The 117,790-nt window shown below is 37.1% G+C and overlaps 4 protein-coding genes across 11 annotated transcripts; 1 reads left to right on the forward strand and 3 right to left on the reverse strand.

Moving 5' to 3' along the window:
* Positions 1-1,387: 1,387 nt before the first annotated feature.
* Ccdc17 (coiled-coil domain containing 17) lies at positions 1,388-7,387 on the reverse strand. The gene is made up of 12 exons (XM_027937584.2): positions 5,026-7,387; positions 4,879-4,953; positions 4,584-4,755; positions 4,341-4,497; positions 4,163-4,246; positions 3,950-4,068; positions 3,558-3,671; positions 3,172-3,347; positions 2,979-3,076; positions 2,610-2,813; positions 2,050-2,437; positions 1,388-1,748 (listed from the first exon to the last, which is right to left on the reverse strand). Exons 1-12 carry the CDS (start codon positions 5,197-5,199, stop codon positions 1,602-1,604), a joined length of 1,908 nt encoding a protein of 635 aa, XP_027793385.1. The 5' UTR covers positions 5,200-7,387; the 3' UTR covers positions 1,388-1,601.
* Positions 7,388-7,592: 205 nt separating this feature from the next.
* Positions 7,593-49,544, reverse strand: Gpbp1l1 (GC-rich promoter binding protein 1 like 1). Of its 2 annotated transcripts, none has more exons than XM_027937330.2 (12): positions 49,394-49,544; positions 31,703-32,750; positions 30,997-31,111; positions 28,085-28,214; positions 27,283-27,569; positions 20,925-20,997; positions 19,250-19,443; positions 13,103-13,243; positions 12,496-12,654; positions 10,551-10,675; positions 9,628-9,730; positions 7,593-8,496 (listed from the first exon to the last, which is right to left on the reverse strand). In XM_027937330.2, the coding sequence occupies exons 3-12, from the start codon at positions 31,054-31,056 to the stop codon at positions 8,344-8,346; spliced, it is 1,425 nt and encodes a 474-aa protein (XP_027793131.1). In that variant the 5' UTR covers positions 31,057-31,111; positions 31,703-32,750; positions 49,394-49,544; the 3' UTR covers positions 7,593-8,343. The 2 variants fall into 2 exon arrangements, with proteins under 2 accessions (XP_027793131.1, XP_027793130.1); XM_027937329.2 differs by lacking the exon at positions 49,394-49,544 and adding an exon at positions 48,743-48,887.
* A 929-nt stretch (positions 49,545-50,473) lies between these two features.
* Tmem69 (transmembrane protein 69) lies at positions 50,474-55,900 on the forward strand. 2 transcript variants are annotated; one of them, XM_071617797.1, is made up of 4 exons: positions 50,474-50,608; positions 51,970-52,053; positions 53,343-53,480; positions 54,832-55,900. In XM_071617797.1, the coding sequence occupies exons 3-4, from the start codon at positions 53,439-53,441 to the stop codon at positions 55,522-55,524; spliced, it is 735 nt and encodes a 244-aa protein (XP_071473898.1). In that variant the 5' UTR covers positions 50,474-50,608; positions 51,970-52,053; positions 53,343-53,438; the 3' UTR covers positions 55,525-55,900. The 2 variants fall into 2 exon arrangements, with proteins under 2 accessions (XP_071473898.1, XP_027793469.2); XM_027937668.2 differs by having other exon boundaries at positions 53,346-53,480.
* A 2,367-nt stretch (positions 55,901-58,267) lies between these two features.
* Positions 58,268-96,145, reverse strand: Ipp (intracisternal A particle-promoted polypeptide). 6 transcript variants are annotated; one of them, XM_071617793.1, is made up of 10 exons: positions 96,054-96,145; positions 93,560-93,648; positions 92,585-92,926; positions 86,363-86,794; positions 80,210-80,365; positions 78,718-78,885; positions 75,170-75,307; positions 74,072-74,194; positions 71,689-71,909; positions 58,268-60,526 (listed from the first exon to the last, which is right to left on the reverse strand). In XM_071617793.1, the coding sequence occupies exons 3-10, from the start codon at positions 92,874-92,876 to the stop codon at positions 60,302-60,304; spliced, it is 1,755 nt and encodes a 584-aa protein (XP_071473894.1). In that variant the 5' UTR covers positions 92,877-92,926; positions 93,560-93,648; positions 96,054-96,145; the 3' UTR covers positions 58,268-60,301. The 6 variants fall into 6 exon arrangements, with proteins under 6 accessions (XP_071473894.1, XP_071473895.1, XP_027793462.1 ...); XM_071617794.1 differs by lacking the exon at positions 96,054-96,145 and adding an exon at positions 95,502-95,585; XM_027937661.2 differs by lacking the exon at positions 93,560-93,648 and having other exon boundaries at positions 96,054-96,139.
* Between the last annotated feature and the right edge of the window lie 21,645 nt (positions 96,146-117,790).

The raw sequence follows: 117,790 nt of genomic DNA on the forward strand, positions 1-117,790 counted from the left end.
GATCCCTGTGGAACTATATAGAGAAAAGGGGCTGTGACTGACATAATGGACAACATGTGGTTGGAAAAATGTGTGTTGGGGGGGAAGGCTGGCTGGTTTTGATATTTACTGTATAGAAAGATTGAAAAACATCTAAACTTGGAATTGTTACACTGTCTGTAGTTTTGACTTCTCAAAATAAAGATGTGAATAAAAAGCTCCTGGTCTTGCATTGTGCTTAAAGATCTTTCAATGGGATCCTGAGCTGCCTGGAGTTTTTGAGCTTTTCAGTATGAGATATGGGGCTAAGAGCAAAAAAAATGGCTCAGCAATTTTTGGATCCCAATTTTGGATTCCAGGGATGATGATGGTCAAGACACAACAAAATGTAAGCCTGTTGTCCAGGGCACAGGGTTTGTGTGAGAAACAGCCAACAGCCCTTAGTTTAATAAGTTAGAATCTCCTGTTTTAACAACCCAGTATCAAAGGCTGAGGGAGCTATATAGGACTCCCAAGTCAACCCCATTTTTTAAAGGTGGTTATTTTTTAAGTGTTGGGGATTGAATGCAAGGGTACTTAACCAGTCATATCCTAGGTGCTCCCCCCCCCCACCCCTTAAAAATATTTTTGGTTGTAGATGGACACAAAACCTTTGTTATACCTTTGTTTTAAGTGGTGCTGGGGATTGAACCCAGGGCCTCACACATGCTAGGCAAGGGCTCTACCACTGAGCTACAACCCCAGCCCTCCTCAGCCCTTTTTTATTTTGTGACAGGGTCTTGCTAAATTGCTTAGGGCCCAGCTAAATTGCTGAGGTCAGCTTTGCACTTGCAATCCTCCTTCAGCCTCCTTCCTGAGCCACTGATTACAAGGGATTTTCTTAATACAAGAGAAAATGTCTCTCTGGGCTGGTCATTGACTCACATTTGCAGAATCTGGCTTATCTTGACTGAACTTCCTTCTTAGAGATGCTTTTGTGTTGTGTGTTCAGGTCTTGATGCTGGTCATTAACTCACGTTTTCAGAATCTGGCTTATCTTGACTGAATTTCCTTCTTAGAGATGTTTTTATGTTTGTATGTTCAGGTCTTGAAGTCCCAATATGGAATTTTCTCAACTATAACATTATTGCCTTAGGGCCTTAATTTGGAATCTCTCTTTAAAGCCTCAGGAATTCTCTCTTTATTGAAAGGCTTCTAGGCAAAAGTCATTAGAAAGACATGCCTGGCTATGATCCCTACTATTTGGAAGGGAAGAGGATTGCAAGTTTGAGGCCGGCCCAGGCTATTTAGTGAAAAATCAAAGGGCTGGGGGTGTAGCTCAGTGGTAGAGTAACCTGGGTTCAAACCTCAGTACTAAAAAAAAAAAAAAAAAATCCTGATGAATCTGACATGAAATTTAGCACTAAAGTTGGCTTTTACAAAAAGAAAGTGCCAGGTAATATTGTAAATACCTGACAGATTCATTTAATCCTCAGTAAATGGTTACAAAAGAAAACAGTTGGAGAAAGATCAACTACTTGCCAAAGGTGATACAGATGTGGTTAGAATTCACAAGCTCATTTGCTTCTAAACTTTATGGAGTAGTAAAAGCTACAGGTCTGGGAATAAGCCTCATGTTCCCTCTAGCTCCCCTGTTGGGGTCGGTCATAGCTCAAACTTTCATCTTTAGTCTTGACTCTGCCAAAGGACTCTTCTGTAGGAGGTGGGGGATCAGCAAAGCCAGCCTTGGGGCTGAGGGAACTTGTTTCCAGTGAAGATGATATGGATACCTGTGGAAAATAAGCAGGTTCTTCAACAATCTAAAAATAGGTAAGGAACATAGTTCTAGAGTTGAACTACCTTAGAATCAACTTACTGTGAATAAAAGGTAGTGTTAACTTGGTAAATTCTTGCTTTGATTTTGTTTACATTGCATTATCTAACAGATGATTGTGAGGATTAAGCACAGAAAGCAATTGGTAGTAACTGGCACATAGTATCAATAACAGTTAGTAACTGGCACATAGTATCAATAACAGTTGGCTATTAACCACCCACTTGTATTGCCTCTAGCTATAACTGGGCCCTCACCGGTGGGTACTGGTACTCATGAGCACTTGTTGGATTAATCTCTGCCAATGTCTGGACATCTGCATCTCTTGCATTCACCAGCCGCAGAAAGAGCTCAGTCTGACCTGCCTGGAGAGAGATGAAATGGTACTCTATCTGTACCTTGGAGTAGACCTTATCCCCACCCTCCACACTGACCTGGGGAATCCCATTCAGCTGCCCAAAGCTGAGGCGGGGGTCCACAGGAAGAGCCCGAAGTGGAAGGCGCCAACGGCCACTTAGCACACGCTGATCCCGGTCAAATAGCACCAGTGAGGCCCAAGCCTTTGGCTGTGGTGCCCTAGCCCATGCCAACCCCTGCCAGGCTTGTAGCTCACACACCAAAGATACTGACGGTGATGGCAGCAGCCTGAAGAACAATCAAAATGTCAGAGGCCAGAGTTGAAGTCCCCTCCTAAACACTTCCTAGGACTTAACCCTCAGAGCCAATGAATGGCCTTTATATAGATGAGAAAACTCAGGATGAGGGGCATACTCAATTGTGGCAAGAATACCAAAGTCACAAACCCCATTTAACTGACCTGGGCACAGGCTGCCTGCTGGCAAGGATGGCACAGTTTCCCATGGGCCCAGGAGCTGGAGGTGGGGGCAAGCAAAAGGCTGGGGGCAATGCTGTGGTCCCTCCTGTATCCTGTCCATCTCGGGCCAAGCCAGTCAGTAGTTGCACCCAAATCCAAGAAGCATCAAGGCCTCGCAGGAAGTCATAGAAAATGAACAAGCCAGCCCTAGGAGACACAAGTCAGAGTACATAAACATCAAACTCCTCTCACTCCCTCTCTCCTCCTCCTCTCACCCTCCCTCTACCCAGTCTACTGGACAGCCCCAGGAGTTCTCCTTAACTTATTAGTGGACAAGTGAAAGGGGTTGTCCAAGGAGGGAGCAGGCCTCACCCAGGGTCGTATGGTGCAGGGCCCAGCACATCAGATGTGGGTAAAAGGAAGTGTGGGTCCAGACTCAGGTTCTTTGTCATGGTTCCAGGAAGTGGTGGCTGTGAGGAAGTGAGCTGACTTCTCCAGAAAGTCTGCAAGCTGCCCATGCTCCCCTGACCACATAGAGCCGAACCATCCCCCAACTCCCCCTCACCCCATCCTGGCATCCCTGGGTCCTCACAGCCTTTTCTGCACCACCCGAGAACTGGACGTTTGTGGAGCCTGGAAGTGGTGGCAGTGGGGGTGCCACCGGTGGAGGGAGGTGTGGGGGATTTCCCTTTCCCCATGGACTTGTGCAGGGACCAGCCAGGAGTTGTGCCTCCCTGGGCCCTAGGAACAGAGGAAGACTTAGGGTTCCCCTGCATCAGAGGAAGCAGGTAACTGTACTGAGAAGCCACAGAGACACACACACGGACACATGGAGATTGCATGGACACGAACTGAGGGGGGCACAAACTTGGGTTTCATTCCCCGGGAATCATCCTTCCACCCCTTCTCCTGAGTTAGGTTTGCTGGAATGAAGTTGGGGTGCTCACTGACCCCAAAACGTCTGGGCCCGGCATCTCTGCATCTGCAAGGCCAGGATATTCTCCTCTAGGCGCCGGTTTTCTGCTTCCAATACTAGAAGCTCCCCCGAGGCTGCACTTGCTTTATCTGCGAAGAACAAGTCTCACCTGTTACCTTTGATCTCTGGTGACCACGACGGTCCGGATCTGAGCAGGTCTCCAGTGTTTAGAGCTCTCCGGACAAGTCTTTTGACTTTCAGCTCACATTCTAGCCACTGTCACAAAGACCACCCAGGATTTCTACACCTCGGGGTTTTTGCTCAGGTGGCTCCTACGCCAATGACGTCTTCCGTCACGCCCTCTTCTCCTCCCAGGTCTAAGACCACCGCTGCGGAGAGGCCCTCCTGTTTGATCCCTCTTGTTCACCCCTGCGATTCTGCGACCGCCGCAGTTCCAGTGCTGACGCCTCCACTTGTAACTGCCATATCTTGCCCAGAACACCGGGGTCCCGGCCCCCGCCTCGCATGTAGGCCTCATGCAGGGCCCTAGGGAGCGGGGTGGGTACAGAAAGAAAGTAAGACAGTCTTCCCAGGATGATCAGCACTCCGTCCCTGGCCCGTCCCGCGCACCGGACCTCACCGGATCTCCGCAGCTAAGGTTCCTGGGTTGACCTGCAGCACGGGACAATTGAGCTCAGCATCCCGCCAGGCATTCAGCCGAGTCCTGGCGCGGAGAGACGACGTCACGCATCCAATAGGGCTTCCCGCCGCCCTGGCCCCGCCTCACGCTTCCAGACCGGCATGGGAGGGGGTCTCACCCGGTCTGGGGCTGAAGTTCTTGAAGGCGCGTTTCCAACATCTCTAGAGCTCCCCGTGTCTGCCCGGCCTCTGCCTGGAGTTCTCGAAGTTGCCGTTCTAGACCGAATAAGCGGGATATCCCTCCCCGCGGCCCACCTTGGAGGCGCCAGCTTAGTTCTGAGGGAGTAAGGGACAGAGTCGGAACGCGTCCGAACCCCGCGGGCAAGGGGCGGAGCAAGTCCCTACCCCCGTCTCTCCCTCACCGTTGCCGCGTCGCTCCAGTGCCCGGCTCTGCGCTTCTGTCTCTGCCACGCGCCGGGCGCGGGTCCTGTACAGCGCCTGCAGTCTCTCGTTAGGGCTCCCTGCAACCTCGGAGGTGGGGCTTTCTGTCATCCAGGGTCCCATTTTCTGTAAGGACAGCCGCAGCCACTGCACCTGGAGTTAACAGATCACCACGATCTTTGTTGGGATAATCTGCTCCATGTATGATCTGAAGCTACGAAAGAAGGGGTGGCCGCTTCAAGTTTATAGCCCTGGGGAAAGCTGGGTGGGTGTTACCTCCTCTGTTAACCTTTTTAGAGCAGATGTGCTGGCCTCCTGGTCCAAGCGGCCCTGGAGTTCTCCCGACACAACCTGGGAACAGAATGTAAAATGAGGAATCTTGATCTTCCAGCTCTCTGGAATATCCACCAGCCCCCTCCTTACCGCGGTACCCGGTGATTCCGTAGCTACTGAGGGCTGTGCTCTATTTGTCCCTTCCCGGGTCAGGCGGCCAATGCAAAAGCGCTGAGTGTGAATGGCCAACAGGGCCCCGGAGCGGAAAACCATGTCACAGGACCCACAGGGCAAGAGCTCTGGCTCCCCAGAGTTGGAGCCCATGTTAAAGGAAACTGCCTCCTGACACCAGCCTAGTCCTGCAGAAGGGGCAGAAGGAAAAGCTCAGGTCTAGATCTTTCACAGGTTTGTTTGGGGAGGAGCTTTAGTTCCCTGGGCAGCAATTACAGGCCTGGGCAGGTTAGGAGAATGGGTGGGGTAACCTAACCACCTTTGAGAAGCTCTAGGCTTGAAAAAGTGTCAGTCTGTTACAACTAGATACCTTCTAGACTAACCATGACTTGGTCATCCTTGGTCATTTCATAGCCTCAGACATGCAAGTGTTAGTTTTTTTTTTTTTTGGTACCGGGGATTGAACTCGGGGGCACTCGACCACTGAACCACATCCCCAGCCCTATCTTGTATTTTATTTATTTTTATTTAGAGACAGGGTTCTCACTGAGTTGCTTAGCGCCTCGCTTTTGCTGAGGCTGGCTTTGAATTGAGGACCCCCGCGACCCAGCGTCTCAGCCTCCCGAGCTGCTAGGATTACACCGCGCCAGGCACAAGTGTATCTTTTTAACGACTGCACTCCAATGTGGATATAATAGAAGTTAATTGCTATTCGTCAGTTCAGGGAACACCTGGGAGAGGTGGTGTTCTGTCAGGAAACCATCTTTTCCCTGAACTGAAAAGCTCTTCCTAGTCAAATGCCTTTCTGGAAGTAACTACAACTTTTGCACAACCAAATCACACCAGAGGCAGCACTCTGCCCCGCCCCCAACTCCCATCCTCAGATTCCCCTTCCATCCCCAGTTGTAGAGGGGAATATCAGCACAGTCCATGCATTGAAAACTGCCAGAGAATGTAATAAATCAGATGAGAGAATCAAGTCCGGAAAGGAATTCCTTCACTCAAATGCTAAACAGGTTCTTTTCTGCTGGTCATATTATCCTCCACAACCCGATCCTCCCCACCCCCACATTTCAAAGAAGCCCTTCTTTCTAAACAAGACAGGGACTTAAGTATTTCCTCCCGCAGATTATGTTTCAAATATGTGATCTCAATTCAATTTTGGAGGGAGAATGGGAAATGGGGGGAAATTTAGATCTCTTTCAAGAAGTCTTCTAAGATCTCTCACAGTAGGGCTTTTCGAGCTTTAATGTACAAATAATTATCCAAGGTTTTTTCTTTTTCTTTTTTTTTTGGTACTAGGGTACCAAAGCCAAAATCTCAACCTTCTCTTCTCCAAGCATAGAATCTTTGCTACAATATATTTTTTTTAGTTCATTTTATATTACTTCATTGACTTTTTTTTTTTTTTTTTAGAGAGAGAGGGAGAGAGAGAGAATTTTAATATTTATTTTTTAGTTTTTGGCGGACACAACATCTTTGTTTGTATGTGGTGCTGAGAATCGAACCCGGGCCGCACGCATGCCAGGCGAGCGCGCTACCGCTTGAGCCACATCCCCAGCCCACTTCATTGACTTTTTAATTAAAATTTTTTTTCTAGTTGTAGATGGACAAAATATATTTATGTGGTGCTTAGAATCAAACCCAGTGCCTCACACATGCTAGCAAGTGCTCTGCTCTCTCACTGAGCTACAGCCCCAGCCCTATTTCATTGATTTTAAGATGCACTTTTTTTTTTTCATATTACAACAGTGATGTCAGGATTCACAATTATAGATGCTAGGACTGGCAGTGTGGTCCTAGCACATGCAAAGCCCTGGGTTTGATCCACAGTAACATACACACACGCACTATCTTACATTCAATGGAACATGATAGCTAATAATTCTTATTGCTCTATTTCAACTGCCTTCACCATATTTTGCATATGGATAATTCTACTAGCAGTAGGCAGTGTATACTGATAGATTATACATCCTGCTGATCTCTCTGCATCTACCCTCTTGTCCTCTCTGGCCCAGAGTTCACTTTACAAGTTAATTATCTTTCTAATAGGCAATCAGGTGTGCTCTTGGTCCTCTGTATCTACTAGGGACAAAGTACTGTAGGTACAGCAAAGAGTGCCAGATGCTTATCCTTTTAACTTCTTTTTGTCTATCAAATATTGGCCTAAAATTTCATCTTTTCTAAAATAGCTGTTTATTCTCTTCCCTACAGGCCTAGGCACTCCTTGCAACCCTTGTCTTTCATAATGTCTGGGACATAAAACAGGGCTTGGAAAGTATCTGTTGAATGAAAAAACCAGCCAGCACTGGCTCGAGTCATTTCTGCCCCCCAAGTTCTTTAGCAGGAAAATCGAAGCAAGACCTTTCTTTAAAAAAGCCCAGTGGTAAATACATGGCACTGAAAATGAAACGGTTTCAGGGAGGAAAATCTGGTTTCTGACTTCATTAAACATGTGCATCAAAAAATATCTGCTAGGATATGTCACTTAGTGGTAGAGTGCTTGCTAATTTTAAAGAAAACATACTTCTTACACAAGACAATTTAAACTGATGCAAAATATTTATTCCAAGTTAGTTATTTTATGCAGTAGTTTTTCCCCTCAACAGACTTGTGATAACCACATCTTTTAAATCTGTAAATAATGTTATCAAAATAATCTTAATCTTTGAAATCTCACAAAAATTTATATTTTACAATCCACCCTGAATATCAAGGCTGCAAGAATAACACATTTCCTATATCCAAATATTTTACAGCTGTACCCAAAAAGGAAAAAAGAAAACAAAAACAAACAAACAAAAAAAACCCACATATGCTTTGTTAAGGGCTAAAGTTACCCGAGCAGCCAAAAATAAAATAAAATATCCAAATTATTAGCATTAATTTAATACAATTATAACTTCAATAGTCACTTTGTCATTGACAATGATTGCTTGAGCACAGGGGTGAGTGCCCCAAGGGCTGGTAGTAGAAGCTGTTGCTGCAGACCAGTGTCTCCTCCTCTCTGCATCTCTGCACTGCCAGCTCCCACCTGTGCATCGCCCCATATGTACTGTGTGTGTGTATTTAAAAAATCTTTCCCACCACACAAACTTCTATTAAGCAGATAATAGGGAAGAACAACAACAAAAGCTAAACAAGCCAACTGCTCTTTCTTTGGGATATGATTATTTCCCTTGTGCATGAAATATTCAACAACATAAGAAAAGGAAAAGAACAATTTCTTTTGTATATTCCCTAAACACACAAGCTGAGTTTACTGAGTCAGATTAACTGTGAGCATTTATATGCCTACTTCCAGGCATCGTCATCTGATGTTTCACTGCTACTCGTTTCTGTGTCTGAGTCCTCAAACTCTGCTTTACAAGTGCTTCTCCAAGGGGAGAATAGGCTGGAACCGCGGCTCTGTAAGAAGCCATTCTTTCCGAAGCCATTTCTTCTCAGCTGTGGTTAGCGTGGGAGAGAAAGGAAAAAAATAATCCATCAATGACCACATTGGCTTGTGGGACATAGGAAAAGGCCAGGCCTCAATTTGATATGAGGGAGAATGGGAGATGGGGGAAAACTTAGATCTTCTAAGATCTCTCACAGTAGGGCTGTTTAAACTTTAATGTACAAATAATTATCCAAGGTTGGCTTTTTTTTTGGGTACTGGAGTACTAGTGATTGAACCCAGGGGTGCTTTTACAACTGAGCTTCATCTTCATTTTTTGAGACATGGTCTAAGCTGATTAGGGTTTAGCTAAGTTGCTGAGGCTGGCCTTGAAATCATAATCCTGCTGCCTCAGTCTCCCGAGTAGCCAGGATTACAGGCGTGTGCCACCACGCCAAGGACCTGTGATTCATTTTGTCCGAGGTAGGATTTGAGATTTCCTATTTCTGAGTTCTGAGTGGTAAGGTCTTATGTCAGCCTGTATGTTTTCCTTCTGTGGGACTTATTCAGCTGTCATTTATATGCCACCAGAATGTAAACTCAAGGAGGTTTATAGAAACTTCATTTATCTTGTTCATTGTTGTAAACCTTAGGATCTGGCAGGGTTTTCTTTGTTCTTGTTTTTTGCAATGCTGGGGATCAAATGCAGGGTGTCACCTATATAAGGCAAGAGATCTACCAGTGAGCCAAATCCTTACCCTTTGGCAGAGTTTTATTCAGAGAAAGTGGTCAAGCATTTGTTGAATGAATTCATGTAAGCCTTTTGGTTTCTTAGTTCTCGCCAGAGCAGCAGAAGGAACTCAGGGCTGAATATAGAGAAAGTTCTGGCTTCTTCCTAAACACAGAGCTCAGACCTTTGGAACATAATCTTGGGGTTCTGATAAGGGGTTAGAGCTATGAGGATGAAAGAATGTTACCTTCTGGAATCTGCTAGTCACTAGCCTGTTGGTATACCTACCACTGGAGATCCTTTTTGTTCAGGCAGAGTTTGATGCTCCTTTATATTTCTACTACGGTAATTACTTTATACTTTCTTTTTCAAGGTCTCTCTCTCTCACTTAGGGCTTCCTAAGGGAAAGTACTGTCCTGACTCCTTTCTTTCCTAGTGTTTAACTGGTCTCCAGGGAAGATTTATGACATACCTGCTCTGTCTTCATGTGGAACTCTTTTAGCTCATCCTCTGTAAGAGGGAGGCAGTTCTCATCATTTTCAGGATATTCTTGCCATCCCATTGATTTCAATAACCTGGTGGAGGCAAAAAGACAAAGAAAATAGGACAACAGTAAGCCTAAGTGGGCAATCTATAGCTTTTCACAAGAAAATCAGGACATTTCCACATGTACCTAAGTTCTTTCAATTTCATGACACTGTGGCCTCTCTCAGAACCCAATCCTATAATTCCCCTGGAATAGGAGATTTCTTTTAAGAAAGTACTCCCATACTTGGCAGGCTCCACAAGCTATCCAGTCTTGCCCAAGAAAGCTGGCTGCTTTATGTTCAAGGCCCTCATTTAAGCACCAGGGGTTTCAAGCATTCCAAGGCTCCTTTAAGGGGATTTTTATGGTAACAGTTCATTTGGGACGGCACCACAGTCCCAGGAAACAGATTCTCATTTCTTTCCTTTTCGGACTGGAGCCATAAACTGAGTCTGAAATTCAATGACAAGAAAACTTTGGAGAGGAGATTGTGAAAAACTTGGCCAAGTCTGTGAGAGAATGCTAAGTAGCCAACAGGCCAACCTATGTTAACACTGAACAAGTTACAATGTTCATGGTCTCTTCTTTCTGTATGCCCAATTCAGTTCTATCCAAGATGTCTTAAGAATGTTTAAGATCCTCACCAACAGGTCACACATAGCATTCTTTTTTTTTTTTTTTTTTTTAAAGAGAGAGAGAGAATTTTTTTAAAAAATATATATATTTTTTTAGTTTTCGGCGGACACAACATCTTTATTTGTATGTGGTGCTGAGGATCAAACCCAGTGCTGCGCGCATGCCAGGCAAGCACACTACCGCTTGAGCCACATCCCCAGCCCAACATTCTTTATGATCTTGTCCTCTCTTACCTATGCTCTGCTTCCAGAGAGTGTGAAAGAACTCCCCCTTCTTCTACTACAGGGAGAGAAAGACCATTCTGAAGACAGCCTTCCTCCCCATTTTCCTTTGGTTCAGGTGTGCTGTTGTCCTCCAACTGCAATAAATAAAAGGAAGGACACACTTGATTTAATGATCCTTTTTTCCCTTTTGGTACCACGGATTGAAGCCAGAGGTGCTTAATCACTGAGCGAAATAAATCCCCAGCCCCACCCCCTTTTTAAAATTTTGAGACAAAGTCTCATTAAATTGCTGAGGTTGGTCTCAAAATTTGTAATCCTCCTGCCTCAGCCTTCAGAGTCACTGGGATTACATTCATGCACCACCCACTCGGCTTATGATTCTTGTCGTAAGACAAGTAACCTACAAAATCAAGGAGTCAGAACCCAGGAAAGTGCTTTCTGAAGAAAACCTCGGCCCACAGGTTTTCCCACTTAAAAATGGGACCTGCTATATAAAAAACTGAATTTCAAAGTTTACATGGAATGGCAAAAGATCTGGAATAGCTAATATGATATTAAAAGAAAAGAACAAAGTTGGAAGACTGATGCCACCAGACATTAAGGCTTACTATAATAGCTAGAATAATCAACACAGTGTGGTTTTTGCAAAAGAATAGACAAACAGATCAATGGAACAGAATAGAGTCCAGAAATACATAGTCAACTGATCTTTGAAAAGGGAACAAAGGTGATAAAATGGAGAAGAGACAGTTTTTTCAATAAAGGTATGGGAACAACTGGGCAACCATATACTTTTAAAAAAAATGAATCTAGTTGAAGACTTTATACCCCTTCACAAAATTAACTCAAAATTACAGATCTAAATTTAATACAAAACCATAAGACATCTAAAAATAATATAGGAGGAAATACAGATGACCTTAAATGTCAACGACTATTCTAGATACAACATCAAAGGCATGATCCATAAAAACAACTGACAGCCACACTGAGCGAGGAAATGTTTGCAAAATGGGTATCTGACAGGACTGTTATCCAAGACATACAAAGAACTTTAAAATTCAACAAGAAAACAACCTGATTTAAAAATAGGCAGAAGACCTAAACATAAGATATAAATAGCAAATAGGCATATGAAAGGATGAGCCACATCTCATGTCACTAGGGAAATGTAAATTAAAACAACTAAGATACCACTATATATCTACCTAAAAGGGTCAAAATCCATAACATGGACAATATCACATTCTGTTATGTAGAGCAATATGGATTCTCCTTCATTATTGGTAGTAATGTAAATGGTGTAACTCCTTTGGAAGACAGTTTGGTGGTTTCTTTCAAAACTAAATATGCAACCAGGTACAGTGGAGCATGCCTATAAATAATCACAACTACTTGTGAGGCTGAGGCAAGAGGACTGTCAAGTTCAAGGCCAGCCTTGACAATTTAGCAAAAGACCCCATAACTCAGAAAATAAAAAGGGCTGAAGATGTGGCTCAGTACTAAACTGCCCCTGGGATCAACTCACAGTACTAAAAACAAAAACAAACCACCTTCCTCTACCAAACCCAAACCAAAAAAACCTCAACATGCTGTTACCTTATGATCTAGCCATCACAATGGCTAAAGGACCTGACAACTAATGGTCACAAAAACTTGCACACAGTTGTTTACAACAGCTTTATTTATAATTACTAGAACTTGGAAGCAATTAAGATACCCTTCAGTAAGTGAACCTAATGGTCAATAAAATAAATCCTAGTTTGAATCTCTGATGAACAATGAATTAAGTTCACTTTACCAAAGGCTCTGACTCTTACAGATACTATGTACATTTTAAAATCTTGCCATTTCTTTCACCCTTAAGGAAAAAACAAATGAACAAACAAAAAAACCCCCTACATATTACAAAGGAAAATATCTATATTGTCCCAGAGAACTCATATGCTCTTACATCCTCCAGCTTGTCACAGTCTCTGTTCTCTGCAAAGTCTCCATTTCGGTCATCCTTCAGAGTCTTCAGGAATTCACTCTTCCTGTCAGTGGTTCGGCGGGTCAACTTGGTCAGACGAGAGGAGCTGATCTCAATTGGAGGGGTAATGCTGGAGGGACTCTAGGCAAATACCACAAATAGGTTTGCTCCTGATAGCAAAGGGCAAGCACTGAGATTCTCTGGATTACTTCTAAATGGCACAAATTTCCAGAATCTGGCAGCCTATTTAATACTCTCATCTTTTAACAAAAAAAGTAATCCTTTTTTTTAATGACTTATTTTTGCAGGCTTTCTATAGTTAAGACTTGCTGGCCTATATAGCACCTTCCTGATCCTTCTACAGACACCAGCAGTATGGTGTAGGTTTATCACAGAACATTCACCCCACTCGGCTACTGTCCACTTTTATATGCTCATAATGGGAGACAAAAGCAAAAAAAAATTCTCAGTTAAGCATAGTTAACAAAAGAAATGGCATTACAGCTACAGATTCACGGTGGATATCTTAGTGTAAGTAAATAGGAAATGGCAACTTTGGAAAAGGCTGTCCTGCATTATCCTCACTCACCTCTTTGGGAGAGCTGAGAACTGCGCCACCAGCCAGTACCACTGGTTTTGTAACAGAAATTGGATTGGTAAATGACGACTCCCGGCTAGAGGAAAGGGATCCTGATTTGTGTTCCATTCTGCTAGATTTCCATGCATTGGGCTATATGGGAATAAATATATAAGTCAAAACAAGCATACAAATAGGAGCTCAGCTTGTAAAATCTTAAAGCAAAGAGTGAAATGTTATGTGGGAATGCAAGTCCCCAGAGCTTACCTGTCTCAACATGTTTGGGAGGTGTACAAACCCTTTCTGAGATTAGACATTGAAGGATAAAGGAAGATGGAAAGCAGAGGAGCCGTATGGGATGTTAACAGGTATTTATCAAAAGAGCTCTACTTCCATCAGCCTGAGAGGTGCTGGGGTGATCAAAGTTCAATGGTTCTCATTACTGTGCTATTTCTCAAAGTGTTTAAGTGCACAGATAAATTTGACAAGATGTCCCATTTAACCCAATTTTTCAAAAATTTTCTTTTTTAGTTACAGATGGACATAACACTTTTATTATTTTATTATTTTTTTAATGCGGTGCTGAGGATCGAACCCAGGGTCTCACATGTGCTAGGCAAGCATTCTACCACTGACTCACAACCCCAGACCCTCAATTTTTCTTTTATGACATTACTAACTTCCACATAACACATCAGAAAAATGCTGTTTTCTAGAAACTTTGAAGGCAAGAAGCTACTTCAAGGCTATCTAGCGCCTCCTCCCCCTTTTGGTACCAGCAATTGAACCCAGGGACACTTAACTATATCCCCAGCCATTAATTTTTTTAAATTTTAAGACAGGGTCTCGTTAAGTTGCTGAGGCTGGTTTTAAACTTGCAATCCTCCTGCCTCAGTCTACTGAGATGCTGGGATTACAGATGTGCATGCATCATTGTACCCAGCAGAGGCCCCTTTTTTTCTTAGTTTTGTGGAATCTGGCCATGACCCCAACTCTGATGGCAGCATAGTATATCTGGAATGCTCTATTTTTTTGAGTCAGTGACACTATCTGAGGAGACCAAGAAAGATGAGGCAAGTCAATGGGGCTGAAGCAAATGGAAAATTTTTACTTATTTTTGCAGACTGAAATATTATAATCAAGAGACTTAAAGTAGAAAGGGTTTGTGTGAAAATTATTCCTTTCTTGGGTGCCCTCTTGGTTGAGGGTACAATAGATGACACAGTAACTTTACAAAAGGAATTAATTTTACTGCATATCTACCATGTACCAGGTGCTTGTCATATAGTTTTATTTTGTTCTTAAACACATCAGGTATAGTCAGTATTATTTTTGTGGGACTGGAGACTGAACTCCAGAGTGCTTTACCACTGAACTACATCTCAAGTGTTTTTTGAGATAGAGTCTCAAGGAGGCTGGCCTCAAACTTGTAACCCTCCTGTTTCAGCCTCCAGAGTCGTTGGGATTACAGGTATATGCCACTGCCCAAAGTTTAGGTATAATTATTGTTATGTTAACTTTATTTTATAGAGAACGACACTTAAGACAATAACGTTATGCAATTTGTTCAATATCACTCAGCTAGTACATGATTTTGCTTTTCCACTATCCAATAACACCTTTAAAAAGAATATACAATTAGATAAGAGAGACAATGGCCTAACCGAATGAAGATAAAACTCTTTTTTTTTTTAAGCTCTGGCACTGATGAAAATCAAAAGATGACTGCTTGTGTTAACATTAAAGATGATTTGTGGCTTCCTCAGTTATAGAATGTTACTAGAAGCCTTGTCTTTCTTTTAACGTTGTCACCTCATGGCACAAAAAACACTTTTGTGTTTCCGCCACAGTAGTACAAAAGGTTTACCAGATAGCTTTACATGTAATAGGATGCCTACATCGATGCTTAATTTTATTCCAACTTAATCTTTAGTAACTTAAAACACTATAGCATACTTTCTTCCCTGCAATACTTACTTCTATCCCCATTTTGTAAAACACCTCTTTTATAAATAACTAAAAAATCTCAACCTCACATTGCAAAGGACAGCTTTCAAAAATATGTCTTCTTTGAGGAATGACATATTTATTGCTCATTGCCAAATTTTTCTAAACATATCTCTTTCCCTTTCCCTGATGCTTCATTCTCTAGGTTCTGCTCTTACTTCCTGAATCCCTTTCAGTCTTTTCTATTGATGTAGGCATTCTATAGTTTTCTATGCTCAGAACTCTTCTTCTGCTGTTATTTTTTCTGAGGTGAACTTCATTAGAAAAACTAGTTCTGTGGAACCAATCAGTTTAAAATAAAATTATGTAGATAATATGTAAAACTGTATCTCTATCCCCAGCTTTTCCCCTAAGCTTTTATACAGGTCTACCTGAAGTCTTATTTGTTCATCACTTCACTCATACTAGCCACACAGAATCACTTGCCTCCTCCCAAATATGGCATGTTCTGCCTCCATTTTTGGGTAATGGTTCCTTTTGCCTAAAATATCCCACCCACTTTATTTGCTCTTTAACAAACTCATACTTTTAAACTTTCATTTACTGAGTAATTAGGATGAGCTAGGAAATGTATTTCAAAATCTTTTTAAAACTTTAACTTCATTAAAGTTCATTTAACTTTATTCTTTCACTATAATTACGTGACAGATATAATTAACCCTTTAATTTTTTTGTTAAGGAGAATAAGCAAAATTAAATAACTTGCTCAAGATACTAGCCCTGGAGAGTGACACAAAGATTCTTAGTTAACTCTAAATTCTCAACTTCTTCTCTCCTCTTCATCCTTCAAGATGGGAGGTATCCTGGAACAGCACAAACAGCACTGTTGTGAAATTAGATATGGTTTAAAAGTGTTGAATCTCCCCCCCCCCCTTTTTTTTATCTGGTATGGAGATTGAACCCAGAGGTGCTTAACCATGTAGCCACATGCCCAGCCCTTTTTGGTATTTTCTATAGAGACAGAGTCCCAATGAGTTGCTTAGGACCCCACTAAATATCTGAGGCTGGCTTTGAACTCAGATCTTCCTGCCTCAGCCTCCCGAGGTGCTGGGATTATAGGTGTGCACCCCTATGCCCAGCTAAGAGACCTGACTCTTATTACTAACTAGCTTTCAAACCTCATATTACATAATTGAGGAGTAAATATGCTAATATGTGTAAAAGGCCTAGCAAAGATCTTGGAACACAATAAGATGTCAACAAATGACAGGTCTCTTCCCTTTACCATGTATTTGAACACAGTTAGCTATAAAGACTTTTGAGGACCCTCCCCAGGCAGAGTATAATTTTAAAAAATCTCTTTCATTTTGTACATCTAGTGACACAATGCTTAATACTGGGGACTGAATACAGGGGTGCTCTACCATTGAGCCACATTTCCAGCCTTCTTTTATTTTTTTTTTTTAAACATATTTTTTAGTTATAGATGGACACACGGTGCCTTTGTTTTTATGTGGTGCTAAGGATCAAACCCAGTGCCTCACACATGTTAGGAAAGTGCTCTCTCTACCCACTGAGCTACAACTCCAGCCCCCCACCCCTTTTAATTTTTGAGACAGGGTTTCGCTAAATTGTCAAGGTTAACTTTGAACTTGCTCCCGCCTTAGTCTCCTGAGTTGCTGGGATTATAGGTGTCTGTCACCAGGCCCTGATGAGTGTTCAATGTATAAACACTCAATTTTAGTAATGATTGCTAATACTTAACAATTAACTATTAGTCATCTCATTTCTTTCTCTAACATTTCACACTCAGGGTACCCCAAAACCACATTCCTCAAGTTTCCTAAAAACTGATTTTTCATAGTTATCCCAGTTTTCCAGGTAAGAATGCTCAATGTACTCTGCTTTCTTTCTCTAATCATTATTCTCTCAGTGTATTCTGCTTTCCCATTACAAGTCACCTCTCTTATCTGTCAACTGTCATCATCCTGTTCAAGCTTTATCTTTGAAAAGGATAGTAATGACAAGCTTCACATAGTTTTCTCTTCATTTGCCCTTGATTCACAACAGGACTAAAGTCATGTTATATTGTGGGTCATGATTTTTATCCTCACCAATTGTTCACTCTTAAAATCATTGAAGACAAAATGACATTGTCTTTCTCATTTTTGTAGTTTCTATAGTCCTAACAGAATGCTTGCAGACATCTCAAATGAAATAACTTATGAAAACTGTTTACAGTTAAGGATGGGACAAATGTGTAAGGTACACTGACATGTTGGTAATAATAACAATTTATTGGCATTTTATTATGTGTCATTTTAAGTACTCTATTAACAAAGTCTCATTTACTCCTCACCAAAAAAACTTAAAAGGTGGATATTATTTTTATAATATCTATTTTATAAATGGAGAAACCGAAACCAAGAAGTTAAAAAACTTCCTTAAGGTCATACCACAAGAGCAAGATGGAACTTATTTACTTCAAAACTCTATTAACTTCCATTATAGAGTGTTTCTTTATAATATCTGTTCTCCTCACTTGAATTAACATTCCTTCTTTTTTCAACATCAGAGGAATAAGTATCCTAAACCTTTTAGAAGATAATTCATACAGTTTAGATTTAAAAAGTCCACTAAAGGTCATGTGTTGAATGATTGCTCCCCAGACCACGATGTTATTGAGAAGTAGTGAAATTTTTAGGCTTGGTGAAAGGAAGTTTAGCTCATTAGGGGTTTCCCCTTAAATGGAATATTGGGACCCAGGCCCTTTCCTGTCTCTCTCTCTGGCCACCAAGAGGTGACTAGTCCTCCTGTGCCACACATTTCCATAAGTCAAGATTGATGCTAGATTTCTTTGTATTTGTTTCTAAGCATCAAACACAGTGCTTTTGCACAATGGAAAGTGAATTAATGCTCAGTGTTTCTTTTTTTAAGAAACACTAACTTTTAATTGCTTCCTTAGGCTAAAATTTATTCAAGCAATTATGTGCTAATAAAGGAAACAGGGATATAAATATGAAGAGGATCTGAAGCCTGTCCTTAAGGAGGTTATACATAAGCAAAAAACAGATAAAATTTTATAGCTACTGTGGTAAGAGACAAGAGCGCTATGTTCCCATAGAGATATAATGATTATTTAGATCTTTAGTTGTAATAGAAAAGGTTCATAAAGAGGTTGGCATGACCTTGAAGAGAAAGAGAAAAAAAGGGGGCAGTAAATGAAGAAGATAGATAGCACTTAGGTTATGAAGAATTAATTGCACATGCGACTGCTAAGTAGTTTGAACACTGAATTATCAGATGAGAAATTGGTAACTACTGTCCATGGGCCTAATCTAGCTTGAAGTGTTTTTGTATGGCTCTTGAGCTAATTATTTTTACATGTTTAAAGGGATACAAAATAAGATGTAATACATAACAAAGACCATATGTAACCAGAACAGACTAAAATATTTATTATCTGGCTCTTCATTAAAAAAAAAAAAAGTACCAATCCCTGCTATAAATGGTTTAGAACCACTGAAAGGATTTAGGAAGGGATATGATATATTCAGTTTTTCTTTTCTTTCCTTTCATTTTTTTCTGGGGGGATGGGGGGGGTTGGGGGGTTGAGAGGGCGGTGGGGAGGATGGAGTCTATGTTGCCCAGGCTGGCCTCCAACTCCTGGGCTCAAGTGATCCTGCTGCCTCAGTCTCCTGAGTAGCTGGGACTATAGGTGCGTGCCACCGCGCCTGGCTGTATTCAACTGTTTTAGGATGATCATTCTGGCAGTTCTGTGGAAGATGAATATAGGAGAGATAAGAAAATAAAAGAGTACACTGCAACACTAAATGTGGGATGACAAGGTCCTAAACAAGAACAGCACAGAGGGAATAACTTAGAGGGGCTTTATAATTACTTGGCTGAAGGGAATGAGTGAGAAGGTTAAGGAGAAGAGGAAAGAAGCAGCCACGGTAGTCAGCAGAATGATCAAATGAATGTTAATGCTATTAGTGGAAAGGCAAACTAGGAGAAACAGGTTTATGAGATGAAGCTAATCCAGCAGGCAGCTGCAGAGAGTCTGGAGACATAGTACAAGCTACACATATAAGGTACTGAATGAATGTCTGATGAATGATGTTTGATAGGAAAAAACAAATATACTAAATGTTTTCTGATTTATTCCCAAACTTATGTTGTACAGGTTCTTACACTGATTCCAAATTATACCTTGGAAGGAGGTGGTGCAGGCTTAGGAACCAAGTTCTTGTAGACACTTGGAACCATAGTTGATGATTTGTTCCCATTTGCATGGTGAGATCCTGGTGAGGTGAATGCAGCAGAGAAGGCAGCAGCAGGATCCTCTTTGGAAACTTTTTTGATAACTAGCATCTTGGAGGGTTGCTTGGCACTAGGTGGGTTTTCTGTGAAATACAATAATGAAGACATAAAAGAATGTCAGGCTTGTTGGATAACACAAAACACGATATTTTGTATCAAAGTCTCACCTTCAACAAATAAGGTGAGAGTAGAGACCAAGGAAGCAAACATTTCCTGTTGTGCACTTAACAAATATTCTTAAAAGCAACACTACTTGGGAACTACAGGACAAATGGTAGCATATGAAGCACTTGGTATTAAATTCAAACATCAGCCAGAAAGCACAAAGATGTTAGCAGTACTTTAGAGATACAATTTGTCTAATGTACAATGCTATCAGTCAGGCAAGGACCATACAAGAATATATCCAAAGGTAGCAGGCTCCTGATAGCAAGGAAATGGAGAAATGAGTTAACTGGGGAAAGAAATCTGCCATGGGATTCTGTGATGAGCAAAAACACGAGCAGTCATACACCATTAGCAAAAAGAGATACAGCAATCACCCTTAATCCTATAATAATGGATTCAAATCCAGGTTTAGGTATGCCAAAGCCTTCCTAAATAATATACCCGGCTATGTACAGAACACATCTCATAAAGGGTCCAGGAGAGTTCAATTTGTAAATGTCAAAGATTATAATCATGTTTTGGGACACACTGATTTTTATTTCAATTTTTTATGTCTTCTTATTCCCAACAAATACAAATAAATATGTGCATTTATGTTTTCCCCTTGCCCTACACAATAGGCATCATTTATAACCCTACCACCACCACCAAAAATCAACAACTGGAATTCAGAGGAACAAAATTGTATATACCCAGGATGTAGTGTTATACAACCTTTTGAAGAATACTTCTTTTTAAGCTGTTAAGGATCAAACCCAAGGCCTCACTCTTGCCATTGAACTATATCCCTAGCTATCAAAGAATACTTCTGAAGTGTCTATTTAGTAATATGGCAGAATGTTGAAGATTATACTGTTATGTATACTCGTTTATGAGACATTCATAACATAAATACAATAAAAAATATTAACTATTTTAAATGGATTAGCAATGCTAACTTCAAAATTACTTTTTTTTTTAAGAGAGAGAGAGAGACTATTTTTTAATATTTATTTTTTTTTAGTTTTCGGCGGACACAACATCTTTGTTTTTATGTGGTGCTGAGGATCGAACCCAGACCGCACACATGCCAGGCGAGCGCGCTACCGCTTGAGCCACATCCCCAGCCCCTCAAAATTACTTTTTAATGATTTTATATTAGTATCCCTTTACTTAAAATCTCCTTCCAAAATCAGGGATCTAAAAGCTTTCAATTATCTGTATTCTGAGGGAGGCAGAGTCATCTGCCATCCTTTTAGACACTTAAATTAGTGAAGAAATAATAGGTGTTAGTTACCAAGGGTAAATGGATAAGATGAGAAGCAAGAGATAAAGAAACAAGAAAAAGAATTTTGCTCCTCTCCCTGGTAAAAAAAAAAAATTCAAGTTGTGCCTTTAAAATGCAAAATCTACCTACCCCACACTCCAGAAGGGGTCCCAATAGGTCTGCATGGCTGATTCTGTTTGCCAGCTTCTGGATTCAAAGAAGGCTAGGAAAAAAGGAATATGAACAGTTGATATAAAAAGCTTATCATCTGGGGACTTTTGCAAACTAGCCATCACCATGGACCTACCAAATAATTACAAGCTATTAGCACTTATTAATTTAATGTTGTATTTAAAATTATAACAAAGAGAAAATGTTGAAATGCAAAACCAATAAGTGTTATGTTGCATTTAGGCTTTCTTGAGTTCTACTTCCTCTGATGTAAGTGGGATTTCACATATTAACAGACTTAATGTCTTAAGTTCTCACCTTCCTATATGATATATACACCAAATAAGGAGGCAACAGAAAGCTGAACAAACAAGGATGTGGATCATTTTTTGTAGATTTAAGGAAGATAATCTGGTCAGTGAAATGAACAGTATTCAATGCACTTCTAAGATTCCTTTAGAGTAAGCCCAACCATGTGCCAGGGACTGTTTTAGAAATAAAAGGCAAAGAAGGACCTTTGTCAAACCTCACAGAGTTACTATATCACTACAAAGATACACTTGTAAACACGTAAGTACCATAAAAGGTTCCATAGACTGATAAAATTTTCCATTAGGGAAAGACTACTCAGAGAGGAAAGGATAATTCCATTTGAAAGAGAAATGTTGTCAGAAAAGGTTTTGTTATAAGTAATAACTAAGAAGAGTCAGTGAATTCCAAAACTGAAAAATGTGTGATTTAAGAACAGAAAGTTCAATGAATACACTAAAATAGGAAAGCATGAAAAAGAACAGAATATTGAGAGATCAACAAATAGCTCAGCATGATTAGTGCTAGGGAAAAAAAGGAGGTCTTCTACAGGAAAAGAGATACCTTGCAAAATTGGCAACAGCTGGCTTGTGGAGGATCTTTTACGGAGATTTAACTTTATTCTGTAGTAATGGGGATCCATCCTCCAGCCATGGAATTAACATGATTAAATCATCAATTTACAAAAATCACTGTGGTAACAGCTTGAAAGATGGCCGTAAGCATTTAGTTTAAGTATTAAGACCATTAGGAGACCAATTCCATAGTTCAGAAAAGTAATCAAAGCAACAAGAATGGAGGAAGCCATGGGGGGAAGACAGAAAGAATTAAGAGCAATAGACTGGATTGTATGTGGGTATGAGGATGACACCAGTGTTCAAGCCCAAACTTTACAATCTGATAACAGGGTAAGAAAACAGCTTTCCAACACAAATGCCTTTAGGACATTAAACAAACAATAAAAAGACATGCAGAATCTAGTAGAAAGCATCTAAGTCAGACTCTCTAAAGGTGGGGGCTCAGCTAGTACATATTTCTCACTAAGTCAAGATAAGAACCATTAGAATAGAAGAATAAGCAAATACATGTATCCATTTAACATGCCTGACCTAGGGAACATCACAGCTTAGCCTAGCCTACCTAAAAACACTGCTTACAACACTTAAATTAGCCTACTCCTACAAAATCGGGCAAAATCAACACAAAGTGTATTTTATAATAAAGTGTTAAATATCTCATATAACGTACTGAATACTATATCAAAAGTGAAAAACAGAATGGTTGTATGGATATGCTTTTGTATTACTGTGAAGTTCAAAAGTTGTTAAGTTGAACCATTATAGTTGGGGACCATTTGAATTCAAAGATAAACACCTCAAAATTTCTCTTTTAACCCTCATTTAGTCTTGATTCGACAATTAATCACTTTTTTCCTGTGCTGAGTGACGCTTGAACACAGGGCCCCACATAGACCACCACTGAGTTACACCTGCAGGTACTGACCATATATTAATATTTACCACCTTTTTTTTTTTTGGCACTGGGGATTGAACTCAGGGGCACTCAACCACTGAGCCACATCCCCAGCCCTATTTTGTATTTTATTTAGAGACAAGGTCTCGCTGAGTTGCTTAGTGCCTTGACATTGCTGAGACTGGCTTTGAACTCACCATCCTCCTATCTCAGCCTCTTGAGCCTCTGGGATCACAGGCGTGCGCCACCACACCTGGTCCACCATTGTTTTGGTTGGTATCTTTCTGGTTAATTTGTCTGAAGCTTTTTCTTTTTCTCAGGAAAAGCAGAAGAATATCCTGAGTTTTTACACAATTACGTTTGTGATCTTTTTTTAAAAAAATATTTTTTAGTTGTAGATGTACACAATACCTTTATTTTATAATTTATTTTTATGTGGAGCTGAGGATGGAACCCAGTGCCTCACACAGGTTAGGTGAGTACTCTACCACTGAGCTACAACCCCAGCCCCTATGTCTGTGATCTTTGTAACTGAGAAAGTTTGACAAATACAATCCTTTTTTCATATATTCTTTGTCCATTTACTTACTTTTTAAAAACTTTATATATATATATTTTTAGTTGTTGATGGACCTTTATTTTACACATTTATTTGTAAGCAGTGCTGAGAATCGAACCCAATGCCTCACACATGCTAGGCAAGTGCTCTATCACTTTAGCCACAACCCCAGCCCACTCCATTTATTTTTGTTATAAAGCTTTGCTGTCGAAGTATATTTGATTTTCTTTCTCTTAAGTCACTCAATCTTTATGTCAGGATGTCCAAAGGATATTTATTTTCTTTTTTGTTCACATCTAATTAAAGACTACGTTTCAGTATTGGCTGCTATGGCTAGCCTTTTAATTTAAAGCTTTTTCATACAAATTTTCTTGTATTTCAATATATTTTTTGTTGAACTTTTTTTCAGTATTTAAGCTATTCCTTTTGTTTTGGTTTTCTTTAGGGACAGAGATGCTATTATGTTTATGTATATTGGACATTTTTGTCTTACTTCTGTATTCACTTTTTTCCTCAGTTTTAATTTATCCATTTTTTCTTCATTTAAGACTTTTTTTTGTCTTCTAATTCTTGAAAAATGTGTTTTATTCTTTTGTATTCCTTCTTGTTTGGCCTTTTTTTCCTTAAATCTTTCATTACTTTTTTCCAGAGTTCTAGTACCATGAGCATTTCTGGATTATGTTTACCATTTTCTTAATATCATTTAGTTAATGTTTTAAGATAATAAATTATAGTTCATATCTGTTTTGTGGCGGTAGAAAGGAATTTGACCTTGATCCTTTAATGTTGCTCACTTATATATGATTACATTAGCTTCTGTTGATGGGTCTAGGTAGCTTTTCATGCTCTTGTTTTCAGTGTTCAAAAATATAGTGACTTGGGCTGGGGATGTGGCTCAAGCAGTAGCGCGCTCGCCTGGCATGCGTGCGGCCTGGGTTCGATCCTCAGCACCACATACAAAGATGTTGTGTCCGCCGAAAAACTAAAAAATAAATATTTAATAAAAAAAATTAAAAAAAAAATATATAGTGACTTATTTTTTTTAATGCTGGATGTTCTGTCCCCCCCCCCACCCTTTTATGTGAATTTTCCCTTTCCTTTGTCTATTATGCGTCTTTGTACAGCTCAGTCTGGACTGTATTTCCAATAGTTGGAGACTTTGTTATAAAAGAGAATATCAGCTAGTTGGTATAAACAATGAGAAGACCTGTGCTGGTTCTTACAATTTACTGCTTCCAATTCCAAAGTCATCTCTTCTATCTATTCTGTGTAAATGTATCTGGCACTTTAAAATATCTGCAGCTGGAGTGTTAACTTTTGTTAATGCAAAAAGCTAAAAGAGTTTTGTTTCCTGTTCCAGTGTGCTTACTCTGTGCAAGTGAGACTTGAGTCCTGTAGCTTCCCTCAATACTCTAGGAGTAGTTATGAAGCAGAGTAACATCTCCCATGTATGGTTTTACCAGGTACTCCAGAGGGCAAACTTCTAGCACTTTCCCCCCAGAGAAGCATGTCAGCAACTGCTCTGCCATTCAGTGAGCCACAACTGAGTACTTACGAAAAGGATCTGAACATTTAATAATAGCAGTAGTTACCATTAAAAAACAAAAAACAAAACAAAACAAAAAAACAACTATGTGTCATCAGTTATAGTGGCACATGCCTGTAATCCAACCAATTTAGTAGGCTGAGGCAGGAGAATCTCAAGTTTTAGGCAAGCCTGGGCAATTTAGCAGGATTCTGCCTCAATAAAATAAAAAGGACTAGGGATATAGCTGAGTGGCAAAGCATCTGTGGCTAATCCCTAGTACAAAATAAAAACAAAAAAATCCAACTATGTGTCACATACATTATTCAACATACACCATAGTACAATGTAATAAGGTATGCATACATTACTATTTCTATCTAATAATTCCAGGACAATTACAACTATTTAACTTGCCCAAGGTAACTATATAAGACTATTTTAAAAATAAAAATAACTAAAAAAAATCTTTATTTATTCATTTATTTTTATGTGGTGCTGAGGATCGAACTCAGTGCTTCACATGTGAGGCAAGCACTCTACCACTGAGCCACAGCACCCCCCCCCCAATAACTTTTAATTTAAAATAATAAAGAAAGTCAGCTCCAAACAATTTAGTCCCCAAACACCTTAAAACCTGTCAATGGTGCCCCTTCACCACAGGGATTGGAATTGATCACGGGGGCATTCTACCACTGAATTATATCCCAACCCTTTTCATTTTTTGATTTTCAGGCAGGATCTTGCTAAATTGCCCAGAGTGACCTCAAACTTGCAATTCTCTTCCTTCAGTCTCCTGAGTAGCTAGGAATACAGACAGGTACCCATAGCAAAAGGCTAATCTGTAATTCGTATATTACTTCTCTTTCTTGATATACCCTTTTCTTCTTTGGCTAATCACTCTCAGTCACCCTTATGGCTATTCCACAGGTTCTGCTCTGTGCCTCCTGCCCCTCTTACAAATATATTACTTTCTGTACTACTGGATATTTGGGTCATTCTGGATAAATACTCAAGAGTGTGTGAGGGAACCATAGATTTCCAAAGAATAAAGTTTTGAAGGACAGGAATTAATATATAACATTAACATCAAGGACCCTAGGACTTTTCTAGACTTGGGGAAGAGAGATTAATATCCAAATTTGATAGGGCTGGGTTTGTAGCACAGTGGCAGAGTGTGTGCCTAGCATGTGTGAGGCACTGGGTTCGATCTTCAGCACCACATATAAATACATAAAAAATAAATTAAGTAAAGGTCTATTGACAACAACAAAAATCCAAACCCGACTCCTCTTTAGTTGATTTTTAAAATTCATCTCAGTGTTGAAGGTTGAACACAAGGCCTCGTGCTTGACAAACAGTATTCTCCTGTCATTGAGCTATAGTTCCAACTCCTTTAGTTGACTTTATTAATATGCTGTGTAAGTGGCTATAACAGAAGTTTCTGGTTACAACTATAATCCCAGCTACTCAAGACACTAAGGCAGGAGGATTTCAAGTCTGAGGCAAGCCTCAGAGACTCAGTAAAACCCAGCTGCGCCCGGCGCACATGCCTGTAAACCCAGTGGCTCAAGAGGCTGAGACATAAGGATCACAAGTTCAAATCCAGCCTCAGCAATGGTGAGGCACTAAGCAACTCAGTAAGACCCTGTCTCTAGATAAAATGTAAAAACAGGGCTGGGGATGTGGCTATGTGGTTGCGTGCCCCCTCCCGCCCAAACAACAAAAACCTTGTCACAACATAAAAAATAAAAAGGGTTGGAGAAGTAGTTCAGTGGTAGAATGCCCCAAAATAACTAGAGTTGCACTATTTAAATAACTATAGAGTTGCTACATGTAGTCATTAAGTACAAAAATGTACATACAGTCTATGCTGAGATGTGCTATAAGTACAGGAAACACAGTGAAGACGGAATATAAAAATAATGTACTTATCTCACTAATAATTCAAGCATAGAGTATATATTAAAGTAATAATATTCAGGATATATTTGGTCAAATAAAATATTTTGTTAATTTTAAAAATGAACTCTAAAAATTCCACTTTTCATTAGATGCCAAAAGGCATACAATTCAATAAAACAGCATAAAATCTTGCTGAACATACATGCAACAGCTTAAACACTCAAAATTGCATACTTATTACAACAATTTTATATGAGAGTAATATTAAAAGGGAAAAAAACCTCTTATGATAATTTATGTAATTATATTTAGATACTAAACCTTAGAAAACTTAAGGAAAAATTACAATTTTTCTTTTACACTCCAAAGGTTTAACGAGGAAAAATGTACTAAGATTTGCTGTAAGTTACATAGGAACTTTGATCATCATTTTCAAACTAACCAAATGAACTCCTTTCCTTTAAAAATAAACCTAAACTTAAGGTCTCCCTTTTCTGTAATAGTATTAATAGGGTCTGTATTTAAGACCTAATTTGTTAACTACACATCTAGAACTTCGTACTTACAAAGTCTTCCTCTTCAAACTGCAACTTTTCCACCTTGTCTTCTTTCTTTTCTTCCCTAATCTCTGTAGGTGGCTTTTCTTGAAAGACACAGCCTTTCCGGGAATGAAAACTGCCATTCCAGTGTCGATGGTTCCCTGTGCCACCTCCACTACGCTGGTTTATACCATCATGACCTCGGGAAGAACTATGCCAACCAGATGGGTTCCCCGTGATTCCAGCATATGCTCCCTTAGAGACACCAGAGTCCACAGAATCATGGCGGAAGAGGGAGGGCTGGTGCCAGGAATCTAGAATAGTAAGGAAAAGTGTTAACAGGTCAGATTGTCCACTTCCTGGAAATTCAGAAATGACTGGGGCTAGATGCTTCCTGATCTGGTTTATGGTACTGTCAAAAGGCCTTCAGAAGACTTGTTCAGTAAGAAGTTCACACAAAGAACCACTAAATAAATCTTTTTTTTTTTTCAGTTGCTGATGGACATTTATTTATTTATATGCATTGCTGAGAATCGAACTCAGTGCCTCACACATGCCAGGCAAGTGTTCTACCACTGAGCCACAACCTCAGCCCTAAATAAATCTTTTGTCAGACAAGTTTTAAATGAATTTTTGAATTAAAAAAAATAATTCATGAGAACATAAAAATGTTAGACCTAGAAAGCCAATGTAGTTGAATAACGACTACTAGAGGACCTAATCAAGAACTATGTTTATAAAGAATCCTATTTTTTAGATATGGACATGCACTAAAGCCTGGGCTTACTTGTCGTTAAGTATGTAGTCATGTAAGCTGGACATGGCTCACCTCCTGTAGTTCGTAGGGGCCCATTGTTAAAAAAGCCATCAGAGGAATTGTGTCGACGACGGCTCACTCCAAATCTACCTTCTCCTCGGGGCAGGTGCTCTCCGTGTTTTTCAAAGGTGGATGTAGGTGACTAAGATGATAAAGTACAGAGAGGCAAATAGGTAAGTAGAATCAGTCTCTTTCAATATTTTAAGTTTTTTTTTTTTCAAACAGGTGTTTAAAAGACAAGTAAACGGTGGCAGAAACCTGCATTATGAGCATATAAATCGTAAGAAGACCACAGGACTCAAAGTTAATGTAGAGAAGAGCTAGGTTACACAATTATTAATTCACTCCCTTCATCCCAAAAGGGAAAAAAAGGTGATGACCTCACTTATTTGCCTAAGGTGGGGGGAGTCATCAATATCCCTAAATAGCCCCCAAATTTTATACTTAAAAATATTAATCTTGCAACAGAGGTTGAGAAAAAGATGCTTGCCTTAAAAATCATTCTGCACAGTTTTATTATTTCTATAAAATTATTCTAGAATTAGAGAAAAAGCAATGGTTCAAATGTCACCTTGGTAACGATGCATAACTACAAAGTTTTATCTGCAAAGATTACTTGAACAATAACAATTATGCATTAAAACCCATTTTACATGTGAGAAAAGTCAGGGAGATTGTCTTTGAATTTATATAATTCAAAGAAAGCAGTTTCTGACAAACATTATGAATTAACGTTTTCATTCATTTTTCAATAAATTTCATTCTGTGGGGTTTTTTTTAAGTTGTAAAGGATAGAGTCTGTGATGATCAATCATTTTTTTTAACCTTTATTTATTTTTATGTGGTGCTGAGGATCAAACCCAGTGCCTCACACTTGCCAGGCAAGTGCTCTACTACTAAGCCACAACCCCAGCCATGTGATGGCCAATCTTAGTTATCAACTTGTGAAGAGATGCCTAGATCCGTAAATCATACTTCTAGTTGTGTCTGTAAGGATATTTCCAGAAAAGATTGGTGTTTTGGTCAGGGAACTAAGTAGGAAAGACCCACCCTGAATATGGGTCGCACTATTCAATGGGCTGGGGACTTAGATAGAATACAGAAGTAGAATAGGGAAGCTCACTCACACTTCTTGCAGGTGTGGTTTTCTGCTAATACTGCTGTTGCTTCTAATTTTGTGGCCTTCTGCTTCTTGGAGCAGCTACCAGTTTTCTTGGCTCTTTAGGAGGCAGATGGCCATTGTGGAACTACTGAGCTTCTCAGTGTGAGCCAATTAACTTCTTCTAACCATACTTTCTGTTGCTTTTATTTTTCTGAGGAACTCTTGACTAATACACAGACCAGAGGCTATTTAGCCACGAAAAGTATGGGTATGTTTGACAAGGACTTACAGAAAAATTATAGGCAGAAGCACATTCATCTATTTTCTTACTATCAATATCCTTAACAATACTTGATATGTCAGTCTTGTTTACCCATTCCAGTGGATTACAAAGATCTTTTCCTATGCTCTTTTCCTAAAAGTTTTACTGCGCTAGCATCTTAAACTTAGGTTATGATCCATTTCAAGTTAATTTTTGTGTAGATAGAGGTTGAAGTGCTCTACCTCAACCAATTATTCCAGGACCATTTGTTAAAACAAACAAAAAATCAAGCAAAAACAAAACTTATCACTTCCATGCTGGATTTTTACCTTGATAATTAAGTCGAAAGTCAACTGACATTTTATATATACAGGCCTATTTTTGAACTCTCTATTCCATTTCATTACTTTTTATGTCTATCCTATGCCCAAACTATATAACTTTACTACTATACCTTTACTGGAAAGGTTGAAATAATATATTTTAATTCTCTTATTTAGTTCATTGTTCTAAAACAATTATTTGCTTTTTTTAAGCGTTTTCCTGGATCCAACATCCATCCCCCTCAAGGACTTCAGACTAGACCAATTATGAGATTTTGAGGAATTTTAAGAAGACACAATTCAAAATGAAGTTCAGAGCATAAGGTTTTATGTCTAGACCAGACCAGAAACACCTTCCCAAAAATTTACATTCTTAAAAAATATGGAAAGTGGGCCATTTTAATTTTTATTTGTTCTAATTACTTATACATGATAGCAGAATGCATTTTGATTCATTGTACAAAATGGAGCACAACTTATCATTTCTCTGATTGTACGTGATGTAGAAGTGCACTACATTTAGTCATACGTGGGAAAGCAGGCCATTTTAAAAATACTATTATTTTTCTTCTCCTTTATTAATTGACAAAAATGGGAAGCACTTTTAATTTTACTAGCTTTAGGATGGTCTCCTTTATGAACACCCCAGGATTTCTTCTGTGTTCTGTGAGTTGGTCTGCTTTAATCATATGAACTGGTTGTTCCACTTGTCTTTACCCCCAAACAACACACATTTCCTCCCAAATCATTAAGTAATGCCTCTAAAAAATTTTTCTAGGATTTAATATAAGAACCACTTAGTAGCTGAACAATCAATATCTATGTCCTTTCTTCCTCTTTATCTACTATCATAGTTGAAAGTGCATTCATGCCAAAGTTCTATTTTCCCAAGGATCATTTCCCTTTCAGTGAAATGCCTCTTTGTCAGTCAATAGGTTAGGAGGTATATAATCTATAAAGTGTGCTGCAGATAATACAGAAAGGCTGAAGGGTGCCATGTAAAAGAAAGGTAATGAGTCTATGAAAACATTTTTTAAATCTTTAGGCAAGACAGAATACGTATTAAAAAACAAGCAAAAACAATCTATGTTTTACAAATTATATCCTAATAAAATGTTAGGGGGGAAAAAATCTAAAACCCAAAACAACCAAGTCTGTAAAACAGAGGCCACAGGCCAGGAAGGGAAGAAAAAGTAACTGGTATTTGGGTATTTACTAGAGGGATGGAGATGAGTACCTTAGCTGACTGTGGTGTTGAGAAATTTAGCCAAGCAGGAACAAAGTCATGCTGCGCCATTTAGGTCCAGTGTCTCTTTTCAGCAAGGTGAGGCATCCAACCTCATGGCCAGGATCTGAAAGTGAGACAACTCAAATAACTTATGCTTTTAAGAATCGAATACCAGATTATAAAGTAATCTGTGATTAACCTATGATCCCTCTTCACAGAGTATCTGTCCTGAGACTCTCTATACATATTTCTAAGGGACCAAATCTCACAGAAGTTATAAACAAAAGCAATGGTCTGTAAATATGTGATTATGAAAAAAACATAAACAGAAAAATATGACACAAGTCTAGAAGGTCATGTCAAAGAATCTAATGCATTCTTGAGTTACAAGAGAAGAAGCTGAAGAATAAACACAAAATAGATACTTATGGAAAAAGAACAGTTTGACTCAGTCAGGTACTTGGGTAACTTCTGGCCAAAGGAGTAGAAAAGCTTTTCCTACAGAAGGAATATATAACCTCTCAAGAACTTTTCCACTCAGTTCATATTAATTTCCTCAAACACTAACTAGTACCAGTTTTCCTGAGGTTTGTTGGTATTTTCAAATCTTCCTATCAATATTCTCCAAAATTAAAATACTGCAGAAAGCAGCAGATAATTTTCATAGCACATATACAGCTTTCCTCCAAAATTAAGATGTATAAAGAATATTTACCCCAGAGTGTAACCTCTGTGGTCCTGTTTTCCAACCTCTGTGGTCCTGTTTTTCGAACTCCTTGAGGCTATCAGCTGGCTCTCTCACGAGGTCTTCTTGTTAAAAATGTGCTTAAGCAGCCTGGCCAGCAGCACGCCTTGTGATGAAGCACAAAGAAGCCTGGCTCTGGGTGGCTCACTTTCTGAGTCCCTTTAATTGATCATCTTAAACTATCTAGTTCCTGACTCACTTCCAAAGGGGGAAGGGGAAAGGGGAAGGGGGAAGGGGAACATAAAAAGTATTTGTTACATTTAAAAAAGGGGGTAAGGGGAAAGAGCTACTTCTATGTTCACCTCATTCAACTTCCTTGAGTAATGGCACTATGATGTTGCTTAAATAGGTAATACATGGACATTTGCACAGTGAGTGCGAACTGTTCATAACAAGGTCATAGCTACACAGACAGGTGGCCTCATGTGTGGGCAAGTAATGTCATCAAGGTGATAAACAAAAAATATAATATTAAAGCACTATAAAAGATCTTCTGAGTAGTCAACTCCAGTGGCAAACAACCACATGACAAAGCCCTTAAAACATAAATGTCATTATTCTTACACAACTGCTAAAAATAGTGTGCAGATATGTATTTATATTTTCTTAAACTTTAAACTCTAAACATATATGAAATCTTGTTAAAAAAAAAAAATCAGACAGGAACTTGATACACTTTTCCCTCCACAGAATAGCAGCTTTCAAGGCAAATTTCTTGGTATAAAGCTCCTATATGTATATTCTATTTCTTTGGTCTTCAATATTTATAAATTCAGAACAAAATTAAAACAAGTAGAAAGAGGGGGTTAGGAATAGTCAAGGAGAAAGTTCCAAAATGAGGTTTTCTTCTTTTCAGTTTTCTGTATTTCACTTGTTTTGCATCTTCTTCAAAAATGAATTCAGCTAATAGAAGGTGATATGAAGAATCTTCTACTGCTTTGGTAGAGAAGTCACTTTTTATTTTGGATCCATTTCCATCATTGCTCAATCATTAACAAGGCCACATGAATCTACCAATCTGTAAATGAAAAAACAAAATGACACATAACAATCTCAAGAGACAAAATCACTGTCATATACAGTTGCTGAAGTGAGATACGAATGGATAAGGGGGGGGGAGAGGGACAAGGCCAAGCAGACTGAGGGGCTTACATGCAGCAAGATGCTGTGTACAGACTTTGCAACCTAGGTATGGGAAAAAGAGAATCCACGCAAGAGAGGTGGTGGTAACTGGAGACTGATTACATACTGGGAACTGATGAAAAACAGTATTAAGGAAAAATGGGAGCCATATTCCTTACTGTAGGAGAAAGGAGGCAACGATCATGAAAATTTGAACACGGAATCACAAAGAACAAAATAAGTAAATCCAAAAAATAACAAAGCAGTACTTAATTGACCTAAAGCATTCTTATCAATAAAATGGGGGGAAAAAAGCAATAAAGCAAATCTAAAGAGAGGAAAGGGGGGGGGGGAAAAAGGTAGCAAAAATGGAGACAATAATAAAGATAATTATTTCAAAATCAATAAAGATTATTTTAAAAAAGATAAACATGGCTGGGAATAGTGGCGTACACTATTAATCCCAGCGGCTTGGAGGCTGAGGCAGAAGGATCACAACAAGTTCAAAGCCAGCCTCAGCAAGTGCAAGGTGCTAAGCAACTCAGTGTCTCTACATAAAAATACAAAATAGGGCTGGGGGTGTAGCTCAGTGGTTGAATGCCTTGGAGTTCAATCCCTAGTACTCCCGCCAAAACAAGATAAATAGAAGGTAAGCTGGTAAAATGCTTAAGGAAAAAAAAAAAAAAAAAAAAAGACAGCATGAAGAGGAGGAAATAAAACAACAGATTAAAAATAGTGTAAGTGGCGGGCGCAGCCTATAATCCTAGTGGCTTGGAAGGCTGAGGCTGGAGGATTGGGAGTTCAAAGCCAGACTCAGCAATGGCAAGGTACTAAGCAACTTGGTGAGACCCTGTCTCTAAATAAAAATACAAAAAAATAGGGCTGGGAATGTGGCTTAGTGGTCGAGTAACACTGAGTTCAATCCCAGGTACCCCATCACACCAAAAAAGAAAAAAAAAAAAAATCATAAGCAAAGATTATGAACAATCAAAAATTAAACAAATTTGAAAATCTTAAATCTCTATGGAATATCAAAAACTGGCCCAACAATAAAAAACCTAATATCAAACCTGAATAAACCTTATATGTTAAGGACACTTAAGAAAAACCCTCCTCCCCAAAGGGTTCCAAGGTGAAAAAGAGAAGCTGAATGTCTACCCTATGGTTTGCCAAGTGAGTGACTGAGTTGAGACAGGGAAGGTTTATACAGTAACCCACAACTGGAGTTCTGGATTACCCTACAGAAATAACAGCTATTAATTCTTTAATATAGGTTCTGTGGTCCAGCCTACAGATTTTTATCAGAATTTATTGTTAAAATGGCCTCTGCATAAGATCAAATTTTAATATAAACAGATTTTTAAAGTCAATTCATAAAATATTCAGCAAAAAGTAAAACCAACAGGACTTGCCAACAGATGAGATATTGCTAACAGATTCTAGTTTTCAGCTTGTTCAACTAGGTTACAGTGCTCAGTGATAGGGAATAAACACAGACTAGTTACTGTTTTTTCAGTATATTCAGAGATGTTCTTATGAAGGTCTACACCTATTATTACCAATAAGAAACGATAATACTGTCACCATAATTAATTATTTTGGAAAAATATCAATAAAATCAAGATTTCTAATGGAAAAAACATAATTAACTGTTACACACTTTTTGTCATTAAGAACTCTGGTTGAGACAGGCGCGGTGGCACATGCCTGTATTTCCAGCGGCTCAGGAGGCTGAGACAGGAGGATCTCAAGTTCAAAAGCAGCCTCAACAATTTAGTCTCCCGAGTAGCTGAGATTAGAGGGATGTGCAACCACACCTGACAATTAAAGTTCTTTTGGGGATGTGGTTATTTTTATACAGTGACTAAGTGAAGAGTTTGTTTATTTTTTTTTTAAAAAAACATGGTGTCATTTTTTAAATACCTTTGTTTATTTATTTATTTATTTATTTATTTATTTTTATGTGGTGCTGGGGAACAAATCCAGAGCCTTCCGCTTGCTAGGCAAGCGCTCTACCACTGAGCCACAACTCCAGCCCAAGTTTATGCTTATTACTGAAAATTTTTTGAGTAAAAAAATTTAAAACTAAACTAAAACTATCTTAGAACCTTTAAAAAAAAAAAAAACACGAAAGACTAGACAGGAAGGGTGATCAAGATTCCTTTTTTTTTTTTTTTTAACATTTAAAAAATGATGTCAAGCATGTGCTCTGGAGCTCAAAGGTATAGTTTGGGGAATTTCCAGTATTTGGAAGACAATAAGGCAGGAGAAGAGATGAGATCTGGGAAGACTGTTAAAAGAAAAAATTCTCAAGCCTGTTTCATTAATTTTCCATGTCTATTTATCACTTTCCTATTTCCAATGACACTCCAAAAAATTGACACTCTTAAAAAAAATCTAGTTCTTTAGGCACTAATAGTCTCTTCCACCATCTACCTCAGCATATCCCCATCAGCTGACATTCTCTGTTTCTAAATTCAGGATCAAATTATATCCTTACACTGCTCAGTAATGTCTGGTTTTCCACCAGCAATAAAATAAAATTTAAATTCCTCAACATGAGACAAGAAATAAACTTTTACCCACCTCTCAAGAATAAACCAAAAGTCATGTCTAAAATTCCAGTGACTCAGGAGGTAGAGGCAGGATGGCAAGTTTGAGGTCAGTCTCAACAACTGAAACCTTGGCTCAAAATAAAAAATAAAAAGGGCCAGGGAGAGGCTGGGGATATAACTGTTAGTAGAGTGCTTGCCTCACATGCAAAAGGTCCTGGGGTTCAATCCCCAGCACCCGCCCTCCAACACACACACACACACACACACACACACACACACACAAGGAGCCAGGGATGCAGCTCAGTGCTAAAGTGTCCCTGGGGTTCAATCTCCAGCACCAAAAACAAAAACAAAAAACAAGAAGAATAAGCCTAGTCTCCTTAATTCTCTATGTAGAAGATATCTCCCTCTCTGAAATCCTAAAAGTACTATAATTATGCCTTCTAGGGCATAAACTCTTGCTCCTTCCAGGGCATTATAAATGTTTATTTAAGCTACAAGTAAGCCAAAAACTTCTAAGAATTCTTCCCTGACCTTCTTTGAAATGCACACAGCCTGTTAACTACTGTGGTACTTTATATATGTCTACCAACAGATGAATAGATCTCTCTCTCACACACACCCCCATATAAACATACAATAGACTAACTATAAAAATAAAGTACTGATTCATGCTACAACATGAAACCTGAAAACATTATTCAGAGTGAAAGAAGCCATACACAAAATGCTATATACGATTTCATTTGTATAAAATATTTAATCAATAAACTAGAGACAGAAAACAGATCAGTGGTTACCAGGAGCTGGGGGGCAGGGGAGAGGGTACAGGGGCTTAATACTTAAGAGGTTTCACTTTGGGGTAATAAAAAAGTTCTGGAACTAGACAGTCGGTGATGTCATACAACACTGAATGTACTTCATGCTCTACACTTTTCAAAATGGTTATAATGGTTAGCCTTATATGTATTTTTTTCATAATTAAAAAAAATGTTATTACTAGAGATTAAACTCAGAATGCTCTTCACTGAGTCACATTCCCAGTCCACTAAATGTTTTTAATAAGATAGTTATCATTAAATAGAATTGATATTTTTCAATATTTTCTTTTTGTTGTAGCTGTACACAATACCTTTATTTATTTATTTTTATGTGGTGCTGAGGATCAAACCCAGGGCCTCCCACATGCTAGGCAAACTCTACTACTGAGCCACAGCCCCAGCCCAGAATCAATATTTTAAAATATAAACAATGTAATACATCATCCATTCTTTTTAGGTTTCATATAAGTGCTTTTGATCCCTCCCTATGATGTGCATATAGAATCACTTGTACCTAAATATTTGTCAGCAAACAAAAGATTTACACTTAAGTTGCTTTTTTTTTTTGTGGTACCAGAGATTAAATCCAGGGGAGCTTAACCACTGAGTTACATTCCCATCCCTTTTTAAATATTTTATTTAGAAACAGAGTCTCAATAAGTTGTTTAGGGCCTCAGTAAATTGATGAGGCTGGCTTTGAACTCCCAATCCTCCAGCCTCAGCCTCTCAAGCCGCTGGGATTATAGGTGTGTGTCACCGTACCTCGGCCACTAAAATGCATCTTTTTTTTTCTCTTTTAATATTTATTTTTTTAGTTGTAGTTGGACATAATACCTTTACCATTCATTTATAAAATGCACTCTTAAAAAAAAAAAACACAGAATTACAAATGTTTCTGAAAGGCAAACCAGGATGCAATGTGCTGTCCTTGAAACAAACAAATGGAAAAACAAAACAAAACAAAAAACCTTTAATTTTTCCATGTAGATAAGCCATTGTCAAAAGCATAATTTTAAGTAGATCTTAAATCATAAAATAAAATTTCTATTCTATATATGCTATATAAAATAATTGAGAAATGTTGTCTCTGTAACGCTAGTGCACTATGGCTGGAATATAGGGATTTTCCTTTTAATATTCTATAGGAAAATAAAAAATATGCAATGTCTGACTTTTAATCGGGCTTGTTTAACTTTGGCTCCACAAAAAGTGCTTTTAAGTACAAGACTAATAGATACAATTTGGTCATTTGATAAGATTTCTTTGATACAGGCTTTTGGGTATGCCCCACCAAATCGACAAAGTTAATAATAAATCATTTCATCAATCACATAGTGTACAATCTGTATATCCCACAGAATTGAAAAAGGATATTATCTAGTTCTCAACTAAGAGATTATCAAATAATTTTCACAATGGTTCATGATGTATTTGTCAATAAAAGGATTCAAAGAATTGCATGGCACATGAAAAGAGTAAAAAAAACAGTAAAATAAAAAGATAGCCCATGAAGAAGGGGGAAGATATGTCTAATAGATCATCAAAGATAAAAAAAATTAATAATATTAAAACACATTAATAAAAGTTTCTTTCTTTCTTTCTCTCTTTCTTTTTTTTTTTTTTAGAGAGAGAGAGAAATTTTTTAATATTTATTTTTTAGTTTTTCAGTGGACACAACATCTTTATATTTTCGTATGAGGTGCTGAGTGGTGCGCATGCCAGGCCAGCCAGGCCAGCCAAGCCAGCAAGCTACCGCTTGAGCCACATCCCCAACCCCTTGTATTTCTTTTTATTTGCAAAATATCTATTGTTACCTTTTACCATTCTTCTGTTGTTGATCTTTCTTTCTTATCTGACATAATACAATACATATTGATCCTTTGATTATCTGTTAGAAGCATCTTTACCCTTCTTCATGGGCTATCTTTTATTTTTTACTGTATCTTTTGATGAACAAAAGTTCTTAGTCAAAGCTGTACATACCCCTTATGATTTACATTTCTGTGCTTTAAAGTCAAAGCATTTACCTATATAGCCTCATTGTCCTCTTGATTTTATAGTTTTGCTTTTCACATTTAAGAGTTAAAACACTTAGAACTGATTCGTATATAGTTTGAAATCTGTGTGAAATTTCATTTCTTTTTCAGTGTCAGAGATTGAACCCAGGGGCACTTAACCCTGATCCACAAATCCCCAGGGCTTTTTACTTTGAGACAGGGTCTCACTAAGTTGCTTACGACCATGCTAAGTTGTGGAGGTTGGCTTTGAAAGTTTCAATCCTCCTGCCTAAGCCTCCTGAGCTGTTAGGATGACACGTGTACACCACCATGCCCTCATGGCATTCTTTCTCTATTTACAAAGCCAGCTCCATCATAAATTATTTCTACATATGTATGGGTCTAATTTTCAGGTTTCTGCTTCACTGGTCTTTTAATAGTTCCTCCACTACTACCATGTGTCTTATCTACCTTGGCTTTATAATTAATACCTTGTTATAGAGATATTTCCCATTAATATACTTTTATTAAAGGCCTCAGCTATTGGATTTCTCATAAATTTTAAAATATTAATATCAAGTTTAAGAGGGGAAAATCTGTTAAGACATTTCTTAGAACAGTAATGAATCTAGATCAATATGAGAGAATAAATAATAATAAATAACAACAAATCCTCCAAAGTATATGCATAGTTAGGTAAGTCTTTTATATAATCTCTTTACCATCTTATATAAAATTTCCCCATAAAGATCTTGCATACCTTTAAAAATGATTTATTCTTACCTTCTTGTTTTAAAAAAGGCCTATGTATTATTATTATTTTTTTAACCTGTTTTAACTCAAAATTTTTTTTTCCCTGAGGTACTAGGGATTGAACCTAGGATTTGCACTCTCCATTCAACTACTACTCCCCTGATGCAAAAATGACTCTTTACGGGCTGGGCTATAGTTCAGTTGGTAGAGTGCTTGCCTTGCTTGCACAAGGCCCTGGATTCAATCCCCAGCATCACCAAAAAAAAAAAAAGATTCTTTATTTGATTGTTGATGAAGATATGGTACAAACAAGGAATTCTCACACATTGTCAAAAACATAACTTTAAGTATATCTTCAATCATAAAATTTCCATTCTACATATGCTATATAAAACAATTGAGAAGTGTTGTCTGTAATGCTAGTGCACTATGGCTGGAATATAGGGATTTTCCTTTTAATATTCTATAGGAAAATACAAAATATGCAATGTTTGACTTTTAATCATGCTTGTTTAATTTTGGCTCCTAGTGGAAGTTTTAAATGGTACATGACCACTCTGGAAAACAGTTTGGCAAAAAAAAAAAAAAAAAAAAAAAAGCTGAAGTTGTGAAACTTCTGTGACCAACTGTTTTAGTCTATTTTGTTCTACAATACAACAAAATACCTGAATCTGGGTAAGTTATAAAGAACAGAGACTATTTCTCACAGTTCTGGAGAAATCTTAGAAGTTTGAAAGACTGACATCTGGAGAGAACTTGCTGCAGTGTCCCATGGTAAAAAGAAAAGAACATGGAAGAGAGGGAGAGGAAAAAGAGGCTTGAACTTATCAAAACAACTAATGTACTCCAAACATAAGAGCACTAATCCATTCATAAGGACAAAAGCCCTCATGACCTAGCCTCTTAAAGGTCCCACCTCTCAACACTGCTGCCTTGGGAATTAATTTTCAACAATTTCAAACTTTGGGGGACACATTTAAACAATAGCACTCACCAATCCTAATCATAAGATTACAAGAAGTATTGATGCATACTACAACATAGATGAACCTTGAAAATATTAGGTTACATGAAAGAAGCCAGATGCAAAGACCACAAAGTATATGCTTCTGGACAGATGAAATACAATACAGTACAAAGAGACAAAAGAAAGTAGATTCGCAGTTGCCTAGGGCTGGAGAAAAATGGGAGGTAACTGCTAATAGCTATGAGATTTCTTTCTGGGACAATAAAAGTGTTAAATTAGTGGTAATCATTGCACAATTTTGTAAATATCCTAGAAACCATGAAATTGTACACTTTAGATGGGTGTGTTTAAAAAAATTTGTAGTTGTAGATAGACAGTATGCCTTTCTTTTATTTGTTTCATTTTTATGTGATGCTAAGAATTGAACCTAGTGCCTCACACATACATGCTAAGCAATTGTCACTGAGCTACAGCCAGCCTTGGGGGTGTTCTGTTACATAAACCACAACTCTATATAATTTATAAATATTTATATAAATTATATTGTCACATAGACTGAATCTGTCAATCCTCTTGTGTTAGCCTCCGAAGTGGCTGGGTCTACAGGCATGTGCCACCATACCCTGATAACCTGTAAACTATACAGGAATGTACAAGGAACAACCACAAAACCATTCTTGGAACAACTGGCCCAGAGAAAGTCAGTGTTAGTGAAAAATAAGGATTATGATAAATTAAAGAGACATAAGGAAATTAAAACATTTATTTACATGGAAAGTGGGCATAACTTTCTATAATAACAAGCTGATCTCATTAGTAAAATAGAAATAGAAACCTACACTGTGCTTAGAAAATGATCTGGAAAAAATGCAAAGTGTAGTAATTTCTGGTAATGGGAATATTAGTGTTCACCTTTGCATATTTATACATTCTAACATCACATACTACATATATGCTGATTGCAATACAAAATAATAAAGTAGGAGCTTTATTAATATTGATGCTCAAGCCTACTTCAAATTTTAAAAGGTTGACAACTATTGCTTTAAGAATTGGGATCAGGGATGGGGTTGTAGCTCAGTGGTAGAGCACTGCCTAGCACATGTGAGACACTGGGTGATCCTCAGCACTACACAAAATAAATAAAATAAAGTTACTGCATCTGTCTACAACTAAAAAAAGAATTGGGATGAGACAGGCACAGTGGCACTTTCCTATTAATTCCAGCCACTTGAGAGGCTGAAGCAGGAACATCCCGAGTTTAAGCTCAGTCTTGACAATTCAATGAGACCCTGTTACCATAAGATAAATAAAATGGGTTCAGTTTTAGTTCATGGTAGAGAGCCCCTGGATTCAATCCTTAGTAACACACACATACACACGTGCAAATTGGGGATGGACAAAAGAAAATTTATTATCTTTTCAGGAACAGCAAAATCAGAGAGAAACAAATGAAAGGAGGCTTAAAAGATTGCCAGCTAATTGCAGTATGTGGGACCTGGATCCTAACTCAAAAAGTCAACAACCAGATTCCTTGGTTGAAAATAAACCATATTTAGGTAGCCTAACAAGAAAAGGAATTTATCAAAACACCCACTGAGATTCAAAGAATGAATGAGAGGTTCCTTGACTTGGCAAATATGCAAAAATCCAAGGGAAGTGAAGCACTCAAAACTAATGCCGAAGCCACAACACAGGAAGAGCCTGCTCAGGAAACTGGCCCAGCTAGCACTGCCACCATCAACTGGAATGAATCCCAAACTGTCATTCCTTTGCATCTTACTCCAGAAGCACATCCCCAGTGAAGTGCATTCAACTGGCACAGCTTGGGTCACACAATCCAACTTTAGCTATCAAGGGTTCTATATATTATGTACATGTGTGTACACAGTTTTTCCAGCTCCTCTCCCACAAACACTCACAAAAAGGAAATAAAGGAAGGGGGTTAAAATGATAAAACAAAAGACGCAATAGAGATAATTTTAAAGCCCTATTAGTACACAGGAATTCTGCCCATCTTGCCATTAATAATAAACTTTAATCATTATGCCTTCTTATGCTTTACTGTACCAAGCAAGAATCATTTCCTGAAAAGTAATTCCAGAAGGTAGTAAATAGTAATATTTATGTCTTCTCCAGGTAATCTAATTTCTGATATTCTGTAATTCAAAGGTCACAAGCACACACGCTGCCACCAAACCTAAAAACTCATTATCTCACCACATTAAAAAAAAAAGTGGGGGGAGGCTAGGCATGCTAAAATAAGACCAAGACAAGGTTAATTCTATCACAGCCCAGGCTATTAAACACAAAACAGAAGCATATTTATCACCTGATGCAATCTGACACATTAAATTCTGGATATAAGATTCAGAAAACTAAACAAATTACATTTATACAAAATTCTGAAAACGTAGGCTTTGTTTGCTTTACAGTACTGAAGACTGAACCCAGTGGAACTCTCACATTCCCACCCCTTTTTATTCTGAGATAGGTCTAAGCTGCTGAGAGGTCTTGAACTTCTGATCCTCTTGCTCAGCCTCCTACATGGCTGGGATTATAGCACATGTCACTGTACCTGGCTAATTATGAAGTTTTTAAAACTAGCAAAAACATTTTGATGGCATTTGCTCTGAAGTCACTACATCAAGCACACTACAAACAAGTGTTTCAGTAAAGATAATTTTTATCAAATAGTTTCAACTGCACTGATCCTGAAAGGGGTGTTTTGTATGAATACAACTAAATAGTGACTAAATAGTGATAACTAAATGGTGACATTTACAAAACCACACAGTTTTCATAACTGATTTAACAGGAGTGACTACTATGGACTTGGGAGGCTGGGGCAGGAGGATCACAAGTTCAAGGTCAGCCTCAGCAACTTAGCAGGGTCCTGAGTAACTCAGCAAAATCCAGTCCCAAAATAAAAAAAGGGATGGAAAGGTAGCTCAGTGGTAAAGTGCCCCAGGGTTCTTTTGGGAGGGGGGGCTGGGTTTAATTCCCTGTGTGTATGTGTGTGTTGGGGGGGGAGTATTTCCTCCCCTAAGGTTTTATCCTCTAGCTATTAGCAGTTTACCATCTGGGAGTACTATACCACTGAGCTATATCTCCAGTCCTTTGTATTTCTTATTTTGAGACAGTATCTAGCTAAATTGCCCAGGATGGCCTGGAACTTTGGGATTCTCCTTCCTCAACTTCCTGAGTTGCAGGGATTACAGACATGCAGCACTACACCAGGCTCAAAAAATCCAATTTAAGAGAAATTTTTAGACCAAATTGGTTGAGAAAACTGATTGGTAGCCAAAACCAGTAAATAAAGCCACGGTGAACCCACTATATTTTGGCTCAATTTTATAATATACAACTAGGAAAAGAAAAAGAAAAAAAAAAGGCAGGAAACAAACTAGCTGGAAAAGTTAATACTGAATTGGGCAGCAAAACAAAAGCAAACCAAACACTCCACTTTACACAGCATGTCCGAGGGCAAATGACCAATACAATTACTCTATGCTGTTCAATAGTACAACTGCAGGGAAATTATATAGATGAGAACCACTGAATAAACTAGGGAAAAAAAAATTCACAGAATCATCTACACTCCTCCCCAACCCCACATCAAATTGCAATCTAAGTCTCTGTATCAACTACCAATTTACAGAGAATCAGGAAAAATCTAGAATATGAGAAACTTTGCAAAACAAACGACCTGGTTTCTTTTTAACAAAATGCAAGGGAAAAAATGAAGGGGAAACTAATGAAAAGAGGCTCAAAGGATGTTAGCCAATTGCAGTTATGTGGGAACCTGGATCCTGAATCAAATTAGAAAAGTCAACTGAAAAGTAACATCTAATAAGGGAAACTACTCTGTGTGCCAAGATATCACTAAATTTCATTAGAATGGTATGTAAGAGATTCATTAATGTCAATATCATCAAACAAATCACAAAGTGATTATTATGAGACAACCTTTTAAGAACTCTACAAATATTATTTATTTATCACAACAACCCTAGAATAAGGTACTATTATCCCTACTTAACAGAAGAAATATGCATAGAATTTCATCTGAGTAACTCTCCTAAGGTCACAAGGTGTACATGGTGAAGCTGACATTTAAATCCAGGTTGTTTCTCTACAAAGCTGGTGCCTTTTACTACCATATTATCCCATCTCTCTATATAATGTGGTGAAAACTGTCCTTTTGAATCACAGAGAAAACTGCCTGAATCCTCATTTCCTACCATGTTACCAGATTAATTACCTTCTGGAAAACTGTATACAAATCTGGAGAAGCATTAATATAATCTATTTTAAACAAGTGTTGAAAGGAAACGAGATTATATACTGGAATTATTTTACAGCATCTAACATGATACCCACAATAAATGATTCCCACTGCTCTTCCTACCATACCAAAGTAATTAATAAAGTGCATGAAAAGTGGAATAGCTGTAATATTTGTGTGCATGTATGGTGCTGGGATTGAACCCAAGAGGTCCTGAACGCTAAAGCAGTGCTCTACCCCCAAGCCAGCAGTTTTAATTAATCAACTGAAAAGCCCCAAACCAACTTTTCTGTATACTTATAAACTTCAAGGACAGCAGTTACTCAGAAGTTTTTATATACTAAAATTTAAACCTACAAGAAGCCAAAAAAGGGTTTGCAAGCTAAATTTAAAATAGACACTTTTTTGGTACTGAGGACTGAAAAAAAACAGGGATACTTTACCACTGAGCTACATCCCCAGTGGTTTTTTTTTTTTTTGTTTTGTTTTGTTTTTGAGAGAGAGGGTCTTGCTAAGTTCCTGAGAGCCTTGCTAAATTTCTGCTCCAAGCCTTGAACTTATGTTCCTTATATTTCAGCCTTCCCAGCCATTGGGTTACAGGTGTGCAACACCATGCCTGGCAAGATACAATCTTAAATGAGTTTTCTGGAGAAAAAAATTTTTACTCCACTAATAAAACTACTGTCCAATTTTTTTTTTTTTTTTTTGAGGGGGTAGGTACTGGGGTTTGAACCCATGGGCACTATACCATTGAGGTACATTGAGGTACATCCCTAATCCTTTTTATTTTGAGATAGGGTCTCACTAAGTTGCTGAGGTGGGTCTCAAACGTCCAATCCTCCTGTCTCAGCCTCCTGAGTAGTTGGAATTGTAGGGCTGTGTCACTGTGGCCAACTGTCCAACTTTCTTCATAGTGGTAATTCTCTAGAGAATTATAGATTAACATGAGGCAATGCGCACTTAATGAGAATATTAAAATTATTTCTGTAAGAAAAGACGGGGGCTGGGGTTGTTGCTCAGTGGCAGAGTGCTTGCCTTGCACATGTGAGGCACTGGGTTCAATCCTCAGCATCACATAAAAATGAATAAGTGAAATAAAGATATTGCATCCATCTATAACTAAAAAATATATTAAAAAAAAAACAAAAACGAAAGAAAAGACAGGTAGGTAGACTGAGCATGTGCCTAAAATGTGCAAGGCCCTAGGCTTGATTCCCAGAAACACAAAAAAGAAAGACCAAAAGCTATGTTGTTATCCTGCAAGTATTTTTATGCTTAATACGTAATGCTGTAAAATTCTTTGGTGTCAGAAATGTTTTATGAAATCATCCAAATATTCCCAGCTCCTAGTACACCAAAACTATCATGATAGTACAGCTTCCAGTGTTTCTTAAAAGAATAATTGATCTCTTTTGCTGAAAAGTGAAATATGCCCAATAGAGCAATTAAAGGCTGATTATTTACTTTAGTAAAGGAAACAACTAACAGACATCTTTAAATACTTCCCTAGTATATTTGAAATTGCCTATAAAGATTTAATTTACATTATATTAGGTATATATTGCTTATTAGTTAAGGGATACCTATGGACAAAAGAAGTTCAATTCCTCTTAATTTATTTTTTTAAGTTTAAATACTGGCAATTTTGTTTGGAGCAGACTTTAGTGGGAAATAAAAATTACTGATTCAGAAATAACTCGAGGCATAAGGTCTCCAACAGCATAACCACATACTAAATTACAGACACAACCAACTATAGCAACTTCTGAGACAGCAAGCATGTTATCTGTACATTACCTAGATTCCAACAGACCCTCATCTGTCTGAAATGACACAAACCAAAATTTGCCTTTTTTATGAACTACTTTTTAATTTGGGATTCCTTAAAAGGTTTTGTTTTGCTTCTCATTTTTCCAAGTCTTACTTTCATGTATAAAGGCAGCAGTCATAGGGTCAAGCACAATAACTTAGAGGTTTCTGGACTGGCAACTGTAGCTCAGAGGTAGATGGCACTGTCCTGGGTTTGATACCCAGCACCAAAAAAGGAGAAACAGAAGGAAAAAACAAAAAAACAAACAACAACAACAAAACCCCCCACATTTCTTAGACTCAAATACTGTCTTCTACCTACTAGCTGAATTAATCTCTGTCTCATTCTTCTCAACTCTAAAATGGGAGAATAAAACAGTATTGCCAGGTGTGGTAGCTACCCTGCCTGTAATCTCAGTGGCTCAGGATCCTCAAAACTTCAAAGCCAGCCTCATCAAAATTGAGGTGCTAAGCAACTCTGTGAGACCCTGTCTCTAAATAAAATACAAAATAGGGCTGGGGATATGGCTCAGTGGTCAAGTGCCCCTGAGTTCAATCCTCAGTTCCAAACAACAACAACAACAACTACACACACAAAAACAGTATCTAAGAATTCTGAGCAACAGGCAGTCCCTGGTACATTAGACTAAAACCATAAAACCAAGATATACAATCTACTGAAATATGATTCAGAGGGCTGGGGCTGTAGCTCAGTGGCAGAACACTTGTCCAGCATGTGTGAGGCACTGGGTTCGATCCTCAGCACCACATAAAAATAAATAAATAAAATAAAGTCATGCGTCCATCAACAACTATTAAAAAAAAAGTACTCCCACATTTCTCATTATTCCATATATATTAAAATGGTTAAATGTGCTTTCCTCAGCTAAGGTTTTAAAACAGCCACTGGTAAGAAAACTGTTGAATTCATTCAAAATAATGGCTTCCCATCTCCCCAAGTTAAAAGCTCTGAAAACAAACTATCCAGAATGAACTGAAAGAATGTTTTTTTATCAACATGTACAGTTTTGGGTACCCTGTAAAGTTTCACCCAAGTACAGTAAACAACAATGTCAAAACACAAAGCAAATAGTCATTTTTATAAAGAACTTGAAATGATTTTGTTGTAAAACCACCAAGGTAAGTACAGAAAAATTCCTAGGGGAATTGACAAAATAAGTTTATGTGTTTGAAAGAATGTAGAAAGACATATGCTAAGGAAGAGAACTATTTGTTTTACTACTAACTTCGACGATTTTTTTCACAATAGCATTTTAACTATTTTATCTTTTAAAGGGAAACCTGAAACTCAAGTTCCTTTCCAAATACTGAAATTTACTGTTTCTGGTTTCCAATCTATGAAGTTTTGTTTGCAGTTAAAACTTCTGAATCTATTTTTTGTTGGTTTTTAAGAAGTAAACAAAATGACAGTCTTTGTTTAAAAAGGCACAACAATCAGGTGCCACATAACTAAACTGCTTTCATTTGCTGAATTCTCACACCATTGTAAATGTCCCTAGTTTAACAGCACCCGATTTCCTTTCAAGTACAGATATAAAAAATCTTAGAAAAGATAATCCAAAATATCACTCATTACATTTTTGGATGTTAACTTATAGAGTAAAGAAAAGTACGTTCTGTTATTAAACTAAAACACAAACCACCATTAACTCTGTGTCTTCCTGGTAAGCAATATATTAATATCAAAGTTAAAAGCAACAATTTCAATAAATAACAAGCCAACCTCAGAGCACAACGATGGCAGATAAAACTGACACCACAGCACAATTTGAGCTATAAGCAACTACCAAAATCAAAAAACAAAAACCGCACCCATTCTTAAGTAAACTTTTGGAGTAAGCAAACTTTCAGAACCCTACCTTTGTTTCCACCTAACAAAAGAAGTCTTCAATACACCAATAACAAAAAATAAAAACAACTAAATGAACAAAAGATCCAGTTAATGTTTTATAGCGAAAAACTATTAAAAATGTTACGACATGTTAACGAATTTAAGTTATCCAAGAACAAGGTACTTCCCCTAGCTACAGCCATTTTAGATTCAGCCTTTCTTTTGGATACCACGAATTGGGGAATAGAGTTACAACGGGGGGAAATACTGGCTGGAAGACTTCAAGATCACCAGCTTTCTCTCCCCTGGAGAGGAGGCATGGTTGACATTGGTAAAGACAATCTAAATGAAAACACCCTGCTCCCAACGGAAAACCGGGACAGCGGACGTGAAAGTTCCTCTTTTTCCCCTCAGCTATCCCACATCTGATTTACACGACTTTTTCCTCCTAGGTTTTCCTAATAAAAGCCTTTGGTTCTCATTCTAAGGGAAGAAAAAGAAACATGTAAACCGAGCCACTTCACCACCTTGCAGCCGTAACGCCTCGAGAGGAAGAAGCCAGAGAGCCGCAGGTGAGCGTTCCGACCCAAGACTAAAGTGAAGTAGGCGCGCTCTGGCGGCGACGCTCGTGTGCAAAGCTCCACGCGCGCGGGGGAGGGGGTGCCCCGTCCGAACTACACGACCCGTGGGTTCCGCTCACCCATCCCACCGCGGACCTGTGCTCAACCACCTGTGTAAAACCTTCCTCCAACTAGTTTTACGGCTGGTGAGGCACCGGGCGGAGCCCCGCGCTGAGCCAAGGCGCCAGGGTCCCCTACCGCTCCGTAGTCCGGAACTCCCACTCACCAAGCAGCGGCGGGGCTACAGCCAAGGACAAGACGCGGCGTCTAAGGACGCGTCCCCAGTTTCTTGGCCCGGCAAAGGTGACTAGCCCACAACCATAACAAAGCTCTTCCAAAATGGCTGCCCGGCCCACAAGGCCCAGGAGGGGCAGAGTGGGTGGAGGAGGAGCGAAGAACCAGCCGGCCTTCTCCCACCCCCGACCCCGCCTCATACACGCCCACCCGCAAGAGCGCATGCGCACAGGCTCTGCTCCGGTGACACTGCTGGGGACAGCCGCGTTTCAGACTGTCAACGTTCGGCCGAGGGAATGGCGGTTATTCCCTGCCCCGCCCCCAGCTCCCTTTGGCGTGGCTCAAGGTGGTGCACGGTCGCTCTTGCCCTAATGCAGAGTAGAATCCCTTGCCTTTCCTTGTGCTGAATGGCAGAGACCAGCTGAGTTTAGTAGTTTTCCTTCATATCCTCCAGGCCAAACTCTCGAGCCTGGGCGCGTGTGAATGAGTGGGTGGAAATGTATTTGGGTACCCGGTCTTCCCCGCCCATTCTTTCTTCAGCCTCCCACACCCCGCCTCTGGGCTACCTCGCATCGCCGAACTACTTCAACCAAAACTAGCAAATCGGTATCGGAAGGATCAGTGTTTCCCGACCCCTGCCCACCTTCCGCTCCTTCACACTTGCGCGTCCTTGAGACTCCAGCCCCCAGCGGGCCTCAGGGCTCTGCTCCACAGGCCTGCGAGGGTCGGCGCGGCGCGTTACCCGCCGGGAGCCGTAGTTCCTGGGCACCGCAGGCGTCGCGCCCCCGCCCCAACGTAGGGCGGGTTTCTCACCGGGCCTGCGCCTTTCGTAAGGCGAGAAGCTGTTTCTCTTACCCGACGTCTCATTGGGTATCGCAGGACGGGAAGGGGCGGCGCTACTATGCCAGAGAAGGAAATAAAGTGAAAGCCCAAAGACTTTAAAGAGTTATTATTATGTAGAGTTTACTGAGGTCCTATTCTGCAGCCGTATCGGAATGATGGTAACCAGAAAAGTAGACAAGCTGAATCCGGAGGAATGGGGGGAAGTGCCCGGCGTGGGCACCTAGACAAATGAGCTCTTCAAATTGTCTTCGGCTTTATCCTTAAAGACGGAAAGACGCTCAGATTACCTGGTATAATTTCTTTTGACAGACTGATAAGAGACCCAAAGAAGAGAAGGGACTTGCCCAAGGTCACAGAAACAAGAAATAAATTCAAGCCGTGGGTGGCAGAAGGAATCATCCCCCAAACCCAAGGTTCTTAACGCTAACCTTGCTTCATAGAAGTGAAGATCCTGCTTCTTTGTGCTCTTTATTCATTAAAAAAAGTTTGTAGGTCCTAGGAAAGAGAATGAAGTAAAAACATTCCCTTCCCAACAGTAGTAAAGAACAATAACACGGAGTAAGATGTGTCCGGTCAACCCAACTCCGTTGTTTTGCAAAGTAAAATGAGTTCTGGAGAAGGCAATTTGGCCAAGTCACACTTGACCTAGACTCCAAGTCGCCTACTTTCCTCCTTTACCATCACTGAGATTGTTTCAGTTGTTGCACTCTACCTTCCCGAAGCTGCAGGCAGATTCTGTTAGCTTGGAATCCTGGAAGAGAGACCGTTCAGGTACCCTGTTTAACAGTCGACTTCAACTAGAATTGAGATTTTTTTTTTTTTTTTAGAAGAATGACGTCAAGACGGAAAACCAGGCGTGGGAACGTTTGCGCCAAGTCAGGTTCCCACCCGGACTCATTTTTTCGGGTTCCAGGATGTGAGGAGTATATAACTCCATTTTCCGGAACTGTGCCTTTCCGCGAATCCCTGTCCTTGAAGTTTAGCTTGCCTTTTTTTACTGGCGCGACGCTGGCAAGTAAGTTAAGTATCTGGGCCACAAGGGTGCACGTTTGGAACGCGGTCATCAAGAGATTGGTAGTAATAGAAGAAGCGAGTACTTTTTGCCAAGATTTTCCGAAGATCCTTGCGTCAAAACCCTTCCCCTTTCCTAAAATGTCGGCTTGAGCCTTGCAATTTGCACTCGTTCCATTGAGGAAATGGGAACATTTGAAAGTTTTTATAGGAATTGGAACCCGACGTGGTAGCGCACGCTAGCGACTCGGGAGGCTGAGGCAAGAGGATTACAAGATTGAGGCCAACCTCAGCAATTTAGTGAGGCCCTAAGCAACTTAGCAAGCCCCTGTCTCAAATAATAAAAAGGGCTACAGACGTTCAATCCTGGGACCCCCCCCCCCCAAAAAAAAAAAAAAGAGTCTCACCTGAAATGGGTAGATTAGCCCTGGGGTCTTTGTCCTTTATCTCCGTGGTGTCACCGGTTCGTCGTCTTTAGGCTGTCAGTCTTTGCTTTAATACTCATGTGTCACAGTGGTTAGGGAGTCCCTGATGAAGGTAGGGGGAGGGTTGAGATTTTAAATGGTATGATTTGGAAAGCCCTAAGAAATGGATTTTGATCAAAAGTGGAGGTGTGGGATGTCAGGATTTAGGTGTTATCCAAAGTACTTGGAAGCCCACAGATAACTGGCACTTGCTATCCTCCAGCCTCAGCCTCCCCAGTTACCGGGAGTACAGGCCTGTGACTCCAAACCTGGCTAAGTTTTGTTTTTTGAAACATCGAGTTTCTCAAGAATGGGAATATCAGGGGCTGGTATCGAAGCTCGGAGGTAGAGCATTTACCTAGCATGCGTGAGGGATTAGTTTTGATACTTAGCACCACATAAAAAATAAAATAAATGTGTTACGACAAAAACCACATTGTATCATTAAAAAAGAGAGAGAACGGGACTGACAGATTTAGATTCACAATTTCACTCATTTCCATTAACTTGGTTGCTTAAGTTAATCAGGTTCTTTACCAGTCCCTCCAGAGTAAGACAAGAATAACTGTTTTATTTTGTTTTTGTATTGGGGATTGAACCTAGAGGTGTTTAAACACTGAGCCACATTCCCAGGCCTTTTTTATGTTTTTAAGAGACAAGGTCTTGCTGAGTTGCTTAGGGCATTGCTAAATTGCTGAGGCTGGGTTTGGACTTGAGATCCTCCTGCCTCAGCCTCCTGAGCCACTGGGATAACAGGCGTAGGCCACCACACCTAGTTTAAGAATAACTGTTAATATTGAGTGCTTGCTTTGTGTTAGGGACAGTTCTCAGCTATTACATTTAACTAAACTTTTACAACCACCTGTGAAGTAGCTGTTACTACTCTTACTTGTTTTTGTAGTGCCAAGGATTGAACCCAGGGATCCCTGTGCTCTAGACAGTCACTCTGCTTTGGATCTATACTCCCAGGCCCTTTATTTAAAAGGTGAGTGAATTGCACCATAACAATGTTAAGTAACTTATCCACAGCTAGTAAGGGGTGAAGCCAGGGTTCCAACCCAGATTGTTTGACACCAAAGTGTTCACTCTAATAGGTCAGTCTGTCTCAGTATCCAGTTACTAAGGTTATTGTGAGCAGTAAAGTTAATGCATATAAAACATGTAGTTTTGGTGCCTGGCTCATAACTAAATTGTATTTGTTGCTGCTGTGATTATTTTGAGCTGTAAACTCTTAAGCTCCAAAGTAGATAATTAAGGTGGATAGATAATTAAAAGAAACAGAGAGGCTATGGCCTTCAGTTTTAAAGCTGGGACTCAAGGAAAAACTGTGTCCAATATCACACAGCTAGGGAAGTGGTAGAGGCATTTGTAAAATTCAGATCTTCTATGTCTCTGTGCATTACTATTTCTGTTAAACCAAACAGCCAAAGCTAAAAGGACAGTACAGGTGAGAAAAATATATATTTCCTTCATGTGTTACTGATTCTTTGAAAATGTTTGTGATTCTTTTCAAAGGAAATTCTGTTATATGGAAAAAATTCTCATGAGTTACTACTTTTAAAAATTAATGTGTTAAATGGAGTAGGATGGTACATACCTATAATTCCTGTACTGTGGAGGCTGAGGCTGGAGGGTACAAGTTCAAGGCCAGCCTCAGCAACTTAGCAAGATCCTATCTCAAAAATTAAAGGACTGGAAAATTGTGGTGTATATGTGTATTAAGAATTGTAATGCAAAAAAAAAAAAAAAAAAGTAATGCAAAAAAAGAAAATTAAAGGACTGGGAGGGCTGGGGCTATAGCTCAGGGGCTGAGCACTTGCTTCGCATGTGTGAGACACTAGGTTCGGTCCTTAACACCACATAAAAATAAAATAAAGGCATTCTGTCCATCTACAACTACAAAAAATTTTTTTAAAAATTAAAGGACTGGGGGCTGGGATTGTGGCTCAGCAGTAGAGCACTCGCCTAGCATGGGCGGGATCCGGGTTCAATCCTCAGCACCACATAAAAATAAAAACATTGTGTTGTGTTCATCTATACCTAAAAAATAAATGTTTAAAAAAAAAAATTAAAGGACTAGGAGTATAGCTCAGTGATAGAGTGCTTACCTACTGTGCAAGGCCCTGGGTCAATCCCCAGCACCACATACACATAAAATAAAAATTAAAAAGGGTTGGGGGATATTAGCATCCACAAGTCCCTGGATTCTACCCCAAGTACTGGGAAAAATGTATAAAATGAGGAAAATTAAATGATACCTTGTTTTATATACAGCAGCATGCTTCTGATGTAAACCCTCCACTTAGATGTAAAAATACAGTAATCAGAACTGCTCGACATCTTCCTGAACAAGACTTAATAGGGGCCAGTATGCTTCACTTCATCCAGAGGTTTTCTCAAGCATCTTCAAAGGTTGGTTTATTCAGCAAATATTAAGCACTGTTTGCCAAAAACTGCTGTGGCTGGGGCAGTAAAGTAAAAATGACACAAATTTTTATTTTTATGTATTCAAGTGGGGGAAGGAGAATTGGATAAAATACAAAGTAGAATAGTAATTCAAGTAGTAAGTATTGTGGAGAACTATATAGTGAGAAAAGGGAATAAGGAATATCAAGAATAGTGTTTCATATAGCAGGGTCAGAAATGAGGGACTGGACCATACAGATAGCTGGAAGAAGAGCATTCCAAATCTCCATTTGGGGGAATCTCCAAAAGGGGGAAAAGTTTTGGGATCATTCCTAGCATGTTTGAAGAATCATCAAGATTTTTATATAACTGTTAAAACTTTTAGTTTCATCCAATACTTTTTTAGATTATTGTTCTGCTCAGTTGAAGTCTAGCATCTGCTTACTAAAGCATTGTATAAGAAGAAAAGGTAATTACTCTGGCTATGTACCTTTAAAGGCAGTGAAAATATATGGTCCTAGCTCTTGAGTCTACTAAAACAATGACAGTTAACACATAGTTTTAATTCACTGTGAGAAGAATTATGGAAGTTTGCATAGGATATTCACACAGGAGCCTAAAGTCAGATTGGAGAGAGATTCAGGAAAGCTTAAAGACAAATTTTAAGAAAAAATGTAAATAGTAGGAGCTAGAACTCTAGGCAGAGACATGTCCAAAGGCATAGAGCTATGGAAAGTATGCAGTGTTCATAAAGCTAAATTGGAATGTAGATTTTCTTTCATAAAATAGCCTTTCTACAGTAATCACTTCTTCTTTTGTACTTTATAAATAGAAGAGATAAACAATTAATAGACAGATAGAAGAGACAGTTTAGAAGGGCTAGTGCTAAAGACCTTGTGTTTACCTGCTCTTCATAAAGATATTTCTTCATGGCATAAAATTAGTGGTAGGTCAAAATAGATCACTAGTTCTATTTGCTAGTTTCTTTTGCATGTTGTATAGCAATTTCTGTGTTTCAGTAAGTTTAATAATTCATATATTTTTTATTTTTAATTGACAGGAATTACACATGTTTATGGGATATAGTGTATACTTGTTTAATATACTTGTTTAATACAAACAGGAGGCTGAGGCAGGAGGATTGCAAAAAATAATAACAACAATAACATTACTCTGGCAATGTCATGAGGGAAATCTCTTGTCAGTTCAACCCATCTGTAAAGTTTGATGTGCTAATAGAAAGGGTGATGGTGGTGTTGTGTTTACTTTTTTGTTGTTTCAGATTGGAATTAACTAAAAATCTAGTGGGTTTCATTTTGTTTGTTTTAATTTTGTTTTCTGGTTGTTTTCTTTATAGATGCTTAAGTACCCATTCACAATGAGCGTGGGAACCAGAAGGAGAATAGATATACTTTCAAAATCATCTCTTCATCAGAACTTATTCCTTTTGTTTCCTACATCTTGTGTTTTCCCATCATTTCCAGTATGTATGAGCAAGACACGATGGTATCATACATCCCCATGCAGCTTTAAGAAGAAGCAGAAGCAAGTAGTACTTCCAGCCAGGCCACCGAGCACCATCACTTACCTGCCTGACAGCCCAAAGCCAGCATTATATATAACTTTGGCAGGACTAATCCCTTTCATTGCTCCACCATTGATCATGGTCATGACCAAGACTTATATCCCTGAATTAGCTTTTACTCAGATGGCTTATGGAGCCAGTTTCCTATCTTTTTTGGGAGGAGTAAGATGGGGTTTTGCTCTGCCAGAAGGTAGTCCAGCTAAACCAGACTACCTTAATTTAGCTAATAGTGCAACTCCTATTGTGTTTTCATGGTTTGCCATCCTTTTTTCTGAAGGACTCAGTGAAGCCATAGTCTTAGTAATAATAGGTTTGGGGATAGCATTACATGTTGAACTTTTTCTCTTGCCACATTATCCCAACTGGTTCAAGGCTCTAAGAATAGTTGTCACTTTAGTGGCTTTTTTTTCATTTGTAGTCACATTACTACTTGAAGATATTTATCCAGAGAAAGGACCCAAGTAGAATAAATATAAAACTATTTGATCAAGTAGAATAAATATAAAACTATTTTGTAAAGTTGCATTTTGGCATGACCTTTTATCTCTGTTTGGCTTTTTCCCCTTCACTAGCAGTGGTAGTTCTTTATATGTAGTTTTTCATTTCTAAAAATTATTTCATAGTAATTGCTTGAGAAAGAACAGGAAAATTCCTAACAGGTCTTTGTCATGCCATATTAGGTTGATTTACATTCAGTCTTTCTATGAATGATATGTCATCCACTTAAACATTTCAATGTTTGATCTTTAAAAATATAAAATAAAAAAGCAAGACCCTGGGTTTGATCCTCAGTACCACATAGAAAAATAAGTAAATAAAATAAAGGTTTTTTTTAATCCTGTTAGAGCCTTATAATCATTAAAACAAACACATATGCAACTGTAATGCACTAATAAAAATATTTAAAAGAAATTCAATGGCTCCCCATGATATAGAATAATCAAAACCAGGAAATGGGGCACTGGGGATTTTATACATAGGCGTAAACATAAAGTTGAAAAAGGAAAGGAGTGATCTAAAATGTGCTATAATGGTTTCCTATTGAAGGTTGGGGAAGACCCCTGTAAGATACAGGACATGAATTGCCTGTCATTAATGATGAACTGCTTCTGGGCAGGACAGTAGATGTGTGGGTGTCATTTTATTGACTTTGAACTATATGTTTACATTTTCATACATTTCTGGGCAGCCAAATTTCCCAGTTTAAAAAGAAATTGGGGGCTGGTGCTGGGGCTCAGTGGTAGAGCATACACCTAGCATGTGTGAGGCAGTGGGTTCGATCCTCAGCACCATATAAAGTAAAATAAAGATGGTGTGTCCACCTCTAACTAAAGAAATTTAGAAAAAAAGAAAAGAAATTCGGAAAAAAGAAACAACACACACATTCTCCCACTTTACAAAGAAAATATGCATCTGTGAATGCCTGAAAATAGCCGGTTATATGGAGTTTCACTGCAGTTCCTCGTGGGTATTTTATTTTACCTGGTATAACTTAGTTTTATGGGCTTAAAGGATTTGTGGCTCTAGAATCAACAGGGAACAATATCATGAGAGAAAGCTATATGAGAGAAGAAACGGAGACATATAGTATTTATGAGGCTATTTGGCATGATATAAATAGATACAGCTTTACCTCCAACACCAAACAAAAAATAAAATCACTATTACATATAAATGATAAAACTCAAATAGAACCATCTTAATATTCTAATGAACCAGCCTATCTAGTTCTACGTCTATTAATTCATAGAGAAGCTTAAAAAAAAAAAAAAAAGCAAAAGCAATCACTTGGATTTTAACTTGAAAACCTAGTCTCTAGAATTTCTAGTTTCACAAAAAATTTAGGTGGTATTAAGTACAAATCAATAAATCATATCACTTGGAGTGTGCTGTCTTTGTACAATATAAGAAATTGTCAGTTAACAAATTTTACAAATTATAAGATTAATGTTGCAGTAATTCCTACTGTGAAGGGCAATAATTTTGTTTACTTTCTTATGGGTTGAATTGTGTGTTAAAGTCTTCCTAATCCCTTTAGCATGTGACTTTACTCAGAGATAGGGCTTTTACATAGGGAATAAGGTTAATCTGTAACTCAAATTCTATTCAGATTAAGGAACTTCTTTGCTTCTAAATTGCATATACACTATACTAAACTTTTCCTTAGTCTCAGTTAACTCTGTTACTTCCAACATAGGAACAAGTCATATTTTTAAGATACTTGCCTAATTTCACTTAAAAATTGCTATTTTGTAGGTGAATTAGTGTATTCTTAAAACTGATTTTTAAGAACATTCAATTAAGTACATTGGACAGTTGGGGATTTTTGTTGTTGTTTTGTTTTTTCTTTTGCAGTACTCAGTATGGAACCTAGGGCCTAGAACATGCTAGGCAAGTGCTCAACCAGTGAGCTATGTTCCTATTCCTTTATATTTTATTTTGAGACAGGGTCTTGCTAAATTGTCCAGGCTGGCCTTGAACTCATTGCTTTTTGCTTCAGCCTCCTGAATAGCTGGGATTACAGGTTATGTGCCATTATGTCTGACTTTTTTTCTCTCTCTCTTTAGTAAATTTATTGTGCTTTTTATTTATTTGTTTGCTTTTTTATTTTTACCCTCAAGATACAGTGTCACGGGGGCCGGAGTTGTGGCTCAGTGGTAGAGTGCTTTCCTAGAATGCGTGGGGCACTCGATTTGATCCCCAGCACCATATAAAAACAAATAAAATAGAGGTACTGTGTCCATCTACAACTAAATATAAATATATATGATACACATATAAATATATGTATGAAACAATGTCACAAAAGTTGCCCAGATGACTTTAAATTGTTGGCCTAAAATTATCCTTTGCATGAGCCTCTGAGAGTGGCATGTGCTACTGTGCCTGTACTAAACAGGATATTTAGAAGCATACTGAATTCAAACATTTTGAAGACTACTTTATTTTTTTTAATATATTTTTAGTTGTAGATGGACACAATGCCTTTATTTTATTTATTTACTTTTATATGGTGCTGAGGATCGAACCCAGTGCCTCACACGTTAGGCAAGCACTCTACCACAGAGCTAAAATACAACCCTAGCCCTGAAGAAAGACTACTTTAATTGTTGCTCATAAAATGGAATTAAAACTAAATATGTAGTTCTACTCCAGTTTAGAAATCCAAAAATGTGACTACTAAACTAATAAGTTAATACAAAGAAAATTTAAAAACCTACATACTTTATTATACATTCTCTTTTTAAAAAAAATCTTGTCATCATCTAGGAAACAATAAGCATGTTTTACACTTAACTATTTTCAGTGATCTTCTGGACCTGTTAAACCCCAAAACTGATTGTTTTGACATTACATTTCTGCCATGACAGTGTAAAACATCTCTCTTCATAGTGCCATTTTAGGTTGGTACTAGGCAATACTGAGAATGAAATTGTAGGAGTATTTTGTAAATCTGCTTTGAACCAGAAGGCAGATTCTCTATAACCAGAAATATTAAAGGCACATGAGTTAGAGCTTTTGTAGACTACAGATCATCTTGATACTTATTCTTTGCTATCTTACAGATTCTAAATGGGCATCTGTGAGACCGTTTAGACTCTCAGGATACCTCACAGAACAGGACACAGGCTTCTCTGTACATAAGCTTTTGCTAATACAAGAATTTTAGTTAAGTTATGAAAGAAAATATCCTCGTGGGCCAAACCAACATATTTGGAAATGAATGCTACCCAAGTCTTTAATGCTGATCAAAGTTTTTTATTTAATTAAGCTGTTGATGCTTCTAACAATAAACTAAAAGACCTTAGTAAAGAAATAGGAAATCAAATCCTTGAATTAGTTAACTTTAATGTATGCAGAACCTTTAATACATATGGCCAGTAGAAATAACTTAAAAGTGATTATCCATACACATGATAAATTTTCAGAATTGAAAATAAAACACTTCTTTAGAATGCTTCTCAAGGGAAAAGGAGAAATTTTGAGAACAAATTTTGGATGAGAAGGGCATTTTAGCTTATACTTATGAGTCATTATCTATAAAAAGTTTCACAGGTACAGGTTGAGCATTCCTTATCTGAAATGCCTGGGACCAAAAGTGTTTCAGATTTTGGAATATTTACATAGATTTTACTGGGTGAACATCCCTATCCTGAAAATCCAAAGTAAAAAATACTCCAAAATCCAAAACGTTTTGAGCATTATATTAGCATTCCAGAAGTTTCAGACTAAAGATTTCAGATTAGGGATGCTCAAGGTATACCTATAATTCAGCCTTCTCCAGGCAATAGCTTTGTAGTAAACTGAGGCTTGTCCAAGTACAAATAAAGTTCACAAAGCTTGATAATCTAATAAAAATCTCTCTTCCTAAAGCCAAGCAGATAATTTTGGTGACTATCTAGAAATTAAGGAAGACATGTCTAGATGTGAAATACGATTTGCCGTGCTCCATCACCCATTACAACATCTATTTCAATCAAAGACTGTCACTAAGGACCTCCTCTTAATTCCCTACTTGCATTCTCGGAGACTCAAGACAAAAAAAATGAACAAGTAAAAGTTTTTCTTAGGCTATCAACAAGCAAAACCTTACCTATTTATTAGCTACACACCCTCCTACTATACCTGCTGCCAATAAAATGTTTGGAGCTAGTAAAAATTGCCATCAAATAAAAGTAGGAACTTGTTTCACTGGCTTTTCTCTGCAGGTTAAACTATGGCCATAGAAAACCATGCTCTGCATTGATTCAAATCTTTAAACTGTCTCATGGATATTATTCCTACATAATATACAGGTTATGTTACAATTTGAATTGCATTGGAAAAATAGCCAACAAGGTTATTTCTCAGAAGCTTCTAGCAAACAATCCTACATAATATACAGGTTATGTTACAATTTGAATTGTGCTGGAAAAATAGCCAACAAGGTTATTCCTCAGAAGCTTCTAGCAAACAATTCTTACAATTAGAACAATTTTTAATTGGACAATTTGAGAGCATAAACACCAATTCTATTGTTGGTAAGTTTGGCAAGTTTGTGTGAGTTCTTTATTAATTTAGGATATATTCCATATCCTTTCTCATTCACATTTTTAGAAAAATTACTTATTAGTCACTTATCTACCCAATACATATAAAACTCAATAAAATGAAAGGGTCCTATAACCAAATAAATATTTGATTTGCAAAAGATCAGATCATACATTTTCAAAATGTTGCTTGTGTGCTTATGCCTTATGTTTCATAGTACAGCAACACCCCCTTCACAACGACTAGTGATCATGTTACCAATTTCTGTCCAGGTATCTGAATGAGGGTTGTAAACTTCAACTGAGTCCAAGGTACCTGGGGCTAAGAAATCATGGCTGGAAGAGCGGCCCCCAGAAACATACAGAAGACCATTGACTGCTACAACACACATGCCTGCTCTAGGCACTTTCATTGAGGCAACTTCAACCCACTTTTCCTGGTTAAAAGAGAAAAATATAAATGTTAGTAGTGTCAGAAAATGGTAATAGAGAACATCTCTAAAAAGTCAGATATTCTGGGCTGGGGTTGTAGCTCGGTGGTAGAGAGCTTGCCTAGCATGTGTGAAGCACTGGGTTCAATTCTCAGCACTACATAAAAATAAATAAATAAAACAATATTGATAACTAAAACAATATTAAAAAGAAGTCAGATATTCTGGTTCTTTTTAAATCTCGAACACATTTAAATCTCAAACTAACAATCCAGGTAGATTTATTTAGAACATTTTTAAATTAATGAGTTGGCATGGACAAAATAATGAATTTAGAGGAAAATAATAGGAAACATGTCTGATTGAAAATTATGATCAGGAGGGCTGGGGTTACGGCTCAGTGGTAGAACATTTGCCTAGCATGTGTGAGGCACTGGGTTCGATTCTCAGCACCACATAAAAATAAAATAAAGAGATTGTGTCCACCTAGAACTAAAAAATAAATATTTAAAAAAATTATGATCAGGAGATTATATATAAATCATATATAGGATGAAGTTCTGAGAAACTTAAGTCTATGGAATACAACGTTACTAATGTCCTACTTCAGGGAAACTATCTATTCCAAGAAAACAGAAAAGCTAATAATAAGTAGAGAAAACAGCAAGTAGCCAGGTAATCGAAGAATAGATTATCGGTAAATAAAGCATACAATGAACTAAATTTTTTAAATCATAAAAGTGAACATTGGGGGTTGTTGGGGTTGTAGCTCAGTGATAGAGCACTTGCCTAGCATGTCTGAGGCACTGGGTTGAATCCTCAGCACCACATAAAAATAAATAAATAAAGGAATTGTGTTCATCTACAACTAAAAAAAAATTCTTTTAAGTAAACACTGATGCTAAAAATGAACTTTTTGGCAGAAATTCAATGAGGTTCTGACCTTAGTACCCAGTTTAGACAAATCAGAACTTCAATGAAATTCTGAAATACCAAAACCAGAGATAATTCTTTGAAATTGAAGGATCAGATTAAATTTGAAGGCTATGATCACCTATAACTATGGAACACATCACAAAGCTAATATAGCTTTAAAAAAATACATCTTAACAGATAGACAAATGCACAAAATACCCATAATTGATTTATATAAATTAGGATGCTTTGGGGTTATGTTTATAATTAGAACTAACCTTTACTCTCTCACAAAGTGCCCTATGACTAGAACAAGGGATCATGAAGTTCATTCTATGTTGCTGTTGTTTTTTCCATTTCTATTTGTGTAGTAGAACAATATCTGCTCTTTATTCCAAGTGACCTCAAAATAGTTTGTAAGACTAGAAGTGTGCTTTATATAGTTTTAGGATTTGGATCTATGATGTAAGACTTTAGTAGATAGTAGCAATACAATTTCAGATTAATGCATTAAAAAACCAAGATAACTCACTATTGAAAAGCACTAATTTTGGAACTAAAACCTATTTATTTCACAATCATACAGAAAAATCAGTAACATAAAATATCCTCAAAAGATTCACTTTCTACATTACATAGATCCAAATGAGATCAATGTAAAAGGTGAAAATTATTTGAAGTATCACCCAAGTTTGAAATTTATCAGAAATGAGAATCAAAATCCTTATGCTTTACAAGATATGGATGCCCCTTTTTGACACTTCTATTCAACACTGTTACAGAACTTCTAGCAGGGAAATAAGGAAAGAAAATGAAATAAAATGCATCTAGATTTAATACAGACTTATAAAGTCAAACAATCTCTATTAGTAGATGTAGTCTTGTATATAGAAAAATCCTGAGGAATACACCCGTAAACATGCGCGCGTGCACACACACGCATATAAGTCTGGTACAGCACTTGCCTAGCATGTGCAAGGCCCTTGGTTTGATCTCTATACAACAAAGCAACAAGAATAAACTGGTGACCTATGAATGCAGCAAGGTTGACATCAACAAGATCAATATCCAAAAATTAACTGCATTCTACACACTTAAAATGAACATTTGAATATGAAAATAAGAAAACAATTCACTTTATAATAGCATCAAAAAGAATAAAACAATTTGGAATAAATCAAAACAACAAACTACAAGGACTGAAACCTATAAAGCATTGTTGAAACAAAATGAAGATGACATAAATAAAAGGAAAGATCCCACGTTTATGAATTAAAACTTAATATTGGTAAGATGACAATACTGTTCCAATTGATCTCAGATTCAATGCAAGCCCTACCAAAAGAATAAAAATAAATAAAACCCAAAACAAACAACCCAACAAACTCAGCTGGCTTCTTTGCAGAAACTGACAAGCTGATTCTAAAATTCATATGAAATTCAAAGGATAATCCAATTTTTAAAAGAGATCAGGCAGATTCACACTTTCTGATTTTAAAAGTTATTGCATTGCTGCAGTAGTTAAGACAGTGTAGTATAGGCATAAGGGTAGACATGTAGATAAATGAAGAGAATTAAAATCCCCCAATTTAACCCTCAGATATATGATCAATCAATTTTCTTTTTTTAAAATAATTATTTTAGTTGTAGTTGGACACAGTACCTTTATTTTATTTGTTTTTATTTTTATGTGGTGCCAGGGATCGAACCCAGTGCCTCATGCATGCTAGGCAAGTTCTCTACCACTGAGCCACAACCTGGGCCAACAATTTTTAACATAGACACCATGACAATTCAATGGAGATAGAATAATCTTTTCAATAAATGGTATTGGGGGCTGGAGCTTTGGCTCAAGCGGTAGTGCCCTCGCCTGGCATGCTTGCGGCCCGGGTTCGATCCTCAGCACCACATACAAAGATGTTGTGTCCGCCAAGAACTAAAAAATAAATATTAAAAACTCACTCTCGCTCTCTCTCTCTCTCTTAAAAAATTGGGACAATTGCCCAAAGGTAAAGGAATAAAGGTGAACCCCTACTTCACACTATATATGAAAATTAAATCAAAGACTTAAATACAAGAGTTTAAACTATGAAACTCTTAGAAAAAACATAGATGTAAATTTTCATGACCTTAAATTAAGCAATGTTTTTTTTTTCAGTTACAACACCAAATGAACAAGTAACAAAAGAAAAAAAAAAAACACATTGGATATCAAAGTGTGAACTTGTGGTTCTTTTTTTTTAATATTTTATTTTTTAGTTGTAGTTGGACAATACCTTTATTTTATTTATTTATTTTTATGTGGTGCTGAGGATCGAACTCAGGGTCTTGCATGAGCTAGGCGAGCACTCAGCTCCAGCCCTGAACTTGTAGTTCTAAAAATACAATTAAGAAAGTAAAGACTGGGTTGGGGTTATGGCTCAGTAATAACATACTCGTCTGGCATGTGTGAGGCACTGGGTTCAATACTCAGCACCACATAAAAATAAATTAATTAATTAATTAAAGTTATAAAAAATAAAAGAAAACCCTTAGAATGACAGAATTTAAAAAAATAGTTGTAGATAGACGGAATACCTTTATTTTATTTACTTATTTATATGTGGTGCTGAGGCTCCACATATACACATGCTAGGCAAATAATCTACCAACTGTAGCCCCAAGATAATTTTTTTTTCAAATCATATATCTGGCAAAGGACTTGCATCTAGACTATATAAGGAACTCTTACAACTCCATAATAAAAAGATAAATAATCCAATTTTAAAATGGACAAATTAAGTAGATATTTCTTCAAAGAAGATATAATAATTACCAATAAACACATGAAAAGCTGTTTCAATTTTAAAATGAAATACAAATTCACCCCTAATTGGAGAGCTATTAAAAAAAAAAAAAAAGCCTTGGATATGGAGTTACTGGAATCATTATATACTGTTTGTGATTTTATAAAATAGTGAAGTCACTTCAGAAAACACTCTGGCAGTACCTAAGAAGGTTAAAGACATTTACCACATGAACCAGCAATTCTACTCCTAAGTATATACACAAAAGCAGTGAAAATATGTCCACATAAACATGTTTGAACCTGAACTTTCACAATCAAAAAGTAGACACAATCAAAATGCTGAATTACTTCCCAATAAAGCTGTTAAATGCCAGGCATAGTGGCACACACCTATAATCCCAGCAGCTCGGGAGGATGGGGCAGGAAGACCAAGAGTTCAAAGCCAGCCTCAGCAATTTAGCAAGGCCCTAAGCAATTCAGTGAGACCCTGTCTCTAAATAAAATATGAAAAAGGGCTAGGTATGTGGCTCAGTGATTAAATTGTTGTGGGTTCAATCCCCAGTACCAAAAACATAAAAAATTTAAAGAATGAAGTAAAAATTAGTTTTCCATGGAAATTAATTTGGACATGTTTGATAAAATTTATCATGTCTGAAAGTGGAAATCCTTCCTGTGTCCTTTTGATATATTCCCATTATTCAAGTCTAAGGCATAACACATCTTGTACTTCAGTATCTTAGCAGTTAAAGTTTTATAATGTAATTGTCTATTTATTTCTCCATATTCCCCACTACAATGTATCTTCCTTGAGAACAGGGTCATATATGTTTAGTTTGTTCTTCTTTCTGGGCATAGTGCCTGATTCCTATTTACATACTATGAAATCTGTAAGTATTTCTGATGGATAAATGAACCAATGAACAAATACTTGATAGAATAGTGAACCAAAGCTGACACACCCAACCTTTTCCTGTCTTTTTCTTCTTTTCCCTTCTAGCACAATTGAGTCAACTCAGTAACTGAGAGCATGAGGGAACATGGAAGAGCTCACATGGACAGTGATGGGATAGGTAATGCATGGAGGTGACAAGTAGAGAAGACAGTGAGTATGCTAGGGAGATTGGTTTCATCTAGCAAGTAAGTAAATTGAATGAACAAATAAGTAAATATATTGATAGTAATAGGAGTCAAGTTTTTAGTCGACAAGGAAGATAGTATGTAAATATGGAAAGGAGAAAGGGCTGAAAAAAACTTGAAGTGTTGTACTGGAATTGACGCTGTCACATGAACTTACGGTTTTATTTTTTTTTAATTTTTTAAAAATATTTTTATTTTTTAGTTATAGTTAGACAAAATACCTTTATTTTATTTATTTATTTTTATGTGGTGCTGAGGATTGAACCCAGGGCCTCGCACGTACTAGGCAAGTGCTCTACCTCTGAGCCACAACTCTAGCCCCTGAACTTATGGTTTTAAAATACAAATGTTGGGCTGGGATTGTGGCTTAGTGGTGGAGCGTTCCCCTAGCACGGGTGGGACCCGGGTTCGATCCTCAGCACCATATAAAAAAATAAAAAGGCATTTGTTGTGTCCATCTACACCTAAAAAATGAATATTTTTTAAAAATAATAGGGCTGGGGATGTGGCTCAAGCGGTAGCGCGCTCGCCTGGCATGCGGTGCGGCCTGGGTTCAATCCTCAACACCACATACAAACAAAGGTGTTGTGTCTGCCGAAAACTAAAAAATAAAATATTAAAAAAATTTTTTAAAAACATTCTCTCTCTCTCTCTCACTCTCTGTTTAAAATAAAAATAAAAATAATAAAATAAAATACAAATGCACAAATATATTCAGAGTTATGGAATAATATATGTGTGAATACATACACACATATACATACATATAATTCTTAGCTATGTTTACTCAGTGCCTAGGAGGAACTCCTCAGGAGCAGTTAGGAACTGAAATCTGAATTCTAAATACTGTTCTTCACTAAGAGGAGCTACGGCTTCTGATTCTAGGGCTAGAACAGAAAAAGCATAGACGGACTTAAAAGGTTTTATTTTGACAGAAAGTAAAGAAATGCTCAATGAATAATGGGAATATATCAAAAGGACACAGGAAGGATTTCCAATTTCAGACATGATAAATTTTATCAAACATGTCCTCCTGCCATTAAGACCTAGAAAATTGGACAAAACAAATGAAACAGTGCTTTGACATTAGATAACAGGTAATAAATAATAATAAACCTGTGATCCCTGAGAAAAAAGAACAAACAAGGCAGTTTTCATGTCTAGGGATGCTTTCTTAATAGTAGTACAAGTAGGGGATCCCAAGTGAAGCCTGAAAGTCACCTAGTTTAGGAGACAGAGATCAGTTTTGGGAGGCTGAAGTACCAGATATTTGCAAGTAACAGTGCCAGAGGATAGAAGTCCCCTAAAGTCTTGGGCTAAATACCACTCATTGGTAAATGGCTAAGGTAAGACTTCATGAGAATAAGCAAAAACAACTAATGGCAGGAGTTGTGGCTGAACAATCCTCAGACCTCACACAAGGCTGCGTGATATTGCAGTTCTGAATAGCCAAAGTGAAGAGAGCACTTGGGGCATTCAATAGAGGCCCAAGAAGGGTTATGCTTTAGTAGTAAGGATAGACTAACCTGAAGGATAGGCTATGCTAGACCTTCCCTATGAAGTTTAAGAACAAGTCTCAAAAGGACTGACACGTTTTGCAAATAATTAAACTGTGTACTGAAACTAAACTCAAAACTAACAGAAGAAAACAAAATCCAAACACTCAGCAACATAACATTCACAATGTCCAGCATCCAATCAAAAGTTACCAGATGCGTAGTAGCATCTGTAACTCAAACCAGGAAGAAAAACAATCAATGGATACTCCAAAATTATAGAGATAATGAAGTTAGCAGATAAGGATTTTGAAACAGGTATTAAAGGGCTAGGGTTTTAGCTCAGTGGTAGAGCAGCTTGCCTACCATGTGTAGACACTGAGTTCAATTCTCAGCATTGCACATAAATAAATGAAAAAAAATAAAGGTCCATCAACATCTAAAAAAGAAAAATAAAAGAAAAATAAACCCAGGTATTAATATGTTCTAGGATCTATAGGAAAACACCAATATGATGAAGAGAAAGTAAAAAATCTTCTAGAGCTGAAAAATATAATATCTGAAATAAAATAATCTGTAGATATGATTTGACATTGCAGAAGATTAATAAACTTGAAGATAGAAGAGAAGAGGGCTGGGGATGTGGCTCAAGCGGTAGCGCACTCGCCTGGCATGCATGCGGCCCAGGTTGGATCCTCAGCACGACATACAAACAAAGATGTTGTGTCCGCCAAGAACTAAAAAATAAATATTAAAAAATTTAATTTAAAAAAAAAGATAGAAGAAATGATCCAGGCTAAAGCAGAGAGAAAAATGACTGGGAAAAAATTAACAGAAGTTCAGTGACTAGAGGACAATATCAAGTATCAAGTAGTTTTATAAAGATATAAATGGAATCATAGAAAGAGGGTTGGAGAATATTTGAAGAAATAAGACAGAAAGCATTCTGATTTAATGAAAGCTATAATCCCATAATTTGAGAAATTTAATGACTTCCAAGCAAGTCAAACATCAAACTCTAAAAGTCACATCATGGGATGGGGCTGGGGCTCAGTGGCAGAGCACTTGCCTTGCATTCGTGAGGCACTGGGTTTGATCCTCAACACCACATGAAAATAAACAAATAAAAATAAAGGTATTCTGTCCATCTACAACTACAAAAAAATAAAATCTAAAAGTCTAAAAGTCATAATTAAGTTACTGAAAACCCATAACAAAAAGAGAATCTTAAAAGCTGCCAACAAAAAAAGACACATTACATGTTGGGGAGCAAAGACAAAAATCAATACTGACATCCTATTAGAAACAATGCAAGAAGAAATTAAACATCATTTTCAAGGTGCTAAAAGAAAAAAAAAATCTACTACATCCTGGGAACAAATTTTTACTCCTCACACTTCAGATAGAGCCCTAATATCCAGAGTATACAAAGAACTCAAAAAAATTAAACAATAAGAAAACAAATAACCCAATCAACAAATGGGCAAGGACCTGAACAGACACTTCTCAGAGGAGGACATACAATCAACAAGTACATGAAAAAATGTTCACCAGAGAAATGCAAATCAAAACCACCCTAAGATACCTTCTCACTCCAGTAAGATTGGCAGCCATTATGAAGTCAAACAACAACAAGTGCTGGCGAGGATGTGGGGAAAAGGGTACACTTGTACATTGCTGGTGGGACTGCAAATTGGTGCGGCCAATTTGGAAAGCAGTATGGAGATTCCTGGGAAAGCTAGGAATGGAACCACCATTTGACCCAGCTATTCCCCTTCTTGGACTATTCCCTGAAGACCTTAAAAGAGCGTACTATAGGGATACTGCTACATCGATGTTCATAGCAACACAATTCACAATAGCTAGACTGTGGAACCAACCTAGATGCCCTTCAATAGATGAATGGATAAAAAAAATGTGGCATTTATACACAATGGAGTATTACTCAGCACTAAAAAATGACAAAATCATGGCATTTGCAGGGAAATGGATGGCATTAGAGCAGATTATGCTAAGTGAAGCTAGCTAATCCCTAAAAAACAAATGCCAAATGTCTTCTTTGATATAAGGAGAGCAACTAAGAACAGAGCAGGGAGGAAGAGCATGAGAAAAAGATTAACATTAAACAGGGACGAGAGGTGGGAGGGAAAGGGAGAGAGAAGGGAAATTGCATGGAAATGGAAGGAGACCCTCATTGTTATACAAAATTACATATAAGAGGAAGTGAGGGGAAAGGGAAAAAAAAACAAGGGAGAGAAATGAATTACAGTAGATGGGGTAGAGAGAGAAGATGGGAGGGGAGGGGAGGGGGGATAGTAGAGGATAGGAAAGGCAGCAGAATACAACAGTCACTAGTATGGCACTATATAAAAACGTGGATGTGTAACCGATGTGATTCTGCAATTTGTATATGGGGTAAAAATGGGAGTTCATAACCCACTTGAATCAAATGTATGAAATATGATATGTCAAGAGCTTTGTAATGTTTTGAACAACCAATAATAAAAAAAAATCTACTCAACAAAGTATTTTTCTAAAATAAAGGCAAAAAAAAAGAAAGAAAGAAAACAGGGAGAGGGAAAAAAAGGTCAGAAAACAAAAGCTAAGAGAATTTGCTGTCAGAGACTGCACTAAAGAAGTTATTCAAAGAAGTTCTTGGGCCGGGGATAAAACTCAGTAGTGGTAGAGTACTTGCCTAGCATTCTTGAGGCCCTGGGTTCAATCCCCAATCCTGCAAAATTTTCCCTAAAACTAAGGGAAAATGAAACAAGTAGAAATCAATTCTTTAAAAGAATGAACAGAACTTGAATTTATAATTATATGGATAATTATAAAAAAACTCATTAAAATTTTGAATTGTTTAAAATGTATCATGGGATTTACAATACATAGACATCAAATGTATAAGAATAGCACAAAGGATGGGAGGTGGAAATGAAAGTATATTTTAGTAAGATTTTTATATTATAAGTGGAATGTTATCATTTGAAGGTAGATTTGATACATTAAAAATATATATGTAGGAAAAAAAAATATATATATATATATATGTGGGGCTGGGAACATATAGCTCAGGGGTGGAACACTTGCCTAGCATGAGCAAGGCCCTGGATTCAATTCCTAGTACCTAATAATAATAATAATAATAATAATAACAACAACAACAACAATAATAATATAAACACTAAAGTATTCATTAAAGAAAAAAAGTGAAGGGGTGGGGTTGTGGCTAAGTTGCAGAGCACTTGCCTAGCATGTGTGAAGCACTGGGTTTGATCCTCAGCACCACATAAAAAAAAATAAATAAACAAAATAAAGTAAAAAAAAAAAAAGTGAAAAGATGTAAATAACTAAACAATAAAAGAGGTAAAAATGAAATACTAAAATAATCAACATAAAGACAAAAAGAGGACAAAAAGAATCCAAAGACAAATTATATAAACAAAAATGGAAGTCTAAAACCTAACTATACTATACCTGTAATTACATTATAAAAGCATAAACTCTAAAAACCATATAAAAGTCAGAGATGATTAGTGGACTTTGGTGGTATGTGTTTGCAGGCCCAGCTACTCCGCAGGCTGAGGCGGAAAGATCACTTGAGCCCATGTGTTCAAGACCCATGTGGGAAATACAATGAGACCCTATCTTTAAAAAAACAATAATTAAAATCCAAATAAAAGTCAGAGATTGCCCATCTCTATTTAAAAAGAGGCCACAACTATATGTTGTCTGCAGTTTATAAAAACACAGACTAAAAATAGGAGGGGAAGTTTGTGCTTAGCATGCGTGAGACGCATGCATGCATAAATGAATGATGAGTGAATGAAGAGGTAAAGGAAAAGATAAACCATGCAAACATTCATCAAAAGAAAGCTTAGCTGCATTAATGGCTATATTAATATTGGGCGGAGTAGACTTTGGCATAAATATAGAAACATTTTATAACCAGAAATATATCAATTCACCAAGAAGATATAATAATCTCAATGTGTACATATCTACCAACAGAGTTTCAAAATATGTAAGGAAACATCTGACAGAAATGAAAAGAAAAACAGACAAATCCACAAATACTGATGGAGATTTCAATGTCCCTTTCTTGCTAACTGACAGAATGGTTGGACAAATCAGCCAGACTGGGGAAGACATTAAAAACTTAACTTTACCTAATCAACATTGGAACTCTACACCCAACAATGGCAGAATACAAAATATGTTCTCTGATCAAAATGAAATTAAGTGAGAAATAAATAACAAAAATGTAACTGAAAGATCCCTACATATTTGTAAATTTGATAACACATTTCTCTTTTCCTTTTTTTTTTTTTTGGTGCTGGGATTGAATTCAGAGTCTCACACACTTTATCCCTGAACTATACCCTCAACCCAATAACATACTTCCCATTGGTCAAAAGAAGAAATTACCAGGAAAATTATGAAATATTTCAAGATGAATACTAAATAAACACAATATATCAAAATATGTGGAATGAAGTTAAAGCAGTACTTGAAAAAACATAATTTTAAAGGCTCATATTATAGAAAAAGAAAGATCAATCATCTCTGCTTCTACTTTAAGAATCTAGAAAAAGAAGGGAAAAATCCAAATAAATCAGAGGAAGGAAAAAAAATAAGAACAGAAATCAAGGAAACAAAAAATGAAAATCAATAGAAAACAAATTAATGATACCAAAAGTTGATCTTTGAAAAGAAAAAAGATATAAATAATCAAACTCATGAATGGAATAGAGCACATCATTACAGATCTTATGGACATTTAAAAAATAAAATAAAACCAGATTCTAAACATTTGAAATCATCCAACCTACCTCTTCAAAGGAATATTTTTCTACAGTATGAAGAGCATCTTGTGTCTCATTCCACCCTCCAATAGAATAGATGCAGTCATTGAGGGCAGCTACCCCAAGATAGGCTCTCCTGGTTCCCATTGGAGGAAGTGGAGACCAACGCTTAGAAAGTGGATCATAAACTTCAAAAGAACGAAGCTCTATTCCTTCATTGCTGATTCCCCCAATTACATAAATTAAACCTGGAAATGAAATGTTTTTGCTCAGATGCTATAGAAAATAAGATAAAATGATGAAAAGTCATAGTTGTGATCTATTTGCTATGCCAATACTATATTTCATTCCAGAGTTTACAATATTATTTAAAAGAAAAAAATCAAGGGGCTGTGTCTGTGGCTGAGGTAGTGCACCTGCCTGGCATGTATGAGACCCTGGGTTCGATTGTCAGCACCACATATAAATAGATGTCTATCAACAACTAAAAAAAGTTAAAAAAGAAAAAATCAACTTCAGTCTAGATTATCACTTCTCACATTTAAGCATGTTACAAAAAATTAGGGATATAATTTAAAGTGACATTGAATCTTGAAGAACCCAATGATATTATAACAAAATAATTTGTCAGACAAGGATTTTCTATCTCATTGTCTGCTTGGTGATCTCAGGTTCCAGATCCAGTGCTACTACCCATAAATAAAAAAGGAAAGGGACATGGAACATCCCCCTGCAAATGGCATGCTGGGAATGACATTGTCTTCTTCAGCAAAAACCTACCTGTTGCTCAGATGGACATAAAATAGAGACTTTAATTTGGAATAGTTACATATCTAGGTAGCAGGATTAATTACTAAAGTACAATAGAATAAATTTATAGAGCTGCTCATTAAATTGACTTAAAACTAATGGTTCTGACAATCCAAAATTATTTTTGAGTTATTAATCTTATTTCTCATGATCTAAACTGAGAAGCTATAAATTATAAAAGAGTGAAATCTTAAGAAACACAGAGTGAACGTTAGTAAACTTTTAGCTCCAGTTTTGCCAGTAATGACTGATGAGAAAAGACAACTCACAACTTTGCTCATCTTCATCTTCCTTATCTATAAATTAAAAGAGTTTATGTAGACATAATTTCTAAGATCCCTCTCTAGCTCTATAATTTTAGATGGGAAGATAAAAAATATTAAATAAAAAATAATTAGAGAATACTATGATGTTAAACAATAAAATATAGTCCGATCATATAATTTGAACATTTAAATGCTGGTGGAAATCAGAAAAGGTACAATATCCACAAAGCATAAAGAACTTGAATTGGAAACTATAGGCTGAGCTATTATACAACAATAGGAAAATTGCTTCCTGCTCCACAGATACATATAATTTGCTCTCTAACCCTAAACAGAATTGGGTTCTATTTGTCAGTGCTTGCTACCTACTTCTTAGAGTAGACAAAATAATGTCCATGCACCAAAGAAGTCTGTAGGTAGAACATGAGAACTGTTCTTTGTTTGTTTTTGTTTTTTTTGTTGTTGTTGTTCATTTATTTTTTGGTACCAGGGATTTAATTCAGGGGCACTTTACCACTAATCCATATCCCCAACCTTTTTTTTTTTTTTTTTAATTTTGAAACAGGTCTCCATAAGTTACTAAGGCTGACCTCCAACTTGCAACCCTCCTGCTTTAGCCTCTGGCTAAAGGCGTCCACCACTGTGTGGGCTACAGTGAAAACTGCTTTTGATGCTATCTCCCTAACTTTAAAAAACTAACTCAGGTGTTCATGGGAGAAAATGACAATAATGGATTACATTTGAAATGCATAATCAGGTATGTCTGCCTACCTGGAATTTTTTTTAATATTTATTTTTTAGGTGTAGATGGACACAACACAATGCCTTTATTTTCATGTGGTGCTGAGGATCGAACCCGGGTCCCCCCGTGCTAGGCGAGTGCTCTACTGCTGAGCCACAATCCCAGTCCCTACCTGGATATTTTTATCTAGCTTTGTTTATTACAGAAAAAAATCAATTGTTTTGGCAATACAGAAATAAAGATTAATAATATGAGGTAAAAGATTTATACTTCTAGTGTCAATCATTTAATACTAACAGACCCAAAATATATCATTGTGAAGATAAAGCCCCGAACTCACATAATTTAAATACATGTGTATGTATATACACAGATACACACACACACACAAACACACATACTTCCACATATATCTTGTGGAAAAATGGTTTATAAAGTTATTACCTTGGGGCTGGGGTTGTGGCTCAGTGTTAGAGCACTCGCCTAGCACATGCAGGGGCACTGGGTTTGATCCTCACCACCACATAAAAATAAAATAAAGGTATTGTGTCCAACTACAACTAAAAAACAAACAAACAAAGAAAGTTATTACCTTGCATTTCACAGCACCCAAAGTAGTATCGTGATACAGCCATGTTGCCAACTACTTCCCATTTATTTTCATCAGGATCAAATCGTTCAATGGTGTTACCTATCTCAGCTCCAACCCATCCACCTGCAATCAAATAGAAAAATGTTTACTTTTGGGATAAAGGAAACTTATCTATGACAAAGACTTTAGAAAACATCTAACTACTTCATGTTATGGATGAGTATTACATGAACCAGAGAGGTAATTTGTCCAAGATGACATGAAGTTAGAAAATGATCAAAAGCAAAACTTGGGTCTTTCACTAGGCAGAAAACAAAGCAAAAAGTTCAACATATTGCAAAGGAAACAAGGTATTTTTCAAAGTGACCTTTTGAAATGATTTCTACAAATTCAGAATGGTTATACTAATCAAGATCAGTTCTAAACCTAATCAGAGTATACTACCTATTTAGTGTGATTTTAGGAACTTCAAAGAGGCCCTCACCCCAATAGCATTTTCTTATCATTCTCCAACTCTTGAAATTGAAAATGTTTTTTTTTCCTGTTATTTGAAGTATAATTGCAAAATGAAAGTACTTATGGGAGTGATAAAATATAATGCACTAAATTCACATTCAGATAACTGATATCTTTTCCAGAATAGGTTTTAATGGTGAGGTATGGGAAGAATATGAGTTCCACACAGTGAGTTAAAGAAAAAATGACAAAAAAAAAAAAAAAAAAGCGGGGGGAGACTACCATTCAGAGTGCTAGAAATGTTATATACTTAATCAAAATCATGAGATTTAGCCAGTCAGCTAGAGTGTTTCTTTGGATAGCTCATCTATATTTTAGCACTATCTCCTTTTAAAACTTCATACTTAAAGAGAATAAAAAAGAAAAGTCAAAAGAAGTGATAATAGAGAAGCCCTGTAAAAACATAACAAAACAAAACCCCATACTTGACAATATTCTTCAAGTAATACAAATTTGAGAATAGGAATTAATAGTTTTGAAAAGATACACATTTTTTATTGGAGAGAAGGAACATCTATAAAGTAATCAGAACCTAAGAATTCAAATAATATTAGTTATTCTTAAACTGAACAGCATAATTACCTAAAGCATAGATAGCCCCGTAACACACACACACTCCCAAGCCACAGCGGGGGTGATTCATTGAAGCTACAGTTGTCCACTGTTTAGTAACTGGATCATAGCATTCAGTACAGTCAAAAATCATTGAATCCTTTTCACCTGGTTTAAATAAGAGACACACAACAAAAGATTTAGTAATGCTAAACCACAGAACCATAATACAATATTCAATAACATTCTGTTTTAGACAATTCAACTGTTATGTGATTTTAAAATATCATTAAATTCATTTGCTCAGCAAGCATTATTTTGAATCTACAGAACTGTCATTTAAGCCTATTTATGAAATAAAGGCAATTTTCCTATTATTTATTTCTAATTCTACCACTCAAACAATCCATGTAATTTGAGGGGTAGGTATAGAAATTGAACTCAGAGGTACTTTCTCTGAGCTATATCCCGGGTCCTTTCAATTTTTTATTTTGAGACAAAGTCTCACTAAGTTGCAGATCCTGGCCTGGAAATTGTGATCCTCCTTCTTCAGCCTCCTAAGTGGCTGGGATTACAGATATGCACCACCAGACCCAGCTAATCCATGCAATTTCAGAGGACACAATTAGTATTTTAACATTACTATATTTTTTCAAGTATTAGTTTGGGTAGCTGGTCTTGGTACAATTTGTGGCTTAATGTAACCATAACCCTATGTAGCAACAAACAGAAAAAGAAAATTTTAAAAAACATACTACTTAAAATAGTATTTTAAAACACATTCTAAAAATTTGTCTAGGGGGATGGGGTTGTAGCTCAGTGGCAGAGTGCTCACCTAGCATGTGTGAGGCACTGGGTTCGATCCTCAGAACCACATAAAAAAAATAAATAAAATAAAGGTATTGTGTCCCTACACAACTAAAAATATTAAAAGAAAAAAAAAGGTAAATCGGGGAGATGGAGGTGTTGCTCAGAGTTATAGCATGTGCTAAGTGAACATAAGCCCTGGATTTAATCCCCACCACCACAAAAATAAATTAATAAATGAAAATTTAAAAATTTTAAATTAAGGCACACCTAAATAAATAAGAAATGTATTATGTTCATGAATTATATGTCAATGTAAACATGATAATTATGCTTACTGAACATAACTGCTAGTTGAGAACCTAATATATGCCAGATAAAGAAAAGCTCAAAAAATTGTTCTTGGTTAAGAACATCACAACCACCTGAGCTGACAAGAATCAATTAGCAAATACTATAAGGCTAAATAGTGAAGTTCTACATAATCACACTGTCAAGTGCTCTGGGAGTCCTGGGAAGATAACCATATTCTGATCCTCTGAATTCACTCAGGATGGAGACAAAGAATATTTATTGCTGATGAACTTTTTTTTCTTTTGGTACCAGAGATTGAACCCAGGGGTGCTTAACCACTAAGCAACATCCTCAGCCCTTTTTTTTTTTATTAATTTATTTTTATTTAGAGACAGGGTCTCACTGATTTGCTTAGGGTCTCACTAAGTTACTGAAGCTTGCTTTGAATTCACAATCCTCCTGCCTCAGTGTCCTGAGTCACTGGCATTATAAGCATGAACCACTGCATCCAGCTAATGGACTTCTTACCTATGTTTAAAAAAACACAAAAGCAAGCCAGGAGCAGTGGTGCACACCTGTAATCCCAGCAGCTGTCAGAGAGTTCAAAACCTGCCTCAACAAATTAGGGAGGCCTTACGCAACTCAGTGAGACCCTGTCTCTAAATAAAATTCAAAAAAATTACATGGATTGTTTGAGTGGTAGAATTAGAAATAGATAATAGGAATGTGGCTCAGTGGGTAAGCACCCCTGAATTTAATCCCCAGAACCAAAAAAAAAGAAAAAAAGAAAAACAAAATCATGATCAGAGGTCCAGTTTCTAAATAAACACATTGTTTTTTTCTAACTGGTAGAATAATAGTACAAATTTTACAAACAGAGGTCATGCACTATTTCTCAAACATGAGTTCTATAATAAGAGCAAATTTATCATTCTGTTTAAAAGAATGAATATTTGAGTAAGTTTTACATCTTCTTTCTTTTACAACTGAGAAAACTAAAACAATTAAACTAGAACTCAGGTAACTTTTCCAAGAAAAAGGCAAGAGGGACAGTACAGTTAAACATGAGGGGAAGATGGGCTGGGGATGTGGCTCAAGCGGTAGCACACTCGCCTGGCATGCATGGGGCGCTGGGTTCGATCCTCAACACCACATAAAAATAAATAAATAAATAAATAAATATATTATGTCAAAGAAAACAGACCCCCCCAAAAAAAAAACAACCACATGAAAGGAAGAATGGTAGGAGTGAGATTTAAGAGATTGAGAGCTAGACAGAAACCAGATATTATGTAGGGCCCTTGAAGGATATTATAGATTGGTTTTGATCTTAAGAGTAAACAGGAAAGGGCACAGTAGCCCATGCCTGGTAATCCCAGCAACTTGGGAGGTGGAGAAAGCAAGTTCAAGGCTAGTCTGGGCAACATAAGAAAAACTGTCTCAAAATAAAATAAAAGAATGTGATGGACATTATTATCCTAGGTACATGTATGACTACACATATGGTGCAATGCTACATCATGTACAGAGAAATGAAGAGTTGTACTGCAATTGTGTACAATGAATCAAAATGCATTCTGTTGTCATATATACCTAATTAAAATAAATAAATAAACTTATAAAAAAAAATAAAAAGGGCTAGGGATGTACTCAGTTGTAGAATGCTCCTGGGTTCAATTCCAGTACTGGGGGGGCCTGGGGTGGGGAAGTGAACAGGAAGCCATTTCAGAGTATGGCAATGACATGATCAGACCTGAATGTTAGAAGAACATCATAGGCCATAATGTATAGAATAGATTTAGAGAAACAAAAATAGAATCAGGAAAACTAAGGTATTATACTATACTAATGAAGAAGGTATACCGTTCTATATTTTGGAGAATTGAATAGGGGTTATAAAAGAAAGAATGGTATCAAGTATGACTGAAGTTTTGTCCTAAGTCACTAAGTAAATCATGGTTACAATTTATAGATGGCAAACCCTGGGAAAGAAACAGACTTAAGACCTGAGGAAATCAGAGTTTAGTTTAGACAAGTTAAGTCTGAAGTGCACATTAGACATATAAGTAAAGTTCAAATAGATGGCTTATTACATTTTATAAACAACCTTTTTTTTATTAAAACCAAACCTAAGTATTCTGTTTTGTTAAAAAATCACAGGATCTGTCTGATATGAATCATTCAACAACTTCTGTTTTCTTTCTTTGATCAATTCAATAAAAAAAATATTTGGGGGCTGGTGAATATAGCTCAGTAGGTAGAGTGCTTGCCTCACATGCACAAGGGTTCGATCCTGAGCACCACACAAAAAAAAATTTTTATAGAGTGTAACTATATCTATGTATATCACATAGCACCTAGCATTTATATATAAGACATATAAGAATGCAGTGAACTAGGGGCTGAGGAGAGAGGATAGTACCAAAAAAATGTAGCCAACTAGATTAATAAGTGAAATAAGGCATTTTTATTATTACCTCCAATAGCATAGACCATCCCTCCCAGAACTGCAACTCCCAGTCCACATCGAGCTTGATGAAGTGAAGACACAGTGGTCCAGTACTGGCTAAAAGTGTCAAAACGTTCTACACAGCTGAGAGCTCTGCTATCACTCCAGCGCCCCCCCTGCAACCGCGTATATCCACCTAAACAAAAGAAAAAAAGGAAGTAAACAGAAAATCCTTTACTACTCAATATGAGAATAACAGTAATGAGGAAAATTTAGCCATCTACCTCTAAACATTTATTATAACTATTGTATACCAAGAAATAAATGCATTATTTATGTTGCCATATATAAAAAATAACATACAAATATATTATTCTTAAATGTGCCAAGCCCTGAAAGACTATGGCTTAAATGCAAGGAGAAGGTCTGATGATACAGTCTGATGATAACAGAATGTTAGATAAAATGTAAATCTAGGGGCTGAGTTGTGGCTCAGTGGTAGAGCACTCACCTAGCACATGAGAGGCCCTGGGTTTGATCCTCAGCGCCATATAAAAATAAATAAATAAAATAAAGGTATTGTGTCCGACTACAACTAAAAAATAAATATTAAATACATATATATAGGGCTGGGGATGTGGCTCAAGTGGTAGCGCGCTCGCCTGGCATGCGTGCAGCCCGGGTTCGATCCTCAGCACCACATACAAACAAAGATGTTGTGTCCGCCGAAAACTAAATAAATGAATAAATATTAAAAAAAAAAAATACATATATATATAAAAAATCTAGGCACTGATTATCTATTTAGTTAGAAAGTTTCACTATGACTTCTATTAGTGTCTTTTTCAATTAAAAATAGTAGATTGAAATCCTTGTTTTGATTGCACATCCCATCAGTAAAAATTTATAGTATGCATTCCAATGGTGAAAATTTACATATTACATATAAAATATATGCAATTATAAATTATATCATATATAAAGCACTTACATAAACACTATTTCATATATATTGATCTGGAAAACATTTCACCTTACATATCAAAAATTTATCAGGTTTAATGCTTTTAAATTAAAAATGAAAAGAAATTTTAGTATGCTCCTTGGGTATTCTGATAAATCATGCTGCACCTGACACTTTGGAGACCATTGATTTCTATTGTACCAATGACTAAAATAGTTCAAAAATTTGAGATTTATTCTCTACATTTTTTACTTGAATTCAAAATTTCAAATTTTAAAGCAATGTTTCTTTAGTCAGTCATTTGATAACTGGCTAATAATCTAAGAGCCCAAACATTCAGATCACAGAATAACAGATGACAAATTAAGTAGCTATGTATTTTAAAAAATGTTTACTATGCTACACAAATATAATTTATAAATCTGTAACCTGAATGTGAAATTAAATATTACATTTTTAATTACATATTGTGACATGTATATTAAAAACAAAAATATTAAAAAGTTTTGCTTCTGAAAATAAAGATAATTTCTATTACTTTTTTAAAGGTCCTCACCTACTGCATACAGGTACTTTCTTGCTTTCTTCCGAGGTCGGATCTTAGATGTCTGCAGAAAACTACAAAACTTGTTCTCTTTGGGAGATTTACACACCTCACAGTACTCTTTCAAAAGTGTTTGCAGTGCAACACGAAGATTAAAATCAGATACTCCTAGAGCAATATTTAAAAAGACAATATTTCAAATAACTCTTAAATGCTATCAAAAGGCACATTTCTAGAAATAAAACACATTTTGTACTCAAATCATCATCAAACGATGGCATTTGTTCCCTCAATATCAAATATTATTTTCTCATTGCTACTAAGGAATATACTTTCTTTAAATCAAAAAATTGTTTTAAAAATATGCTCACAATATTAGTTTGAAAACTCACATATAAGGATTTCTAAATAAAAATGAAAAAGTGTAAGGGGACCAAAACTATCTTAAAAAATAGTAAAAAAAATCTAATTTTCAACCTAATAACAAAAAAGATACAAAATTATGTTATAAATTTTAAAAAACGATAGGCAAAACAGGAGACAAAAATTCTGGTGGAATGAGGACCATTTCTCTAAAACGCTCTTGAGTATGACTGGGCAGGTTGTCCCTTCTTAAGGGTGCTTAGCTGAGGTAAACTGAGGATGCAAATCAACCTGTCTTCTTTTGCCAACTTTTAAGACCTAGCCCCAATAAAAGAGCACTGTTTTCTAATTTGCACAAAGCACTATATATGCTAATAAGGGACTGTCTCTTAGTTTGTTTCTATTTCCCTAGCTTTATCTCTACATCCCACAAGAATTTTGAGGAAAGGTCAAATAATAAACTCTGGAGAATTCCCACCAATAATTAAAAATTTGGAGAAAGGATGAACAATGAAAAAGCAAAACTCAGAAGAAAGTTGAGGAAACTAAACCATTAAAAGAAAAAGTCTTAGCTGGAGGTATAGCTTAGGAATGAAATGTTTGCCTAGCAGGCACCAGAACCTGGGCTGGATCTCCAGCATGGTGGGGTTCTTTACAGGACCATACTCTTGGAATACATTTCTAGGTAGGTTAAGTAGGCCTTGATTCAAGACCAATAATAAGACCGAAATAGTGTGAAGAGGCTGCCAATTCTGTCTCAAAGCATCTCTGAGCCTGCTGAATAGGCAACAAGAGCAAAGCTCTACCCTCTCAAGCTGAAAACATTTATGGAAGAGAAGTTATCATTGAAAATAAATGGTGGGGGCTGGGGATGTGGCTCAAGTGGTAGCGCGCTCGCCTGGCATGCGTGCGGCCAGGGTTCGATCCTCAGCACCACATACAAACAAAGATGTTGTGTCCACCGAAAAATAAATAAATAAATATTTAAAAAAAAAGAAAAGAAATGGTGGCAGACATGTCCAAGGAATATTGTGGGGATTTGACCCTTTCATGAATCTTGTGATAGATGAGGATGGAGATGGCAACTAGTGGGGAACAGAACAACAATGGAATGTGATAATACTAGGAAATAGAATCATCATGTTAGAAGTCTTGGAATGAGTATTAAAAAAATGGCTGTTTAGCAGAGAAATCTATGACCCTTTTCCAAAAGGCCTATTTAAAACTAGGATATAAAAATCAGGGCATGTATATTTTCATATTAAGCTTTTTGTTAAATAAACTTTGGTGGGGGGTACCAAGGATTGAACTCAGGGGCACTCAACCACTGAGCCACATCTCCAGCCCTATTTTGTATTTTATTAGAGACAGGGTCTCACTGAGTTACTTAGCCCTTGCCATTGCTGAGGCTAGCTTTGAACTGGCAATCCTCTTGCCTCAGTCTCCCAAGCCGCTAGGATTACAGGCATGTGCCACCGCACTCGGTGGAAGAAAACCTGGTGGAGATCATCAAATTTATTTAAGTACAGAGATAATGGCATAGAACTAAGGGAATCATGATTGCAAATACCTATATAAATAAAGGCTATAAATCTTGACCGAGAGTAGGAGAGAAGAAAAATAAAAATGCTAAGTACCTCATTTTTCTTACCAGAGTTTGATAACTGTTTTAATATAGAACTATGGGGCTGGGATTGTACTATGGTAGAGTGCTTCCCTAGTATGCGTGAAGCACTGGGTTCGATCCCCAGCACCACATAAAAATAAAAATAAATAAAATAAAGGTATTGTGTCCATCTACAACTAAAAAAAATATTTAAAAAATATTTAAATATGGGCTGGGGTCATGGCTCAGTGGTAGAGTGCTTGCCTCACATGTGTGAGGCACTGGGTTCGATTCTCAGCATCACATATAAATAAATAAAATAAAGGTCCATCAACAACTAAAAAAATTTTTTAAAAATATGGAACTATGCTTTCATCTTTAAATAATTTTGCCCTTAATTTCATATGAACCTTTAAGATTATTTCTTGAGATGAAGAAATACTTATTGGAAATTAATTATTGCTTCTATTTCTTGTTTTGTTAATTTTTAGTGAAATTAAACTAAATTTTTATATTATAAATAGTATATATAAAAAAATTATCTTTTTAAAAATTTTTTTGTAGTTGATGATGGACAGAATGCCTTTATTTTATTTGTTTATTTTTATGTGGTGCTAAGGATCAAACCTAGGATTGATGTGGTATTAAGGATCGAACCTAGCATGCCTCCTCACACATGCTAGGCAAGTGCTCTACCACTGAGCTACAGCCCCAGCCCAGGATTCTTATTCTTGTTAACTTTTAGTGAAATTTAACTAAATTTTTATATTATAAATGGTACATGTATCATGATTCTTATTCTTACTAAAATTTTTTTCTAAAGACCATCCAACGAACTACCTATCATCAATCCTCCTCTATATCACATATTTCCTATATATGAATTAAAACTGGCTATTTCTAAGAAACAGACTTTGGGTGACTTATTGTTTTACTTTGTAGTGCTAGGGATCAAACCCAGGACCTTGCTCTTGCATGCATTTTACCATTGAGCCTTTTTATACACATATATGTGTGTGTGTGTGTGTGCATATATATATATATATATATATATATATATATATATATATATAATATATAATATATATTGTGTATTTTTTTTAAAGAGAGAGAGAGAATATGAATCTTTTTTGTAGATGGACATAACACAATGCCTTTATTTTTATGTGGTGCTGAGAATCAAACCCGGGTCCCGCCCATCCTAGGTGAGCGCTCTACCGCTGAGCCACAATTCCAGCCCCTATATTATGTATTATTATAACATACATACACACACACACACACACACACACACATTATTTTGAGATAGGTTATCTCTAAGTTGCCCTGTGGTCTCAAACTTGCAATCCTCCTGCATCAGCCTTCAGAGTTGCTAGGATTATAACTGTGAGCCACTGCACCCAGCTCCTGTTTGTTGCTTTTTATATATTTGTATTACCTACACTTTTTATAATAAGCATATGCCACAAATTAGGCAGAAAAGTCTACACATTCACATAATGTAATTTAATTACTTAGGTTAAGTATTTTGCTCCTTCTCTGAATTTTGTGGTGGAGTCATCTTGTTTTTCTCTAATAGATTGCCCATATTTTCTAAAATATAACCAAAGTTTCGAAGTTGAAAAATATTAATGTTGACTTTTTAAAAATCCTCAATTTCAGCCCAGCATGCAGGTGCATGCCTGTAATCCCAGCAACTCCAGAGGCTGAAGCAAGAGGATCACAAGTGAAAGACCAACCTGGGCACTTAGTGATACCCTGTGTCAAAACTTAAAAATTAACAGGGCTGCAGATGTAGCTGAGTAGTGAACCCAGGTAGTGTCCCTGGGTTCAATTTCCCACACAACACACACACACACACACACTCCACAATTTACTTCTCCCTGACACACTGAAGATTTTTCCTCCAGTAAAATACCTTCATATGATAACTACTGGGCCTGCTTAAAAAACAGTGGAAGAGCCCAGTACGATGATGTATGCTTATACTCCCACTGGCTCAGGAGACTGAGGCAGGAGGATTGCAAGTTCGAGGACAGCCTCAGCAACTTAATAAGACCCTAAGTAACTTAGCAAGACTCTGAATTGAAATGAAAAATAAAAAAGGCTGGGGATGTATCTCAATGGTAAAGCACCGCTGGGTTAAAACTCTAGTACTAAAAACAAAACAAAACAGTGGTAGACTTAATTTTAATCACAAAAAGCTGTAGGAAAACAAGCCCCAATATGGGTAACCCTGCCTTGCTCCTAGCAAAGGAATTTCCCCTTAGCACTCTCTATCCTGGGCACTTGAGAAAGCCAACCCAGACAAAAAAACCTTTATCCATTCCTAAATTTTCACATGACTCATACAAAAGTATGTATGGGTAATTCCTCTCCCTTGTTTTAGCATTTAAATACAGCCAGTCCTCATTAATTGAGGAGTCCCTATTTGTGAATAACCCCTACTCACTAAAAAGTATTTTAACCTCCAAATTAATATTTGGAGTACTTTTGTAGTTGTTCATCGACATGTGCAGAATGGCAAAAAATTTGAATCATCTCATATGTACTTTCTGGATGAGATTGAAGAAGGATTCACTCTGCCTTGTTATTACAGCTCTTAGAATGTAAATAACCACCTTTTTCAGTCTACTTTAGGCCATGTTTTTTGCAATTTTTTTCTTTTTGTTGATTTCGCTGTTTAAAATAGTCCCCAACTCTAGTACTCAAGTACTATGTAGTATTCCCATGTGCACCAAGGCTATTATGAGCCTCACAGGGAAAACATAGTTGGCTCTGCATATCTGTTGGTTCTATATCATGTATTCAACCAATGGCAGATAAAAATAATTGGGAAAAAATATTATCTGTACTAAACATGTACAGACTTTCTTCTTGTCATTATTCCCTACACAAAACAGTACAATAACTATTTATATAGCATTTGCATTATATAGAGAGATGATATAAAATACATGGAAGGATTGTGTTGGTCATATGAAAATACCATTTATATAAAGGGCTTAAGCATGTGTGGATTTGTGTATCCTTGGGGGTTCAGGAACCAATTTACCAAGGAATCTGAGGGTAGACTATTTGTATTAGGCAAGTTTCATTCAGGAATAAGTTATAGTGCTTGGCCATGAGTTCAATGTTAATAAATCAACAATATGTGTTAAGGTATTTTTAGATTAAAATACACATAAAATAAAGCTTCGTATTGATTGGAGAACAAAAATGTTGTGACCAGAGGCTTGTAGGAAGCTAACTCCATATATCATCTAGGAGAAATAGCTCGATATTTGCTAATTTAGTGTTTGTGGCAACTGTATAGGAAATAACTATTGCAAGTAACAATTAACACTATATGTACTAATAAAAATATCACTCAAAAAAAAACCTACAAAATTCTCTTAACACTGCCAAGAGTGGAGAAAAACTAGCAATTATTCAAAATAATTTCTTCACAGAATTACACCTTTGATGCTTACTAGTGTTATTTAATTTGTAGGAAGATCATCTGTAATTGTTACAACCTAATGTTTTAATGCATGAGGACAGTAAAAGTATCAAATCTTTAAAATATAAAGAACTTTTTTAAAAGAAATTTAAATTTTATAATATCTCTAATATACAGATTAAAACCCATTTTATGCTATGGTACAAATATTTTCAGAAAGAAGTTTAGCTTTGGGCCTGGGAATACAGCTCAATGGAAGAGCACTTGCCTAACATGTATAAGGTCCAAGGTTCAATCCCCAGCAAAGCGGGGATTTAAAGCTAATTCAAAGGCTACTCAGAGGCTATGATATTATATCAATATAAAATTCATTTTATAGTGAGAGGCATTTATTCAGTTTTGCTTTTGTTTTTAATATAAGCATTTTCCTTAAATATTAAGATTTGCTGAAAATTTCAGAATGGTAAAAGGAAATCTTATCTTGAAATAATTAGTACCATCAACAATAGCAGATCAGTATTAGTTTTGTCAGTAACTTTATAACACTAATCTGTTTTATTAATTTCAGAAAAAGATATATAAGAATTTCATTAAAATAGGGAGTAGAAATATCAAAATACTGTCTACTCACCAAAGTTGTACCTTACATAATTTCAATAGATGTGTTACTGAATCAAAAAATGAAAACACTATTAAATTTCAGAGAAAAAGCCATTTGATGATCAATTAATTTGATAGACAGTGAGAAAGTTACCTTCTATATACTTTAAAAGTCTCTGAGGAGGTAATAAAGGGAATCGAATTGGGTCCAGCACTTCTACCACATGTTTTCTTCTCTTTCCCAGATCTTTCAGAATCCATTGCATTGCAGCTAAGAAGACCTGATATTCGTCCTCAATGCTAAGCTCTTCACTTCGTAATATTTTGATCAGCTGATCTTTTGTAAGTGCTAGGAACTCTTCCCCATTATGAACCTCCAAGAAATGGACATGGATGTAGTTTTCTGTGAATTCCAAAAGATCATGGCAGGCAATTTGCTCAGAGAACTGAAAGATTCCAATGCAGTTCAATGGATCAACTTGTCCTTTGAGAAATTCACAGCAAAGATTAACAACTTCAGTTAATTGTAGCATGTCCGCTGCGACAATCAACTCCTGAACATTGTTCACAGCTATGTTCACTATACCTGGGGAAGTAGGGAGACAAAATAGCCAATAAGATAAAAACATTTGATTTACCATACTCAAAAAATATTTTACTTGACTACATTAAGAGCTTAATGTCAGGGGGGCTGGGGTTGTAGCTCAGTAGTAGAGCACTTGCCTAACGTGTGAGGCATTGGGTTTGATCTTCAGCACCTCATAAAAACAAATAAATAAAATAAAGGTTAAATTCTACAAAAAAGAGTTTATTGTTTGCAAAATAAAAGTTTAGTAAAAAGGCAACAAAGGATTTTTGGAATGAGCATAAAACTTAAAATAAAAATGATATTAACATTTTGGAATACTTATAATGAACCAGACACAGTATTAATTCCTTCATACACTTATTTAACCTTCACTATGACTCAAAATGGAAAGTATCATTTTTATTATTATTGTACTAAGGAAACAGAATCAGAAAGTTTAAGTAACTTTCCCCCATCTTAAATGGCTAAGCAAGTAACATCTAAATCCATGTTTTTGGTTTGTTGGTTTCCTTTGGATTTTACAGTACTGGGAGTCAAGTCCAGTGCCTACCATATACTAGCAAAGTGTTCTACATCCCCAGTCCTTTTTAAAAAGTTTAATTTTGAGGGCTGGAGTTGTGGCTCAGTGGTAGAGCACTTGCCTAGCATGTGTGAGGCCCTGGGTTAGATTCTCAGCACCGCATATAAATAAATGAATAAAATAAAGGTCCGTCAACATCTAAAAAATATTTTAAAAATAAAAAAAAAGTTTAATTTTGGGCTGGGGATGTGGCTAAAGCGGTAACACACTCGCCTGGCATGCGTGGGGCGCTGGGTTCGATCCTCAGCACCACATAAAAATGAAATGGGGATGTTGTGTCCATGAAAACTAAAAACATAAAATAAATATTTTAATAAAAATTTAATTTTGAGATAGGGTCTTGATAAATTGCAGTCTGGCCTCAAAAAATTTTTTAATGTTTTATTAATTGTAGATGGACACAACAACTTTATTTTTACTTATTTGTTTTTATGTGGTGCTGAAGATTGAACCCAATGCCTTACATGTACGAGGCAAGCGCTCCACCACTGAGCCACAACTCCAGCCCATGGCCTCAAATTTTTGATCCTTCTGCTTCAGCCTCCTGAGTAGCTGGGATTATAGGCCAGCACCACTGTGTTCGGCTAAAGTACATTCTTTTCACATAAACATACAGGTATGTAACAAACATCGCTAAGGAACTAGGGAAAGTAAGATAAAGGCTTTATCATCAATTGTTATTTTTTGGTGGTGGGGAGGTACCAGGGTTTGAACTCAGGGACACTCGACCATTGAGCCACATCCCCAGCCCTATTTTGTATTTTATTTAGAGACAGGGTCTCACTGAGTTGATTAGCACCTCACAGTTGCTGAGGCTGGCTCTGAACTCTCAATCCTCCTGCCTCAGCCTCCTGAGCTGCTGTGATTACAGGCATGTGCCACAGCGCCTGGCTCTTGATCTTCAATTATGATAAAGTGTTTTAAATTACATAATGACTTTGGGAGGACATCAAAGAGCTAATTATATTTAATAGGGGACAGAAATCACTGTAATTATCCTACATAATAAGAATAAACTCTTGGGGCTGGGGTTGTGGCTCAGTGGTAGAGTGCTTGCCTACCATGTGTGAGGCACTGCGTTCAATCCTCAGAAGCACATAAATAAATAAATAAATGTTATTTTAAAAAGTTAAAAAAAAAAAGAATAAACTCTCCATTCCATCTCACACTTTCCTTTTACTTTATGCCTTTTATTATAATCACTTCATTAAACTTTTTGTCCAAAGTTTGTTTTCCTGATTAGATTTATAAAGTCTGTCAAGGCAAGTCTTGCCCCCTCTGTATTCCTAATGCTCAAAACATATTAGATACTCATAATTTTTTTTTTTTTTTAATGAGCTGGGCATGGTGGCACATGGCTGTAATTCCAGCAGCTTGGGAGGCTGAAGCAGGAGGATTGCGAATTCAAAGCCAGCCTCAGCAACTTAGCAAGATCCTGTCTCCACAAATAAAAATGGCTGGGAATGTAGCATGGTGGTAAAGCATCCCTGGGTTCAATCCCTTGGTACCAAAAAAAAAAAAAAAAAATTTAATGAAAGAATGGACAAATAGGGGCTGGGGTTGTGGCTCAGTGATAGAGCACTTGCCTAGCATGCGTGAGGCACTGGGTTTGATTTTCAGCACCACATACAAATAAATAAAATAAAGGTCCATCAAAAACTAAAAAATGTTTTTTTTTATAAATGGCCAAATAGATTAAGGTGAAAGGAAGGATATGGCTCAATGAATGCAAACTGAAAATTTTCCAAAAGTATAAAAAATGAAATCCAGCAAGTCGGGGGAGTCGGTGGTAGGGGCTACAGAGAAAACTGAGGTTAGACTACTGGAATGAATGGGAATTCATTGCAAATTTGGATAAGATCTGATCATGGGTTTCGATGTAAGAGGACTGAATGACTACTATTAGATGGATAATACCAAGAGTTGCTTGAGAGTAAGAAAAGAATGCCCTTCAACTTAACAGAACTTTATAGTTTACTAAGGACTTTCATGTTTGCTAAAATTTATCTCATTCAACCTTTACATGAACTATAAAGTGCTATGTTCTCCACTTTACAAATAAAGAAAAAGAGATACTCACAGGCTTATTTGTATTTTGTAAGCACCTAACCTGCACAACTATAAAGCTCTGTTAAGGCAGAGACTTTGTCTCATTTACTGTCATATTCCAGCGCCTAACTCAAAAATGGATTCAATAGATATTTGTTAAAAGAATGAATGAATGATTGACTAATGTTAAATGAAATGTCTAGTATCACTCAGTTAATTAGTGCCATAGTTAGATCTCAAACCCAAGTCAGTAGACTCCAAGTGAAGTGCATAAAAATCTAAGATGAGAAATACACATTAAGACACCTTAGGGCTGGGATTGTGGCTCAGCAGTAGAGCATTTGCCTAGCATGGGTGGGACCCGGGTTCGATCCTCAGCACCACATAAAAATAAAGGCACTGTGTTGTGTCCATCTACACCTAAAAAATAAATATTAAAAAAAAGACACCTTAGAATTGTGAATGGTTAGTAAAGAAAGAGAGATCAAAGGAGAGATAAATTGAATAATAGATTTGCTGTCCCCACATGCCAAAATAAGAAATGGTATTACAATGAAAATAAAAGAACATTATTGTAAGAACTAATTGTGTCAAAGACTACAAATTTCCCTGTCTCAATACATTTTAATTTCATCCTTACTAAGAGAAACTTGATTTTGTTTTGGGTGGCAACTATGCCCTGCTGAAAACTGCAGATAGATATGAAATGTTAAATGAGTATGACCCTCAGCATACAGGCAGTAGTTGTTAGGAAGGACTACCAGAAAAATTTTAAAAAACATAGATTCATATGGCAGACCCTTTTGTCTTTCTCCCTTCCTCCCTCCTGGCTGGAGGTTAGTGAGTAAGAGAGTGGAAGCTATAACCTATAGATAATGGAGCAAAATATTAGAATATTTGGACACTAGGGGCTGGGGTTGTAGCTCAGTGGTAAAGTGCTTGCCTAGCAAGTGTGAAACACTGGGTTCAATCCTCAGTACCACATAAAAATAAATAAATGAAATAAAGGTACGGTGTCCATCTACAACTAAAAAAATTTTTTTTAAAAAATATTTGGACACTAATAATATTATAAAGCCACCACATCAGGCTTGGAATGCCTACTATGTATTTATTTTTGTGGAAAAATAAACTCCTATATTAGCAAGCTATGTTATGTCTATTTCCAGCAGCTAAATGCTGTTGGAAATAACTGGTAACTGATTTTACCTCAAATGTCAATCCTCCACAATATTATTTTACCCCAATGTGCTCGATAGCTTTTAGTTCTTGGCGGACCACCTTTAACTTCTTTGATGGAAGTGCTCATCACCAGCAATATGGTGATGAAGCCATGAATGAACATTTTTTCCACTAAATATCTTGTTGCTACAGTCAGACAACAGAAGCAGAATAGACAACTTCTGATATTTCTTCTGTTTTTATATTGTTCAATACTAATTCTATGGATTAATTTGGGCTGATTCATTTTTTTTTCCAAATAAATGAAGCAGGAAGAATTTAGGAAGGAGTTTAATTAGCCTATACAAGTCATTTGGAGTAATGAGTTCAAGAATCCCTCAATGTAAGAACTGCACTGTTTTTAGCAAATAAAAGACAATTAATTATAGTCCCCAAATTAAGATTATCATTGTTTTTCTAAAATTTTCCAAAAAAGGAATATGAAACAATACAGAGAAAAGAAATCACTTTTTGTCACTTTGTATATTTAAATGCCATGCATGAAAAAAACAATACTTTGTTTATCTTGTACAAAGTAGTCTCTTGAACAGCACAGTAAGCAGCATTGGTGGCACATGCCTGTAATCACAGTGACTTGGAGGCTGAATCAGGAGGATTGCAAATTTGAGTCCAGCCTCAACAACTTGGAAAGGCCTTAAGCAACTTAGCAAGAAGACCCTGTCTTAAAATTAAAAAAAACTAAAAGGTGCTGGGGGTGTAGCTCAGTGGTTAAGCACCCTGGGTTCAATCAAAAATGAAAAAAAAAGGAGAAGAGCATAGTATATTGTCAAAACTAACCCAAATAAACGGGTTTTGTTTTCAAACTTTTTTTTTCTGATTTTAAGAGTAATATATATTCACTGTGGAAAAAACTTTTAAACAGAAAAGCATAAAAATAAAAGGAAAATCACACATTCTCCATCACAGACACACTGTATTAACACTTCAGTGTATTTCTTTCAACTCTTGTATCTATGCATATGAATGTTGCATATCATTTAAGACTATATTTAGTTCTTTTTTTTTTAATATTTATGTTTTAGTTGTAGGTGGTGGACACAATATCTTTATTTCATTTTTATGTGGTGCTGAGGATCGAACCCAGTGCCTCACAAGTGCTAGGCGAGCACTCTATCACTGAGCCACAAGTCCAGCCCCTATATTTAGTTCTTATATGCATTTTTTAATGTCATAGAAATGCTTCAAAATGTTTTAAAAATAAGTTTTAACTAAAATAATGCATGCTGATTATAAACAGTTTGAGGGGGGAAGGGTAAAATAAGAATATTTGTATATTCAACCACCTGTTGATAAACACTATCAACATTCTAATCTCTTTCTCATGCACACAACTTTTTTTTTTGCAAAATTTAGGTTGAATTTATATTCTCATTTTTTTCATTTAGTATATTATAAACTTTCTCCCATGAAACCATATTTTTGTAGATTTTCATCAGGTTCTAAGAAATAGTCCATTACACACACACACACACACACACACACGATTTATTTAATTGCACAACCCACTGAGAGACAATTACATTGCATCCAATTATATATTATTATAAATAATGTCACAATAAAATTGTGGTTCACACACACACAAAAATGTGGTTCACAAATATTTGCCTGCATCATTAGTTAATTCCTTAGGATTCCTAGAAAAGGAGTATTGGGTCAAAATATGAGAACTTTTGCTGGACATGGTGTGTAACTATGGTCCTCAATACTCCAGAAGATAAGGCAGAAGGACCACTTGAGCCTGAGAATTCAAGGCTAGCCTGGATAACAAAGTGAGATCTCACCTAAAAAAAAAAAAAACTTTTTGAAGTTTACTAAGTTACCTTCCATATAAGTTAGATAGACTTCTGTTCCTATCACAGAGTATGAGTGATTGTATCATTCTTCACTCAAAGCAACAGGCTCATGTAACATACCTGTGTAAATGAAATCCAGAAGTAACTGAAAGATTCCAGCTTCAATTCCTAGAATCTGCACAACATCTTTTGAGGACTCTCTCATTCCTCCAGTGAACAAAGCTGCAAAGTATGGACTACTAGCAGCCAAAACTAGTCGATGAACATTAAAAGTTTCCTTCCCAACTTGCAACTGCACATCACAAAAATGCTGTCCATTTCTCATTTTATTGATCTGGGCCAAGATGAGTTGAGCATGTTTGTCTGATGAAAATGGATTATCACCAGCCTTGGAATGGCCTTCATTCGCCATAATGATCGCAGATTAATTAAAAGGACTATTGCCCATAGTCTGCTCTTACCCTGAAAAACAAAATACAAAGAGATCAAAAAACATGTTTTTGTATTTAAAATTCCTTAAGCTTATAATTTACTTAGGGATATCAAATACACATGAAACAAACAGGACTAAATCTTGTGGTACTACTTCTAATACAGTTTCAGAGAAGAGAATAAATAATGGGTGCTAAAACATTTGGAGCTATCTCACAGAAGAAATGGGACCTGAATTGGATACTAAAAGATAAACAGCATTAAAGTATGAGGAGAGTTCATATGCTCCTCTGGGTAAAGAAAATAAGGCACAATCGCAAAGTTTTTGCACACTGCAGTAAGGAAGCACACATCACAGCCAGAATGAACTTTCAAAAATAAATTATGATCATGGCTGGGGTTGTGGCTCAGTGGTAGAGCATTCGCCTAGCACATGTGAGGCACTGGGTTTGAACCTCAGCATCACATAAAAATAAATTAATAAGGGCTGGGTTTGTGGCTCAGTGGTAGAGCACTTGCCTAGCATGTGTGAGGCCCTGGGTTCAACCTTCAGTACCACATATAAATAAATAAAGGTACTGGGTCATTCTACAACTTAAAAAAAAAAATAATAATAATAAAAAATGAGGGGCTGGGGTTGTAGCTCAGTAGCTGAGTACTTGCCTCGCATGTGTGAGGAACTGGGTTCGATTCTCAGCACCACATAAAATAAATAAATAAATAAATAAATAAAATAAAGGTATTGCATCCATCTACAACCAAGACAGAGAGAAAGAAAGAGCTTTAAAAAAATAAAATAAAACATTGTGATCAGTCCAAATGTCAACTTAAAATTCTTCAATTTGTTTGCTTCCCTTAACACACAAAAGTCTTTCTGGATCTTTGTGGTAATCTAGCCTATGTTCAAATATAACTTTCTACAGGAAGCATTCCCTGTCCCTCACCCCTCTGGGTTTGGTGATCACCTTAAGCTTACACCTATTTTATAGCCCTTGTCTCACCCTATCTTGTCAGATACCCTAACATTCTAATCCCAACACACACACACACACACACAGTTTTTTGAAAGAGGGTCCCTTAAGGGTAGGGAAGGACTACCTTTCATAGCTCTAGTACCTATCTCAACATATATTAGCTTTTCAAATGTTTGTTAAACAATTGAGAAATACAATGAGAAATAATAACTTAGGTTGGTTTTTGTTTACTTTAGCTTCTTTACATACTAATTGTAATTCTCACAATAATTAAGAAGTGGGGGGAAAAAAGACAATCTTATCTAAGATGAGAGAGAAGGAAATTTCATTAAGCTCAAAGTTTCCCCAAAGATACAGTTTTAGTATAATGACAGTTTCATCTGAATCCAGGTGGTCTGACTCTAAGTCCATGGCTTTTTCCACCATATCACATTACAAAGAATTTATTAGCCTACGTTATAGAGAAAGGGCCTTGAAACCCAAGCACAGAAATTTGGACCTGAATTTTCATAGGTTTAACAAAAATAAACATGAACAACAGCCATATTTCAGAACTCTATGGTTTTTCAGAGGCAGGATCTAAGAGATAACAAACTTCTATTAAACAGTGTTAGAGGGGCTGGGGCTCAATGGTAGAACACTTGCCTAGCAAGTGTGAGGCACTGAGTTTGATCCTCAGCATCACATAAAAATAAATAAAATAAAGATATTGTATCCATCTACAATTAAAAAATATTTTTAAAAAAACGGTGTCAGGAATGAGAATCTAAGGGATAAATCCAAATTACTTTTTAGAATAAAGAAATCATAATATCCTCTAATATAAGAGATATGGAAAGAAAGCAGAAAGGAAACCTAAAATGACTAAGGTTTTATAATTTAGGTAGCAAGGAGAATTCAAAGTAAGATTGAAAGAAATGATTGGGCTGACATTAGGTAAAATAGTTCCATTTATAGTATCCAGTCAAGCTTATCAAAGTTAAAATAACTAAGCCAATTATTATGACTATCTAGGAATTAACTTATTGAAAAATTTGGATGGTTCTAAGGTAGCTGCTAAAACTTCACATCAGCATGTACATTTTCTTTAATTGTAGATGGATACAATACTTTTTATTTATTAATTTTTATTTGATGATGAGGATTGAACCCAGTGACTCACCCTTGCTAGGCAAGCACTCCACTACTGAGCCACAACCCCAGCCCCAGCATGTACATTTAATTTAACAACTAGCAGATGTTGTTAAACATGACAACGTTTTCAATCTTTTCTCTGGTTTCAGATTTCTCCCTGTCAGCAGATTTTGAACCCCAGTGGTTCAGCTACAGGGTAACCCCTTCATCCCCTACTTAAAGCATCAAGCACAGCCACTCAATTAAAATGTTGCCTCCTGCTACCAGAAAGAGTGCTGAATAACCCACTCTGGTGGCATACAGCAGAAATCCTACTACTTTCTTAGTATCTGCTGACACTATCCCGCTGCCAGTGGAGTCCCTCATTCCAAAAGGTGGCAGGCGGGGTGATCCTTTTTCCAAAGGAAAAGAGCAGGATCCTGGGACATTGCAGAGGGATGTAAGACCATGCCTCAAGCGACCCAAACTTGAAAGACAGATTATTGAGAAGTAAAGACCTGTGTTTACTGGCCTTGGATGCACGCAGAGAGTATCTGGAAGCTGCTTCAGCAAACGGTGTCAGAAAGAATTCTGGACTGTCGGAGAAGAGGGTAGATGGTGGGAGAGAAAAGGAAGGAGGGAGAGAAAGAAAAACCAGAAAAACAAAACTGAGGTTCTAAGTGCTTGGCTTAGGGGGCCGGACCTATAGAACTACCCATAACCTCCTGCAACACTAAAGGTGGACACTCAATCCGCAGCTTCCGAAAGGGCAGGCAAGGGATCTCAAACGACTGAGGGGGTAGCAGGGCAGCCAGGGACATGGCCCCTTTTTCTCCAGTGCAGCGGGGAGAGCAGAGGCCTCAGCTTTCCAAATAAGAGGACGCTCCAGTGAGGGAGAAAACACTGCCAGAGGTACGCCTGAGGCGACAGGACAGGAGAAAAGAAACCAGTTCCAGAGCTCCTCTCCGTCCAGTCCTCCCGGGTCCTCAGAGCCGGACACAGCCGGACACAGCAGAAGAGGAAGTTCCCAGACCCATCACAGTCGCACCGCGGGCGCAGGCCCTTCTTACCCGCCGCTTCCCCTTCCCGCCGGCGCCGGCTCAGGCCCTGCGCGCGCAGTCGTGACCCGCACAGGCGCGGAGACGGCGGGGGAAAACCCGGCGGGGTGACGGGGTGGTGCGGTCCCCAGAGGGCTGGAAGCCAGGCCCGCCGCCTGGCTTTTCTCTGCGCATGCGCCGGGTTCTTCCGCTCGCGCTGTACGCCCCGCTGTGGCCCTGGGACTGGGCTCGCCTCCCCGGGGGCGCCCGGCCGGGTGGCAAGCCGGTGCTCCTGCTGGCTGGGGTTGGCCCGCTAGCCCTTTCCATTCCGACCACGCTCTGTATTCCTGTGGCGTCCCAGTCAGAACGCGGACCTCAGTGTTGCCAGATAGAAATTGTGCCTCTCGACCCGTCTCAGATTATTTTCTGAGCTCTGCTTGTCTGAGTGCAGCACTGAAGGAATTACTTGAGGAAATGGAGAACTCCGAACGCCTAGTTTTTTTTCACTGTTGAACCTCATAATCTGTCATATTAGTGACTTTTAAACTTTTTTTTAAATCCCAGTCCATGGTGCACAAAACCGATTTCTATCAAATCCAATATAAACAAAACTTTCACAAACTATATATTTACTACCCATTATGCACTAAATTTCTTTTATTTCACTACCAAAACTGCAGGAAATGTTGAAGACCTGGAAAAGAGTAAAAGAGATTACCGAGTGCCCATTCAGTGTAAGACTGGGCATTGTCTAGCAGAGACTGGAAAGATTTGAATCCCTAAGTACCTCTGATTTTCTAGTGACTAAACTGATATATAGGAAGACTGATAGTATTTAAATTAACTCTTGTCAGCTTGGTATAAAATATATTCCAAAACATTACATTTTTTTGATGTGTGTGTGTGTGTGTGTTTATTTGTTTGTTTTGGGGATACCGGGGATTGAAATCAGGGGCACCCAACCACTGAGCTACATCCCCAGCCCTTTTATTTAGAGACAGGGTCTCACTGAGTTTCTTAATGCCTTGCTTTTGCTGAGGCTGGCTTTGAACTCGGGATCCTCCTGCCTCAGCATCCCAAGCCACTGGGATTACAGGCGTGCGCCAGCGTGCCCAGCCTTCATATTTTTTGATATGAGCATGTCAGGAGTTTTAGAAAACACTTAATACAGAGCAAATCAGTTCATCAACAGACCTTCCTCAGTGGTGTGGAAGGTCTTACAAAATAGTTATTTCAGGACCCTTGTCTGATCTTGGCCCTATAAACTATTCCTCTTACAACAGGAGGAACATAGATAAATTAAGGGAAGGCAGAGATATGTTTGCTCAAATGGCTTAATTACTAAGACATCTTAAGCAAGACCCTACACAAACAACAGACCAGAAATTTCCAGACTAGGAAAGCAAGATGATTAAGACTGGACCCCACCAACCATAAATTCTGTAAAACCAGTTTCAGTTAGGACTGGTCAGCCAGGCCAATGACCAAGGCATGCCCTTAAGTTGTTAGCTAATGTACTCTGTCAATCCAGAGACAAGAGATGATACTTGGATGGGACCTTTTAACAGTCTCCTTCCTACCCAATAAAAGCTGGGACACAAAGAAGTGAATTATTGCTCTTCTCTCTGAGAGGACCTACTCTCCTTTGATAGTGTCTCCACCATCCCCTTCTTATTTCTCTTCTAATAAACTTCGCTATACCTTCACTAAGTCCTGTGTCTTGCTTGAAATCCTCTCATTCAAAGACACAAGAATTCGGGGCTGGGATTTGGCTCAGTGGCAGGATGCTTGCCTCCCTTGTGTGAGGCACTGGGTTCAATCCTCAGCACCAAATAAAAATAAATAAAGTTAAAAAAAAAAAAAAAAAAAGACACAAGAACTAAGAACACGACTCCATCTCCAATAAGATCTTATCTCAGGTATGATCTTATCTCCATTATCAATATTAAGCTGCTTTTGCTCTTCTTTGAAGATTCATTTCAACATTTCTGATTTTTAGTAAATTCGTATGAAATTCCTATAACATGCTGCTGGCTCTCTCATTAGGAGATAAAAGATTTGCTATTTCATTTTACATTTGAGAGTCATGATCTTACTTTTCGAAAAATTAAGCCTCAGCACCACTAAAATTAATTTCACTATTACTATTTTACTTTTAATTACTATTGGCTTCGACTCACCAATTTGAAAAGCTCTGCTTTAGGGTGTATGCCTGCCGCAGTCTGGCTGGGCACAAAATAACCGAGCCGCCAGGAGGCACTTCTAGGTTCAAATCCTGTGAACGCCACCCACGCCGCCCTTCCAGCAACCACCAACCGGAAAATCCCACCTCCGGAACTTCCCCAACCAATGCGAACTCTCCAGGAATCAACCGAGAGAACTCCAAAGTAGCGGGTGCCCAAGGCAGACAGCAGGGGTCTAATATACAATTGAATACACAGCTTAACATAACCATCTCAATGGCTCGCTGGCATCACCTCTCAACCACTCCCTTCTGGCACAAATGCCATGCGTCATTCCCACTCGGCTGTGGCTCTCAGCATATGCCCAGAAGAAAAATTGCTGCAACAGGATCTGTGTGCATCTTTGATCTCCCTAGAAAATATTTCTTTTCCAAATTGTTTGTTCCAATCTATATCCCCATCAGCAGTGAATAGCATTCTTTTGCTTTGCATCCTTGACAGCATTTAATATTGTTAGAAGTTTCAATATTGTATTATCTGGTAGGTGTAAAGTGGTATTTCATGTTTATTTTCATTTTTATTCCCTGATTATTAGTGATATTAGGTAGTAAAAAGATGTTTATAGAGTGTTACAGACTGAATTGTTCCTGATTCACATGTTGAAGCCCTAGCCCCAATGTGATAGTATTCGGAGATGGGGCCTTTCAGAGGCAAACAAGTTTAAATAAGGCAAACAGGATTGCAACTTTGAGGCCAGCCTCTGGAGGTTAATAAGGCTCTAAGCAATTTAGTGAGAACTTATCTCAAAATAAAAAATAAAAAGGACTGGGGAGGTGGCTCAGAAGTAAAATGTCCTTGTGTTTAATCCCTAGCACTAAAAAGGAAAAGAAAAAAGAAAAGAAAAGGAAAAAAAAAAGAAAGAAAGAAATCTACTTCCCAGCCCCCCAGAGCTGTGAGAAATAAATTTCTGCTGTTTAAATCATGCAGTCTATGGTATTTTGTATTTTGCACAAATGTAGACCAATTGAGTATCTTTTTCTATAAAAGACTACTCATGAGTTTTACCCATTTTTTAAATGATTTCTTTTTTTTTTTTTTTTTTTTTTTGGTACTAGGGATTGAATTCAGGGGACTCGACCACTGAGCCACATCTTTAGCCCTATTTTGTATTTTATTTAGAGAAAGGATCTCACTGAGTTGCTTAGCGCCTCGCTTTTGCTGAGGCTGGCTTAGAACTCTCAATCCTCCTGCCTCAGCTTTCTGAGCCACTGGGATTGCAGGAGCACACCACCGTACCCTGATAACTGTTTTTTTATTTGTTTTATTCAAATTTGTTATGTATGACATTATATATATGCATTACTACAATTCATATTACACATATAAATCACAATTTTTCATATCTCTGGTTGTATACTAAGAGGTTTTTTGGCTTTTTTTATGTATGTGTGGGGGGGGTTCTGGGGTTGGAACCCAGGGCCTTGTACATGCAAGGGAAGTACTTTACCAACTGAGCTATATCCCTAGCCTTAACTGATTTTTAAAATTGATTCATATGAGGATTTTTTTTGGGGGGGGAGTCGGGTACTAGTGATTGAACTGAGGGACACTTTACTACCAAGCCACATCCCTTGTCCTTTTTATTTTTTATTTTGTGACAGGGTCTCCACAAAATATTGCTGAGAGTTTTGCTAATTGCTGAGGCTGTCCTCAAACTTGCCATCTTCCTGCCTTAACCTCCCAGATCACTGGGATTACAGATGAGTACTGTAATGCACCACAAGGATTTTTTTTTTATCATACATATTGTCAATATTTTCTTCCCCATGTGGTTTGTCTACACCTTTTATTTATTGCCTCTTTTGATGAACAAGAGTTCACAGTTTTACAATTTATTAAACCATTTATTCATGTTTCTCCTATTCATTTATTTTTGCAGTGCTGGGGATTGAGCCCTGGACATCCACATGCTAGGCAAGTGCTCTACCACTGAGCTGCTTCACCACAGCCCTATTTTGCACTATTGATGTGTGTTTAAGAAACTCTCAGCAACTTAGCAAGTCCCTAAGCAACTTAGTGAGACCCTGTCTTAAAGTAAAAAATAAAATGGTCTGAGAATGTGGCTCAATGGTAAAGCACCTCTGGGTTCAATCCCCAGTACAAAAAAAAAAAAAAGGAAGGAAGGAAAAGAAACTCTTTCTTCACCATATCTTGTATTTTCTCTTAAAAGTGTTAAAATATCTCTATCCATATTTAATTCTTTTTTTATTTTTATGTTTTAGTTGTAGGTGGACACAATATCTTTATATCATTTATTATGTGCTGCTGAGGTTTGAACCCAGTGTACTAGGTGAGCACTCTACTACTGAGCCGCAACTAGCCCCACACATTTAATTCTTTAAGTCGCTAAGAAGCAGTTTTGTGTTCTGATTGGGATAGAGATCCCATATCTGCCCACCACCACCATATATGTAAACAATTGTCATATATTGAATAGTTCTTATTTCTCCACTGATCTGCAATGCCAGCTCCCTCCTATATTGTATTTCCCTTTGGGCTGTGATTCATTCTCATTCAATTTCATTGGTCTATTCATTTCTGCCTTACTGTTTTAATTACTGCAGCTTTTTAAAGTCTTGATATCTAGTAGATTAAGTTTCCCGATCTTGTTCTTCAGTAGTGTCTGCTATTTCTGGCAATGTTGATTCCTCTATATTGATTTTATTTTATTTATTTATTTATTTTTTAAAATATTTATTTATTTTTTTTTAGTTCTCGGCTGACACAACATCTTTGTATGTGGTGCTGAGGATGGAACCCGGGCCGCACGCATGCCAGGCGAGCGCACTACCGCTTGAGCCACATCCCCAGCCCCCTCTATATTGATTTTAGAATCAGTCTGTTTAGTTTTACACACACATATCTTGCATACACATACACACACAGAAGGTGAGTTTCTTATTAGAGTTTCAGTAACTCTATGGGACAATTTGTAGATAATTAATGTCTCTATGATATTGAGTATTTTTATTTCATAAAATTAAATTCTAAAAAAAAATTTAGGGGCTGAGTTTGTGGCTCAGCGGTAGAGCGCTCACCTAGCATGTGTGAAGCCCTGGGTTCAATCCTCAGCACCACATAAAAATGAATAAATAAAATAAAGATATTGTGTCCAACTACAACTAAAAAAAGTAAATTAAAAAATATTTTTTAAAAATTTAGGTTTTATTTTATCCACAAGAATTTTGTATTCATTTTTTTTTTTTTTTGAGGAGGGGTACCAGGGATTGAACTTAGGAGCACTCTACCACTGAGCCACATCCCCAGCCCTCCTTTATTCATATATATATATATATATATATATATATATATATATATTTTTTTTTTTTTTTTTTTGTGTGTGTGTGTGTGTGTGTGTGTGTGTGTTTTTGAGGCAGGGTCTCACTAATTTTCTTAAGGTCTCACTAAGTTGCTGAGGCTGGCCTCAAACTTGCAGTCCTCCTGCCTCAGCCTCCTGAGTAGCTGGGATTACAGGCATGTACCACTATGCCCAGCCATTATTATCTTTTTAAGAATTTCATTTTATGCTTATTGTTGGGGTATTAGAAATTAAGTTCACATGTATATGCTGATTTTATAGATGACCTTGTTTAACTCCCTTATTAATATGATAAAATTGTGTAGGGGTTTTCAGATTTTTCTATCTGAACAAACATATCACCTGCACATGACAGTTTTGTCTCTTTGTCTACAAATCTTATACTGTTTATTTCCTTTTCTTGTATTAATGCTGGCTAAGATCACGAGTGTGAGGTTAATTACAGGAGTAGCATACTGAAGGAGTAAATGAATAGACTTTGGAGCCAATACCTAGGTCCAAAACCTGGCTCTACCACTCTGAGACCTTAAGAAAACTGCTTAACTTTTCTTGTAACTCAGATTTTTCTAGTTAAACTGTGTGTATTTCATGTAGTTTGTGGTAAGAATTAAGTTAGTTAACATATTAAAGCACTTAAAGCAGAACCTAGTTACTTCTAGCTTTCTAAAATTATTAATTTAAAAAAATTGTAGTAATAGCAAGTAACCTTCCATAGTTCTTGACTTTAAATAATGTTTTGCTATTAAATGTAATGTTTGCTGTAGTTTGTTTTGTAGATACTCTTGTAAAATTAAGGAAGTTCCTTGGGCTGGGGTTGTAGCTCAATGGTAGAGCATTTGCCTAGCACATGTGAGGCACTGGCTTCAATTCTCAGCACCACATATAAACAAACAAATAAATAAATAAAAATAAAGGTCCATTAATAACTAAAAAAGAAAAAGAAAAGAAAAGATTAAGTTAATTCCCTTCCATTCTATATAGTACTACTACTTAATACTTTAGTAGTCTTAATGCTACTACAACTAATAATAATGGGAACACCTAACGCATTTACTTATTATGATTTTAACCCCTATATTTATTGGCATCTCCTGAGTATTTCATGAATGAATACTGACTTTTAATAGTCAGATGGTCTGTTAATATGCTAAATACTTTAGTAGGTTTTTAATGTTAAAGCAGACTTCATTTCTGATGTAAACTTTACTTGGTCCTCATGTGTTCATTATTTATCTTACATTGCTGGATTTGCTTTGCTAACACTTTGCTTACAATATGTGTATCTGAGTTAATAAGTGAGACTGACCTTCAATTTTCCTTTATTATATTATTTAAAGAACTAACTTTAGTATAGTATATTTGGTATACAAAAACTGCATATATTTAATGTGTACAATTCATCCAGTTTGGACATATGCAAACAAATGTGATACCATCACCATAATCCAGGTTACAGACATCTTCAAAACATCTCAAAGGTCTCTTGTGTCCCTTTGTTTGTTTTCTTTTTCGATTTGGTTGTTTTTGTTGTTGTTTTGTAGTAAGAACAGTTAATATGAGATGAACCCTATTAAAAATTCTTAAGTAAACAATACCATATTGGTATGTATTGGCACTGTGCTATACAGTAGATTTCTAGAACTTATTCATCAAGCATAACTAAAATTTTGTACCCATGGAACAACTAACCTCCTAACATGGATTTGGGGCTATTTCCTCTCCTTTGTTTGCTGCATGAGTTTGATTAAGACTGAAAGATGTTGAACTTGCTTATAAAACTGTGTGAGTCTAATGTTTCCTTTGTGCAAAGTTTTCTTTTCTTTTTTTTTTTTTTTTTGGTGCTGGGAATTGAAATCAGGGCCTTGTGCATGCAAGGTACACACTCTACCAGCTGAGCTATATCCCTAGTCCTTTTTGTTTTGTTTTATTTTTGCAGTACCAATGATTGAACTCAGGGGTGCTTTACCACTGAGCAACATTCCCAGCTCTCTTTATATTTTATTTTGAAACAGGGTTGCTTAATTACCTAGGCAGACCTCAAGCTTGCTATCCTCCTATCTCAGCCTCCCTAGTTGCTGGTATTACAGGCGTGCACCTTCTGTACTGGGCTTGTGCAAACGTTTTTAATTCTTGATACAGTCTCTTTAATGGTTACAAAACTATCATGTTTCCCATTTATTCTTGTATCAGTTTTGCTAATTTATATTTTTTAAAAATTTGTCCTTTTAAGTTAAATTTTAAAACTCAGTAGCACAAAATGAAAACAATATTTTTAAAAATAATATTCTTAACATCATTTCTATGATATCTATAGTTATGATTTCTTTTAAAATTCCTATTATTATTTGTTTTTGTCATCTTCCTTTGTTTCTTGATCAGTCATGCCACAATTTTCTCAGTTTAGTTTTTTTTTTTCCCCAAAGAATTAACTTGGTTTTATAGATCCTTTCCATTGTATTTTTGCTTCCTACTTTATTAATTTTTGTTCTTATGCTTATTATTACCTTATTTTGGCTTTCTGGGATTTGTTCTGGTTTTTTTTTTTTTTTTTTTTTCAGTTTTCTAAATTTTTAATTGCTCTTTTCTGACTTGTCAGCATTTCTTCTTTTCTAAAACTATAAATCCCCCTCTAAAACATTGCTTGTAATGTAAACATGAATGGTAGATTCCCTTGGGAGTTAGGCAATAAGGTAATACTGTTGGTGATAGTAAAATCAGTGAGAAAGATAGAGCTCATTAAGAGAACATAAGTAAAATTGTCCATTAGTAATGATTAAAACACAAGCTCTGGAGTCATAATACTTGAGATAAAAATTCAGACTGTTTCTCACTAGCTGTGTGACTCTTGGCTAATTACCTGTCTATGCTTCAGTTTCTTCATCAGTAGTGGAATGAATACCTATTTTATGGTAGTGTTATAAGTATTAAATGATGCTGTAGACTGAATGTTTATGCTCTCCACCAGATTCCTATTTTGAAATTCCAACCTCCAAGGTAATGGTGTTTGGAGATGGGGGTCTTAGGAGGGTGATTAGGTCATGAAGGTGGAGACCTCATGAATGGGATTAGTCCCATTGTAAAAAACACCCAAGAGAGTTCCATCTCCCCTTATAGTAATAAGTTTTTTTTTTTTTTTTTAAGTTGTAGTTAGACACGAAACCTTTATTTTATTTATTTTTATGTGGTGCTGAGGATCAAACCCAGTGCCTTGCATGTGCTAGGCGAGCACTCTACCACTGAGCCCCAGTCCCAGCCCCTATATTAAAGTGTAACTTATAAATTAGGCACAGTAAGAGATAACAACAATAATTAATAATTAAACAGAACAATTATAACAAAATACTATAATAGGTTATTCAAAATTTGTGAATTGTTTATTTCTAGAATTGTCCATTTAATATTTTTGGACCATGTTTTCCTTGAAATTAGTGACTATCAGTTTACAGTCATTTACCTAGTCAACCTACCTAGTTGACTGCTTTTTTCTTCTACCATGCTTAGCAGCCTGCCTGGATTCAGAAAAGCAACTATTTGGATTGGTTCAGGGTTAGAATTTGGCTTGGTAGATACCATGAGAAGAAACTTGGGTCAAGGATTTTTAGGATTTCCTAAGATGGTGGTTGAAGTGATTGACTTGAAAAGTCACTTTCAAAAGTCCCAGAAAACTTATTCACTCTGTTATCTGCATTGCAAATTTTGGTGCTGGTAGCTTAACCATAAAATTCAGGAGGCAGAGGTGGATGGAAGAAAACAGGTTTATTTGGAACTGGCCCTGAGGAAAAGAGAGGAGACCTTTTCTCTCAAATCTGCATTTTTAGGAGATTTGGGTGTGAGCAGATTTTATAAGAGGAAAAGGGGTACTATGGGACAAAAAAAAAAAAAAAAAAAAAACAGGAAATAAACATATGTAGACTTAGCTAAGCAGTAGTAGCCAGGAGAATATGTTATAATTCCTGTTTTTGAGGCCTTCTGTCTCCTTCCCAGGCTTTGAGGCCAGTCCTCAGTTTCCATTCTCAGTTTGAGGAAGCTCAGTTGCAGAAAAACAATTTATCAGGAAATTCGAGAGATTGGGGCTTAATTTTAAAGGGGCTCTAGTGCAAATAGAGCATGCCAACTTGCTCAAGGCCCCAGATAATTTTGTGGCTAAGACATACTGTTTGCTAGGTTCTCCATTTGCTAACTTTTCTATTTTATTTATTTATTCATTTATTCATTCATTCATTTTGGTACTGGGGATAAAAGCTATGGTGCTTTACCAATGAGCAGCATCCCAGTCCTTTTTATTTTTTATTTTGAGACAGAGTCTTAGTAAGTTGCTAAAGTTCTCACTAAGTTGCTGAGGCTAGTCTCAAACTTGCCATCTTCCTGTCTCAGTCTCTTGAGTCACTAGGATCATAGGCATGGGCCACCACACCTGGCTTATTATTATTATTATTATTATTTTTTGAGAAAAAGGAAAAAGAAGGTTTATTGCTTTGCTGGCATAAAAGAAACACAGGAGACTCCTGCCCCAAAGGCTGTGATTCTGCCTATCTGCAGAAAGGAGGGCTTCTATAGAGATGACTCAGGAAAAATATGAGATTAGGAAGGAGAGATAAGAAAGGAGAAGATATGAGAAAAGGAGATCAAGAAAGAGAAGTTTAGGGAAAAAGGAGATTGGAAAAAAAGAAAAAAAAAAACGTAGTTTCAATGCCACAAGGGATATAGTCAAAGCATCAAGTGAACCCCTGTTACAGCAAGACACCACAGGGCCCGAGAGGCTGGGGCCCAAGTCTGAGAGAACTTTTCCAAGCCCCTGTGACTTATATTTTTCTTTTGTCCTTTATGTCTTGTTATTCTTTTTATTTTATTTTATTTTTAGTGCCAGGGATTGAACTCAGGGGCACTAGACTCATAGCCACATCCCTAACCCTATGTATTTTTTTAAGAGACAGGGTCTCACTGAATTGCTTAGCACTTCCCCATTGCTGAGGTTGGCTTTGAACTTGCAATCCTCCTGCCTCAGCTTCCCGAGCTGCTGGGATTACAGGCATGTGCCACGGTCCCTGGCCTATCTTGTCATTCTTAAAGTCCAAGTTGACCCACTCAAAAATATGCCCAACAGGTTGAAAATCATCAGCTGAAAAGGTCTAATTCAACAAGATCTGATATGATTGTTACAAGGGGTCCTTAGCAACTATAAATCTCCTTCTTAAAACTCCAAAGGATGTCTTCATCTGCTGAGCAGCTCTATTTTCCTGTTGATTGCCTTGTCTAGAGGCTCCAAAAAGTTCATAGTAAAATATCATCCGTGTGGAGATTTACTGTTCCTAATACTCAAGAGTTTAAATTCTAGTTTGTTCATCAGTGGTGAAAAAGCAAGGAAGTTGTATCTCACAATTTCTTTTTCTGCGTTCCTGGATTGGGAGGAGCACTCTAGCATTTATGAAATTAAAAAGCCTTTAACACTTGTCATTGGTTCTTACTATACATATAGATGCAAGAGCTACAAAATATGAAGTCATTTAAAAACAGCATCAATGTCGGGCATGATGGTGCACACCTGTAATCCCAGCAACTCAGGAGGCTGAGGTAGAAGGATCTCAAATTCTAGGCCAGCCTCAGCAACTTACTGAGGCCCTAAGCAACTTAGTGAGACACTGTCTCAAAATAAAAAATAAAGAGGACTAGGGATATAATTTAGTGGTAAAGTGCCTCTGAGTTCAATCCCCAGTACCCAAAGTAAATTTAAAAAACAACAAAAATCCCTTTCTTTCCCATTGCAAATGTTTTCAAACCCCTACCAGCGAATTTAGCATCTGCAGTATTAATATTGCAGCTGCCATGCATCTTAGTGGAAGGAAGGGAGGGTGTGACGAAATGGCCACACTGTCCCCTTCCCCTTCTTTCTTCTCTGGATTCAAGTTTTCTCCTAGGAACAGACTGTTTCCCTCTTCATCTTGGAGGAAAAAGCAACGCACATCATTAATGTCTTTGGCCCACCCAAAGCACATTTGTTGGAACAGTTGGCGCCCTATTCCTCCCCACAGCTATGATTGTGACAGTGAGAGGACCCAAGGCGAAATCAGCAAACTTCAGGAGGCTTCTCCTGGTGGGTTCATGGAGCGCTGAGCTGGATTCCACCAGGCATGAGTGGTGACAGAGTGTGTGAAACGTTGTCTGTGGGTCACTGTACCCATCTTCGGTCTGCGCAGGATCTTTGGCCAAGTCTAGGAAAGGGGTGTAACTGTGGTCCACTTTATGCTTTGAATGTAGACCTCGCTTCTCTGCCAGCTGCAGCTTATTTATTATTATTATTATTATTATTATTATTATTATTTTAGCAGCACTGGGGATCAAACCCTGGGCCTTGCACATGCTAGGTAAGCATCCTACCACTGAGCTATACCTTCAGGCTTCTTTCTATTTTTACTGGGGTGTACTGAGGAAAGAAGTGGAAGATGACATGATAATGGTTTCTGGAGAAACATTAGTGAAAGGAAGGAAGAGTCACAGGATATGAAAACATGCCAAGAGCAGTATCACATAGTGCCTTGATTGCCAGGAGAAGGACTTTGGCTTCTGAGTGTAATAATTATGTTATTAGTGTGTATATTTTGTTTTGTGGTTGTGGTTAATTGTTGTTTTGTTTTGTTTGAATGACAAATAGCTTGTACATATAAAAACTCAGTCAAGTTGTCTGAGGTCATAGTCTCTTGGTCCTTAAGAACTAGATGTACCCTTATGGTCTGACTGTTCAGCAGAGAGCACAGGCTCTCTAGGGCCAGCTTCTCTTTCTAGTTTAGGCACTCTTCTCCAATGTTAGATCTTTTTTTTTGTACCAGGGATTGAACTCAAGGGCATCCAACTTGCTGAGCCACATTCCCAGCCCTATTTTGTATTTTATTTAGAGACAGGGTCTCACTGAGTTGCTTAACACCTTGCCATTGCTGAGACTGGCTTTGAACTGGTGATTCTTCTGCCTCAGCCTCCCAAGCCGCTGGGATTACTGCTGTACACCACCATGCCTGGCCAATGTCTAGATCTTTTACCTGTCCTTTTATTTATGTTATACATATACAGTATAATATGCAGACACATGTACACGATGCAATGGTCAAATCAGGGTAAGTAGTGTATACATTACTTCAAATATTTATCATTCCTTTGTGTTGGAAACATTCAAACTCATCTCTTCTCATTATTTTGAAATATACAGTAAGTTATTATATATTTTAAGAACTTTAGTTCTTAAGACATTTGTGTCCCCAGTCAATTCTGAAATACCAGGACAACAGATTTGGGTAGTAGCTGTCCACACAAGTTGTAAGATTAGGTGAATGTGGTCATTGTGGGATGTGGACTTTCACCAGTTCTAGGTGGTAGTCTAGTCTAGGTTAAAGGCCTTGAAAGTGAACGGTTGATGTAGAGTGGGGAAGAAACAACAATATCTCACCTATTGTTGATAAATGTTTAAAACTAATATAACACTTAAAAGTAATTTATTGATGCTCTCATTATATCAAAGAAGACATTTGGTATTTGTTTTTTAGGGATTGGCTAGCTTCACTAAGCATAATCTGCTCTAGTGCCATCCATTTCCCTGCAAATTCTATGATTTTGTCATTTTTTAGTGCTGCGTAATACTCCATGGTGTATAAATGCCACATTATTTTTATCCATGCATCTATTGAAGGGCATCTGGGTTGGTTCCACAGTCTAGCAATTGTGAATTGTGCTGCTATGAACATCGATGTAGCAGTATCCCTGTAGTACGCTCTTTTAAGGTCTTCAGGGAATAGTCCCAGAAGGGCAATAGCTGGGTCAGAGCAGGGAGGAAGAGCAGGAAGAAAAGATTAACATTAAACAGATACATGAGGTGGGATGGAAAGGGAGAGAAAAGGGAAATTGCATGGTAATGGAGGGAGACCCTCATTGTTATACAAAATTACATATAAGAGGTTGTGAGGGGAATGGGAAAATAAACAAGGAGAGAAATGAATTACAGTGGATGGGGTAGAGAGAGAAGATGGGAGGGGAGGGAGGGGGGATAGTAGAGGATAGGAAAGGTAGCAGAATACAACAGTTACTAATAGGGCATTATGTAAAAATGTGGATGTGTAACCGATGTGATTCTGCAATCTGTATTTGGGGTAAAATTGGGAGTTCATAACCAACTTGAATCTAATGTATGAAATATGATATGTCAAGAGCTTTATAATGTTTTGAACAACCAATAAAAAAAAATTTAAAAAAAAAGTAATTTATTGAGGTATAAATTACTGATAGTAAAATTTGTGCTTTTGGGGTATATAGTTGTGAGTTTTGCTAATTGCATTATTAGTCCAGGATATCCTAAAAGCAGATACCAAAATGGTATTAAACATGCAAGATTGTTTTTGTTTTTAAAGAGAAACACTTGTGATAGAAATGAGGAAGGACCCAGGAAAGGCTAAGAGAGCACAATCATAAGACCATCACTAGTATAATGTCATGTGACCTATCAAAATATAAATTATTTCCATTACCCCATAGAGCAAATCCAGGTTTTAGTGCATGCTACATAAGCACTCTGTTACTGAACTACAACCCAGGTCCAAATAATTTTTAAAAATTAACATTCTAGGGGCTGAGGTTATGGCTCAGTGGTATAGCACTTGCCTAACACGTATGTGGTACTGGGTTCAATCCTCAGTGCCACAAAAAAATAAATGAATAGAATAAAGATATTGCATCCATCTACAACTAAAATATATATTTTTTTAAAATTAACACATTATGCATGTACAGTGTGAGATGAAGACATGTGTACACTGTGCAATGATCAAATCAGGGTAAGTAACATATATATTACTTCAAATATTTATCATTTCTTTGTGTTGGAAACATTCACATTCATGTCTTCTCATTATTTTGAAATATTCAATAAGTTATTGTTAAAGTTATTGTTAATAGTCACCTCTTGTGTTATAACACACTAGAACTTAAGCCTCCTTTCAACTGGTATTTTTATATCCATTAAACTAATATGAATTTTGAGTACTCATTTTCCTTTTTTCTAACCACAAGTATTTTTATTATCTCTAAAGTACTTTTGCAAATTGCTTGGTAAACTTCTGGGACCAATTATTATAGTCACTCTCAACAGCTTAATATATAGCTTCCATTAATAAATAAATTCTTCATACCAAAGAGGCAATTTCTTACTCCCAGTGGACAGTTTAGAGTAGGATATTTGTATCTAGTGTATATAGTACTTTTAGTTATAGCAAATAGGCTTTTATACCCTCATATTAATTAGTCATTGGCTTCCCAGGGTTGCCCATCATTTAATCTTTCTGATATCTGTGGGTGATGAAGCTAATGTCAAGAGTACAAGAGTAAGCCAATACCTGCATGATCTAGGGGATGGTTTACCAGGTTACAATCCTAGTAAAGATGATCTGAGAAGGAAGGATATCAACATGATCTACATGATCAACATCACATTCAACTATTACAAAGTTCTATCAGTCTTATTGACTTAATATCTCTTTATTTTCATTTTTTTTCAGTATTGAAGATTGAACCTGGGGTACTTTAACTCTGAGCGACATTCCCAGCCTTTTTCATTTTTTTTTTTATTTTGAAATAGGGTCTCACTAAATTGCCCAGACTGGTCCTGAATTTGTGATTCTCCTGCCTCAGGCTCCGGAGTAGCTGGGATTACAGGCATGCATCACTGTGCCCTGCCTCTCTTTTTAGTTAAGTAGCACAATAGGCTAAGTATAGTCTACAATGATTAATTATACACTGCAAAATAACAACGAAAGGAGAAGAATTTGAAAGTCCCTGATATGTAAAAATGATAACATGAGAAAATGGAAATGTTAATTACCCTGATTTTATTGTTTTCATTGCATACATATATTGAATTACAATATCGCACCCCATAAGTTATTATATGCCAATTAAAAATTTAAAAATTGGGGCTGGGGCTGGGGCTCAGAGGGAGAGCACTCACCTGGCATGTGTGAGGCAGTGGGTTCAATCCTCAGCACCACGTAAAGTAAAATAAAGACATTGTGTCCACCTATAACTAAAAAATAAATATTTTTTAAAAATTTACAAATTTAATATTTTATTAACCCATAGAATTCCTTTTTATTGTTTTATTTTACATTTTCTACAGTGAACACTTATTTTATAATCAGAGACACTAATAACAAAAGTAATAATACATAATATCATTATGAAGTATGCTTATGTTGTGCCAAACTGTATACTAAACACTTTACATATATTAATTCATTTATCCTTTGAGGTAGATACTAATCCTATGAAATAAGTACTATTATTATCTCCATTTTAAAGGTGAATGGATGTAGTTTAATCAAAACAAAAATATTCTTCATCCAGTAATTTTATTAAAATTATTTTTCTAACATTTTCCAAATAGCAACCACTTAAAGTTAAAAATAATCTAAAACAGAGCCTCCAAGTTCAGACTTAGACTCTGGGTTCAGATTCAGAGAAAAAGAAGGAAGAGGTTTGACTATGATCAAATATTCACATTGGGACATTGATAAATTAGGAATTTTGTGCCACACCTTCCAGTTTCCGAATATGAGCAAGGTTCTGAATTCTGAGAACCTTAAACTGACCTCTATACCATTTATAAATTGTAAAGGAAAAAAATGTGCTTTCCAAGGGACTACACCAGCATACACTTATTTATTTATGTATTTATTTACTGGTGCTGGGGATTGGATCCAGGAGTACTTAATCACTGAGCCACATCCCCAGCCCTTTTTATATTTTGTTTAGAGACAGAGTGTTGCTAAATTGCTGAAGCTGCCTTTGAAATTTGCAGTTCTCCTGCCTCAGCCTCCTGAATGCTGGGACTACAGACTTGAGCCACCATGCAAGGCTCGGCATACTTTTTTAAGCCAAGTGTCTAATTTTGTAGCCTTCTTCATGGAAAGGAGGGCCACAGGCTGCAACCTTTGGAACTTGATTGATTCACCGAAGCCCTTTGCACCACACTTTATTGTTTTAAACATATACATTTTATTTTTCACTTGACTCTGACAGGTTAGCATATCCTCTGTGTAAAGTGGAATATTCTCAGCCTTATGAAAGTGTAATCCCTGCTCCCTCTAATCCAGCCATCCGGATGCCAATGTCTTTGGTGGCCGTTAGGGAAGATGACGATCGCCTGGCAAAGAATCACTTGGAAATGTATTTATTTGGCAAAACCATCAGAAGCTAGTTAAGTTACTACTCAGTTTAGTTGGGGGTAGGCATGAAAAAAAAAAAAAAAAAACTGGCTTGGTGCCCGCCAAGTAAAAAAGGGTTCACGGCCACCCTCTGCTCCCGAGTCTGGAGCTGGTCCCTGCGTGTTGAGCTCCAGGCTGCCTCAAAGTCTAGGCCTTACTGCCAAGAGCCCTTAACCCATAGATTTGAGATTACTTGGAATACTGCATTTGTGGCTTCCTATACATACAGGTGTAATAGCAAAATTATTGTAATCGTAACTAAATTAATGTATTTGATGTAAGGGTGTTTTTAAAGTAAAAAAATACTTAAACTGTTTAAAATATTTAATTAATGTCATTAAAATAATTTTTTAAATAAAAGAGGCTGGGGCTGGGGTTGTGGCTCAGTGGTAGAGCGCTCGCCTAGTACTTGGGAGGCCCTGGGTTTGATCCTCAGCACCACGTAAAAATAAATAAATAAAACAAAGGTATTGTGTCCAGCTACAATTAAAAAATAAATATTAAGAAAAAAATAAGTGAGGCTGGGGTTGTATCTAATGTAGAGTGCATGCCCAGCATGTTCAAGGCCACAGATTTGATCTACATTCTTGGGTGGGGGGGGAGTTGTACCTGAAAACTGTAAAACATGATAGAAAGAAAACCAAGGCAATATAAACAAAAAAGACATCCTGTGTTCCTGAATCAAAAGACTTGATCTTGTTAAGATGGCCATACTCCCTAAATTGAGTTGGGTTTCAATGCAAATCCACCTGGTTTCTTTGCAGAAAATTCATGGTGAGTCTAGGAGACTCATAATAGTAAAATCAACTTCCAGTTTCCATTTCCAGTTGATTTGATCTGAATGTGTCCTTGAAAAATTTACAAGTTAAAATTGAATCCCTGGGCTGGGGATGTGACTCAGTGGTAAAGTGCTTGCCTAGCATGCAGGAGGTCCTGGGTTCAATTCCTTAGGGCACCAGTGCATGTGAGCACACACACTAAAATGGAATCTTATTTGTTGGTAATGTGAGGTGAGACCTTAAGGAGGTTATTTGGCAATGAATGATAATCTTGTTCTTATAAAGAGGCCTGAGGAAGCACTTTGCCCTACTTCTGCATAAAGAAGTCACCATCTGTGTAGCAGACAGCCTTTATTAGTCACTGCATCCACAGCCACATTGATTTTGGACTTACCTGTCTCCAAAACTGAGTAACAAATTTCTATTTATAAATTACCCAGTAGAAGATATTTGTTATAGCAGCCTGAATGTATTCGTGCACAGGTCAAACAGCTACCCCCAGAATTGGAGAGAAACAGATAGATACAGAGAATCTCAACATATTAGAGCAGAAACCTCCATGAGAATCAGTGTCAGTATGGGAAAACTTGAACTGTAATAGACAAACTGACTGTAACTAGGTGTGGACAAGTCTGAGAACAAAAACTCCAGAGGGCCACCTACTTTGGTGAGTTCAACCCTAGGAACTCGACCTGGTTCTCATAATAACTATCAGAGAAAAATCCCCTTGTCTTCCAGGATGAGGCAGGGAAAAGGAACCACTTTGAAATAGTCAGGTCTGCCTACAGTAGACACTAGTTAATAAGTGCCTAACAGGCTGCGCCTGTATCAGAACTTAAGTGACCTAAGAGGAAGGCAATACCCAACTCCAGCCAACTCTTGCCTTCTTATTCTGCCCAAGAGGGGAAAAAAGACTGAGAAGCACTTGTGAAGTCATAGTTCATAGGCTCACTAAAGATTAAAACATATGATTATAGAGTTTTTCCTACCTCCACACCTTACCACCAAAATATTAATGTTCTCTATATAATAGTTCCTTTTACCCAGAGTATCTTTCCAATCTATCAGAAACAAATTATAAGACCTATTAAAAGGCAAAAATTGGGCTGGGGTTGTGGCTTAGTGGTACAGTGCTTGCCTAGCATGTGTGAAGCACTGGTTTTGATTCTCAGCAACCACATATAAATAAATGAAATAAAGCCAATAGACAATGAAGAAAATTTTTAAAAGGCAAAAGTTTTGAAAATACAGAGTATCAGAAGCAGTAATAGCACAGATATTAGAATTATCAAGCAGGGAATTTAAAATAACTGATTAGTATGCTGAGTTCTAAAGGATAAAGTATACAGCATGCAAAAACAGATAAAGTAAGTAGAGAATCATAAATACAGTAATGGTAAAGACCAAAAACACCATAACAGAAATAAAGAATACCTTTAATGGGCTTATTAGTAAACTGAACACAGCTAAGAATCCCCGAGCTTGAGGATATATGAAATTTCTATTAAATTAAAGCAAGGAGAACAAACACTGTGTGTGGGTGTATGTGTGTGAGAGTGTGTGTATTTTCCAATATGTCCAAGAACTGTGGGACAACCTGTGAAAAATGTTAATATGCTTAATGAGAATTTCAGGAAAAAAATGAAAAAAACAAAACAAAACAGAAGAGCTTCTTTTTACTTGTTCTAATTAGTTATACATGAAAGCAGAATGCATTTTGATTCATTTTGATTCACAAATGGAGCACAACTTTTCATTTCTCTGGTTGTATATGATGTAGAGTTGCACCACATGTGCAGTCATACATGTATCTAGGGTAATGATGTTCATCTCATTTCACTATTTTTTCTACCCCCATGTTCCCTTCCATTCCCTCTCTCCCCTTTTCCCGAAGTTCCTCCATTCTCCCCATGCCCCACCCCCATTATGGGTCAGCATCCACTTATCAGAGAGAACATTTGGCCTTTGGTTTTTTGAGGTTGGCTTACTTCGTTTAGCATGATATTCTCCAACTCCATCCATTTACTTGCAAATGCCATAATTTTATTCTCTTTTAATGCTGAGTAATATTCCATTGTGTATATGTACCACAGTTTCTTATCCATTCATCTGTTGAAGGGCATCTAGATTGGTTCCACAGTTTAGCAATTATGAATTGAGCTTCTATGAATATTGATGTGGCTGTCTTGCTATAGTATGCTGATTTTAAGTCCTTTGGGTATAGACCGAGGATGGGATAGCTGGGTCAAATGGTGGTTCCATTCCATTTTCTAAGGAATCTCTATACTACTTTCCATAGTGGTTGCACCAATTTGTAGTGCCACCAGCAATATATGAGTCTACCTTTTCACCCACATCCTCGTCAACACTTATTATTGCTTGTATTCTTTTTTCAATTTTTAAAATTTGTTTTAATTAATTATTCATGAGAGTATAATGCATTTATGCACTTTGATATACATAGATGGGACATAATTTCTCATTTTTCTGAGTGTACATTTTGTAGAATCATGTTGGTCATGCAGTCACATATATACATACAGTAATAATCTCTATTTCATTCTACTATCTTTCCTATCCCCACATCACCTCCTCTTCCCTCCTATCACTTCCCTTTATCTAATCTAAGGTAATGCTATTCTTCTCTAGTGCTTCCCGCCATATTGTGAATTATCATCCGCATATTAAAGAAAACATTCGGCCTTTGTTTTTTGGGGATTGGCTTATTTCACTTAGCGCGATATTCTCCAACTCCATTTATTTATTGGCAAATGCCATAATTTCACTCTTCTTTAAAGATGAATAATATTCCATTGAGTATATAGACCACATTTTCTTTATCCATTCATCTATTGAAGGATACCTAGGATTGGTTCCATAGTTCAGCTATTATGAATTGATCTGCTATAAACATTGGTATGACAGTGTCACTATAGTATGTTGGTTTTAAGTTCTTTGGGTATAAACAGAAAAGTGGGATAGCTGGGTCAAATGGTGGTTCCATTCCAAGTTTTCTGAGGAATCTCCATAAAGCTTTCCACATTGGTTGCACCAACTTGTAGGCCCACCAGCAATGTATGAGTGTACCTTTTCCCCCACATCCTTGCCAACATTTGTTATTGCTTGTATTCTTGATAATTGCCATTCTGACTGGAGTGAGATGAAATCTTGGTGTAGTTTTGACTTGGATTTATCTAATTACTTGAAAAGTTGAACATTTTTTGTATATTTATTGATTGATTATATATCTTCTTCTGAAAAGTGTCTAAGCATCTGTTCTTTTCCTTAGCCCATTTATTGATTGGTTATTTATTTTTTTGGTGTTAAGTTTTTTGAGTTCTTTATATATACTAGAGATTAATGCTCTGTGTGTGTGTAGTAAAGATGTTCTCTTACTCTGTGGGGATTCTCTTCACATTACTGATTGTTTCCTTTGCTGAGAAGAAGCTTTTCAGCTTGAATCCATCCCATTTATTAATTCTTGATTTTATTTCTTATGCTTTAGGAGTCTGGTTAAGAAAGTCAGAAAGAGTTATTTAAAATAAGTGATAATGACAGAATTTCTCCAAATTTATGTCAGTCGCTAAGCAACATTTACAGGGAGGTCAGAGAACACCAAACAGTAAATATTTTCTAAAAAAAAAAAAAAAAATCAAAATTGCTAGATGCTGTGGCACATGCCTATAATCCCAGCAAGTTCAAAGACTGTCTCAGAAATTTAGTGAGACCCTGTCTCAAAATAAAAAAATAAAAATAAAAAGAGCTGGGAATGTTGCTCAGTGGCAAACATCCCTAGGTTCAATCCTCAGTACTGAAAACAAAAAATAAAACAAAACAAAACAACCCCCCCACACACACACAACTAGGCATATGATTTTCAAACTAAAAGAAATCAAAGATACAGAAAAAAACCTAAAAGAGGGACTGAGGTTGTGGCTCAGAGGTAGAGCGCTTGCCTAGCATGCGTGAGGCACTGGGTTCAATCCTCAGCACCACATAAAAATAAAGTAAAGGTATTGTGTCCACCAGCAACTTTAAAAAACAAAAACAAAAACCAAAAAAAAAACCCTAAAACAATATAGAAGAAGCTTCCAATCTTCTTTTCCTTGAAAGCCATGCAAACAAAAATAGATGAAATATTTAACATGTTGAGAAAACAAAACCACCAACCTAGAATTCTATATACTGTAAA

The sequence above is a fragment of the Marmota flaviventris genome, chromosome 10, assembly GCF_047511675.1.
Source record: "Marmota flaviventris isolate mMarFla1 chromosome 10, mMarFla1.hap1, whole genome shotgun sequence".
Taxonomy (NCBI): Eukaryota; Metazoa; Chordata; class Mammalia; order Rodentia; family Sciuridae; genus Marmota; species Marmota flaviventris.

Excerpts from the sequence above, each read along its gene's own strand:
- Ccdc17 (XM_027937584.2), bottom strand. The coding sequence starts at position 5,199 with ATGGGCTCCAACTCTGGGGAGCCAGAGCTCTTGCCCTGTGGGTCCTGT. Across the intron at positions 4,498-4,583 it reads ACTGGAGCGACGCGGCAACG|AACTAAGCTGGCGCCTCCAA; the intron begins GTGAGGGAGAGA and ends TTACTCCCTCAG. Across the intron at positions 3,348-3,557 it reads CCGGGCCCAGACGTTTTGGG|GGCCCAGGGAGGCACAACTC; the intron begins GTCAGTGAGCAC and ends CTCTGTTCCTAG.
- Gpbp1l1 (XM_027937330.2), bottom strand. The coding sequence starts at position 31,056 with ATGGCGCAGCATGACTTTGTTCCTGCTTGGCTAAATTTCTCAACACCA. Across the intron at positions 27,570-28,084 it reads GCCCCTACGAACTACAGGAG|ATTCCTGGCACCAGCCCTCC; the intron begins GTGAGCCATGTC and ends TTACTATTCTAG. Across the intron at positions 10,676-12,495 it reads ACTGTGACAAGCTGGAGGAT|TTGGAGGACAACAGCACACC; the intron begins GTAAGAGCATAT and ends TATTTATTGCAG.
- Tmem69 (XM_071617797.1), top strand. The coding sequence starts at position 53,439 with ATGCTTCACTTCATCCAGAGGTTTTCTCAAGCATCTTCAAAG. Across the intron at positions 53,481-54,831 it reads TTTCTCAAGCATCTTCAAAG|ATGCTTAAGTACCCATTCAC; the intron begins GTTGGTTTATTC and ends TTTTCTTTATAG.
- Ipp (XM_071617793.1), bottom strand. The coding sequence starts at position 92,876 with ATGGCGAATGAAGGCCATTCCAAGGCTGGTGATAATCCATTTTCATCA. Across the intron at positions 71,910-74,071 it reads TGGGTGCTGTGAAATGCAAG|GTTTAATTTATGTAATTGGG; the intron begins GTAATAACTTTC and ends TTTCATTTCCAG. Across the intron at positions 60,527-71,688 it reads AAAAATATTCCTTTGAAGAG|GAAAAGTGGGTTGAAGTTGC; the intron begins GTAGGTTGGATG and ends TCTTTTAACCAG.